This window comes from Neoarius graeffei, chromosome 25 (genome assembly GCF_027579695.1).
Source record: "Neoarius graeffei isolate fNeoGra1 chromosome 25, fNeoGra1.pri, whole genome shotgun sequence".
NCBI classification, from domain to species: domain Eukaryota; kingdom Metazoa; phylum Chordata; class Actinopteri; order Siluriformes; family Ariidae; genus Neoarius; species Neoarius graeffei.
The window spans coordinates 37,172,710-37,279,726 of NC_083593.1; the positions used below are offsets into that span (position 1 = coordinate 37,172,710).

At 42.2% G+C, this 107,017-nt stretch overlaps 1 protein-coding gene across 1 annotated transcript; it reads left to right on the plus strand.

Annotated features, from left to right (window-relative positions):
* Nucleotides 1–9,402: 9,402 nt before the first annotated feature.
* On the plus strand, nucleotides 9,403–98,776 carry LOC132873633 (ubiquitin carboxyl-terminal hydrolase 32-like). Its single transcript, XM_060909380.1, has 34 exons — nucleotides 9,403–9,560; nucleotides 11,954–12,081; nucleotides 31,954–32,059; nucleotides 32,189–32,307; nucleotides 32,419–32,578; nucleotides 41,990–42,121; nucleotides 42,240–42,347; nucleotides 42,534–42,649; nucleotides 42,797–42,859; nucleotides 42,958–43,041; nucleotides 46,457–46,518; nucleotides 46,637–46,739; nucleotides 48,261–48,444; nucleotides 48,543–48,706; nucleotides 48,930–49,070; nucleotides 53,143–53,260; nucleotides 56,286–56,440; nucleotides 62,622–62,703; nucleotides 62,822–62,896; nucleotides 62,978–63,116; nucleotides 65,633–65,738; nucleotides 69,210–69,383; nucleotides 71,642–71,816; nucleotides 71,996–72,147; nucleotides 72,232–72,349; nucleotides 76,513–76,721; nucleotides 76,916–77,100; nucleotides 78,537–78,623; nucleotides 78,707–78,827; nucleotides 79,002–79,193; nucleotides 79,635–79,872; nucleotides 82,517–82,911; nucleotides 97,337–97,429; nucleotides 97,517–98,776. The coding sequence occupies exons 1-34, from the start codon at nucleotides 9,503–9,505 to the stop codon at nucleotides 97,688–97,690; spliced, it is 4,716 nt and encodes a 1,571-aa protein (XP_060765363.1). The 5' UTR covers nucleotides 9,403–9,502; the 3' UTR covers nucleotides 97,691–98,776.
* Nucleotides 98,777–107,017: the final 8,241 nt, after the last annotated feature.

Consider the following 107,017-nt stretch of genomic DNA (forward strand, 5'->3'; position numbering starts at 1 on the left):
ATATATATATACTACCGTTCAAAAGTTTGGGGTCACCCAGACAATTTTGTGTTTTCCACAAAAAGTCACACTTTTATTTCCCACCATAAGTTGTAAAATGAATAGAAAATATAGTCAAGACATTTTTCTGGCCATTTTGAGCATTTAATCGACCCCACAAATGTGATGCTCCAGAAACTTAATCTGCTCAAAGGAAGGTCAGTTTTATAGCTAAACTAAAGAGCTAAACTTTTTTCAGCTGTGCTAACATGATTGTACAAGGGTTTTCTAATCATCCGTTAGCCTTCTGAGGCAATGAGCAAACACATTGTACCATTAGAACACTGGAGTGAGAGTTGCTGGAAATGGGCCTCTATACACCTATGGAGATATTGCACCAAAAACCAGACATTTGCAGCTAGAATAGTCATTTACCACATTAGCAATGTATAGAGTGGATTTCTGATTAGTTTAAAGTGATCTTCATTGAAAAAATATTTCAAAAATAAGGAAATTTCAAAGTGACCCCAAACTTTTGAATGGTAGTGTATATATATTAGGGTGCATCAGTTGCCCCCTAAAAATGAAAAGTTCCTCTGATCATGATGCATTTTTGTTTTTATGCTCCTTTTGGTAAGAAAGCACACTGGGTGAAATATTTTGACAAAATTCAAAAGTTTAATGGTGGCACCAGGAGCTCAAAGTTACTGTATGGAAAAAGCTGCTATTTTATGACTTATGACAAAATTTCGATCACTTTTCATGAAACATTATGGCACCTTATAGAGTATACCAAATATCTTAGATACACATTTTTAGTACATATTCTAAATATATTATCAAGCACAGTTTGAGTTTTAACTGTTCGTTGAATCATTGTTCAACTACTTTTAAACAATACAAATGTATTATGGGCGGCACGGTGGTGTAGTGGTTAGCGCTGTCACCTCACAGCAAGAAGGTCCTGGGTTCGAGCCCCGGGGTCGGCGAGGGCCTTTCTGTGTGGAGTTTGCATGTTCTCCCCGTGTCCGCGTGGGTTTCCTCCGGGTGCTCCAGTTTCCCCCACAGTCCAAAGACATGCAGGTTAGGTTAACTGGTGACTCTAAATTGACCGTAGGTGTGAATGTGAGTGTGAATGGTTGTCTGTGTCTATGTGTCAGCCCTGTGATGACCTGGCGACTTGTCCAGGGTGTACCCCGCCTTTCGCCTGTAGTCAGCTGGGATAGGCTCCAGCTTGCCTGCGACCCTGTAGAACAGGATAAAGCGGTTAGAGATAATGAGATGAGACAAATGTATTATGAATCACATTAATGCTCACATTAATTCTCAGTCCCTTGCAAAGGTTCTTAACATGATCTCTGGGTCACAAGAAATCAATAAATGAAGTCCAACATTGTGATTCAAACCTTACGCGAAAACATAAAATAAGCGTTTTTTGGCAAAAAATGAACCTCATGGTGCCACCATTAGACTTTTGAATATGGTCAAAAAATTTTACAGGATGTCTTTATTGGTGAAAAGGAACACCCAAACAAAAATGCATCAGATTTTATGAACGTGAGGGCAACTGATGCACCCTAATATACACACACACACTATATTGCCAAAAGTATTTGCTCACCCATCCAACTTATCAGAATCAGGTGTTCCAATCACTTCCATGGCCACAGGTGTATAAAATCAAGCACCTAGGCATGCAGACTGTTTTTACAGTTTGGAGCTGGTCCCTTCCTCTTCCAACATGACTGTGCACCAGTGCACAAAGCAAGGTCCATAAAGACATGGATGACAGAGTCTGGTGTGGATGAACTTGACTGGCCTGCACAGAGTCCTGACCTCAACCCGATAGAACACCTTTGGGATGAATTAGAGCGGAGACTGAGAGCCAGGCCTTCTCGTCCAACATTAGTGTGTGACCTCACAAATGCGCTTCTGGAAGAATGGTCAAAAATTCCCATAAACACACTCCTAAACCTTGTGGACAGCCTTCCCAGAAGAGTTGAAGCTGTTCTAGCTGCAAAGGGTGGACCGACTTCATATTCAACCCTATGGATTAGGAATGGGATGTCACTTAAGCTCATATGTGAGTCAAGGCAGGTGAGCAAATACTTTTGGCAATATAGTGTACTAGTATATATACACAGTGGTGCTTGAAAGTTTGTGAACCCTTTAGAATTTTCTATATTTCTGCATAAATATAATGTAAAACATCATCAGGTTTTCACACAAGTCCTAAAAGTAGATAAAGAGAACCCAGTTAAACAAATGAGACAAAAATATTATACTTGACCATTTATTTATTGAGGAAAATGATCCAATATTACATATCTGTGAGTGGCAAATGTATGTGAACCTCTAGGATTAGCAGTTAATTTGAAGGTGAAATTAGAATCAGGTGTTTTCAATCAATGGGATGACAATCAGGTGTGAGTGGGCACCCTGTTTTATTTAAAGAACAGGGATCTATCAAAGTCTGATCTTCACAACACATGTTTGTGGAAGTGTATCATGGCATGAACAAAGGAGATTTCTGAGGACCTCAGAAAAAGTGTTGTTGATGCTCATCAGGCAGGAAAAGGTTACAAAACCATCTCTAAAGAGTTTGGACTCCACCAATCCACAGTCAGACAGATTGTGTACAAATGGAAGAAATTCAAGACCATTGTTACCCTCCCCAGGAGTGGTCGACCAACAAAGATCACTCCAAGAGCAAGGTGTGTAATAGTCGGTGAGGTCACCAAGGACCCCAGGGTAACTTCTAAGCAACTGAAGGCCTCTCTCACATTGGCTAATGTTCATGTTCATGAGTCCACCATCAGGAGAACACTGAACAACAATGGTGTGCATGGCAGGGTTGCAAGGAGAAAGCCGCTGCTCTCCAAAAAGAACATTGCTGCTCATCTGCAGTTTGCTAAAGATCACGTGGACAAGCCAGAAAGCTATTGGAAAGTTGTTTTGTCGACGGATGAGACCAAAATAGAACTTTTTGGTTTAAATAAGAAGCGTTATGTTTGGAGAAAGGAAAACACTGCATTCCAGCATAAGAACTTTGTCCCATCTGTGAAACATGGTGGTGGTAGTATCGTGGTTTGGACCTGTTTTGCTGCATCTGGGCCAGGATGGCTTGCCATCATTGATGGAACAATGAATTCTGAATTATACCAGCAAATTCTAAGGGAAAATGTCAGGTCATCTGTCCATGAACTGAATCTCAAGAGAAGGTGGGTCATGCAGCAAGACAACGACCCTAAGCACACAAGTTATTCTACCAAAGAATGGTTCAAGAAGAATAAAGTTAATGTTTTGGAATGGCCAAGTCAAAGTCCTGACCTTCATCCAACCGAAATGTTGTTGAAGGACCTGAAGCGAGCAGTTCATGTGAGGAAAACCACCAACATTCCAAAGTTGAAGCTGTTCTGTACGGAGGAATGGGCTAAAATTCCTCCAAGGTGGTATGCAGGACTGATCAACAGTTACCGGAAATGTTTAGTTGCAGTTATTGCTGCTCAAGGGGGTCAAATTGCTGCTCTATCTGAAGTGAATCACTACATAAATAAAATTAAATAAAATATTTAGATGTCCTTAGAATGATTAGAGTTAAGCTCTCTAACTCCTATAAAATCCCTAAAGGCTTGCGCAAAATACAGCCTCTGTCAATCAAATGTCCAACTTCTGGCCTTCCCGTGGCGGAACCGTTTAAAACCGACAGGAGAAGAGGCGAAGGTGGGTCACTGGCGCCTCAAAACCAGTTGCTTGCTTGCTTTTTACATCTGGCATCACCTGTTGGCTGTATACGTCTTTCCCCTGGTGATACTCTTATCCTTGGAACCCTGGCCCTCCAGGTTGGGGGTTTTGCGTAGGGGCAGCTTCCCTACCTTGTAAAAATCCTATATTGCTACAGAAACTCACAGATGTTTTTTGCGAAGTTCACGTGATGTGACCACGGGAGAGAATGCTTGTCCTTCTTGCATGACTGCTACCGGCCAAACCCGATCGGAAGCCCCTAGCACGATGTCTCAAGATTCGCATCGCCCTAAGGATGCAGAGGAGAAGTCTAACTCTTACACCTACAAAAAGATTGTAACTTCTTCAAGACGCTCTACTACTCGTAGTAGTCGTTGTAAAAGATCATCTATACATGTTACTGCATCAGACATTACGGAGAATAAAGAACATCCAGGAATATGCCTCGCAAGACGGCCATTATCCATTGCGACCTGGAACGTTACCTCCCTTGTCAGTAATTCCAGCAAGTTATATCAGCTGGAACAAACCTTCACCGACTACCATATTGACATTCTCGGCATCACAGAAACCCACATGCCAGGGTCCGGTGAAACCATTCTTGACAATGGGTCCCTTCTTATTTACTCTGGGACAAATAAGAAGAAGGAGCATGGCGTAGGAATCTTAATCGCAAAACATCTAAGGACTTCCCTGATATCATTCACACCCTTTTCAGCCAGAATCATGTTTGCAAGGTTTTTCAGCTGTCAGGTGAATATCACAGTCATCGTAGCGTACTGTATGCTCCTACAGAAGTCGTGGACGAGAAAGAGAAAGACCTGTTCTATAGAAATCTTGAAAAGGCTCACAGGTATATTTCCCAGAATGATATTCGTATCCTTCTAGGGGATTTTAACGCCCGAGTTGGATCTGATGTTGACACGTGGCCCAATGTTATCGGACGCCACTCGTATCACACCCAGGCAAATGACAACGGTATCCGTCTCCTGGACTTCTTGGCGTTACAGGAATATGTGATAGGAGGAAGTCTATTTGAACACAAGGATATCCACAAAGCTTCCTGGACCTCCCCTAAAGGCGACACTGTTACTCAGATCGACCATATCTGTATCAATAAACGCTGGCGGCGATCTTTGATGGATGTCCGGAGCTATCGTGGAGCCAACATATATACAACTCACCACCTCGTCAAGTGCAAACTACGCCTGAAACTCTCAGCCCAAAAATGAAGCAGAAAACTCTACCTCAGCAGGAAACTGTCACTCAGTGGATGTCTCCTCGAGTTCCTTTCTGGATGATGACTGGGAGCACACTAAAGATGCCTTCCATTCTGCCTCAGAAGAAACTTTAGGGAAAAGACTGAAGAAGGCGTGTGACAAGCGACTGTCTACAGAAACTATCAGTCTCATTGAAAAGCGTAATCAGATCAAGAGACTCAAGCCTTCCAAAGCAAACCATGCCCTTTACTCACAGGTTAACAAAAAGGTCAAGAAGAGTGTACGAAAAGATGATGAAAAGTGGGCATCCCGAATTGCAGATAAACTCCAGCACACCTCTAGCGGTGGAAATCAAAGGGAAATTTGGCATAACATTAAGGTCCTGTCTGGTAAAAAGCAGAAGAATACCACTGCAGTTAGGGATAAGAACGTTGACTTCATCGTCGACCAGGGTAAGAAATTAGGCAGATGGAGGGAATACTTTGAAAATTTGCTAAACCCCACACTGGAGAATTCTGTCGACATGCCGCCCGTGAACCCGGTGGAAGAAGGGGCCTTTATCGATCTCCCTATGCACCCTCCTTCAGCCGAAGAAATCCGAAGCGCGCTCTTAAAGCTTAAAAACAACAACGCTGGCGGAGTTGATCAAATCAGCAACGAGGAGCTTCGCTTTGGCGGTGAAGCGACAGTGGAGAAACTCTTGCCCATTTTTGATAAAGTATAGAGCTTAGAGCAAGTGCCCTCTGACTGGCTAAAAGGTGTGATCACAAAACTTGGAAAGAAAGGAGACTTCTCTTACTGCAAGAACAACCGAGGTATTACTCTTCGTTGCACTGCTTCCAAACTCTTCCAAATAATCATCATTTTAAGGTTGGCTGATGGCATTGATATCACTCTTCGGGAAAACCAATGTGGCTTTAGGAAAAATCGATCCTGTATGGGTCAGCTCTTCTCTTTAAGAGTAATAATCGAACGTGCGCTGGAGTATGGCCTTCCACCTTGTGTCAACTTCATAGACTTCAAATCTGCGTTCGACTCCGTAAACTGAGACTACATATGGGCAACCCTGGAACACTACGGAATACCAAAGAAATATATCAACATCTTCAAAGCGTTCTATACTAACACCGTCAGTTCAGTACGCGTCGGTGACGATCTCACTGAGTGGTTCGAAGTAAAGTCCGGGACGGGACAGGGCGACATTCAAGCTCCTCCTATCTTCAACCTAGTTTTAAACTGGGTTATGGAGGTCTTGCATCCAGTGCATTTAACTCCCTAAACAACATCTGGAGAAACAGTGACATCTCGATCAGCACCAAGGCCAGAATATATGAGAGTGGAGTCATTACAATCCTCCTCTATGGCTGTGCTACGTGGGCACTCAAGCAACACCAACTGCGCTGCCTTGATGCTTTTCACCACAACTGTCTCCGTAAAATGCTGAAGGTTCGGCTTCTCGATTTCATTCTAAACCGTGAGATCAGGGAGAGAACTGGCTGCCGTAGTACGGAAACGATCATTCGTCTTCATCGCCTTCGCTTCTTCGGCCATGTCACAAGAATGCCGGATGACCGAATTCCAAGACGCCTGCTGGACTGGGTCCCCACCTATGGATGCAGATCTTCTGGTCGCCCGAGACTAAACATGCATAGACTGTTAACCGATGATCTCCAACATCTTCTTGGAGAAAGTTGCGGCCTGGCCGACGGAGTGAAGTGCGCTGCTGATCGAGTCGGCTGGCGCCGTCTCCTGCGGTCCGTCGTCACGCGAGATATCTGCAAGCAGGCAGATTCGCTTAGCGAATGAAGACCTGCCCAAGTACAAGTAAGTAAGTTAGAATGATTTGGAAAATAATCTAAACAGTGCATCACTGATCAGTATTCATCCCCTCAGTCACTGCGTTGACATGCAAAAAACATTCTGGTTTTTACTCTTATTCCAAAAAAAGACAATATTCCTATTGCTTACATGGTTATCGAAAATGAATAATCCACAAATTTTCCTCTTCACATGTAGCCATGCATACCCCAGTTAACATAAAATGTCCCACGATGTATGTCCTACAGCTATGCATTGTCTAAATTTACTGTCCTGTGGAGGGTAAACAAGCAAGAGGCCGTGTGTTAGTCATAAAAGCCATAAAACCCTCAGTCTTGATGCATATTTTGAATATCCTCTATACATGTCCAAAGAATGCTCCTCAAACGAATCATATCAGCATGTCTCAATCAGAAAATGCTAAATTTGGAATCAGGCTAAATTCGGATTATATGCTGTTTACATGACCTGGATCAAGATCCGAATCCTGTCATGTTTGGGATAAATCGTGGAATATTTGTGTGCTTGTAAACATCCTGAGTGTGAACTGGATTTGAGATAGAGTTGTCTTGGTTGTGTCTTCATGAGCTTTGCACTTTTCTTTCCTGAGTTTGACGCAATCATCTCATTATCTCTAGTCGCTTTATCCTGTTCTACAGGGTCGCAGGCAAGCTGGAGCCTATCCCAGCTGACTACGGGCGAAAGGCGGGGTACACCCTAGACAAGTCGCCAGGTCATCACAGGGCTGACACATAGACACAGACAACCATTCACACTCACATTCACACCTACGGTCAATTTAGAGTCACCAGTTAACCTAACCTGCATGTCTTTGGACTGTGAGGGAAACTGGAGCACCCGGGGGAAACCCATGCAGACATGGGGAGAACATGCAAACTCCGCACAGAAAGGCCCTCACCGGCCACGGGGCTCGAACCTGGAACCTTCTTGCTGTGAGGCGACAGCGCTAACCACTACACCACCGTGCCACCCTGATGCGATCATAAATCTCATCTCATCTCATTATCTGTAGCTGCTTTATCCTGTTCTACAGGGTCGCAGGCAAGCTGGAGCCTATCCCAGCTGACTACAGGTGAAAGGCAGGGTACACCCTAGACAAGTCGCCAGGTCATCATAGGGCTGACACATACACACAGACAACCATTCACACTCACATTCACACCTGCGGTCAATTTAAAGTCACCAGTTAACCTAACCTGCATGTCTTTGGACTGTGGGGGAAACCGGAGCACCCGGAGGAAACCCACGCGGACACGGGGAGAACATGCAAACTCCGCACAGAAAGGCCCTCGCTGGCCACGGGGCTCAAACCCGGAACCTTCTTGCTGTGAGGCGACAGCACTAACCACTACACCACCGTGCCGCCCTGATGCGATCATAAATAAATAAATAAATAAATAAATTCCTTCTTTTTTCTGAAGCCATCCATCCATTATCTGTAGCCACTTATCCTGTTCTACAGGGTCGCAGGCAAGCTGGAGCCTATCCCAGCTGACTACAGGCGAAAGGCGGGGTACACCCTGGACAAGTCGCCAGGTCATCACAGGGCTGACACATAGACACAGACCACCATTCACACTCACATTCACATGTACGGTCAATTTAGAGTCACCAATTAGCCTAACCTGCATGTCTTTGGACTGTGGAGGAAACCGGAGCACCCAGAGGAAACCCATGTGGGCACGGGGAGAACATGCAAACTCCACACAGAAAGGCCCTCGCTGGCCACGGGGCTCAAACCCGGAACCTTCTTGCTGTGAGGCGACAGCACTAACCACTACACCACCGTGCCGCCCTGATGCGATCATAAATAAATAAATAAATAAATAAATTCCTTCGTTTTTCTGAAGCCATCCATCCATTATCTGTAGCCACTTATCCTGTTCTACAGGGTCGCAGGCAAGCTGGAGCCTATCCCAGCTGACTACGGGCGAAAGGCGGGGTACACCCTGGACAAGTCGTCAGGTCATCACAGGGCTGACACATAGACACAGACAACCATTCACACTCACATTCACACCTACGGTCAATTTAGAGTCACCAATTAGCCTAACCTGCATGTCTTTGGACTGTGGAGGAAACCGGAGCACCCAGAGGAAACCCATGTGGGCACGGGGAGAACATGCAAACTCCACACAGAAAGGCCCTCGCCGGCCACTGGGCTCGAACCCAGGACCTTCTTGCTGTGAGGCGACAGCGCTAACCACTACACTTTCTGAAGCCATTCCTCTGTATTTAATGTAGGGTTTTTTGTTTGTTTGTTTGTTTTCCCCCTGTGCTTCGGCTCATTCAGTCCGTCTACATGCACACTAATATTCCATTATTATTCAGAGTACAACAATATTCGGACTTTGCTAAGGTCATGGAGGAGTGAAGCTCGTTTCTTGGGTGTAAACTTAACGAGTTAATTAAGCAGTTCTGATTCGACTGCGGTCGATTCGTGAATCGTTTTAAAGATTCATATTCCAAATGTTCATTCGCGTCGGTTTTACCGGCTGTGTTCCAAAACGCCTCACACTTCACAGACAGTGCACTAGCTAGGGAGTGGACTTCTTTATTTCATTTCTAATGTAGCGCACTCATGTAGGAAGTACAGAGCTATTTGGGACGGAGCCGTAGGTGAACGTCACGAGGGAATAGCTGAACGAATATGCAGGGGTAAAGACAGCTACATCAACAGTTATGTTATAGTTTCCTTTTGGATATGAAATGACAAAAGCATGGGGGCTAAAGAATCCAGAATTGGTTTCCTTTCTTACGACGAGGCCATTAAAAGAGGTGAGGTGTTGCAGCTCTAGTTTTTTGGAGAGCTAACGATGCTAACTACTAGCTCCAGTTTGATGTATAATATTAGCAAGAAGCAGCTAAATTAGCACGCTAGGTATCTGTCAAAATCAGTGTTTAGCTGTGTGGAGCCTCAGACTGGTGTTGACGTGCTGTTTGTGAATACTGAGTTATAGTATTGTATTTTCTCTTTGTGTGCCTGAAGAAGCAGACTGCTCCTCCTGAGTGTCAGCTATAATCATGTTTAATAACAATAGTCTAGACAGCTGTCATATAGTTGCTTAATAACTAGCTGCTAACGCTGTTTACACACAGCACAGCTGCAGCAACCAGGATTAAAAAAAAATAATAATAAGACGAATTAATTTGTCAATAAGGCAGGAAATTTCACAAGTTTCTTTTCCCTTCTATTCCTGTGTATCTGTTATGTTATTTAGCTTGTTTTATGTTGAGTATTTTAGCTTCGCTTATCGCCTCAACTCCCATCAGTGTGAATAATTATTCTACACCGGCTGTAATGTTTACGCTAAAGTGTAAACATGTAAACAGAAATGTGCTGTTGTTTTGACATTATTGAAATCATCTTAAAACCACAGCTAGTCGGTTAATCCTGCTGTGTCTTAGCAGTTTGGGCATCACTGGCCTGAGCCCTGGTCTTTAAAGCGTCCCTGAAAGCAAAATAAGTGTTTCAGAGTTTTTTTTTTTTAAATTATTTTATTTTTATTTATATTTATATTTATAATAAAGTCCCTTAGTGTTACAGACGCCAAAATGATATTGTTCCTTAAAAAAAAAAAGCCCGTACACAAATTGTTTTGTAAAACAATATATTCTGAAATGAAAATATTCTCATTTTAACTTTCCAGCTTGTCACTTCTGGGAAAATGATTTAAAAATTTTTGATGATTTATCCTGTACTACAAATGTGTTCGTCCAATTAGGGCTCTCTAAAGCATACATGTCCCGCCCTCAAGGGGTGTGTCTTGCTCCAGCAAACCTGGTTCTTCTTCTGTGTGATTTTGCTGGATCAGTGATTGAGGGGAAATTTTTTTTTTTAACCAACTTGGATGTGTTCAGTGTTAGAAAAGATGGGTTTCCTTTGTAGTTTTGTGCAAAATAGAAAAAAAACAATTATATAGTTGACAAACATGGTCTTTATTTCTATGCAATTAAAGCTGGGTTTTCGCCTCTTCTAGTCGTCATTCTGGTTAAATATGGTGACGGTTCTCTGAGACCTGATAAGTGTGATACGGTGATTTTGATTGTATCCACCGCGATAGCTGTAGCTTAAAATGCAAAAAGTGCATTTCAATTTTGCAAAATATCGATTTGTCAAGCCATCTGAAAAAACGACTCATATGAACGTTTAAACTTTTGTTCTTTTTTTTTTTAATTCAAGGTCAAGCATTTTTTATTGTCATTTCAACTGTATGCAGTTAGTACAGTACACAATTAAAAACGAAATACCGTTTCTCTAAAGCCACGGTGCTACATAAAACATCACAGGTCTACAAATCTGCATATAACATAAAGTGCATGAGTGCAGACTATAAACTACACAAACAGCATAAAGTGCAAACATCAAGGACGGTGCAAAAAAAAAAAAATAGACAACCAGTACAAACAAACAGTACCTGTCACTGATAATGCACGGAAACAAGTTCACACGTTTCTCTGACTCGTTTTTTTAGTTTGCAGTTTTAAATTATGCATTAAGCAGGTTAAAGGAAACCCACCGAACGTCTTGCTCCCAGAATCTGATTGAGAAAGCAATTCTGTCTTCTCCATCAGTAATCGTATATATACTGTCACTGTCACTCAGATGCGTCAGCTGTCTCGTGGTGATGACCTTGTGCTGTCAAAACACGCAGTATCTTGATATCTAGGACATCATGGGTCAAGGCAGCAGTGCGAAATCCTCCGCAATTGAAAAATGCTCTTGTTAAACTCTTCTCTGTTCTTCATATTTAGCTCGTTCAGTGGAGGTGTGGTGTATCTCGAACACTGTTGGGTGTTATGTAAATCCGTCAAAACCTTCAACATGCTATCACTCTGACTGTGTTTCAGAAGGAAATGCGTCAAGATATAGAATCACATCACGCCTTTCATAAGGACTTAAATCCTCATTGGCTGTAACTTCTGTGTTGCTCTGTAAACACCGGGTTAAATCCTCTTAAATCCGTGGTTTGCAAATTCTCAGTCTCCTGCATCGAAGTAGTTGACACACCACCACCAGTCTCAGATGCTTAAATTGGTATTTCATCATAACTATTTCATGAACACGTAATTTGAGCCGAAATCTTTGCATTGTCATTTTACGCTGCTCCTTCCCCCCCCCCCCCCCTTCTGCACCAGTTTCTCTGATCACTTTATTCCTTATCTTTCAGTCACTGACGTGGAGCTGAAAAGGCTGAGGGATGCTTTCAGGAGGACCTGTGGCATGTCCTGCTATATGAGTCAGCAATGCTTCTTCAAGGAAGTGTTGGGGGACATGGTTCCGCTCAACATCTCTGAGGTACATCCAGTCTAGTGCTGTGTTCACACTTATACCGGTACGAAAGTGGTATAACTGTATCGATACAAAGTACAGTGGTGCTTGAAAGTTTGTGAACCCTTTAGAATTTTCTATATTTCTGCATAAATATGACCTAAAACATCATCAGATTTTCACACAAGTCCTAAAAGTAGATAAAGAGAACCCAGTTAAACAAATGAGGCAAAAATATTATACTTGGTCATTTATTTATTGAGGAAAATTATCCAATATTACATATCTGTGAGTGGCAAAAGTATGTGAACCTTTGCTTTCAGTATCTGGTGTGACCCCCTTGTGCAGCAAGAACTGCAACTAAACGTTTCCGGTAACTGTTGATCAGTCCTGCACACCAGCTTGGAGGAATTTTAGCCTGTTCCTCCGTACAGAACAGCTTCAACTCTCGGATGTTGGTGGGTTTCCTCACATGAACTGCTCGCTTCAGGTCCTTCCACAACATTTCGATTGGATTAAGGTCAGGACTTTGACTTGGCCATTCCAAAACATTAACTGTATTCTTGTTTAATCATTCTTTGGTAGAACGACTTGTGTGCTTAAGGTCATTGTCTTGCTGCATGACCCACCTTCTCTTGAGATTCAGTTCATGGACAGATGTCCTGACATTTTCCTTAGAATTCACTGGTATAATTCAGAATTCATTGTTCCATCAATGATGGCAAGCCGTCCTGGCCCAGATGCAACAAAACAGGCCCAAACCATGATACTACCACCACCATGTTTCACAGATGGGATATGGTTCTTATGCTGGAATACAGTGTTTTCCTTTCTCCAAACATAACGCTTCTCCTTTCAACCAAAATGTTCTATTTTGGTCTCATCCTTCACAAAACATTTTTCCAATAGCCTTCTGGCTTGTCCACGTGATATTTAGCAAACTGCAGATGAGCAGCAATGTTCTTTTTGGAGAGCAGTGGCTTTCTCCTTGCAACCCTGCCATGCACACCATTGTTGTTCAGTGTTCTCCTGATGGTGGACTCATGAACATTAATATTAACCAACGTGAGAGAGGCCTTCAGTTGCTTAGAAGTTACCCTGGGGTCCTTTGTGACCTCGCCGACTATTACACGCCTTGCTCTTGGAGTGATCTTTGTTGGTCGACCACTCCTGGGGAGGGTAACAGTGGTCTTAAATTTCCTGCATTTGTACACAATCTGTCTGACTGTGGATTGGTGGAGTCCAAACTCTCTTTTTGAGATGGTTTTGTAACCTTTTCCAGCCTGATGAGCATCAACAATGCTGTTTCTGAGGTCCTCAGAAATCTCCTTTGTTCGTACTATTATACACTTCCACAAACATGTGTTGTGAAGATCAGACTTTGATAGATCCCTGTTCTTTAAATAAAACAGGGTGCCCACTCACACCTGATTGTCATCCCATCGATTGAAATCACCTGACTCTAATTTCACCTTCAAATTAACTATTAATCCTAGAGGTTCACATACTTTTGCCACTCACAGATATGTAATATTGGATCATTTTCCTCAATAAGTAAATGACCAAGTATAATATTTTTGTCTTATTTGTTTAACTGGGTTCTCTTTACCTATTTTTAGGACTTGTGTGACAATCTGATGATGTTTTAGGTCATAATGCAGAAATATAGAAAATTCTAAAGGGTTCACAAACTTTCAAGCACCACTGTATACCGGTACAGTTTAGTGCATCTGTCCACACTAGCGAGAAATGTTTGCGGTTTTCTTTCACGGAAGTTGAAATGCGCGTGTGCGAAATGTTTCCGTGGTAACCGAGTAACTTCCATCCGAGAATATATGGCGGATGAAACAACGTGTGTGTGCTTTTTGTTGTCAATGTACAGTCTGTATTTCTGGTGGTCGTTTATTCAGTCGAATCGTATAAAACGCGCGAGGCAGTTGAGAAAGCAACAAAGAAAACAAATCTCCCTTTCTCCCCCCTCACTTTCTCCCTCTTTCCTTCTCTTCCCCTCCCTTTCTCTCCCTTTTCCCCTCTTCCTCCTTTCTTCCTCCCTCCCCCTCTCCCTTTCTTTGCTCCATGTAGCTCCATGGTCGTTTTGAGCCATTTTTTTTTTTTTTTTTTTTTAAGATATTTTTTTTGGGCTTTTTGCACCTTTATTGGATAGGACAGTGTAGAGACAGGAAATGAGCGGGAGAGAGACGGGAAGGGATCGGGAAATGACCTCAGGCCGGAATCGAACCCGGGTCGCCCGCATTCATGGTATGGCGCCTTAACCACCTGAGCCACGACGCCCCCGTTTTGAGCCATTTTTTGACGTTTTATTTACAGCTGGAAAGCACGTGCATATTGTATTGTATTGTATGAATAACCCGGAAGACGTAGGAATGGTTCGTTGCGCTTGCGGATTATATTTGTATCGATACAGAGCCGCTTCATCTGTCCACACTACAGCGAAGCGCTACAGTACCGATACTGTACCGGTACGAAACCCATACATTTGTGGGTTTCGTACCGATACAGTTATACCGCTACAGTACCAGTATAGTTGCTAGTGTGGACAGGTGTTGCGGTACGAAAGTAGTTTCGTATCGGTACAAAACCCCTAGTGTGGACAGGGTATAAATCGCAGACGTTCTTTACATGCTGCAGATGTTGCGAATATTTTCCATTCAGGGTGGTAAAATATGACCGGTTTGTGCGTTGGTTATGTGGAATGTGCCTGTGCGTGTTTCAGCATGTGATAATTGGCTATGGCGGTTTGCAGTTGAAAGATTTTCTTGCTCAGAAATGGACAATGAGCATCTGTACAGTGACCATGAGTGCTTAACTGACTGCTCGTCTGATTTTATATGCATCGTGCATCGGTTTTACTCTGAAATGCCTCGGAAAAACTAGTTCACCTGAGGAAGGGCTGTGGATTAGTCATATTTGGATTATAATCACGAAACATAATAGATTCAGTTTCTATATTAATTTAGACACCACAGCGCTGTTGAATTCTCAAATTTGGTCAGATGATGTTGATTCATTTGCTATAAAGACACAGTAGACGATTTCTAACAGGTTTTCTCATATGGCTCTGTAGTAACAGGGAATTCACAGTATTGCAGACACACCGTATAATCAAAGCCGAATAATAATAATAATAATAATAAGGGTTTATTTCATGATGTGACCTGCTCGCTGTAAACGGTCCCGCTTATTACATGGTTACTTACTAAAGAAATCAATAATTTGACAGAATATCCATTTAAAAGCGACTTTATTGGTTTAAAAATGATTTTATTGCTTCAGCTTATAACTTGGTCCATAGCAGCAGTCTGTTATACAGAAATAACAGACCATGGAATGCCGTAACTGACCAATCAGATTTGAGTATTCAACAAGGTCGTGCAATAAATTATTTTTAAAAACCTGTTGCTATTTAACAACATCAACAAAAAAAAATTATAATTGTAGTAATGGAGCTTTGAGGTCTTTAACGATTATGGAAGGAGTCTCCAGTGCAGGCTCTTTGAAACAAAGGTAAAGCCTTTAAGTTTTTTGCGAACAGGAAAGTCTTTAAAGATAGAGGATCTGAAGAGTTTATTGATGATGATGATGATGGTCCTTCGGGGTCAAATATGACCATGACTTCAACTTGGTGGGTGGTGGTTGTGGGTCCGGAGGGGAATGATGAGGCCAATCCGGGCTTTGAAGGTATGCCCACATGCCAAGGTTGAGTACCTTCACTATCTTTTTGTTGTATTTCGACTGTTGAGTGGGATCCCCGCCAGCCATGGTGTGCTGGCCAGGGTGAGGTGAAGCAGGCTATGTTTGGGCAGGGCTTTGAACCGGTTCAAGGAACGAAAACGAAAACCGGGAACTTTTTCTATTTCACATGGAACAGAAACGAAACCAGAAACTTTATTATTTTTTATGCTCCGGAACAGAAACGCTTATTAAAAATAATGGTAACCGGTTAATACCGGTTTTTATTTCGTTCCTCAAAGTTTCTGTAGCCTACAAATAGCCATTCTTCTCCTGCGCAAGTTTCTATGACCCGCTGGGGTTCACTTCCTGTGTGACGTTCGCTGATTGAATGGAGAGAGCGGGAAGGTGGACTACTATCACGTCTCCATTACTGAGTGTCTCTGAGCAAAGAAGAGCCTGAACGATGCAGCCTCCCTATTGGCTGTTTATTGGCTGTTTGTAAAAATGTATCAATTGTTGCCCCTCCCACGGGAATCATCACGGGCTCGAGAGACGAGACCTGACGAGTTAGTTCGTTGGTAGCAGAACAAAATGTCTGGACACAAATCGGGTTTTCAGAAAAGGAAAGAAAATAAACGGAGGGTCGAAAATACAAAAAAGGAGGCAGAAAATGCAAAACGAGTTTTAAGGTAGGACAAATGGTTACTTTTTAAGGCAGCCCGCTGTGGCTGCAGGCCTTCAGTTGTGTCATTGAATGGTTACTTTTCTGAGGCAGCCCGCCGTGGCTGCCTGCAGGCTTATTTATTATAGCCCATTTAGTTAAAATAGTTGATATAAAATGTTTATAGTTATAGTTATGTGATGGTTGTCCTGATTTAGACTGGTGTTTTTTTTTTGGGGGGGGGGGGGGGGTTGCGCGATGTTGCACCCGGGTCCAGATTAGGGCAGAACCGGCCCTGGCTACATTTCAGGTGTAGTTTGTTTTATGTATGTATGTACTTGCATAGATGTGTACTTGGTCTTCCAATATGGCGCCTAACAAAATCTCGCGGCGCGGTGACGTCATGCGGTAGCCCTCTATAGGGCCTGACTAGCCTTTGGTAACACACTAAATGAATTATCTTTCATTTTTGGCACTTTTTCTGTTTGTGTAGATGGGAAGACATACTGAGAATCCAAATCGCCAACATTTGAAATAATAATTGTTTTGAATTATTTCTTGTCTTATTTAATGAAGGTTGTAATAGAATTAGCCTACATTTGGCTTAAGCTGGATGAGACAGAGACATAATTTTATAGCCATTTGTTAAACAGCTGACAGGGAACGTAATTAACCGTTCCGGGAACGAAATTTTTTTGTTCTAACCGGTTCGGGAACGTCTATTTAATGGTGGAACCCAAAACCGGAAACGTTAAAATTCCGTTTCTGTTCGGAACGAACCAATAGGAAAAAAATTCCGGTTCAAAGCCCTGTGTTTGGGGCACCTTTTCTAGCCCCTTCCACCATGGAGGTGAGCAGAGCAAATCCTAAACAGGGCTGCTGAGACACCCAGGGGGCTGCTGAACTCCGCTGCTGCTGCTTTCCAGCAGAGAATGACCCTATGCCCTTGGCTGCCTGCGTGCAAGTTCGTAGCTACAGCTTCCAGTGTTTCCGCACCTGCTGCTTCACCACTTTCCCATCACTACAGGATTTGAATTTGAAGTCATGACTTGCATGTGACTTGGATTAGAGTGAGGAAGAGTTGCGCAGCTGTCAGCCTCACTTCCTTGTCCCGACCTAACTGGGTGCAGGGGCAAGACAGAATCAAGATGGCTGGAGCTAGGTTCGGGATGCAGTGGATGGCCAACAGTGTTGTACCGTGCCCTGATCGCATTCCACAAACACTTTGCTGGGTCTGCCTTCCTGTCCGTTGAACCACCAGGTGGTGGTCTCCTCAGCGCAGTCTGCCGAGTCCAATCTTCGGTCGTAACCCTGACCAAAGGAAGCGAGGGGTTGCTAGGGCTTGCTTAAGGCACCACACTTCCCAGGCTAGTGGAGGGAAGGAGATGCCTAAAGGCCTCTGCATGCTCTTGCGACAAGGCTTTCGCAGATAGCTTTTCGCAGACAGTTGTAGTTTATCGTTGAGCGGGGAGTAATAGGCGTGCGCGATGTTATTCACCGCCACAACGCAAGGGGGCGCGAAGTTGCGAAATCGCTAGGAGTAGTTGCTGGGTGTGGTTAGTGGAGTGTTTATCCTCCGGTTACTTAATGACTAGAACTGGAGTCATATAGATGTACGTGCTTCCTCACTTCCTCGTTCAACGGCTCTTCGTGCTGCTCCATCTTCACTCGTGTTTTTTAAAAACGGCGGTCGTGAAAACAAACCAAACCGGGAAAGTAGGGAAGCGGAAGTGCGTGCGTGTACAGCGGATATAGAGTGGACCAATCAGAGCCCTCTTGTCTGCGACGCTGTCTGCGAGGCTGTCTGCGGTGGTCACAATTTTTGGGAGGTGCGCGCAGAGCGTCTGCGAAGGGGGGGGGGCTTTGCAGACGCCATCTGCGACGCCATCTGCGAGGACTAGGTTGTCAGCATAAATTGGCCTTTACTACTCCATTGCATGGCGGTCAAGGCCACTGCTCTAATACACATTCTACACTGTATTCTATAACACATTCTACACTATATTCTGTAACACACTGCACTCCATACATTCTACACACTATATTCTGGAACACATTCCACAGCACACTCCACTCCATACACATTCTACACACTATATTCTGTAATACATTCTACACTATATTCTGTAACACATTCTACACTAGGGGTAGCACGGTGGTGTAGTGGTTAGCGCTGTCGCCTCACAGCAAGAAGGTCCGGGTTCGAGCGCCGTGGCCAATGAGGGCCTTTCTGTGCGGAGTTTGCATGTTCTCCCCGTGTCCGCGTGGGTTTCCTCCGGGTGCTCTGGTTTCCCCCACAGTCCAAAGACATGCAGGTTAGGTTAACTGGTGGCTCTAAATTGACCGTAGGTGTGAATGTGAGTGTGAATGGTTGTCTGTGTCTATGTGTCGACCCTGTGATGACCTGGCGACTTGTCCAGGGTGTACCCCGCCTTTCGCCCGTAGTCAGCTGGCATAGGCTCCAGCTTGCCTGCGACCCTGTAGAAGGATAAAGCGGCTAGAGATGATGAGATGAGACATTCTACACTATTTTCTATAACACGCACTCGAATATATTCAAGAGTTTATTATTAACTTGAAGAAAGAGGGGGAAAACTGACACTTGTGAGGGAACGACTGTTTGTAGCTGCTAGTGGAACCAACTTCCTTTGTAGATGTTGCACAACATTAACCCTAACTAAGCAGAAAAAAGTATTGTGTCTCCATGTGTTAATAAAAAAAAAAATGTATTGCATGACAAATTTATATGGTCCAAAGTATGCGCGCACCTGACCATCACACCCATATGTGGTTCTTCCCTAAACTGTTGCCACAAAGTTGGAAGCACACAATTGTCCAGAATGTCTTTGGATGCTGAAGCATTACAACATCCCTTCACTGGAAGTAAGGGGTCCAGGCATGTTCCAGCATGACAGTGCCCCTGTGCACAAAGTGAGCTCCATGAAGACATGGTTTGCCAACGCTGGTGTGGAAGAACTTGAGTGACTTGAGTACAGAGCCCTGACCTCAACCTCACTGAACACCTTTGGGATGAACTGGACTGCTGAGTGCACCCCAGGTCTGATCACCTGATACCAGTGCCTGACCTCACTAATGCTCTTGTCGCTGAACGAGCACAAATCCTCAGAGCCACACTCCAAAGTCTAGTGGAAAGCCTTCCGAGAAGAATGGAGGTTATTAAAACAGCACAAGGGGATTAAATCTGGAATGGGAAGTTCAACAAGCACATGTGTGCGATGGTCACATCTCCATATTCTTTCAGGACATACTGTTAGTGGAAAATAATGAACTTTGGTGGCATTTTGGTGTCGAGCAGCACCCCATTGTTGATTATTTTCCGAAAACAACACACCACTTTTGTTTAATTTCTTATTATCGGTGCTTCCTACCAAAATGTTCGAACTGATTCTTGTGCATGAGTCTAATTGTATTTATATTCAGCATTTAAAACGTTATATCTGAAGTAGTGCTGTCAAGCGATTAAAATATTTAATCGCGATTAATGTCGCGACTGTCATAGTTAACTCGCGATTAATTGCAATTTAATCGTACATTTTTGTCACATGAAAAACCATTGTAATTCTTTTATCAGCATAAAGTGAATGGGCTTGCTTTGTACCAATTTTTTTTTTTATTGCAGAGCATAACACTACGGAGCCGTAGAGGGGACATGGTGAATAAAAAAATAACAAAGCGTGGGAACGACTTATAAGGCGTGTGCACGAGATATTAATGCGCGCGCACGAGTTATAACCCGTGCGCACGCTTTGCGTTAAGGTGTGCGCTCGGGTAATTAAAAGTGAGGGGACGAGTTACTACGGCTCCGTATAACACGTCTTGTCACAGCCACTGCAAAGTCGGGCTGGAGCCGCCGATGGGAAAACAAAACCTAAGCCGAGCACCGTGGCTCTTCATCCTGAGGCGCGGCAGCGCGAGCTGCCCGCGCTGGTTCTTTGGGGGGAGGGCAGAGGACTCTGGCTGGGCGGGGCGTGACATTACAGTCTAGCTGCTATCGTTTTTCTAAGCAAAGTCTCTGTTCTGTTCCAAGTTCCTGGCAGTTTCAAAAGCTTATGAAAAACCTACATCATGTCACAGAGCGTTAATCTCGCGATAAAAAAATTATCGCCGTTAAAATTGAGTCAAGTTAACGCGATAATAACGCGACATTTTTGACAGCACTAATCTGAAGCGAGATAGTCTTATAATATAGAATACTGATTTCAAAGTAATGAGATGGTAGTGCAAATATTTTGCTAATTATATATACCGAATAATTACGATTTGTTTCTTTATTAATAAAAATAAACTGTGACCATCATTGTGATCTGGTTCGCACGTTAACAGTTATATAGCTTTAAAACCAGCTTTGCTTTCAGGATACGTTTTATATCTAAAACACTGAAGAGATTTGATGAGATTTTTCTATTAATCTCATATGAAGGGAAATTTGTCTGTTTGGATGCAGTCAGCGGATGCTGTGTTATTCTAAACAACCGATCCAGCTTTTGTAATTAACCCAGTTAATTGTGAAACTCTGTGATTAATCTCTTTCATTTCCTTCACATAATAGAATGTGGTTTTCACTGCAAGCTTGATTAACAGAATTTGATTTATAGACCGTGGAGGTGAAGTCATGGGAAATGCATGTGAACCTGATGAACTGAACAGATTTGGGTACGACCATGTGACATGAGGTCTCGTGGCCTGGAAATGGTATTTGAGGTTGATTGTAAAGGAGTGAAATTAGTACATGACCAAACACTTTTTTTTTTTTTTACTGAGCAAAGTATATTTGCACTTTGCGCAGTATATTGTGCAGTGTACTGTTGAAGCCTTATGTTTACATACACCTAAGATTTTCAATATCAGTTTTTCACAAATCTGCACATTTCACATTAGAGCAATTCCAGCGTTATGGACATGACACTTGAACTCAAAATGGCAACAAATGACCCAGTGCATGTTTTATTGTCTCCCAGTATTTAAACAGGTGTTGCATATTTTAAGGCTGTACCATACTGGAGAAGTGATAGAACAAGAACAATTCCCATAGTACATCTAGGGCATGCCAGAAAATGCCAATAAAAGATGCGTTATTGATGTGACAGAAAAAGTATCACTTTTCTTGGGTGACTGTACATTTTTATCAAACTCTGTGAAATTGTAAACCTAATGTCGAAATGGAGATATCCATTTGATAGAGGGGTCCAAGGTGAATATTAAAAAATCTTTGTTTAAAATATTTTGTATTTCATGCAGAGTTTCGGAAGGAAAAGTCAGCGTTATGGATGTGACGAAATTCCGTTATGGATGTGACGCGTCTGAAATAGACATGGCATATGTTTAGAAAATCAGCAATTTAACCACCATAACCCTTTGAAAAACTCTCTAAATATCAGCTAAAACTATCAAAGTTCTTAAATAATATTTAGGATGGCTATTGTTTTGCTGTTTTGTGGATTTTAGCATACATTTCTGTGGCTTGTGGCAATAATATAGAATTGTACATGATCAAAGTTGATTTTAGCTTGGGGTTTACATTATAAGAAAGAAAGACTGACAGTGACATATTAGGTTGGTTACAAATTGGTTCAACTTATTCACATCTGTAAAATACAGGCCTAGGTGAGATCTCTGGGAGTGGTTTTGATGTATTACATGTTGCTTTATTTTTGCATGGTGAGGTTGACATTTACATGGAATTGCCCATTACTGTACGTTTCTTTTAGCAAGTCAGTTAGGGCACCTGCTTTGTTCGCATTAGCTGCAATTTTAAAGTCAGGGCCTTTTTGCCCTCAATATAAGGTATTAGGCAGAGACCCGTCCACCCGTAAATTTGACGGGCGATTGCCGATTTCAACGGGCAAGTATACACACAGACGGATACTGAAACGGACGATAATGCTGAAAATTTTCGCACATGAATACTCCCACATGTCATCCGATAAATCCAGTTATGTTCCGCCCACACACGGACTGGCCATCGGGAGTAGCGGGAGTTTTCCCGGTGGGCTGGTGGTTCAGCGTGGGCCGGCGGAGAAAAAAAAAAAAAAAACAGTTGCGCGCTGGCCTTTAATATGATAAGCAATGTTAACAGTTTCTTTAACAAACTGTTAACATTGCTTATTACAGTTGCGCGCTGGCCTTTAATATGATAAGCAATGTTAACAGTTTGTTAAAGAAACTGTTAACATTGCTTATCATATTAAAGGCCAGCGCGCAACTGTTTTTTTTTTTTTTTTTCTCCGCTGGCCCACGCTGAACCACCGGCCCACTGGGAAAACTCCCGCTACTCCCGATGGCCAGTCCGTGTGTGGTTCCGCCATCATTTACAAATCGTAAGAAACACAGTTTAATACGAAAAATACTGAAAACTTGAAATGAAAAATCAGAATATTTCATCGTTTCCGCCATTTTGGCCCGCACTGAATCTTGTAACATGCGGACTGAATAAATCGCGAATTCTGATTGGTCGAAAATTGCCAAACACCCTGCGTTGTAGTTTCCTCTTTCTTGGCGGGAGAACCGCATTTTTTTTTGCTGACTCACTCTTCTGGATCAAGATGAATCCCAACAAACGCCCCAAATTGAATGTGACAAAAACTGATTCGTTTTTCCACAAAAAGACAGAAAAGGTATGTGTGATACATTGATTAACAAGGGGGGTTCATTGGGGTATGGTAAAATAGAATACTGTTGGGTTATTTTTTTTTTATTAAATACTGTAACTAGATCAAAAGATTATATACAATTCATTGTTGTTTATTTTCTTTTCACTTTTGTTACCAAATCAAACACCATACATACATCTGATACATTCAGGAGTGAAACTGAAAAAAATACAAAGTAAAAATATGCAATATTTCTGATCAAAAATTACACGCCATTTCACCCTGAAAATGTCCTAGAATGCAGGAAATGAAGTCTAAATTTCAAAAATTTTCTGGGGGGGCATGCCCCCAGACCCCCCTAGAGGGACTTCGCGCCTGCGGCGCTCGTCTTCGCACCTGCGGCGCTTATCAGGATTATATAAAATATTATTTTTGACTGGTAAATTTCTTTTTCTGCCTAATACCCTACCTCAATATCATGGGGAAATTCAAGCAAACTCAGCCAAGACTTCAGAAAATAAATTGTGGACTTCTACAAATTTGGTTTCTTTCTTCTGAACAATTTCTAAACAGTTGAAGGCATCGTGATCATCTGTACAAACAGTTTTATGCAGAAACCTTGGGATCACACAGACACCACACCATTTAGGAAAGAGACACAAATTAGTTCCCATGGATGAATGGATTTTGGTATGAAAGGTTCGACTGAACCCTAAGGGCCTCTGCATGCTCTTGCGACAAGGCTTTCGCAGATAGCTTTTCGCAGACAGTTGTAATTTATCGTTGAGCGGGGAGTAATAGGCGTGCACGATGTTATTCACCGCCACAACGCAAGGGGGCGCGAAGTCGTGAAATCGCTAGGAGTAGTTGGTGGGTGTGGTTAGTGGAGTGTTTATCCTCCGGTTACTTATGACTAGAACTGGAGTCGTATAGATGTACGTACTTCCTCGATCAACCGCTCTTCATGCTGCTCCATCTTCGCTCGTGTTTTTAAAAATGGCGGTCGTGAAAACAAACCAAACCGGGAAAGTAGGGAAGCGGAAGTGCGTGTACAGTGGATGTAGAGTGGACCAATCAGAGCCCTCTTGTCTGCGACGCTGTCTGCGAGGCTTCTGCGGTGGTCACAATTTTTGGGAGGTGCGCGCAGAGCGTCTGCGAAGGTGGGGGGGCTACGCAGACGCTATCTGCGACGCCGTCTGTGAGGACTGGGTTGTCAGCATAAATTGGCCTTAAGACACCATCAAATGAACTGGAAAACCATGGAATAGTTGTGAATTGCAACATAAAATGAAGATCACACATTGAGTTGAAGTTTGGTTATTAGTTACTTTTTACTTGTAATGGACGATAACAGTTTTATCCAAAATAGTTTTAGTCGATTTATTTCCATTTCACATGCATGCAGCTGTTATAAAGTTCAGTGTGTTTGTGTAGAACTCTCTCTGAGACTGTAGGTTCATTACTTGATAATGTAGAAATCATAAAGTAGAAATCTATAACAAAGTTTGCTTGAAAACAATAGGGTGCCAAGACTTTTGAACAATACGGTGTTTGAGAATATTTGTAGGTTTTTTGTTTGTTTGTTTTTATCATCCACCTCTAGGTTTAAAAAAAAACCACACTGCGTCATGACAGACAGGATAATGTTTGAGTTTAAAGTTATTGTTTAGTGTGTAGGTTGTGGGTGTTTTTTATACAGACCTGGCAACCTGTAATTGAATCAGTGCAGCCAGTCTGTCATGACTCAGCGCGGGTTGTATTTTATTATTATTTTTTTAATTAACCTAGAGGTGGATGATGTAGCAAAAAAACACTATATAACCACTCATTTTCTCGTTGTTCTTGAAGCATTTGCTTCTATTTGTAAACATTTTTCTTGATAGTGGGGAGACAGTAATGCCTTTTATCTGTTTCTGTGTTTGAACAAGTTAAAACAGTGCAAAAATTAACCATATTGAAGACAGATTAAGCCTTGCTTTCATGAAAGAAGGTGTCTGTCTGACCCCAGCTGTAATTATCACGTGATAAGTGACGTCATGCACAAGGGGTCTGTAAACAGTACACGTACCGTACTACAACAGTGGGGGTATATAAAATAACTTGCAAAGCAGTAAATGAAACAGAGATTAAGAAAACAGCCAAGACATAATGGTGGACATGTAGTGAGGGACGCTTTTAGGAACTGAAATAAAAGATCAAAAAGCCAAATTTTTGTGGTGCTAGTTCGTAATATATGCTCATTCTAACTTGCCCGGTTGGGCATGTTGGGGACATGTCCCACTTGCCCAAATGTATGTTTCACTTGCCCCGGGCAATCGGGCAGTCCTTAATGTCGAGCCCTGCAGATCGAAAAGTTGTATATTTAGTGTTAAGAGCGTGTTCTACATCACCATGGCCTGAAAGGCTGTCATGCAAGGACAAGGTCTTTACTCTAAGTCTGGCATAAAAAAAGACTTTGCAGCTAGTGCCATTATTAAAAAATGTTCTGTTTCCGGTCCACCGGCCGGGTGAGTGCCGTTTGTGCGGTTGAAATTTTTTTTTTTTAACGCCGTTTTTTCGACATTTTTTTCGGGTTCGTAAATCTAAAATCGAACTTGACATTTACGCATTCCGCGCAGAATATAGAATCGAATCAGCTCTGCGCATGTGGCGTGCGGCACAAAAAAAATGGCAGCCACCATGAAGGAAGGAGATCCGGAGTAGAGGTCTGTGCGGGTTGGATTTTTCAGTCCCGCTCCCGCCCGCGCCCGCATTGTGCAGTCCCACTCCTGCCCGCGCCCGCAAAGAATTATGATTTTCAGTCCCGCCCGCGCCCACAAAAAAATTATGATTTTCAGTCCCGCTCCCGCCCGCGCCTGCCATATTTTGTCCCACTCCTGCCCGCAAATCCCACATGATGCAGACGTTGGAGTTATTTCTCAGGAAAGTTCTTGTCTTGACACAGCGTGATGGTGCCCCGCCCCCTACTTTGAGTGGATTTGAGCATACTGTAAATATCTACAGCTCACATTTGTTATTGTTTACCTTATTTCTGAATTCAGCATGTAGTATCTCTAATAATTAGTGCTGTCAAATGATTAAAATATTTAATCGCAAATCACACATTTTTATCACATGAGAAACCATTGTAATTCTCTGATCAGCATAAAAAAGTGAATGGGTTTGCTTTGTACCAATGTTTTTTTTTTTTATTGCAAAGCAAAGCTAGTAAAAGAAATGAATTGATTTCCTGCTTGCGTTAGTCTACAACTTTAATCAGAGAGACATGTTACACAGTGACGGTAGGCTTGACTCAATGCTATCCCAGAAATCCTTCCTGTAATATGCAAATTTGGCCGCCTCTGATTGGACAGCCAAATTTGCATATTACAGGAAGGATTTCTGGGATAGCATTGAGTCAAGCCTACCGTCACTGTGTAACCTGTCTCTCTGGTTAAAGTTGTAGACTAACGCAACAAGTAAATCAATTCACTCATGGTTCTCTTGCTAGCTGGGTGTGAACTGCGAGTCATTAGAGTGATCAATGGCAAGTTTAAGATGCTATTTCTCACTCAGTCCGGCAATCTGACTTTCTCTGCAAATTTAGGCATCTTAAAATGTTTTTATTAATGCCAAATAAAATATTCAGCACAAATTATATATGATAGACATAAATTAATAATTTATAAATTTTATTTCAAGCACGTTTTTAGTTAGCGGGACTGCAGCTTATCACCGCTCCCACCCGCGCCGCATATGTGCACTCCCGCTCCTGCCCGCGCGCGCATATGTGCACTTCCGGTCCCGGCCGCGCCAGCAATGAGCTTTCAAAATTTGTCCCGCGCCGCACTGCTTTGTGGCGGGTCCCGCGACTCCCACGGGACTCCCGCGGGAGTGCAGGGCTCTAATCCGGAGTTTTCAAACATTTGCTTAAGTGTGAAATTGCAAAATGGTATTCTAGCGAACAACAAAATAGTAAAGATTCAGAAAAACAGATCATTCAGTGATCATTTTAATAGTGTAATTTCATCCGAACTAGGCCTAACGGTCGATTTAGAACTACAAAAAGTCCGTGTGTCGGACCATCACAAATCGTTACTGGAAAATTCGTTTGATCTTGATCCATCCGAGACGTTACAAACAGCTTTTGAGTTTTGTTATGCGAAATTCATTACCTACTTTGTTAATGACCCTGACAGATCTGTAGGAGAACCTAATAGATCTATTCAAAATGAGAACGGAACTGAACAAAAAAATGTGTTTACGGAACTAATGCAGGTTGGCTGGACAGAATTAAAAACTGTGTCTGTAGCAAATAAAAAGAACGAATTACACAACGAAATTATAAAAGACATCCAGAGAGAAGGACCTTGTCTATCTAGACATACTGGCCAAACTGAAGGAACAAATGTAGTAATGAACATTACAAACTGCTTGTGGTATTTAGACGGCCGCCAGGACGTAATCAAAGAGGCAGTGAAATGCTGAGGACCGTTTTTGTACAAGTTTCAGTTGATTAAACGGTCATATTTTATTAAATGTGTCTGCTTTTGTAATAAAAAAGTACTGAAAGAAAAAGCAAACACAGCATTGCTATTTTTATATATATATATATATATATATATATATATATATATATATATATATATATATATGAGTGATTCCATGCTTATGGGTACTGAAATGGGGACATGAACTTATTTTTAAAAATTCACCTAAAACCATTTCTTTTTTTACCATCAGGTCACAAAACATGTAATCTTTAATGAATGATATGTTAAAAGATAACTTTAACTTTCTGAGATGTAATAAAAACATATTTATATGCTAAAGTCAGAACGTAACAGAAGTGTTGTGGACATATATATTCTCAATTTTAACAATGTAGAATTACTTTTTGAAACATAGGAAGGTGATGTTTTAGCAAATATAATTAATAAACGTGTAGTAGAATAAACATACACATTCTTTCAATAAGATTAACATGGTATATAGCTAGATTGTAATTAATTTGTGACAGATGCGAGATGGACAATCGTAACAGAAGTAATGTAACAGACATCATTTTGGAACTCATAGGCTTGACTTTGGCAGATAAATATGTTTTTATTACATCTCAGAAAATTAAAGTTATCTTTTAACATATCATTCATTAAAGATTACATGTTTTGTGACCTGATGGTAAAAAAAGAAATGGTTTTAGGTGAATAAGTTCATGTCCCCATTTCAGTACCCATAAGCGTGGAATCACTCATATTCATACATATAAAAAATCCCTCCCTCCCTACTGAAAATTTTTTTGCTCACCCGGTGGACAGGAAACGGATTTTTTTTTTAAGGCTGGCCTAGCCATCAAGACAAAAACCTAGCATCATCTTGGAGAAGTATTCTCTTGTCAGATAAAACAACAATTGAACTATTTGACCAAAGTAATCAGGGCTATGTATGGAGGAAAAAGTGTGAAGAACACTATTCCAACTGTGAAGCATGGGGGTGGGAGCATCATGGTGTGGGGGCCTTTTACTGGAAAGGGGACTGATGCATTTCATAAAATAGATAGAATCATGAGGAAGGAGGATTATCTAGAAATACTGAACACCTCAAAACATCAGCTAGAAAGTTAAAACTTTTTTTTTTTTGGTCACAGTTAGTTCTGCTAGGAGGGCAATGATCCTAAACATACCTCTAAAGTTGGTTAAAGACAACTGTTGGCCTGTTCTATTATTTAGAAATGTTATGGTCTCTATGTTATATATATTTAAAGTTATATATTTAATACAGTGTAATAATAGTTATATACTTAAGTTATACTGTTAAATAATTGAGGCACTCCATCAGTTTAAAAGTTATTTTTAGCCATTCTTCGTTTTCTTGTAATTAACAGACTTTTTATTCCTGATTTTTGCTCGGAGTGTTGATTTTTCTCTCTGTATTTTAACAGTTCGATAGCAAAAATGAAATCTTGGTTATGAAGCAGCTTTATTGTCTTTTCGTACAAAGTGCTGTTTTGCACTGGAAATGCCTGTCCCCGTTCTTTCTGACCACCAGTTTCACTATTTATATTATTTGGGCCTGTGTTCCTGCAAATGATTGTCAGTCTCACTTCTTATGAAGCTGAGGCTGCTGATGACATGACCACTTCCTTTTCCTGTATAGGATCCATGTTTACATTTTACTCAGATACGTTCCACAGTGGGCTCCAAAATCTGAGACCACTAGTGAAGAAAACGCTCCTGTTTTGCATTTCTTTTCTAATTTAATGCAGTTTTTCCTCTATTACAAATTAGACTGTCAGAAATAACTTGAGTGAAACGTAGACTCTTTGAAATATTTACATGAATTTCTAAGTATTTGGTATGTCCCCAGTTTGCTTTAAAGTGCATATCACGGGTAAATTCAGGAGCAAGATCAATGTAATTCTCCTATTTTATATTAAACTTTGGTCAAATATCTGTAACATTCTGCATTCTCTACAATTTTTTATTTTTTACCTTGCGCAATACCAGAAAAGTTCAGTTGAAATCAAGGCATTTGAGGCGAATTGGTCCGCCTCTGAAAAAACTTGGCATTTGGATTTCCCGGCAAACATTGATTTTCGTGACGTCGCATGCGGGACGCCTCCTTCTGAATCCTACGTCAGCGCTGGTTTGTTTATGAGAAAACGACCTGGTGGTTTTCTGCAAATGTCTTCAACGTTATCGCGTAATTATTAAAATGGCTAACAGATGTATCGTAGGAGGGTGTAGCAACACCAATCATGATGGGATTAGTACTCATCGTTTCCCAAAAGACCAGACAATGAGAGAGAAATGGGAGCGCTTGGTCTACACAGGCTGCACACTGAAACCGTGCAAAGCTCGCGCAGCCTGCTGGCGCTTCCGCAGATAACGTTACGAATCTGGCTCCAGACTCTCTTGGGATTTTTCCAGACGCGTTTCGTTATTTTATTTTTTTCTACTGTAGACAGATGGCCTTGTGCAAAGCTACCCTTCTGGATGAGTGTGTAAAGGGACATACTTTCATATAAAAAAAAAAAAACGAAATTGGTCCAGAATATGCCCTTTAATGATAGTGTGTGTGAATGATCTATGTGATAACTGCTAAATAGGAGACAAATCGGCATGTAAGCCTTCCAGTTTCATCAGGGGACGACAAAGTTTTAAATGAATTAAGAGGTTGGATAGGTGGTGGGGCTTTCAAACTAATATATGAGCGAAATGATTCTCCTTGACTTTTGTTCAGGAAATGCATTTGGATGATGTTTTGCTGAGAGTGCTAATTTCAAACCTGATTAATGCTGATCTAATTTTAGCTCGACTGACAGGTCACTTAAGCTTTTCTGTTGCCAGCGTCCTCACTAAATACTGCAGCTTCCAATGAATTCACATTTTCAAGTTGTAAATGGGATAGGCTCCAGCTTGCCTGCGACCCTGTAGAACAGGATAAACGGCTACAGATAATGGATGGATGGATGGATGGATGGAAGTTGTAGTTAGGTTAGAATTAACATGGACTTGTATATGTCGACATTTTAGTTGACGAAGGGTGTAAGTAGGAAAACCTATGAATTGTATTTGAATGTGGAATGTTTTTGAAGTTGTTTGTTAGAAAATACCCATTAAATTGCTGTTGAACTAATACCAGGGATGTGATTTTTCTGCGAATTCGCGGAATTCCGCTTTTTTCATCTCAAAACTTGAAAAAAATTTTTTTTCCATCATTGAGATGAAACGAGCAGTGTTGCCAGATACTGCTGACGTTTTCCAGCCCAAAATATGTTCAAAAACCGCCTAATCTGGCAACCGCCCAATCTGTTACAGAGTTACAGAGTTTCAAACGAGGTACGTGATTGGCCCATCGCTCTGTAACAACCAATGAACGCGCTTGTTAGATAGCTGTACGCAAGCTCACTTCAAACAAAGAGTTAAAAGATGGCAGCCTCCGTGATCGAGCGTAAAGATGCAAATCGAGTTAAAGAAATCGACAGAATAGTGAAAAACCAAGTTCCGCTGGGAATGGTTGGGGAAAGAGGTTGCTACAGATGTTGGACATAAGACTGTGAGACATTTGTTCAGCGATTTCGTTCTGAACACTGGAGTTATGATTATCCTTAAGTGAGTGAACACTGCAATAAGTTGTGAATATTCTTAAGTGAGTGAACACAGTAGTTGTGAATATCCTTAAGTGAGTGAACACTGGGGTTCTGAATATCCTTAAGTGAATGAACACTGTGGAGTTATGATTATCCTTTGGTGAGTGAACACTATAGAGTTATGTATATGAAGTTGACATTGCTAGAGTAGAAACTGCAGAAAAAAAGTGACTGATATGCTGGAACTGGACATGGATGCTATCATCTTTTTTCTTTGAGAGTTCCTGAAGACTTGTGGATGAATTCTTATGTTGCATCATGTTTGTTTGAAAAGGCACATTTAGGTATGTTCAACTTCTACAGTATAAATTTTGTTTTTCCTTATACAATTTTCTATTTATTCTAATGCAGATGATTTAATTTAGAATGACATTTTTAGGTTTCATGTTTTGTCTTTTTGTCAGTTAAGAATCATTGAATGTACTATAGGGGCTCAGAGTTGCATGTTGACCATTAAATTGGCTTGAATTTGTTAATCATGACAAGTTTTTTTCTTGTGTGTTTGCTTGCCATTTTAGTACAATTTTTAAGTCAGAAAACCCTAGAACCCAGGAGCTTCGGGGGGCTTTGCCCCCCTTGTCCCCCCACCAGGGCGCTGCCCTGGACCATCTGGAGACCTGCGGCCCCCAGACCCCCGGCTAAAATTTTCAGATAATTTCACCAGCCCCAAATCACATCCCTGTAATCCTCGTGATCTGAACAGATGTATTCAAAGAGTTTGATGCTTATTATGATTATTTTCTTTGGGATTACTTGGCTAGAGCTACCTTTTAATGAACTTTTTTTTTTCCCTTTTCTTGTAGGTGATCTATAGTTCATTTGGTGGAACATCAAAAGGTCTGCATTTTAACAACCTTATTGTTGGCCTGGTGCTGCTCACAAGAGGACGTGATGAAGAAAAGGCGAGATGTGAGTGAGCGCTCTCGGACAGCTCGTGTGGAAGCTGTCAGTAGATTCTCCGACGTTTGAAGTGATAAGCATTCTCAGCAGGAACACAGATAGAGATGAAAATGTATCTTTTTTTTTTATCTTTTGCAGATATTTTTAGTTTATTTGCCAGCGAATCGGGCAACTATGCTACACTTGAGGACATTGAAGCCATGCTACAAGCTGTGGATGGAGAAGTTCATCCTTCTCTGAGGAAGTGTTTTACAGAGGTCAGCTACCATCTTCAGTTTCAGAAAATCAATTTCTCTTGCAGTTGGTCTTTATATTACAGCAAGTTGCACTGATTAATTGTTTTGTCATTTTGATCTGATCTGTGTCAGTCCGAAAAGGTCAATTATGAGAAGTTTAAGAGCTGGCTACTTCAGAACAAGGACGCTTTTACCTTCTCCCGCTGGCTCCTATCCAATGCAGTGTGTGTGACTCTGACTGACGACAGCGACACACCCACCTTCTACCAGACATTAGCTGGGGTCACACACTGTGAGTGGGTTTCATTCTGCATGCAAAAAATGATGAATTGATACCTAGGTTGGAAGTTCTTAGTCATCACTAAGTTCTGTCATATAGATAAGGTTTTTCATTCAAGCGTCTGTGATATAATCAGCGGAAAATTCATGCCACAAAGACTTTTTGGCTGAAGCCTATAGAGGCACCTGTCTGTACTCGTATGTATGTTTAATCAAGTTCAAGCATGTTTAAGAATGTAATTGGCGTGCCAGCCTCAGATAGCGATTCCACAGTCATGGTGTGGCACCACTGCGTACTGACTATGTAACAGTGGCGGCTGGTAGTCTTTCAAACAGGGGAGGCTGGTCGGTTACGATATTTCCAGATTTTAAAAGAAAAAACACATCAATTTTGCCCATACTCTTGCCTCTGATCTGGCTGATTGTTGGCAGGGTCACAAACTGTGAAATAACAGGTTCTTTTGGCCCATTAGCCTACTGTCCAATATACATGATTGGTGGGGGGGTATATTTTAACATTTTAATTGTGGCATGTTGTTTAAAAATTGACCTCAGCTGTGTTTTTGTTTAAAAATGTTTTCCAAATTGTAGCGGTGTTTAATTCATATCCAGAAAAACATATATTCCAATATAATATACTCAGCATAAACATTTTAAATAGATTCTATATTTTTGGTCCATCCATGACATATTACTAAAGTAGCCTATTTACTGTTGTTGATGTGGGTCACTTGCTGTTAGCCAATTCACTTTCTCGTACCAGGAGAGCTGAAAGGAACGAGTATTATTCCCTACCTTTTTCACCAAGTCAATTTGAGGCGTTGGTCTACCCTGCTCTTTAATTTTAATTTTTTCCTCGAAAGGAAGACTGGCAAATGGCTTCGCCAAAATTAAATCAGCAATGCTTGGCATCCGTGCGCAGCTTTCTTGCTAGCTGACTAGCCCCCTCAAGTTCAAGTTCAGTCACTCAAATAAACGAAATTTCTGGAACTAAGATAGCAAACTTGACAACACTATATTTACACTTTATTTACAATGAAAATATATACAAACTAAAAAAGCTGGTAGAAACCGTATGTAATGAATGAAATCGAAATGTAAGCTGATCTCTTACACTACACCACAGCACTTGCGAATCCGCATGGGACTGAACTGATGTTGCCAGATACTGCTGACGTTATCCAGCCCAAAATATGTTCAAAACCCGCCAAAATGCACTTAAAACCGCCCAATCTGGCAACACTGTGCTGCCTGTCTATAGTTGAAACGAGCTTTCAGTCAAAGAAAATATCCGGCCGCTTTCACCAATCACCAGTCTCCTCGCGGAAACTGCCATGTCCCTCCCATGTGAGGCTCAGAGTCCGTGGGCGGGCGTTTTCGCAGTATTTGTCCAATAACCGTCTTGCATTTTGAGATTGAAAAGCGCATAGCTCCCAAATGCCGTTGAAGTCCATTGAGGCTGGGAGTCCGTGAGACTCCGTGGGCGGGCGTTTTCGCAGTATTTGTCCAATAATTGTCTTGCATTTTGAGATTGACAAGCACATAGCTCCCAATCCACTGAGGCTGGGCTGCATCGCGCTGTCACGAGGGGGAAAAACTCATGCACACATTAGGCGAACTGGGGAAAGTTATAACGGAATGATTTCGCACTGTAGTTGGGTTGAGCACATGTATTTCTATGATTCTGGATCTGAAATAGCAATGTTATAAGGTCGGCTATAACATAAGCGTAGCGCAATTCATCCTACACGATGTTTGTCATTTTTAGAGGAGGCTGAGCCTCCTTCGTTGTCTTAGAGCAATCGCCCGTGCTATGTAAGCACCACATTACATAACCTCAGTTCACAGTGTAATCCTCTGTAGCCGAGTGGTCTAGAGCGCTGGCCAGGAAAGGAAGAGATTTTGAAACATCAGTTCAAATCCGAGCGTCGACGTATTTCTGAGCGGGCTATTTTTTTTTTTTTTTATTTATGTGCCTTTGTGCCAGTTCCTGAGACTTTTTTCCCCACAGATCAAACTAATGGAAGAATTTACCGTACTAAGTTGCTGATATCTTGCACTGTATAGAGGATGTGCAGTCACGTGACCCGTCCGTGTTTACTCTGCCATATTGGACGGCTTCAGGATTGTTTACCTTGCGCGAGCGTAATGGATCCAGGCAGTAATCCCCAAGAAAATTCGGAAAATACCCCATCTACATCGCGCGATTACTTGTCTAAGTTTGTTCAGCATCTTGAAGGTGACGTGAGGCAGCGTTACGTGGAAAAGTGTTCCAGGTTGGGGATTGCAGATCCGTACAACTTGCCGCAATCCTTGCTCAGGGAAATTCGGAGCTGCGGTGCCGGCGATTTGCCCGATCTGGCCTACCACGACATTTACAATTTTCTTGTTAATCATGTTACACTGGCAAAGCCCTCAAAGCTTACAAGAGCCTGGAAGCTTATAAATATTTTGTTGCGGGACGGGTATCCCAACTATACCTCTGGAAGGTTCCGAAGAAGAATGTCTACTTGATAACCTCACGGGTAAGTGGCATTAAGACGTTTATCATAAAGAGACTATGCAGGACGTTTTATCGTAAGAATGTTCGAAATCTAAACTCAGTTCCAGATAATGACAGGGTTGTAAATATGTATGTTTTTGTCTGGAAAAAAAAATCACAAATCACCGACTATGCAGTTATCATTCAATCCGAAAATCAACTTAACAGATGTACTAGGAGTATTGAATTAGAAGATATGATATGAAGTGTTCACTACAAATTCGGCTGGTAGAACTGGGGTTCCAGTTTTCTCTTTGCACAGCGGACACCCATTTTGCGCGTCTCTCCTCGTCTGCGGGGAATCTATAAAATGACAGGCCCTCCTTTTGGCCCTGTCTATTGGTACAACCAAATGCTGAACAAGATATAACCATTCTCGAAAGATCTACTCCCACACACTTGATAATTAGAACGGGTTCGTCTAAGTTCTATGCGCGGCCATGCCGTCCAAGATGGCAGATAAACAAATATCACGTGACCTCGTGACGTCACGTGCACGCTCTCTATAAAGCCTAGGTTATACAACTGCGTTTCTATAACCTACAGCCTCTAACATAACATAATTATGTACCCAGGCTCATGACGTACCGTAGCGTCTATCTCCCAATCAGACAAAGGCTGAGCTCAGACCTGCACAAGTCTCTAGTTCTTTAAAGGACATACGCAGAACCTTTCATTTTTAAATACATTTCTGAGTGGATAGTATCTCCATCCTTGACTCTTGTATGCTGCATAAATGGGAATAAAAAAATATATATTTTTGAGAGTTAAAATTGACCACAAAGTTGGCACTGGAGCTGCCCCGCTGAGTCAGCCAGCCCTGAGTGCATGATGTCACAGCGGCAGGGCTCGAAATTAACTTTTTTTCTTTGTGTCCCCCAGTGGTCCCGAATTCTGTGTTGTATTGTCCCGAATGGAAGAAATAGTGTCCCCATTTTTTTCCTCTCTGAAATAACCAGTGGTTAATATTATCATATGAAGTTACTATTATATTTGTAACTATGTGATTTTGAACCCTTTATATCATTTTTACAATAAGTCACAAAACACAAGTGACACATGTCCTATACATCATCTACTTCAAAATTACAGTTATTGCATTTTCAGTTTATTAAACTTTGGCGATCTCACTGTATGAATAGATACCCGTTTATTTAAAGGGGCCAACTAGCTCATTCAGAAAATGTTTCAACTCACTACATCTGCAGTACACTTTAGTTGAAAATAAGACCCCTTTTATGTTCATTTCATCTACTTATACCTTGAATATCTGTTGGCACTTATAAGGCCGGGTGGCACGGTGGTGTAGTGGTTAGCGCTGTCGCCTCACAGCAAGAAGGTCCTGGGTTCGAGCCCCGGGGCCGGCGAGGGCCTTTCTGTGCGGAGTTTGCATGTTCTCCCCATGTCCGCGTGGGTTTCCTCTGGGTGCTCCGGTTTCCCCCACAGTCCAAAGACATGCAGGTTAGGTTAACTGGTGACTCTAAATTGACCGTAGGTGTGAATGTGAGTGTGAATGGTTGTCTGTGTCTATGTGTCAGCCCTGTGATGACCTGGCGACTTGTCCAGGGTGTACCCCGCCTTTCGCCCGTAGTCAGCTGGGATAGGCTCCAGCTTGCCTGCGACCCTGTAGAAGGATAAAGCGGCTAGAGATAATGAGATGAGATGAGACTTATAAGGCCAACTTATCATTTTCACCATTACCGTTATCCATTTTTATGTAATATACCTGTTGCCCCATTCAGAGATGTTTTGAAAGCCATCAGCCATACCATCAATAGATGAAACGCCCTTGAGCAAGGCACCTACCCCAACATTGCTACAGGGACTTTAACACTGTAAAAAACCGTAAAGTCACTTTGGATAAAAGTGTCATATCATATAAGTGCAAACAAAGCAATGTAATGCAAGTTTTTTTTATTGTAACCTTTAGTCATAGAAATCATTTACATTATTTACAGTGCTTAATTTCATTTTCTTTGACCTAGATAAATTTCCCATTCATTTCTATGGAATTATTTGAAAAACTACACACATTTCAAACATCCGCTGCTCTGGCATGCTTTCACCTAGAGACATGATTCAAACTTTAAAACGTAGAGAAACTTCTCCTCTGTGGATCTGGCATTCAACTTTTTGCTAGGTTCTATACTTTTGGCTCAGACCCAGCTCAAACACCATGTGGGTTCCTGGAGAAATTCCGGCTTTATAATGGGTGTCTATTGCGTTACACACCAGTGCAGCTCGTTAAGTTAGAGTGTAGAGAGCTTGGAAAAATAGCTCAAACTTTCTCATTTAAACTGTGTTTTCAGCCCCAATTTTCACTCTACACACATAATTTTCTCAAAAGTAGTAGCCACACTTGTCCTGATTCACACAATGTGTCTACCTACACGATAGGACTTGCAGTTTTTGAATGAGAAGCCTGAAAGTGAGGAGAGGACAGGCGCGCAGCCCCATAGACTCCCATTATAAACGTGGCTGCGCTTTGATTGTTAAATCAGAAAAGTCACTCGTTTTTAACTCGCTCTAGTGTCCTCAATTTTAACACTACAGACAAAAAAAGTACATCAGTGTGTTCAGGAGACCCTTGTGGCACTCAATGTGAAATAATTTTGTGAATATCTCCTTCCGTTTTCGTGTAAACCCCCGTTGTTTGGAGGGAGCGCTCTGACGGAAAGCTGCCCTTTTTGTGTGCCCCTCCCCCACCCGCGCGCTGAGCAGAGAGAGACAAAAATACAGTCCAGCTCAGCTCCGGCAGCTGTGACTGCTACGCGCACTGCATCACTCTCACGATTTCCCCCGGGGGAATTGTCGTCTCTAGATCTATTTTTTTCCATTGTCCCGGGATTGTCCCAGATATGATAATTTTGTGTCCCGATGACATTTTTTATGGTCCCCGGGACGTCGGGACAGCGTTAGTTTCGAGCGCTGCACAGCGGGAACCGGTTTTAAGGCCGAGGCCTTTGACAGCTATAGACCAAAGTCATATAAATAAAAATGTATGGTGAAAGTAAGAAATACCGTTACCGACTTGCTCAACTAAGACTAATTTGACTTCATTGATTGTGGGTTGACTCTCATTAAAACGTGATTGGTGTTATAACGTATGCAACATGCATGTACATGCATGCATTTTCACTGATAAAACATAAAAGGCTAATTAAATAATGAGATGAACTGAGACCATCACATTCTGAAGCAAATTAAATAATCTTATACTGGTAACTTAAACACACAATACAAGTTACGTGGATTAATCTAAATGCAGGTGAATAACGTGTTGTTTTGTATCCAAATGAGAGTCGGCGCTTACCCATCTGTGTTCTCGCTTCTTGAAGGCCGATCTTGTGGCCGATTGTTTTGAAACAATCTGACTTTCAGTTGTTCGTTCATTCGCTTCTTCCATGTAAGGGCAAGATGGCAGGAATGTCCAGCGCAGAAATCAGATGGCTGGTCCACTCATTCTCCGTTTTCTCCATACTGAGTACTCCGCCATTACTGCTCAGCTCAGACAATTACTAAAACCCGGGACGGGAAGGAATGTCACCGGTTTTATCAATAACCGCGGGGAGGTCACTGCCCGAGCGATAATATGTCGCAGCCCGTTCCGTCCCGGGTTTTACCAACAACCCTCGGCTCACACTCCAGGCGAACTGGTGCATCTGAATTTACTTTCCTTTTTAAAAAAAAATTAATTAAATATACTTTCCTTTTCTTGTAGTTTTCTTTAATTGTTGGTACTGCACCCTCTTTCAATACGGGCTTATAGCCAACACTCCTCAACAGATCAGAGGTTTCGTACAAGTCCTTGGTAAAATGTGCAGAGCAGAGGAGAGACCACTTCGTAGGCGCCCAATCCATGAATTTCTCGCAAAACGCATCCAGATCTTTGCAGTTTGAACATTTCTTGGGCTATGAATGCAGCATAAATCCACCTTCTGTCGTGTTGCTGCACCGGCCAGCAACACATCTACGTGGCATGGCAATAAATTAGCTCAAAATGGAGGATCGGAGTCGCAGTCAGCTCTGTGTTTTAGTATAGCGGAAATGGCGATGAGACCGATAGACTTCCTGCTGTGACGTTACAGACGCCAACGTCATTCACTCAGACTGCTACCTATATGAATCACTTTAATCGTAAAAATGACTATATTAGATTTATTGTTAACGCTTAAAACTATTTCTGTGCCATTCTTGAAGTCTCAAGGCATTTATAAACAAACATGAGGCCATGGTTCTGCGTATCTCCTTTAATATGACGCACAGATGCAGTTGTTTTTGTTGTGGTGACCTCAGTGATGGGTGTGGAGTCGAATTCACGAATGCCATCGAAAGTTCATACATTTTATTTATTAGAAAAGCAAGCAAGTCAGTCTGATAGTCCTTTTGTTGCTTCAGCAAAAATGTCAAAGCACGAAAAGGTTCAGAAGTAACAGTTACTCTCCTCCCACACTTGAATAAAAGCACTTCCTATTATTATTATTATTTTTTTTATTTACATACACTTCCTATTTATCCAGAAACGGAGTGCGTGCGTCTGGTTACGTTTTCGTTTCCAGGCCATATCTTTTAAAACTACAAAAGATATCTTCATAAAACTTTGGCCCAATCCCAATTCTAATTTCTACCCCTCCGCCTTCCCCTTGGCCCTTCCCCTTGAAACTGAGCTACAAGGGATAGGGCTTGAAATTCAACCCTTACGTATTGGGATAGCCCTTCAACGATCGCATACGTCATCGCGTACTTCCGTCAGCGTTTACGTTAGCAAAACGCGACCAAATGCGTCATTGGCTGCGACCAGCCGCTACAGTCAGAGCCAGAGAGCTCTGCTGGCAGGGTGTGATTTGTTAACTAACACCACTGAATGGGATATCTTTGGCGCTTCGTGCACCACATCCGACAGAATGAGGTGTCAGAACACTCATGTAAACAATAAAAGCGAGAATAACAGAACAAAACATACGCAGTAAAGCAACCGAAAACAATACTCACTCCCAAAGCTTTTTAGCAGCAGCTTGGATTTCAGAAATCGCTGCTCATTCTCAGCTCGAAAGCGAATCAAGCGGCGTGTTTCCTCTGGATAACAACTTAAAACACGTAAATAATGGAGAAAATACATTTATGACAATCTTTCGCCGCGGGAACCGCCATCTTTCTGAAATCCGCATGAAATCTCGCTGAAATCCGCATGGCATTGTGGGAAATCACTCAAACCCCTTCGTTCGGAGTCAGCTCCAGGAAAATCTCCGTTTGGAGGGGTACAGAAGCCCTACGCCTTCCCCTACCCCTCCGCGTTAACTGGGATTGGGATGCCCCTACCCCTTCACGTGAACGCGCAAAATGGAGGGGAAGGGCTAAGGGGTTGGTCCAAGGGGTGAAATGGGATTCGGCCTTTGTATACATATCAAGCAACATGTGAACTGGTATTTTGGATTTTTGAAAAAATGTATTTTTCAAATTTTTACGTTAAAAAATAGATTTTGACTTAGGTTCTAAGAGCAATGTTCGTTTCCGGAGCATATATCCAAAACTATTCATGATACGGATTTGAAACTTGGTATACATGTTAACAAGGTGATGTAGATGCGCCTTTTCATACTAAGAAATGTAAGAAATTAAAATTTTCCATGTTTCCATGGAAACAATTTCAGACTTATTCTCTCAGGTTAGTCTTAGGGGTAGTCTTTGTTTCCGGAGCAGAACTTGAAAACTATGAGTGGTATGGGCTTGAAAGTTGGTATACGTGTTGATTAAGTAATCTAGATGTGCCTTTTGATACTAAGAAATGTGAGAGATTTTAATTTTTAGCTCACCTGGACCAAAGGTCTGGTGGGTTTATGCTAGGGCTGCGTACCTAAACGTAACATCAGGTACAGGTCCCGGTACAGAGGTTTAGGTACAGGTCCGGACCTGTACCTGAACAATTTGACAAATTCTTCTGAACTTCTTCAATAATGACAGAAACATTAATAAACTGTTGACAACTTGTCAGTATCTTTATTCAAAGAAAACCGAACAGAACTAGGTTTCCTACCTCACTTCTCAGTCACCCTCTCAGTCTCACACTATAGTTAACTTGGGACAAAAAGTCATAAGTTGTCTCACAGCGAGAAGTGACGACACTAGAGTACTACAGACTACGCGCAGTCCGCGGCCTTTAACTTGCGCGGCAAAATTACACAAAGCAGCAAAGACTGCCAATGCCAGCAAAGGCTGACCTGCTTTTGAGTCTTTTTGACCAATCAGAACGCTGGATCAGCCAAGCTCTCGCAATGTCTCGTGAGGCTGTGGCGAGAGGATCTCAAATCAAAGATGGCTCTGATTTCAAGTTTCAGCGCGGCATTTTACGCCTTTTCCAGTGCTAAATTTTTGTCTGTGTAGTAGGATTTACGCATCTTCAGTCACAAAATAAGCAGATACTTGGTGTAAATTTAGATCGGTACAGTACCGGTACACAGTACCGGTACGCAGCCCTAGTTTATGCCATGGGCTGCTGAGGTCAGTGTAAAGTGGTAGGGTTGGTTTCCTGCAGCAGAACTTGAAAAACGTGACAACTAATATCTTGAAACTTGGTATATAGGGTGGGGGATATAGCTGACTGTGTCTTCTTGTTATTTATTATTTATTTACTAAATACATATTGTTGATTTGTCGTATCAAATACTGTATGTCTACTTTGTTCCTCCAAGTCAGAGCAAAAATGCACTTAATACCGTATGTGTTCTTGGCATTCACCTGAGCTGTAAAATTCATTTAAATGTTACATATTGTGTTGTAATTTCTCCACACTGTAACAAATCTTTTAAAAAATTCTTAAATTCTGTGGTCTCGTAACTGAGAGAATCTTCATAATAAATTACTGTAATGTTTTATGTAACGCAGTGGAAGAATCGGATATCATTGACCTAGAAAAGCGATACTGGTTACTGAAAGCTCAGTCAAGAACTGGACGCTTTGATTTGGAGACGTTTGTCCCATTGGTATCCCCTCCTATTCATCTATCCATAAGTGAAGGTATGCATTTCATGGCGCTTTTTTTTTTCCATCAATATTTTATGTCGGACAGGGTTTGTTAGTATGTTAAGTTGTTCAGGTGTATGTGTGACTTGTGTGTTTGCAATCTTTCGATCAGGTTTGTTTCATGCGTTTGATGAGAACAGAGACAATCACATAGATTTCAAAGAGATTTCCTGTGGGTTGTCGGCCTGCTGTAGGGGACCTCTGGCTGAAAGGCAGAAATGTAAGTGGAGATCCTGCTGCGTCATTGATCCATTTTAGTAATTGAATCAAAGTCTGACCAATTATTTTACACCAAATTTAGCTTGGTACCTTTCGTGACACATTATGTTCTACTTGCAGTATAATGCACATGGAAATGTATCATCTCGACTGATTTGGTTTATGCCCACTCTTTGTTTTGGATCAGTTTGTTTTAAAGTATTTGATGTTGACCGTGATGGAGTTCTTTGTCGAGAAGAAATCCATGAGATGGTCGTTGCGCTGCTGGAGGTCTGGAGGGATAATCGTACCGACTCGATCCCTGTAAGTCACCTTGTATAGGGAGTTATAGCAAACTGTAAATTGAGACATCTTAAAATCAGATAGGACACACTTTACTTTGGTATTCATGAATAAATTTTCATTTATTTATATTCTGGCCTCTCAGTTTCTCTTTTATTCTCCTCGCAGGAATTACAGTCAAGTGTGCCTAATATTGTCAAAGACATTCTCAGAGTACATGACACTACCAAGGTATATATTTCCATTTTCTGTTTAATTGCACATCGTTATGAATCGGATACCCATCCGAGAGTAAGGTTACAATTTCTCTTTGCTCTGACTTTATATAGAAAGGCCATTTGACACTTGAAGACTATCAGATTTGGAGTGTTCAGAGTGCCCTTGCTGCTGAGTTTCTCAACCTCCTATTTCAGGTATGAATGAACGCCTTTGTATTAGGATTAGCGACATGACAAAAATGTCATGTCACAATTAGGGATGTTAACCGATGACCGTTTGACCGGTGGTTGACCGAATCAACGTCAACCGGTTAAATTTTTTTTGGTTGTCGGTTAAAAAAAAAAATCAATCGTTTTGAAGCTGCCGATTTTGGAGCGGAGAACCTGGAATTCCGTGTTGTAAATGCTTGGGCCATGCCATGCGGCGTAAGGACGACAGCTGACATCAGAAACACCCATTCGGTCATGTCCCGCCCTCCCACCCCAGTTAAAGACAGCTGACAAATCAGAAACACTCATTCAGTCATGTCCCGCCCAGCTGCCACTCAGCGAAAGAAAAGTGTAGACACAGGCTTTTTAGCTTACAAATTACTATTCTGTTTTTTTTTTATTATTGTTAGAAGGCACATCGAGTTTAGTCCTGCCTTGGCCAGTGCATTCTGAAAGTATGTTTCGGTCTGTAGCCAACAATGCATGTTATTGCAGATCATATCTCTCCACACAAACTAAAGGCGCAGATGCCGACTTTTTTTTTTTTAATCTCGCAGATCCGTTTTGTTTTTTTTTTTGGGGGGGGGTGTTGGAGTGTCTGATTGTAATTTCAAGGTGGATTCTGTATTAAAATTACTAAATAGGCGGGTGCCGTTGCAGTCCATGAGGCGTGGGGGGTGTGAGAGGAGGGCAGTGGATCAGGGGGCTCTGCGCGTTTGCGCGGAAGCTGCGCAATCAGTAGATCAGAATGCGCACATTAAATTTTGCGCGGCTTTCTGATTTGCTGTTTTCTTCTCGTGCTTGTACTTCCTGTGTTTCGTGGACTGTGGCGGCATTTGCTTATATGCAGAATTTGCTTTGATGAAGTTGTGGTCAGACGCTCCAACGCCCCCCCCTTGGGAAAGGAAGGTCGGATCTGCGCGATTCAGCCGTGGAGAGGGCGCCATCCGCCAAAAGGCGCCGTTTGCATCCCTGTTAATTCCAGTTCTAGAATTTTAAACTCGTAGGTTAACCGACTTTAACCGGCTAATGAGGCTCGGTGGTCGGCCAAGATTTTTTTTTAGTTTTCGCCATCCCTAGTCACAATTCCCGAAGGCATACAGTGGGCAATATGGATCATCATATATAGGTATGCTGACAAACGGCCAGGAATACAGTAGTGTTGCATTTAAAAAAAAAAAAAAAACCTGTGTGATGATTTGTATCATATCTACAAAATAAAAGTTTGGAACAAAAAAACCCTTAGCCCAGGGCTTTTCAAAGTGTGGGGCGCGCCTCCCCTAGGGGGCACCAGAGTTCTTAAGGGGGGGCGCAACGTGAGGAAAAATAAACCAGAATAAGTTACTATTGCAGACATTTAGCAAACTTCAGCTGGCCTTTGCCAGAGACAAAATGGATCGATTTTTAGTACCTAAAGCTACAGTGAGTGAGGAGACAGAGTCTGGGCCAAGCAAAAAAAAAAGAAGTATGACTACGATTATTTAAAATTTGGATTTTCATGGACTGGATCTGAAGATGCTCCACTGCCACAGTGTGTTGTCTGCCAAGAGGTGCTAGCTAACAATGCTATGAGATGTTTAAAATGTGTAAAACAAGATTTTTTTTTTAAAAAGCACAGATGTTTAAAATGTGTAAAAAAAGAAAAGATGTTTTAATAAAGCTCATATGTTTTAAATGTGTAAAAAAGATGTTTTCAAAAAGCACAGATGTTTAAAATGTGTAAAAGAAAAAAATAATGTGTACAACAACCATTTTTTTTTCAAATACGAATGGAACATTAAGTATAGCAACAACAAAAATTGTAAGGGGGGCGCTGTTGTTTATTTGCTCTCTGAGGGGGGGCTCACTCTCCCACACTTTGAAAACCCCTGCCTTAGCCTTTTAAAGGAACAGTCCACCATACTTCCATAATGAAATATGCTCTTATCTGAATTGAGACGAGCTGCTCCGTACCTCTCCGAGCTTTGCGCGACCTCCCAGTCAGTTAGACGCAGTCAGACGCGCTGTCACTCCTGTTAGCAATGTAGCTAGGCTCAGCATGGCCAATGGTATTTTTTGGGGCTGTAGTTAGATGCGATCAAACTCTTCCACGTTTTTCCTGTTTACATAGGTTTATATGACCAGTGACATGAAACAAGTTCAGTTGCACAAATTGAAACGTGGCGATTTTCTATGCTATGGAAAGTCCGCACTATAATGACAGGCGTACTAACACCTTCTGCGCGCTTCGACTGCGCATTGATACGGAGCTCAGTATCAATGCGCTGTCGAAGCGCGCAGAAGGTGTTAGTACGCCTGTCATTATAGTGCAGACTTTCCATAGCATAGAAAATCGCTACAGTACGTTTCAATTTGTGTAACTGAACTTTGTTTCATGTCACTGGTCATATAAACCTATGTAAACAGGAAAAACGTGGAAGAGTTTGGTCGCATCTAACTACAGCCCCAAAAAATACCATTGGCCATGCTGAGCCTAGCTACATTGCTAACAGGAGTGACAGCACGTCGGACTGACTGGGAGGTCGCGCAAAGCTCGGAGAGGTACGGAGCAGCTCGTCTCAATTCAGATAAGAGCATATTTTATTATGGAAGTACGGTGGACTGTTCCTTTAAAGATTAAGTACAAAATTTTATCAAATCAGCTGCTTCGTCAATTTGTAAATAAATTTATGAAATAAATAAATAAAAAGATCCCAATATCCATGAAATCTCAGAAAAGCGTATTGTGACACAATTTATCACAATATTGACATTACATCGTCATATCACTCAGACCTACTTTGCAATATTGTCTTGGTGTTCTGTTTGTCTCTTTAATATTTAACAGTTATTCCACGAAATTGAATCGGATATGCACTGATAGCCAACGAGTCGCATAGCACCGAGTTGAAATTGAGTGGAATAACTGTTTTAGTCTATCCACATGCGCTGGATTTTGAGTAACGGAGCATTTTTCTTTTTTGCAAATTCGATGAATTAAAAACTTTATGCAAAACGTCTGACAAAATCATTTCCGCTTGGAATGTAAGCAAACTGGTGAAATGACAGCAATTTGTGAAAAATGCTCTAATAATAATTCTTGGAAAAAAAAAAAGATATGTTCTTACAATCAAATACTTCCATTCCATATTTTGTTGCTTTTTTGTATTTTTTGGGGTTTTGTTTTTGAGTAGAGTTTTTATTTCATCCTCAGTTGGTTCAGTAACATGGTCCACCCTTTTGTTTTTCTCAACTCACGGTATATGAGCTGATATCCTTGTCGTAGAGTAGCCAGTCAGAGCGCGCGATTGCTCATATCCAGTGAATGTGGATAGAATAATAAGGAATATCTCTATAGGGTATGATAATTAATTAATAATAAATAAATAATAAATAATTGTTTACCTGCAACTCCCTTCAGGTATGTCATATTGTTCTTGGACTGCGGCCTGCCACCCCCGAGGAGGAAGGACAGATCATCAGGTTCATATAAGACCTCATTTGTTTCTCTTTCATAGTATTTCTATTATTCGGTCGTCAGTCAGTTCAGCAATTAGTCTGAAGAAACTGCACTAATCAGTAGTTTGTGTTCTGTTTTCAGGGGCTGGTTAGAGAGAGAAAGTCGGCATGGCCTCCAGCCTGGAGATTACTGGTTTCTTATCGCTACACAGTGGTGGCAGCAGTGGAAGGACTATGTCAAATACGTAAGCTTAAGACAACACCATGGGTTATATCTCAGACTGACCCTATGTATGCTGTTCGCAAGAGACATTAATGCTGTGTTCACACTTATACCACTTTCGTACCGGTGTAACTGTATCGATACAAAGTATACCGGTACAGTTTAGTGCATCTGTCCACACTAGCGAGAAATGTTTGCGGTTTTCTTTCAGGGTAGTTGAAATGCGCGTGCGCGAAATGTTTCCGTGGTTACCGAGTAACTTCCTTCCGAGAATATATGGCATCCGTTATTTCGAGATCTCGAGAAAACAAAACAATTATTTCATGATCTCAGCTGGATCACTGTATCTCCGTTGGTAGAGATGAAGCCGGGCCAGTCTTCTGCGGAGGTGCCGCGGACTCATTTTGAAATTATCCCTTATTAAAAGACTTGATGCAATCTCTCCCTGTGTCAACCCCTGATCAAAATATTGCCTTATTAGGTGATCGATTATTCCAGACATTCTAATGACCAAAGTTGCGTCTATACAGAATGAGAAATAGCCCCAAAGTCAGCATATCACAAGTCTCTTGGCGCACCTGAATGAACCATTTCTCAGCTGTTTACTCGAGATCACGAAATAATTTTGTTTTCTCGAGATCTCGAAATAATGGTTTTGTTTTCTCGAGATCTCGAATTAGTTGTGTTGTTTTCTCGAGATCCTGAATTAATTATGTCGTTATTTCGGGATAACAAGGTGAATAAAAAAAAAGGATTATATGAAGGGCCTCTCTCGGCTTCCGTACGGATGAAACAACGTGTGTGTGCTTTGTGTTGTCAATGTACAGTCTGTATTTCTGGTGGTCATTTATTCAGTCGAATCGTATAAAACGTGCAAGGCAGTTGAGAAAGAAACAAACGAATCTCCGTTCTTCACTATTTTATTCAGCGAAGACATCGATTGAGGTGTGTGACTTTGCGCATGCGGATTATATTTGTATCGATACAGAACCGCTTCATCTGTCCACACTACAGCGAAGCGCTACAGTACCGATACTGTACCAGTACGAAACCCATACATTTGTGGGTTTCGTGCCGATACAGTTATACTGCTACAGTACCGGTATAGTTGCTAGTGTGGACAGGTGTTGCGGTACGAAAGTAGTTTCGTATGGTACAAAATCCCTAGTGTGGACAGGGTATTAATGTTGCGTTTACACATCATGAATATGGGTTGTTAATGATACCTCTGTGAGCTTATCCATATGCTATAGATTCATAGACATTTACAGGATGTAGGTCAACTGGCTTTAGTCAGCTATGCGTAAAAAAAAAAAAAAAAATTCTAATGCTAAACTTATTAAAAAGTTAACTTGGATAAACTGTTCAGAGTTTCCAGCCTAATTTCAATCTACTTGTATGACAAACCTAACTGGAGTTCTCTGTTCTCGTTTTTGTTCAGTGAAATGTGTTGAAATTATTCCCTCTGATAGTTGCTTACACAAAACAGTACAGGAGTTATGAGCTGAACACACAGCAGCTCTTTTTGTTATTTTATTTATAGGGCAACAAGGTGATAGTGGTGGAACAACCCGCAGTATTTCCTAGCAGTAGAACTCCTACCTCGTCTGCAGGAGTGGAACAAGGGGGTCAGGGGGAGGGCACGACAAGCTCACACTCATCCCCAGAAGAGAAGTTCTCGGACAACATCTCTAGTGCCTCTGAAGCATCAGAAACGACAAGTGGCAGTCAGTATTCACATAAAAAAAAATCCCCTCCAGTCTGGCCTCTGGCTCCAGGTGTTGTTGAAGAAGTCTTTCACAGACATGGCTCCTTTCTTGTCTAGGTCTCCTCCATTCCAGCTCGACTGCCACGGATATCTGCTTCTCCCGACAAGCTGATTCATCTGATATAGACAGCCAGAGTTTCCCAGGGGCTGATGGGAATGTGACAGCTCTCAGGCCAGGTGCCATAGACAACCAGCCACTGGTGGCCTCCGAGCCTCTCAAAGTAAGCACTGAGCAGTGCTTTTAGACTTAATCACATACCTGATAAATGTGACTGTTAAACATTAAATAGAGGAAAGATGAGATCATTAAATATGCATAATGATCAGATCATATTCTTATAGGCAGAATAATTCCCATATAAATGTTTTTTTTTTTTTGTCCTGTAATGTAGTTAATTTGTGCTTGTACTGTATTATGAGTGTCTTTGTTATTCTCTCTAATAGGCTCCCACATTAACGATGGAAGGGGCACTGTTGAGACGCTCTCCCAGCCTGCATCTGGGCCAGGACTTTGAGATTGTACCTGAGCCAGTCTGGAGAGCTCTTTACCATTGGTATGGAGCAAACCTCAGCCTGCCCCGGCCAGTACGTATAGTCTTCCCCATCAGACATTGCAGTGTTAATGTGGCGTTTTCTAATCTCATCTCCACATTGGAAGGTTATTGAGGTATTTCACCTGACGTCACAGGGTCATGTGACGCCCCGGTGTCTGCCATTTTGAAGGTCAAGCTAGCTAATGTCAACAACATAGTAGCTAGTATGTTACTGTAGCAATGTTTACGTTCAGTCATTTGGATGACTGTTAAAACCTTTCAGTCTCAAGTTTTTCCTTTACTGTATTTACTAGTTTACTGTAATTATGATCCGGCAGCTATTTACACCAGATCCAGTGTAAATAGCTGCCGGAGCGTGCTCCGGCTTGCTCCCAGAGTACTCTGGCCGAGGTTCCGGAGCGCGATCCAGCTTGCTCCCCCTCAAATTAAGCAGCACGCTCCGGCTTGCTCCTGGAGTGCTCCGGCCGAGGTTCTGGAGCGCGATCCGGCTTGCTCCCCCTCAAATTAAGCAGCGCGCTCCGGCTTGCTCCCGGAGCACTCCGGGAGCAAGCCAGAGCGCGCTGCTTAATTTGAGGGGGAGCAAGCCGGAGCGTGCTCCGGCAGCTATTTACACTGGATCCGGTGTAAATAGCTGCCGGATCATAATTACAGTAAACAAGTAAATACAGTAAAGGAAAAACTTGAGACTGAAAGTTTTAACAGTCATCCAAATGACTGAACGTAAACATTGCTACAGTAACATACTAGCTACTATGTTGTTGACATTAGCTAGTGCTAACAGCTAGCTGCTAGTACACTGCTACAACACAGACACCGACCCTAATAATACAGTTCTTGGTCATTGCCTGGTAACAGCAAATTTATAACGGGCCATGTCTCAACAGACTAAGAAGTTATTTCAATGACATTTAATAACATTTTGTTTATCCTGAGGACCGAAAGTAAATGAAAATGTGAACAAACCTTAGCTGTAATAAGATGGCGACCACCGGCTCCAGGGACGACCCGCTGATGTAGGCATGTTACCCAGCCTGACACAAAATATTTGTAGGCATCCAAACTCTTATACGCTTTCAGATCAATACCTGTGTGTGGCGATGGGTTTTTAACAACATAGGTATACAGATCACGTGGGCCGAAGTCAGGTAAAGACGAGGGCTTCGTGTACTTCCGTACGTCAGTGAACAATCCTGGTGGAAGCAGGTAAACGTCGTTCTCTAAGCCTGCTAACCTCAATTTTTGCAAATACCTCTCCCTCTGCTCGCCCTGTAAATGCCCTACGTCGCTGGATAGTGAAGGTGTTTTCTGCATCTCGCTCCTTTTTCTTTTATGTTTTTCGTTTGTCGCCTTCCTCGCATTCAAACTGATTCGAGCCGTGACGTCCAAAATGGCAGCCTAACGATGCATCACATGACTTGGTCACGTGGGTGAAAAACCTCAATTGCCTTTAACATCTGAACAAGGCAGTCGGCTGTGTTCAATACACAGTGCTGTGCAAAAGTCTTAGGCGCATGTAAAGAAATGCTGTAGATCAAAAATGGCTTAAAAATAATGAAATGAAATGTTTCAACATAAAAAAAAATACTATAAACAGCAGTAAGTCAATAAATGAAACAAAGTCAGTATTTGGTGTGAGACGAACCTTTGCTTTAAAAAAAAAAAGTAGTCTCAGGTACAGTGAGTGCAGTTTGATAAGGAAATGAGCTGTAGGTTTTACTGAGCATCTTCCAGAACCAGCCACAGTTCTTCTGGACACTTTGACTGTCACACTCGCGTCTTCATTTTACACCAAAACCCAGCAGCCTTCATTATGTTTTCTTTTTTAATCTGAAAAGTGGTCTCTTACCAGTATGTAATATGCTGCTCAGATACCAACTTTTTTTTTTTTTTAACATTTTGTGCTGAAAAATGACCGTTTGGACTCGAAAATGTTTTTTGTACTGACTCGATAATGTAGAAGTCATAAAATGGAAATCTCTAACAAAGTTTGTGTGTGTGGGGGGGGAAAGATAGGGTGTCTAAGACTTTTGCACAGTACTGTACATTCCCACCAATCCAGTTCTGAACTACAAGTATCCTCACTTTCATTTACCTTAACCTAGCAACACTGCCAACAGTACTGTAGTGAACATCATCATCCGGCACCGTCACTGTCTCCTGACAGTCTATCTCCAAAATTATACTGGAAAAAATGAAATGTCTTCATGGTTGTTCATTTTTAAATGAACCTAGGCCTATTAGATAAGCTAATATCTTATTTAATCTTATCCAAATGTCCTGTGTTTGTGTGCTGCCGCCGATGTCATTTCAAATGAGGCCATTGACTCTAGTTTTTAATTCACTGTCTCACACACACAGACCATCACAGCGTGAGACGGTTATGGAAAGACTCAAGAACTTCCCCGACGTTAGCATTTTGCATTGGAAAACCGGCTAGAAATTCATCATGTTCAAAATCTATGCTCATTACTCTTTCATAAAAATAGTTATTTGTTTACCGAGCTCTCACCAAACTCGGAAAGAATCTAGACAAGGTTGGCTGCTCCTGTCGCCTTTTCAGAACCGTAGCGAATCAGAAGTGAGCTTTCTGGCGCCCCATCGTTGCCACAACGAGCAGCCAATCAGCGTCAAGCTTTCATACAGTGTAGCTGATGTGATTGAAGGTCAAGGCCATAAAGCTGCCGCGAGTATGCAAACACAGTAAAAAGTGTAAACGAACACGAAAATAACCATGAGAAAGAAAATGTTTTGGAAAATAGGAAATCTGCTAGCATTGTTGGTTGAGGAACTTTGAAAAGTAACCAACGCCAGGCTGATTATAGCTGGATTTTGCAGCCTTAATGAAACCCCTGAGTTCGTATTGGGGGGGAAAAAATGTGATGCCTAAGAGTTTTGCACAGTGCTGTACATCAGGTTCATTCTGACCTTCGGACTCAGTTCTCTATTCAGGAGTATACTTTTACTACACTGGGCTTGGGCTGCACAGTAATAACTAATGCAATACATATATGTTATTTACCAGCTGGGGGGTCCGTATCGTGAAATACTGTGACCGAGGTCTTGAAAGTACTAGCCGAGGTCATGGTATTTCACCATACGGACCAACCTTAAGCTGGTAAATAATATATATATATATTTTTCTTTACCAAATTGTAACAGAAAACGAGAGCAGCCGAAAGGGAAAACCGAGGCGAGCCGCCATTTTGAATTTTCATTCACGTCTGTAATGCAAATTGCTTCCTCCTCGGTATACAAGTGCACTTCCATGGCAGGGGAAAAAACTACATTTTGCCGCCTATGTAGTCCCCTATTTATACAAAATTGAGTCATTCAGGATTCAGCCATGTTTTTGCTCAGCGTTAGCAAGTTAGAGGTTTTTAGCTTTCTCCTGAAATGTTTTCTTTTATTTCTTCTTCCTCAGGGTAGTAAAACTCGCTTTCGCTGTGAGCACTGTCGTTATCGCTATCCATGCTGTAAAATTAATGCTATTCTCCTGAGAAATGCTGGCAAAAATTTATAAGATTTTTGATAATTTTATAAATAAATCTTATTAAAAAAAATAAATGTTGAGAAAAAAATTCTACCATGTTGTTTGTTGTTGTGAATGAGCGAGTTGCCAGAAGTCCATAACCGGGGTCCGTAACTGGGGTCCATACCGTAGGATACGGACCCACTTGCCAGCCAATCAGAGTGCAGGATTTGATGAAAACCGCACCGCGAAAAAAATAATCACAATTATTTATCACAGTTATTAGAGAATTGTGATTTTTATAATAACTATTATTACTTTATTGTTGCATTTCATAATATCAAGTGACAGAAAATGGCCTTTTTTCAATCATCCTTTTATATTCAAATGTAATTTGTTATTCAACCAAAACCAATTAACTGAAAAAGGATCCCTAAATAACTAACTTAAACTAAGCTCAACAAAATCACAATCTATTATTTTCACTGAATTGAGGAAGCCGAAATGTTTCTATGTAAGATTGGATTTCGGCCTACTTGAACCATGAAGTATCATCCACATGGTGTTGCCGAAGCAGCATATTTAAAAAAAAAATGCAGTGACATTAATGTGTTGTTGCACCCCTGATGTGTAGGTGATCAGGTCGAGGGATATGGAGAAAGCAGAGTTAGAACTCTTCCTCAGACACCTGCTCTTCCTGAGGCAGCAGCCTCCAGCACGCACACCGCAGTCTAACGGCTGGATGAACATAGGTAAGACGGAACACATGACTCTAACGAGGGAGTTTCAGGACTGCGTCCAGCTCACATGTACAAAAACTCAAACGCACGATATGCAGTCTGCTTATACTATTTGTAACTTATTGTTCGCTTCAATAAGAAATAAGAAACTTGGTTGTCTGCCAGTTTGTTTGTTGTGAAGTGCAAAAATGTGCATCCCCTGAGGACAAGAAAGGGGAACTCTATAGCAACAGTATCATTATTACAAGTAACAAAAATGGTCAAATAAGATTTATAAATGTAGGAAAAAGCAACCAGGATTTTTTCTAAGAACTTGTATGCCCCTAGGATCATTGCAAAACTCTTTTTCAGACTTCGAAGGTTTTTAATTATTATCTTGTTGCAGGGCTTGCGTCCTGATGGCGTGAGGAACAACTCCTTTGTCCCTCACGCCATCAGACTGTACAACTCCTCTCTGGGGGGGAAGAAGGGGTAACAGGAGGACCGAGGACGGGAAGGAGCAGTAGCCTAGCCTAACAATAAGCAATACCAGACAATGTGCAATATAAAGTGCAATATCTCTCCTGCCGCTGAGCCCCCCCCCCTTTTTCCCCCCTCCCCCCTTCCTCTTCCCCATCTCTTATTCTTTTTATATGTTTGTATTAGTGCTGTCAAAAATGTTGCATTATTAACGTGTTAACTTGACTCAATTTTAACGGCGATAATTTTTTTTATCGCGAGATTAACGCTCTGTGACATGATGTAGGTTTTTCATAAGCTTTTGAAACTGCCAGGAACTTGGAACAGAGACTTTGCTTAGAAAAACGATAGCAGCTAGACTGTAATGCCACGCCCCGCACAGCCAGAGTCCTCTGCCCTCCCCCGAAGAGCCACGGTGCTCGGCTTAGGTTTCGTTTCCCCATCGGCGGCTCCAGCCCGACTTTGCAGTGGCTGTGACAAGACGTGTTATGCTCTGCAATAAAAAAAAAAAAACATTGGTACAACCAGTGTTCGAACTATGCCGATATTTTCGGGGGGTCCCTTTTTTTCCCTTGGGGGGGGGGGGGGGGGGGGTGCTTGCGCTTGTCTCAGAGCGCGGATCTCCATCGCGCGCTCACTTCGGATATGCAAATGCTTCCCGTTACACACAATTGCTATGTCAATAAACATCATTTTGCCAATATTTTAGAGACCCCCCAACATTTCCCAAATCATGTTTTCAAGGGATCTCATGTCTGTTTCAGGGGATCTCGGATCCCCCGAATACCCCCGTAGTTCGAACGGTGAGCAAGCCCATTCACTTTTTTATGCTGATAAGAGAATTCCAATGGTTTTTCATGTGACAAAAATGTGCGATTAAATTGCGATTAATCGCGAGTTAACCTATGACAGTCGCGACATTAATCGCGATTAAATATTTTAATCGCTTGACAGCACTAGTTTGTATTAGGGCTGTCGAAGTTAACACGATAATAACGCATTAACGCGATCTCAATTTATCGCGATTAAAAAAATAGTGCCGTTAACGCAAATTCTAATTTGGCCCTGCGAGTCACCCGGAGTTCATGTTGAGGCTTGTCGCGCGCTGCTTCAATAAGAGTAAGTGTGAGTGATTGAGAGGTCTGTTAAACGGGAAGTTTCATTTCAAAAGAGGAGTGTGATTGAGTTGGTTTCGGTATGCACTTTGCAGTTCTAAAATACTTTTGTAAAGTGAGATTTCAGTACGCTGTGGCACTGTGATATGACACTAAATGTCTTTATTGAAGTCCAACTGCAATTTATTTTTGTTTGCACAGCACTGTGAAGTCCTATAGGCTGTGACTGAATACAACTCCAGCACAATTGAAGTTTTATTTCATTTTTATTTTCTTTTGTCACACACGTCTGAACTGAGACACAGTAGTATGTGACTCCATGTTTTATATTTGAGACTACAGCTCCCTAATCCATCGCAAAATCCGATTTTGTGTTTTGTATGTTCAGTACTGCCTAGTATGTGAGTGAATAAACTCCCTTACCATTTTTCTCTTGTCCCAGCAGTTTTTAACAAGTACTTTTAGCATAAAATGTGTTCACCATTTTAATTGTAACATTTCAGTTTAAAAGCCTTATTCATTTATGTAGATTTTAAAAAAAATCGATTAATCGCGATTAAGCGCTGTCGCCTCACAGCAAGAAGGTCCTGGGTTCGAGCCCCGGGGCCGGCGAGGGCCTTTCTGTGCGGAGTTTGCATGTTCTCCCTGTGTCCGCGTGGGTTTCCTCCGGGTGCTCCGGTTTCCCCCACAGTCCAAAGACATGCAGGTTAGGTTAACTGGTGACTCTAAATTGACCGTAGGTGTGAATGTGAGTGTGAATGGTTGTCTGTGTCTATGTGTCAGCCCTGCGATGACCTGGCGACTTGTCCAGGGTGTACCCCGCCTTTCGCCCGTAGTCAGCTGGGATAGGCTCCAGCTTGCCTGCGACCCTGTAGAAGGATAAAGCGGCTAGAGATAATGAGATATGAGATTAATCGCGATTAACTATATGAAATTCTGAGATTAATCGCGATTAAAATTTTTAATCGTTTGACAGCCCTCGTTTGTATATGTAAATACTTAATTATTTTAATTTATCTAGAAGTTTTCTCTATTTCTTTTCTCTGTTTATCTGTAATGATGCTGCTGGAATCTTAATTTCCCTGAGGGAACCCGCCCAAAGGGATCAATAAAGTTTAATCTAATCTAATTTTTAACATTTTGGAATTCTACCTTTTTTTTGGTAAGCAATTATAAAATGGCCCCAGGATCTACATTTTCAGAATTCAGAGTCGATGCACTTTTTGTACATCACAGTAGTCTACTCTTGTGTTTGGTTGTAGATGTTTCCCCTTTCTGATATACGCTTAATAAAGGTCATAAGTCATGACTGTGAACCAGCAGGCTTTAAGCCCAGTCATGTCACGTTCCCCACTGTGTGTGGTTAGTTAGAGGAACTAAAATCCTTCTCTTTCAACTCAGCTTAGCCAAATTATAACATTTGTACTTGAACTCATCAACCCCTGATGTCTCTTGTACGGTAGGTAACATGCCATCTCCCAGTACTCCTCTGAAGCGGGTGCTGGCCTACACTGGCTGCTTCAGCCGAGTGGGAACAATAAAGGACATTCACGATTATCTGTCTCAGAGGCTCCGGATTAAAGAAGAGGATATGAGACTGTGGCTTTACATGAATGAGGTGAAGAGACACTGACATGTGCACGCACACACACTCCTCTTTCTCTCAAATGCACAGTAAAATGCTAGTTCTCTTAAATTTAAATGGATCAAAGATGAAGAATTTTCAAAACGTATGAATTAATTTCATGGCTTTATACTTTACCTGGCAATATTTTTCAATAATGTCACAAAAGAATTCAAAGTCAACACCTTTTACTTTAAGGAGTTTAGCCCTTTGAAATGAAGTTAGTTTATAAGACATAACTGAACTGTCCTAAAAATAATTGTATTCAAATGACACCATGAACTAATTTGCCATTGTAGTCACAACTCTTACCTTCTTACATGTTTTTCTAAATATTAAAGGTGACATATTATGAAAGTCACTTTTTTCATTACTTTTGCACACGCATTTGGGTATCTGGAGTGCCTATCAACACACAACTTCTGATATAAGAAGAAGAAGCCTTTATTTGTGTCACACACAGCGAAATGCGTCCTCTGCATTTAACCCATCTGAAGCAGTGAACACATACATGTGAGCAATGAGCACACACATACAACCCCGATTCCAAAAAAGTTGGGACAAAGTACAAATTGTAAATAAAAATGGAATGCAATGATGTGGAAGTTTCAAAATTCCATATTTTATTCAGAATAGAACATAGATGGCATATCAAATGTTTAAACTGAGAAAATGTATCATTTAAAGAGAAAAATTAGGTGATTTTAAAATTCATGACAACAACACATCTCAAAAAAGTTGGGACAAGGCCATGTTTACCACTGTGAGACATCCCCTTTTCTCTTTACAACAGTCTGTAAACGTCTGGGGACTGAGGAGACAAGTTGCTCAAGTTTAGGGGTAGGATTGTTAACCCATTCTTGTCTAATGTAGGATTCTAGTTGCTCAGCTGTCTTGGGCCTTTTTTGTCGTATCTTCCGTTTTATGATGCGCCAAATGTTTTCTATGGGTGAAAGATCTGGACTGCAGGCTGGCCAGTTCAGTACCCGGACCCTTCTTCTACGCAGCCATGATGCTGTAATTGATGCAGTATGTGGTTTGGCATTGTCATGTTGGAAAATGCAAGGTCTTCCCTGAAAGAGACGTCGTCTGGATGGGAGCATATGTTGCTCTAGAACCTGGATATACCTTTCAGCATTGATGGTGTCTTTCCAGATGTGTAAGCTGCCCATGCCACACGCACTAATGCAACCCCATACCATCAGAGATGCAGGCTTCTGAACTGAGCGCCGATAACAACTTGGGTCGTCCTTCTCCTCTTTAGTCCGAGTGACACGGCGTCCCTGATTTCCATAAAGAACTTCAAATTTTGATTCGTCTGACCACAGAACAGTTTTCCACTTTGCCACAGTCCATTTTAAATGAGCCTTGGCCCAGAGAAGACGTCTGCGCTTCTGGATCATGTTTAGATACGGCTTCTTCTTTGAACTATAGAGTTTTAGCTGGCAACGGCGGATGGCACGGTGAATTGTGTTCACAGATGATGTTCTCTGGAAATATTCCTGAGCCCATTTTGTGATTTCCAATACAGAAGCATGCCTGTATGTGATGCAGTGCCGTCTAAGGGCCCGAAGATCACGGGCACCCAGTATGATTTTCCGGCCTTGACCCTTACGCACAGAGATTCTTCCAGATTCTCTGAATCTTTTGATGATATTATGCACTGTAGATGATGATGATATGTTCAAACTCTTTGCAGTTTTACACTGTCGAACTCCTTTCTGATATTGCTCCACTATTTGTCGGCGCAGAATTAGGGGAATTGGTGATCCTCTTCCCATCTTTACTTCTGAGAGCTGCTGCCACTCCAAGATGCTCTTTTTATACCCAGTCATGTTAATGACCTATTGCCAATTGACCTAATGAGTTGCAATTTGGTCCTCCAGCTGTTCCTTTTTTGTACCTTTAACTTTTCCAGCCTCTTATTGCCCCTGTCCCAACTTTTTTGAGATGTGTTGCTGTCATGAAATTTCAAAATGTCTCACTTTCGACATTTGATATGTTGTCTATGTTCTATTGTGAATACAATATCAGTTTTTGAGATTTGTAAATTATTGCATTCCGTTTTTATTTACAGTTTGTACTTTGTCCCAACTTTTTTGGAATCGGGGTTGTATACCCAGAGCAGTGGGCAGCTATGCTACAGCCCCTGGGGAGCAGTTGGGGGTTAGATGCCTTGCTCAAGGGCATTTCAGCCCAAGGCTGTCCCATGTTAACCTAACTTAAGACACCCAGTCACTTTCTTTTGAGCTGCCTATTTCAGAAAACGTGTGCTTCAGTAAGCCATTCCAATTTGGCTGCCTTTTCTGTGTTGCAAGAGGAGTTCATTAGAATTATGCCACCCCCTCATCTGAGTATCTCTGCTCATGGCTTGTGAACTGCCTTCGTGAATGAATATTCATGAGGAAACCATAGGTGCTAAAGAAGACAAGTGGACTTGCTTGAAATCCTCGAAGACGTTTCACCTCTCATCCGAAAGGCTTCTTCAGTTCTGTCTGACTAGTGTGGAGTTCCAGGCGTTTATCCTCCTAGTCAAGTCAAATTTGTTTGTATAGCGCTTTTAACAATAGACATTGTCCCAAAGCAGTTTTACAGAATCTGAATGACCCAAGACATGAGCTAATTGTATCCCTAATCTATCTCCAGTGAACAAGCCTATGGCGACAGTGGCAAGGAAAAACTCCCTCAGACGACATGAGGAAGAAACCTCGAGAGGAACCAGACTCAAAAGGGAACCCACCCTCATTTAGGCAACAACAGACAACATGACTATAACATGAACAGTTTTACCATGAAATCAGTTTCGTTGATGTTATAAACTCTTCATTAATGGAAACTTGAGTGCAAAACTGTTCATGACAACTGCAGTCCTAAAGTTAGCAAGTCAGCTGTAGTCCTCAGCCATAAAAGCATTACTGTAAGAGTCCAGAGCATCTTCCAAGTGGAGCGATGTGATGAGACTCCAACCAGACGTAGGGCATCAGGATGGATCAGGCAGGTCCGAGGACCGGAAGAGGTCAGCATCTCGATCTCAGGATTGACATCTAACTTAGAAGGACAGATTTTTTTGGGGGGGAATAGCCTGCACCCTTTGATCTAAGTAGGCATGGTGGGTCATAAAGGACCAGAAGTTCACTCAGGTACTGTGGTGCGAGACCATTCAGTGCTTTAAAGGTCAATTAAGTAGTATTTTCTAATCAGTACGAAATTTGATTGGGAGCCAATGCAGTGTGGTCATATTTTCTAGTTCTAGTAAGGACTCTTGCTGCTGCATTTTGAACTAACTGGAGCTTGTTTATGCACTTATTGGAACATCTGGGCAGTAAGGCATTACAACCCCGATTCCAAAAAAGTTGGGACAAAGTACATATTGTAAATAAAAACGGAATGCAATAATTTACAAATCTCAAAAACTGATATTGTATTCACAATAGAACATAGACAACATATCAAATGTCAAAAGTGAGACATTTTGAAATTTCATGCCAAATATTGACTCATTTGAAATTTCATGACAGCAACACATCTCAAAAAAGTTGGGACGGGGCAGTAAGAGGCTGGAAAAGTTAAAGGTACAAAAAAGGAACAGCTGGAGGACCAAATTGCAACTCATTAGGTCAACTGGCAATAGGTCATTAACATGACTGGGTATAAAAAGAGCATCTTGGAGTGGCAGCGGCTCTCGGAAGTAAAGATGGGAAGAGGATCACCAATCCCCCTAATTCTGCGCCAACAAATATGGCCCTTTTCCACTACTCTTTTTCAGCTCACTTCATCTCACTTCAGCCCGACACGGCTCATGTTTCGACTACCTCAAAGCAGCACGACTCAGCTCACTTCAGCCCTGCTTAGCACCCAAAACTCGCACGATTTTGGAGTGGGGCTGAAGCGAGCCAAACCAAGCCAAGTGGGGCTAGGGGCGTGAGGAGACACTCCCCTGTGCACTGATTGGTGAGGAGGAGTGTCCTCACATGTCCACACGCCCCGCAAGCACGCTGGGATCTGTAAACACCGTAAACCCGGAAGAAGAAGAATTACGAATTACGAGAATTTCTGAAGCCTTATGCGCCTCGCCTCATCTATACGCTCTTGCCAGTATCTGTTGGTGTTGTCGGTGACAACAAGCCACAGCACCAAGACCAGCAACACTAACGACTCCATGTCCTCCATGTTTATTGTTTACTATCCGGGTCGTGAGACTACCGCTTAAAAGGTCACTGATGTCACTGTTTGCGCCGCCTAACGACATCACGTGACATCCACCCACTTTCGCTAACTCCACCCAATGTGTCCACCTACTTCCAGCCAGCACGGTTCAGCGCGGTTGTAGTCGAAATGCAACTCCAACAGCCCCACTCAGCTCGACTCAGCACGGCACGGCTCAGCCCAACTCGGCTGCGTTGGTAGTGGAAAAGTGGCAATAGTGGAGCAATATCAGAAAGGAGTTCGACAGTGTAAAATTGCAAAGAGTTTGAACATATCATCATCATCATCATCATCTACAGTGCATAATATCATCAAAAGATTCAGAGAATCTGGAAGAATCTCTGTGCGTAAGGGTCAAGGCCGGAAAACCATACTGGGTGCCCGTGATCTTCGGGCCCTTAGACGGCACTGCATCACATACAGGCATGCTACTGTATTGGAAATCACAAAATGGGCTCAGGAATATTTCCAGAGAACATTATCTGTGAACACAATTCACCGTGCCATCCGCCGTTGCCAGCTAAAACTCTATAGTTCAAAGAAGAAGCCGTATCTAAACATGATCCAGAAGCGCAGACGTCTTCTCTGGGCCAAGGCTCATTTAAAATGGACTGTGGCACAGTGGAAAACTGTTCTGTGGTCAGATGAATCAAAATTTGAAGTTCTTTATGGAAATCAGGGACGCCGTGTCATTTGGACTAAAGAGGAGAAGGACGACCCAAGTTGTTATCAGTGCTCAGTTCAGAAGCCTGCATCTCTGATGGTATGGGGTTGCATTAGTGCGTGTGGCATGGGCAGCTTACACATCTGGAAAGACACCATCAATGCTGAAAGGTATATCCAGGTTCTAGAGCAACATATGCTCCCATCCAGACGACGTCTCTTTCAGGGAAGACCTTGCATTTTCCAACATGACAATGCCAAACCACATACTGCATCAATTACAGCATCATGGCTGCGTAGAAGAAGGGTCCGGGTACTGAACTGGCCAGCCTGCAGTCCAGATCTTTCACCCATAGAAAACATTTGGCGCATCATAAAACGGAAGATATGACAAAAAAGACCTAAGACAGTTGAGCAACTAGAATCCTACATTAGACAAGAATGGGTTAACATTCCTATCCCTAAACTTGAGCAACTTGTCTCCTCAGTCCCCAGACGTTTACAGACTGTTGTAAAGAGAAAAGGGGATGTCTCACAGTGGTAAACATGGCCTTGTCCCAACTTTTTTGAGATGTGGTGTTGTCATGAATTTTAAAATCACCTAATTTTTCTCTTTAAATGATACATTTTCTCAGTTTAAACATTTGATATGTCATCTATGTTCTATTCTGAATAAAATATGGAATTTTGAAACTTCCACATCATTGCATTCCGTTTTTATTTACAATTTGTACTTTGTCCCAACTTTTTTGGAATCGGGGTTGTACAATAATCCAACCTGGAGGTAACGAAAGCATGAACTAGTTTTTCTGCGTCGTGTAGTGACGTTTAAATTTCTTATCTTAGCAATCTCTAGTGGACCAAAAGGAGAGTTGTTGAGGTCACATGGGTCGTTGACCCTGTCAGTCATCCTGTAGGTGTTAGGGTCACTGGAGGCTGGGTGTGAACGGTGTTAGCAGCCTTAGAGGGTCGTTAAGGTGATCTGTGGGTCGTTGGCTCTCTCTGCCATCATGTGAGTCATTGAAGTCAGCTGAGTCTTGGTGTGGATGTGTGTTCAGTTTTCTGGGAAGTGTGCCAAGGACTGCATTGTAGGTGGCTGATCCTTGGCACACTTCCCAGATTATGTTTTTCACATTATTATTATTATTATTATTATTATTATTAAATTAAATGAAAACCTAATAAGTGACATAAATAATAATAATAATAATAATAACATTATCGTGACTGCTGCTTCCCTTTTTTCCCCCCAAGATGCTCTGTACACATTATTTGTGTGAATGATTGTAATCTGTTTCCCCAACAGAATTATTTGACTCTTCTTGACGATGAGGATCATTCACTGGAAGCGCTGAAGATCCCTGATGAACAGTACATGGTTATTGAAGGTGGTTATCGATGGTTATTATTATAGACTATGGTTTATCATTGTTGTATATTATTATTAATGAAGAGCATTTATTCACCTTATATATACATCTGCTTGTGTTTTCTTTGTTTTTGTAGTGCGTAACAAAGACATGAGCTGGCCTGAGGAGATGTCATTTTTAGCCAACAGCAACAGAATGAACAGACACAAAGGTCCAGGACGGTTGAATTAAATTGTTCTGCAGGACTGCATGTTTGTCTGAGACTTACACGTTTTTTCTGTTCCTTCTGCAGTACCCACTGAGAAAGGGGCCACAGGACTCAGTAACCTCGGCAACACGTGTTTTATGAACTCCAGCATTCAGTGTGTGAGCAACACTAAACCTCTTACAGAATACTTTACGTCCGGGTGTCACCTTTACGAACTTAACAGGTGTGTGTTTTTGAGTGAGTTTGCTCTTTTTGTATGATTTTTAAAATGCTAATGCAGAAAATGTTGGATTATGAAAAGGGAGCACTGGGTTGGTTGTCACACTTTTTTCATTTTTGGTTATCGTTATCTCTTCAAGCAAACAACTGAAAATAACTGCGCTTAGATCTGAGTGTCTCACACAGAACGCATAGAACATTGAAATTATTTTCCAGCATGACCATATAGAATCATAGAATGCAAAAAACTATGAAAATATTTATCAAAAGGACAAAATACAAAAAAAAAGCTAATTGCACAGAGGATAGTTATTAAAGGGGAAATATTGAATAATGTAGATTAAAAGTTTGTAGTTAAAATTGACACATTCATGCAGTTCATATGTGCACATGATTTGTGCATTCAGAACTTAATAAACTTCTTTTATTCACATCCTATTAAACATGTAACACTGCACACAAGTATCAGGAATATTCATGCCAAGTTTAGCTACGTTCAGAAACGTGCATGCATATTTAAAGGAGATAACGCAGAACCTTTATTTTTAAATACATTTCTGAGTGGATAGTATCTCCATCCTTGACTCTTGTATGCTGCATAATTGGGAATTTAAAAAATTTATTTTTGAGAGTTAAAATTGACCGCAAAATTGGCATTCGAGCTGCCCCGCTAAGTCAGCCAGCCCTGAGTGAGTGATGTCACAGCGGGAACCGGTGCTATAGACCAAAGCCAGACTCGGCAGGCGAGAGTGGTTGCAATGGCCTCTTCGTTCGGATTTGTTGGAGATTCTTCGGATTCCTCAGATAGTAATACATCTGATTGTGATAGTCCTGAAATTGGAGTGTGTGTACATGCTACTGCTATACACATAGAACCGTATCAGTTCGAAACATCGGAAAGTGAATCCGATAGTAACACGGAGGCCCCCACCTTACAAAATAAAGCCAGAGAACAAAGCCATCTAGAGAATTAGATGGAGTTGAATGGACAGTCTCATGTGACTCATTAAAACAGGATAGGTGTTATAACTTATGCAACATACATGTACATGCATGCGTTTTCACTGATAAAACGTAAAAGGCTAATTAAATAATCAGATGAACTGAGACAATCACATTCTGAAGCAAATTAAATAATCTTATACCGGTAACTTGAACACACAATACAAGTTACATGTATTAATCTAAATGCAGGTAAACGGTGAGGAGTGTTGTCTTTGTTATGTAACCAAATGAGAGTCGCATCTTACCCGTCTGTGTGCTCGCTTCTTGAAGGCCGATCTTGTGGCTGATTGTTTTGAAACAATCTGACTTTCGGTTCTTCGTTCATTCGCTTCTTCCACGTAAGGGCGAGATATTGCTGCTGAGGCAAGCATATCCAGCGGAATAAGAAAAAAAAAAAAAGCATATCCAGTGGAGAAATCTGACGACTGGTCCACTCATTCTCCATTTTCTCCATACTGAGTACTCCGCCATTACTGCTCAGCTCACACTCCAGGAGAACTGGTGCAGCTGAACTTATTTTCCTTTTCTTGTAGTTTTCGTTTCCTTTTAATTGTTGGTACTGCACCCTCTTTCAATACGGGCTTATAGCCAACGCTCCTCAACAGATCAGAGGTTTCGTACGAGTCTTCAGTAAAATGTGCAGAGCAGAGGAGAGACCACTTCGTAGGCGCCCAATCCGTGAATTTCTCTCAAAACGCGTCCAAATCTTTGCAGTTTGAACATTTTTGGGCCATGAGTGCAACGTAAATCCACCTTCTGTTGTGTTACTGCACCGGCCAGCAACACATCTACATGGCATGGTGATAAATTAGCTCAAAATGGAGGATCGGAGTTGCAGTCAATTCTGTTTTAGTATAGTGGAAATGGAGATGAGACCGATTAGCCTTCCTGCTGTGACGTCACAGATGTCAAGGTCATTCACTCAGACCGCTACCTATATGAATCACTTTAATTATAAAAATCACTATTAGATTTATTGTTAATGCTTAAAACTATTCCTATGCCATTCTTGAGGTTTCAAGGCATTTATAAACAAAAAGTGAGGCCATGGCTCTGTGTATCTCCTTTAAGCACACACACACACACACACACACACACACACACACACACACACACACACACACACACACTCGATCACTAACTGACACCTTATATACATGAAGAGGCAAAGGACAGTTAGGGTAAAAAGAGCATGTCTTTCTCATTACTAACAAAAAGCAAATTTTTTTTTCTCTTTTTCTCAAATCTCTTATAGCCAGAGAAAAATTAATAAGATGGATCTCATCTTCCTTTAACAGTTATCAACATTTTTTATATATGAGCACCTACTTGATTAAAACACATACACGTAAATGTGTATACTTTAATTGATTTCCCCCCCGTTGATCCTTGTTTCAAAAAAAAAAAAATTAACTTCAACATTGTGGTATTTCACTTAATATGCAAATTCGGTGAAATTCATTTGCCAGCGTCTGTATAAAGTATAAAGCTTGACTATTTTAACCGCTCTTGCAGAACTAATCCTATTGGGATGCGAGGACACATGGCAAAATGCTACGGCGATCTCATCCAGGAACTGTGGAGTGGTGCTCAGAAAAGTGTTGCTCCACTGAAACTCAGGGTACACCTCAACACTAACCTTCTCATCACCAGTCTGACACACTTTTTAATTCTCTCAGTGGAAAATTTTAAAGGGAAATAGATGGTGTTTTAAACTGTGGGTGGTAGCAAAGGGCAACTGGACTTGCTTGAAGATTCTTGAAAACGTTTCACTTCTCATCCGAAAGGCTTCCTCAGTTCTGTCTGATTAATAAGGAGTATCAGATATTTATCATCTCATGGATCAGAATCAGAATTCTGATGACAAGCTCATCTAAGGTCCTCAGGCCAGGACTCTGCTGTCTACATTCATCTTAACAACGAAGGACACTCATTTCAGGATTGTAACGTACGCATTTTAGCCAGAGAGGATCGTTGGTATGAGCGAGGAGTTAAAGAAGCCATTTTTGTCAACCTGGAACGGCCATCACTGAACAGAGGTGGGGGTCTGAAGGCCAATTTATGCTGACAACCCAGTCCTCGCAGATAGCGTCGCAGACAGTGTCTGCGTAGCCCCCCCCCCCCCCCCCCCACCTTCGCAGACGCTCTGTGCGCACCTCCCAAAAATTGTGACCACCGCAGAAGCCTCGCAGACAGCGTCGCAGACAATAGGGCTCTGATTGGTCCACTCTACATCCGCTGTACACGCACTTCCGCTTCCCTACTTTCCCGGTTTGTTTTGTTTTCACGACCGCCTTTTTTAAAAACACGAGCGAAGACGGAGCAGCACGAAGAGCGGTTGATTGAGGAAGTACGTACATCTATACGACTCCAGTTCTAGTCATTATAAGTAACCGGAGGATAAACACTCCACTAACCACACCCACCAACTACTCCTAGCGACTTCGCGCCCCCTTGCGTTGTGCCGGTGAATAACATCGCGCACGCCTATTACTCCCCGCTCAACGATAAATTACAACTGTCTGCGAAAAGCTATCTGCGAAAGCCTTGTCGCAAGAGCATGCAGAGGCCTTAATACCCTGTCCACACTAGGGATTTTGTACCGATACGAAACTACTTTCGTACCGCAACACCTGTCCACACTAGCAACTATACCAGTACTGTAGCAGTATAACTGTATCGGTACGAAACCCACAAATGTATGGGTTTCATACCGGTACAGTATCGGTACTGTAGCGCTTTGCTGTAGTGTGGACAGATGAAGCGGTTCTGTATTGATACAAATATAATGCGCAAGTGCAATGAACCGGGCGGCACGGTGGTGTAGTGGTTAGCGCTGTCGCCTCACGGCAAGAAGGTCCGGGTTCGAGCCCCGTGGCCGACGAGGGCCTTTCTGTGCGGAGTTTGCATGTTCTCCCTGTGTCCGCGTGGGTTTCCTCCGGGTGCTCCGGTTTCCCCCACAGTCCAAAGACATGCAGGTTAGGTTAACTGGTGACTCTAAATTGACTGTAGGTGTGAATGTGAGTGTGAATGGTTGTCTGTGTCTATGTGTCAGCCCTGTGATGACCTGGCGACTTGTCCAGGGTGTACCCCGCCTTTCGCCCGTAGTCAGCTGGGATAGGCTCCAGCTTGCCTGCGACCCTGTAGAACAGGATAAAGCGGCTAGAGATAATGAGATGAGATGAAGTGCAATGAACCATTCCTACGTCTTCCGGGTTATTCATACAATACAATACGCACGTGCTTTCCAGCTGTAAATAAAACGTCAAAATGACTCAAAACGACCATGGAGCTATATGGAGCAGAGAAAGGGGGGAGAGGGGGAAAGAGGGAGGAAGAGGGGAAAAGGGGGAGAAAGGGAGGGGAAGAGAAGGAAAGAGGGAGAAAGGGAGGAAAGAGAAGGAAAGGGGGAGAAAGGGAGGGAAGAGAAGGGAATAGGGAGAAAGTGAGGGGGGAGAAAGGGAGATTCGTTTTCTTTGTTTCTTTCTCAACTGCCTCGCACGTTTTATATGATTGGACTGAATAAATGACCACCAGAAATACAGACTGTACATTGACAACAAAAAGCACACACACGTTGTTTCATCCGCCATATTCTCGGAAGGAAGTTACTCGGTAACCACGGAAACATTTCGCGCACGCGCATTTCAACTTCCGTGAACGAAAACCGCAAACATTTCTCGATAGTGTGGACAGATGCACTAAACTGTACCGGTATACTTTGTATCGATACAGTTATACCACTTTCGTACCGGTATAAGTGTGAACACAGCATATGACATCATTTATCAACCATCTACAATGCGGTCTTGGGCACTCTTCCCAGACGGCTGGGTGCACGCCAAGACCCAGCTGTTTTCGGTGACTCACAGGAGGACAGAGTGAGTCAGCTTTCCATTGATCACCCTAACGGGCAATCCTTTGATCACCCTAATGACTCGCCGTTCACACCCAGCCTCCAGTGACCCACACCAACATGATGCCTCAACGACACCTTAGATGAGCTTGTCATCAGAATTCTGATTCTGATCCATGAGGCCAAGTTTACATTAGACCGTATCTGTCTCGTTTTCTTCGCGGATGCACTGTCCGTTTACATTAAAACGCCTGGAAACGCCGGGAAACGGGAATCTGCCAGCGTCCACGTATTCAATCCAGATCGTGTCTGGTCCGGTGCTGTGTAAACATTGAGAATACGCGGATACGCTGTGCTGAGCTCTAGCTGGCGTCGTCATTGGACAACGTCACTGTGACATCCACCTTCCTGATTCGCTGGCATTGGTCATGTGATGCGACTGCTGAAAAACGGCGCGGACTTCCGCCTTGTATCACCTTTCATTAAAGAGTATAAAAGTATGAAAATACTGATGCAAATACTGCCCATTGTGTAGTTATGATTGTCTTTAGGCTTGCCATCCTTCCACTTGCAAGTGGTAAGTGATATGCGCTGGGATCACACACACAGCGGCTCAGTCCCGAATCACTGCTTGTGCACTTCACTCGCGCGCTCTGTGAGCTGCACAGGGCTGGACTGCACACCCTCCAGAGGGCACTCGCTGTTCAGGGCGGAGTGATTTGGAGCGCAGGATGCCTGCGGAGCCGAGCGTATCCGTGTATTGGTGTTGCTGTGTGCACGCAAATTGTGTATTGGTGTTGCTGTGTGCACACTAATCGTTTTAAAAACGTTAATTTGATGATCCGCTGATACGGTCTAATGTAAACCCCACCTGAGAGGATAAATATCTGATACTCCTTATTAGTCAGACAGAACTGAGGAAGCCTTTCGGATGAGAGGTGAAACGTTTTCAAGAATCTTCAAGCAAGTCCAGTTGCCCTTTTCTACCACCCACAGTTTACTATGACCTGGATGACTGAGAATCTTCACAGACATGGTGTTTTAAAGGTTTTTATTTGTTTCAGTGAGATCATTTAATCTCTCCCTAATATATATATATTTTTTGATGGTTAGGTATTACACATGTATAACAATATACTGATGACATTGAGAAGATAATATTGAATTGACTGGAATTTGAAATAAACACCTCAGTATTTGCTCTCATTTCGTGCGTTTATCTGAATCTTCTCTTAGTGGACTATAGCAAAGTATGCGCCACGTTTTGATGGCTTCCAGCAGCAAGATTCTCAAGAACTGCTGGCTTTCCTGTTAGATGGCCTTCATGAAGATCTTAACCGTGTCCATGATAAACCCTATGTGGAGCTGAAGGACAGTGATGGCAGACCTGACTGGGAAGTTGCGTCAGAGGTTAGCCGCTTTACTGTCGTCCAGTATAGCCCTAAAAATTGTGAACGGTAGAAAAAAACAATATGGCTAATTTACATTTCAATCTAGTGCCCAGGTAGTTTGGTATATTGAATAGTTGATTAGCTTAAACATAATGAACTTTTTTTTTTTTTAAGCTAGAATATGAGCAGCGAGAGTTGTATTGCTTTAATATTGTATGAATGGAAACCAGGAAAGCATAGTTCTGAGATCATATGCCCCTTTTCCACCAAAGCAGTTCCAGGGCTGGTTCGGGGCCAGTGCTTAGTTTGGAACCGGGTTTTCTGTTTCCACTGACACAGAACTGGCTCTGGGGCCAGAAAAACCGGTTCCAGGCTAGCACCAACTCTCTGCTGGGCCAGAGGAAAGAACCGCTTACGTCAGCGGGGGGGTGTAGTTTTTAAGACCAACAACAATGAGACTGCGAAAGGTCGCCATTTTTAAGCGACGAGAAGCAGCAGCTGTACAAACGCGAAGTCATCCATTATTGTTGTTGTTGTTGCTGCTGCTGCTTCTTCCGTGTTGTTTTTGCTTCGATATTCGCGCCAAGGTTTATGTAAACGTAGCGACGTAACTGACGTGTACAGCAACGTAACTGACGTATACAGCGACGTAATGATGTGGCTCTGCTGAGCACCGTGAGCTATGGAAAAGCAAACTGGTTCTCAGCTGGCTCGCAAGTTGAACGAGTTGTGAACCAGCACCAGCACTGGCCCCGAACCAGCCCTGGAACTGATTTGGTGGAAAAGGGGTAATAGTGACAGCAGCTTGATGCAGATCTAGAGATGCAAGTCGTACTTGAATTTGCATTTTGTATGTTTGAATTAATTCTTAACACAGGGCTGCTGATTTCTCTATTCTGATTGGTTAGAAGGTGTTAAGTTTTTGTAACACCACGGCTCTGACAATTGTGCCGGATGCAAGTCACAAGTTTATATTCATGTGCATTCTGATACCTTATAGCTTCTATAAATAAATAAATCTAATTCGCAGGGATATGTCACACTAATCTAATTATATTTAATAATAAACAGTTTTTAACAGCATGTTGTTATGTAACAAATAAAAATATTAGTGCTGTCAAAAATGTCGCGTTAGTAACGCGTTAACTTGACTCAATTTTAACGGCGATAATTTTTTTATCGCGAGATTAACGCTCTGTGACATGATGTAGGTTTTTCATAAGCTTTTGAAACTGCCAGGAACTTGGAACAGAGACTTTGCTAGAAAACCGATAGCAGCTAGACTGTAATGCCACGCCACGCACAGCCAGAGTCCTCTGCCCTCCCCCAAAGAACCAGCGCGGGCAGGGCGCGCAAGTAGAGATGGGATTTATGGCTCTTTGATGGGATCCGCAACTTTGTGATCCGTTCTTTGAAAAGAGCCGTTCAAAAGACTGGCTCATTTGGCTCTTTTTAAATATTTATTCAGTTTTAAGAAGACAGCGTCTAAAGAAGCCAGATCCCTCTGAACTGTAAACTCAATGCTATCCCAGAAATCCTTCCTGTAATATGCAAATTTGGCCGCCTCTGATTGGACAGCGCGACGCATCAACAGGCAGAAAGTGTAAAAGTACAAAATGTGTTAAGTGAGCTGAAACAGTAAAGATCAGATTCAATGCAATATTTATCAATGAACAACTTAAAGTTAATATAATAGTGTACTTTATATTATAATCAAGCATGTCAAGCCTACCGTCACTGTGTAACCTGTCTCTCTGATTAGATTAATCAAGCAGTAGATCATTTCACTCATGGTTCTCTTGCTAGCCTCGGGACGAAGAGCCCCGGTGCTCAGCTTAGGTTTCACTTTGCAGTGGCTGTGTCAAGACGTGTTATGCTTTGCAATAAAAAAAAACATTGGTACAAAACAAGCCCATTCACTTTTTTATGCTGGTAAGAGAATTACAATGGTTTTTCATGTGACAAAAATGTGCGATTAAATTGCGATTAATCGCGAGTTAACTATGACAGTCGCGACATTAATCGCGATTAAATATTTTAATCGCTTGACAGCACTAAAAAATATATAATCATTAATATAACTGACATTGAGTTTTCCACCATGGGAAAGTCTTTTGTATCTTCGTTTTATAGTGTATTTATAAATGTAAAGTAATTTTTGTGTGTGATTTTATTTTATTATAAATGGCTGAGCCGTTATTATTACTGGGTCTCAATCACTGAAGTTGTGCTCTTTAGCGATCTCACATGCATCTCGTGTTAACTGTGTGATGTCAGGCATGGGAGAATCATTTGAGAAGGAACCGCTCTATCGTGGTGGACCTGTTCCATGGTCAGCTTAGATCTCAGGTCAAGTGCAAAACCTGTGGCCATGTTAGTGCTCGCTTTGACCCATTTAACTTCCTTTCCCTTCCTCTGCCCATGGACAACTCCATGCACCTTGAGATCATAGGTAAGTTTGCGACAACGTGATTGCATTAGTGAGCTTGTGAGATTTACACAGTTTCTTTTTAACAAAATGAATCAAGTATGATGGTCAATTATATGGTGTGCCGTGTGAGGCACTGTATGTGCCGACTTAACACCGCTTGTGTTACTTAACGCCGTTTGTGTTTGGGTATCTCCTTGCAGTTATAAGGCTCGATGGCTCAACGCCAGTAAGGTACGGGCTTAGACTCAACGTGGACGAGAAATACTCCGGCTTGAAGAGTCTGTTAAGTGAATTATGCCATCTGAGACCAGAACAGATCCTCCTGGTGGAGATCCATTTGTCTTGTATTAAGGTGCTAATTGTAATTCTGCAGCCTTCCTATTTCCTGAAAGCTGTGCTGTTTATATCTCATCATGACTAAGTGTTTCTCTTACAGAATTTTCCATTAGATAATCAGAAAGTGCGGCGTGCTGTAAGTGGCTTCCTATGTGCATTTGAAATCCCACTACCCTCTACACCTACGCCAGACTTCTCACCTAAACATGGAGGCTCTGGTGAGAACTGATGAACCCTGTACAATTGAATTTGATCAGTAATACCCCTTTAGCTTTTGCAGCATGGAGGCAGTTTTAAAGTTGGTAATGTCAGTGTTTCCTCTTCGACTGGTGCCATAGACTTTAGCAGCAGCTGATCAGGTCATTCGTACGGAAGCCGCGAGAGGCCCTTCATATAATCTTTTTTTTTTTTATTCACCTTGTTATCCCGAGATAACGACATAATTAATTCAGGATTTTGAGAAAACAACACAACTAATTCGAGATCTCGAGAAAACAAAACAATTATTCTGTGATCTCGAAAAAACAAAACAATTATTTCATGATCTCGAGAAAACAGCTGAGATTTCTAGCAGAGCTGCGCCCCCCCTGTGGGTCAGACAACGAAGACTTAGAAATTGGCAGACATGTAACAGAGCAGAAATGGCTATACAGAATGAGAAATAGCCCCAAAGTCAGCATATCACAAGTCTCTTGGCGTCCCTGAATGAACCATTTCTCAGCTGTTTACTCGAGATCACGAAATAATTGTTTTGTTTTCTCGAGATCTCGAAATAACGGTTTTGTTTTCTCGAGATCTCGAATTAGTTGTGGTGTTTTCTCGAGATCCTGAATTAATTATGTCATTATCTCGGGATAACAAGGTGAATAAAAAAAAAAGGATTATATGAAGGGCCTCTCTTGGCTTCCGTACATTCGTCTATTTATTTATTTTATTTAATTTTGTGGCTATTGCCTCATAGAAGCAAAGCGAGGCAGTAGCCACGATGTCACTGTGTTGTAAGAATGAGTGTAACAATAGTGCACTGCGCATACGCATAAGTATTACAATCATCAGAACGGCGAATCATGATCTCGCGAGAAACCTCGTTATAACTTCGTAGTATCGGGAAGATAATCGGCAGATAAAAAGATCAACGAAATTCACCTCGTGGTTCGCCAAGGCTACTGATTCGATATAGAGTAAGAGGTGTTTATTTGAAGAAAATTTACCTTTTGATTATCACGGCTTTTGTTTGGTCCTTCTGAAAGGTCAAATGAAAGGTTTTGTAAGGTTTGTTTTGGGGTTTTTTTGGCAGATGTATTGAAAAGCCGATATCAAACTTCTACTATTCGTTTTAATTTTATTTTTTATTTTAGTCTTGACATGACACTTGTGAAACACAATGTGTTCATTAGTACTAAATAATGCTTCTAATGGCCCTTTTCCACTACCCTTTTTCAGCTCACTTCAGCCCGACACGGCTCATGTTTCGACTACCTTAGAACAGCACGACTCAGCTCGCTTCAGCCCTGCTTAGCACCCAAAACTCGCACGGTTTTGGAGTAGGGCTGAAGCGAGCCCAACCGAGCCGAGTGGGGCTAGAGGCGTGAGCAGACACTCCCCTGTGCACTGATTGGTGAGGAGGAGTGTCTTCACATGCCCACACACGCCCCGTGAGCACGCTGGGATCTGTAAACACCGCAAACCCGGAAGAAGAATAATTACGAATTACGAGAATTTCTGAAGCCTTATGCGCCTCGCCTCATCTATACGCTCTTGCCAGTATCTGTTGGCGTTGTCGGTGACAACAAGCCACAGCACCAAGACCAGCAACACTAACGACTCCATGTTTATTGTTTACTATCCGGGTCGTGAGACTACCGCTTAAAAGATCACTCATGTCACTGTTTGCGCCGCCTAATGACATCACGTGACGTCCACCCACTTTCGCTAACTCCACCCAATGTGTCCACCCACTTCCAGCCAGCACGGTTCAGCGCGGTTGTAGTCGAAATGCAACTCCAACAGCCCCACTCAGCTCGACTCAGCCCAACTCAGCCGCGTTGGTAGTGGAAAAGCGGCATAAGACAATTCATGAGCAAGTGCTTTCTTACTATTCTGAAAATAGATATAGTTCACAAAGCTGTATTTTGAACAAAACACAGTAAACAAAATTGGTAACCAAAATACTACAAGGCCCGATGCTGCTCACAGCTTGGTGATGCTTGTAAGAGATGAGGCGAGTATCACTGATAGCATGTGTGTATACACTACCGTTCAAAAGTTTGGGGTCACTTTGAAATTTCCTTATTTTTGAAAGAAAAGCACTGTTCTTTTCAATGACGATCACTTTAAACTAATCAGAAATCCACTCTATGGACCCTTTTCACGTGACGTCACGACAAACGCAGCCGCCATTTTGGACATGTACTACCAGTAGTTTACCACAGCCAGCATTGAGGAACGGCAGCAAAAAAAGTGTTTATTTTCAGCAAGACTTCCATCATGCCACTATATTGTTGTGCACCTGGATGTAGTAACCATCAACACACAAGGCAAGGGTTATCATTTTATCGGATCCCGACGGAGAAGACGGATAGCGGCCATTAAAAAAAATTAACAGATTGGCAGCCCTCGGCATACCAGCGCTTGTGTAGTGACCACTTTGTTGGAGGTAAGACGCATAAAATTAGCCAGAAAAGGCATTACATTGCTGTTAACATTCTGTGGCGGCGAGTGTGTAACCAAATAGGCTAAAATAACCCATTGTAACCTCTTTGTTCTTCTGTAGTAGCTATTAGCTAACGACATTAGCTAGCGTTGTGTTCCTTTGCTGTTGGTAGACTGTAGGACAGATCAGAGGCAGTGTCCTACAAACAGTGCTTAATTTGAGGGGAGCAAGCCGGAGCGCGCTCCGGAACCTCGGGCGTTGGCTCCGGCAGCTATTTACACTGGATCCGGTGATCCGACACCTCTTTTGACTATGTAACAAAAAAAAAAAACAACCCAAATAATTAAATAAAAAAATGCAAGTTTATTTAGTGTTAATGTTTGATTTTGATATCTGCCTTGTTGGTGATTTCTCTCATGAAGCGACATCCACAAAATATCTGCAAATGAACTTAATTTGCAGTGTTATTACAAAACATGCCCAGAAACGCAGCGCCCCGCCCCCTTTTTTTCCGCACCGGAGCCGCTCATCCTCTGCGCTCCGGGACCTCCCACTTTACAAATTAAAGCACTGCCTACAAATAAGTGTTCAAAACAAGAGGAACATGTATTTGTCTCTTAAATCCAGGCCGTTCCCTGTAATCTGTAACACTGGGTTGGAGAAAGTAATGGCAAATAGTGAGTGCACAAACCGTAGAAGGTAAACTGTACACAGCGCCAGGGCAGTGTGATGGTATGTCTACTTTTAGATTGTGTTAGCTTATCAATGAACACACTCGTCACTCGATGAGTTTCACGTCTTTACGATGGATACTTAAATGTGTGTTAGGTATTATTGTTGCAGTCTAAGCAGTCATTGTAGCAGCTAGATGAGCGAGAACCGAAAGGGTCTGTGCCATAAACCGTTATTTCTGTACGGCGTTGCTAATGTGTCATTACTGTTATTTCTCCCTCTGCTCGCCCTGTAAATGCCCTACGTCGCTGGATAGCGAAGGTGTTTTCTGCATCTCGCTCCTTTTTCTTGTATGTTCTCCGTTTGTCGCCTTCCTCGCATTCAAACCAATTCGAGCCGAAGTCTGCTACATGTCCAAAATGGTGGTCGCGTTTACGAAGGTCACATGACTGAAAAGGGTCTATACATTGCTAATGTGGTAAATGACTCTTCTAGCTGCAAATGTCTGGTTTTTGGTGCAATATCTCCATAGGTGTATAGAGGCCCATTTCCAGCAACTCTCACTCCAGTGTCCTAATGGTACAATGTGTTTGCTCATTGCCTCAGAAGGCTAATGGATGATTAGAAAACCCTTGTACAATCATGTTAGCACAGCTGAAAACAGTTGAGCTCTTTAGAGAAGCTATAAAACTGACCTTCCTTTGAGCAGATTGAGTTTCTGGAGCATCACATTTGTGGGGTCGATTAAATGCTCCAAATGGCCAGAAAAACGTCTTGACTATATTTTCTATTCATTTTACAACTTATGGTGGTAAATAAAAGTGTGACTTTTCATGGAAAACACAAAATTGTCTGGGTGACCCCAAACTTTTGAACAGTAGTGTATATAAGCTATATTTACTGTATGGATATGGGATCAGAAAACAATTTTATTTATAAGCAGTAGCTTCATGTACCCATAGCGTACCTATTTTTTTTTTCCTTTCCTCAGTTGGCCATCGGATTTTATTGCTTGAATGTAAGATGGTCCCCTCTTAATACGTACTATGTTTACAGAGGACCTCCAGACAGTCTCAAATGTAGCCAGCCCACCAGTCTCCAGTGGTACATCCCTAAGGCTTGACATAATTCCTAAGGGCATGCCAAATACCGTGGTGCCCTGTAGCACAGAAGGCAGCCCTGCCAACGGCCTCCCTAATGGCCACATCATGTTACACCCTGCCAGTCCCTTCACTGGGTATATCATCGCCATCCACCGGAAAATGGTAAGAACTGGTTGTTAAAATAGTTTCTTATAGGCAAAATTGAGCTTAGCATTTCAGCTGAGAATCATACAGACTAGTATGTAGAAGTATTACCGAATGCATGGACTTTATCAGATCACTAATCTGTTTTAAACATCTTTTTTTTTTTTTAGGCATACATTCTCACGTGATTTTTGTTTTGTTTTTTTTCCTAGATGCGTGCCGAATTATACTTCTTGTCATCTCAGAAAAACCGGCCCAGTCTGTTTGGCATGCCACTAATTGTTCCTTGTACAGCAGACACACGCGGTCGTGACTTGTACAACACAGTGTGGACACAAGTGTCTCGATTGGCTAGTCCTCTGCCCCCTCAAGAATCCAGCAACCATGCGCAAGACTGGTCAGTGTCTCAGTTGAGTGACAGAATGGATGATGCTTGTTTTTTTGTTTGTCAGAACTTGTGGTTTAATAGAAAGAAGAGTTGTTGCACATTTTATAAGGAGCATAACACTTAGTGTCAGCTGCACTAAGCTGTCTGACCCCTTCTTAAGGTGAAATTTAAAGTGCATGTCACGGGTAAACTCAGGAGCAAGATCAATGTAATTCTCCTATTTTATATTAAACTTTGGTCAAATATCTGTAACATTTCTGCATTCTCTGCAATTTTTTTTTACCTTGCGCAATACCGGAGAAATTCAGTTGAAATCAAGGCATTTGAGGCGAATTGGTCCGCCTCTGAAAAAACTTGCCATTTGGATTTCCTGGCAAACATTGATTTTCGTGACGTCGCGTGCGGGACGCCTCCTTCTGAATCCTACGTCAGCGCTGGTTTGTTTATGAGAAAACGACCTGGTGGTTTTCTGCAAATTTCTTCAACGTTATCTCGTAATTATTAAAATGGTTAACAGATGTAGCGTAGGAGGGTGTAGCAACGCCAATCTTGATGGGATTAGTACTCATCGTTTTCCAAAAGACCGGACAATGAGAGAGAAATGGGAGCGCTTGGTCTACACAGGCTGTGCACTGAAACTGTGCAAAGCTCGCGCAGCCTGCTGGCGCTTCCGCAGATAACGTCACAAATCTGGCTCCAGACTTCCTTGGGATTTTTCTAGACACGTTTTATTTTATTTTTTTCTGCTGTAGACAGGTGGCCTTGTGCAAAATTACCCTTCTGGATGAGTGTGTAAAGGGACATACTTTCATATAAAAAAATAAAAAAACACGAAATTGGTCCAGAATATGCACTTTAAGGTGCATTTTACTCTAAGGTGTAGGCAGGGTTGACTAAATTTAGTTATTTTTCAATTGCCAGCATGGATGTTTTTTTTTTTTTTCATTAGTTCTTACAGATATTCTTTGTGACAAAATGTATAATAATACAGTCTCATTGTGAAACACCGATTCAGGCAAACCATTTGCTTTACTTCTTGTCCATTGTGCCGTTTTTGCCATGCAGGTCTGGCAACCTAGCTCATAGGACATGCTGCAAAAAACATGCAAATAACAGAGAAGTTCAACGCATTAAACAGGATCTGATTTTATTTTATTTTTTTTTTATTTTATACACAGAGTTTATTTAGTAAGCAGTCCCAGAAGCAGTTTGAATGCTAAACTACATCCTTAATATACTGAATGTTGATCCCAGACCAATTTTGCAGCCGTGAAATCAAATCACATGTTGCTCTGTGCCCTTATTTATATCTGACCTTTACATTTTTCAGTTTCTGTGTTTACAATGTGAACCCTGTGGAAGATTTCAAAACATTTTGGATCGTGGATCTAAAACAGTAACGTGTATATGATGACAATCCGTCTTATTGTTGTCCTTTTCTGTAGTGATGACAGTCTGGGCTACCACTACCCCTTCACCCTGCGTGTTGTGCAAGGAGATGGGAACTCGTGTGCCTGGTGTCCGTGGTACAAGTAAGCGTGAAGGCTATAAAATTCACCATGTGCTAGTGTGTGGATTGCACTGTCAAATGTGACCCTTTGTGTCTTGTCCTTAGGTTCTGCAGAGGGTGTGTCATAGACTGTAATGATGACAGGGCTATAGTAGGTAATGCTTGCATAGCTGTTGATTGGGACCCTACTGCATTGCACCTCCGCTACCAGACGTCCCAAGAGAGGGTAAGCTATGAATAACAATCCAGAGCAAGGCCACTGAGATTTAGAAAAGGGGATTAAAAGGAGGCCCAGAGAGCCAGTTACCTCATGCTGGCGTTGATCACTCATTTTAAATAAAGGGTTCCTTGGAAAAAAAAAAAAGTTGACTTGTCTTATCTATATTTTGGTATTGTTTAGCTGGTGGAGGAACATGTGAGTGTGGAGCAGAGTCGTCGTGCTCAGGCTGAACCAATCAGTCTGGACAGTTGCCTGAGAGCCTTCACTACTGAAGAGGAGCTGGGTGAAAATGAGCTTTACAACTGCTCCAAGTGCAAGGCTCATCGATTGGCCACCAAGAAATTGGACATCTGGAGACTTCCACCAATCTTGGTACTAATAGAGCACTTCTTCCAGAGCACCAGGCACTGCAGTCTCCATGTTAAGCCTTGGTCACAACCGGCCGTACATGCTCCTACGGCCGGTCTACGTGCAAGAAACGCACGGAGGGCGCGCGTGTGACGTGCTGATTTTCGAGCCGTAGACTGGCCGCAGACCGGCCGCAGAGGTTCTTTGTCATGTCAAACAAACTCTACGGGCGCTTACGTTTTTTCAGGTTGCAAGACAAACTTACGGCCAACGTGCATCTTTCTCCATGAACAAAAAAAATCGCAGTGATTTGGGAAATGCCAAAAATCGCACGGCCAAAAAATCGTACGTCCGGTTGTGACCTAGGCTATAATGCAGTCAAGATATAGTTCCCTGTGACTTTCTATTTGTAGTGCATTGCTCTTTTGAATAGGACCATGTTTTGTTTTGTTTCCCCTGGTGCAGATCGTGCATTTGAAGCGGTTCCAGTTTGTCAACAATCGCTGGATTAAATCTCAAAAGATCGTGCGGTTTCCCAGGGATAATTTTGACCCGAGTGCATTTTTGACCCCACGGGAAGTCGACCACAATCAGCAGGGGTGGAGAGGTGGTTTGGCAGAGGACTTGGCTGAACAGGAACATGTGACAAATTCTGGAGATCCACCCTCAACTCCCACATCACTCAATGTGAATAATATTAAAGGTCAGCCATCACAGTAAACAAAGTTCAGACGAATCTGATTCACATGGTCTGTACCACAAGGCTGGGAATGGAAGCAGAGTCCCTGGTCCATTTGTTTTTAAACTTTTGTAAAATGTGTGGGTTTTTATGACAGAAATATTTAGGTGGGGGAGGTGTTCATTTTAGTATGAAATTTTATTATCAGAGTAACAGTAGCATCAGGGTGTTTTCACACTTGGTCCCTTTCAGCCATCTAACCGAACTCAGATCGATGACTCAGCATTTTTTGCGCATATGTGAACACTCCAACCGTACCCAGACCCCTTTAAAGCGAACCGAACTGAGACCACCTCAGGAGGTGGTCTCAGTACGGTTCGCTAAAAAATCAACGGTACGGTTCGCCTAATCTGCGCATTGTGAACAAAAAGCGCACCGGGTTCATTTCGCCTTTTTCACTGTAGTTTAACCTTCTTCGTTTGCCGTAGTTGGTCACGTGACTGTAGCAGGGAAACTCAACTTCCTTTTGGAACTTACCACAGCCGCTTTACAGTTCTCTGAACTTACTGACTGATGAGTCGGCCACAATAATATAACTAATATATATATATATATATATATATATATATATATAAATTTATTTTCCTTAATCCGCACTATTTTGATCAAAGAATACGGCAGGGCAAGCATGGCAGCAGACATTTTGATTCAAGAGAAAATTACCCAGAATTCCGTGCACTGGGGGTCTGAGGGCTCTAAAGGACCTGGTGTGAACAGAAAGTGGACTGAGGCCCCATCAAAGCTTAACTGGACCAGAAAGAGAACCCAGTCCTTTTTGTAATAAATTCACAGTGTGTGAACAAAAAGAACTGAGTTCTTTTTCTGTTGGTCCACTTTTTGGTCCACTTAGGGTGTTTTCACACCTGGTCCCCTTTAAAGGAACCAGACTTAGTCCTCTTTAAGTGGACCAAAAAGTGGACCAACAGAAAAAGAACTCAGTTCTTTTTGTTCACACATTGTGAATTTATTACAAAGAGGACTGGGTTCTCTTTCTGGTCCAGTTATGCTTTGATGGGGCCTCAGTCCTCTTTCTGTTCACACCAGGTCCTCTAGAGCCCTCAGACCCCCAGTGCACGGAATTCTGGGTAATTTTCTCTTGAATCAAAATGTCTGCTGCCATGCTTGCCCTGCTGTATTCTTTGATCAAAATAGTGCGGATTAAGGAAAATAAATTTATTTATATATTAGTTATATTATTGTGGCCGACTCGTCAGTCAGTAAGTTCAGAGAACTGTAAAGCGGCTCTGGTAAGTTCCAAAAGGAAGTTGAGTTTCCCTGCTACAGTCACGTGACCAACTACGGCAAACGAAGAAGGTTAAACTACAGTGAAAAAGGTGAAGTGAACCCGGTGCGCTTTTTGTTCACAATGCGCAGATTAGGCGAACCGTACCGTTGATTTTTAGCGAACCGTACTGAGACCACCTCTTGAGGTGGTCTCAGTTCGGTTTGCTTTAAAGGGGTCTGGGTACGGTTGGAGTGTTCACATATGCGCAAAAAATGCTGAGTCATCGATCTGAGTTCGGTTAGATGGCTGAAAGGGACCAAGTGTGAAAACACCCTTAAAGAGGACTGAGTCTGGTTCCTTTAAAGGGGACCAGGTGTGAAAACACCCTTAGGGTGCATCAGTTGCCCTCACTTTCATAAAATCTGATGCATTTTTGTTTGGGTGTTCCTTTTCACCAATAAAGACATCCTGTAAAATTTTTTGACCATATTCAAAAGTCTAATGGTGGCACCATGACGTTCATTTTTTGCCAAAAAACGCTTATTTAATTTTATGTTTTCGCGTAAGGTTTAAATCACAATGTTGGACTCCATTTATTGATTTCTTGTGACCCAGAGCTCATGTTAAGAACCTTTGCAAGGGATTGAGAAGGATTAATGTGATTCATAATACATTTGTATTTGTTTAAAAGTAGTTGAACAATGATTCAATGAACAGCTAAAACTCAAACTGTGCTTGATAATGTATTTAGAATATGTACTAAAAATGTGTATCTAAGATATTTGGTATACTCTATAAGGTGCCATAATGTTTCATGAAAAGTGATCGAAATTTTGTCATAAAAGTCATAAAATAGCAGCTTTTTCCATAACTTTGAGCTCCTGGTGCCACCATTAAACTTTTGAATTTTGTCAAAAATATTTCACCCAGTGTGTTTTCTTACCAAAAGGAACATAAAAACAAAAATGCATCATGATCGGAGGAACTTTTCATTTTTAGGGGGCAGCTGATGCACCCTAAGCAGCATGTAAAATGGTAAAATGTTAGCATTAAAGACCCAACAGCAAGTGTTTGTGTAATTAATATAATAAACAGCCTACAATAATCCGGTTTTCCATGTCAAGCTATGTTTATACTTAAAAAAAAAAAAAAAGGTAATTACGTGCAATAATTTTAATGAAAATATAGAAATTTGGAAATGCCCGTAAATTTCTTAAAAATTTTAAACTCATTTGGAAAAGTTAGCATATGGATAAAGACTAGACGCTAACCATTCAGCAATGTGCATAGATTTTTACAAAACATGATGGAAACGAGTCAATAATTAGAAATTGGTTATTGAGTTTAATTGATGGTTTATAATATTCTGTGTGTGATCCACAGATTCCCTGAACTCTGGTAGGTGGTTGTCTTCCTCCCTCAGTCGAGGCTGCAGTCCCATCAGCAGCCCTAAAGGTGACGCGTGTAAGCAGGGGCAAAAGAGGGCACCCCGACAGGACTCGCGTCTGCAGCTGTCTCTCAGTAGGGAGAGTCTGGACAGTGGCCGAGAAAGTCCAATGGAGCTGGAGCCCACCAAGCCCGAGAACCAGAACGAAGCTGAAACCACAGGCCTGGACTCCGCACTGGGGGACGAGCCGGCCAGAGACTGTGACAACGCTACGACAGTTTCAGAACTGGAGAGCAATGGCTGCACTGAGGACAGTATAGACCTGGAGGCCTCACAGGACCAAAGAGACAGGATCTGTCTGGAGCCGATCTATGACCTGTATGCAATATCAGTGAGTATCTACACATTCACACTGGTCCTGCATTAAGGCTGGGCAATTAATTGAATTTATTATGATTTCATCTTCCGAAAGAAGATGATTGAGATAAAATGATTATTCCATTTTGCAAATATGCTCTTGCTGTGGCTTTTTTTTTTTTTTTTTAAGTTCAGCTCGAGGATAATGAGAAGAGCTCGTCACCATGAGCAATATTTTTACCTTAACTCCAAACTAATCAATAACAAACCTCATAATCAGAATTACTTTATTAATCCCCGGAGGGAAATTCAAATTTGCTACCAAGCTCCTGAATCAGAGAAGAAGTAAACATGTCTAAAAATAGAAGATAAAATCTTCTGAAAAAAGAATAAATAAAATAAAATTGAAATAAGTTCAATAACTTCAAGTAAAAGGAAAATGAATTGATTCTATATACAATGATTCCTATATACATATATTGCGCCTGAGTTAAGGATGCAGTATACATGGTAACGACAGTGTACCACAGTTATACAGTGGCATTGTACAGCCTGACCGCAAGTTGGTCTAGTGCAGGTGTGGCCAACCAGTTGGAGACCAAGAGCCACATTTTTTACTGTATTACCGCAAAGAGCCACATCATACACATGGGCACACGAACATCACCCATCCCTTCCTCTCTCTCTCTCTCACACACACACACACACACACACACACACACACACATACACCACACACACACACACCTCTGCTCAGCCAGATTAATAGTAAATGTCACACACCAACATATTTACTCCTACAGTACTAAGACCACAGGCTGAGGCCAGTCATTTTTAACAATGAACACTGTGTGCACTTACTATGCATGCTGCTTAGTGGGACTCATGGCATTACCAAAAAAAAGCCACACCATACACATGACCGCACATGAACATCGCCCCCCCCCTCGCTCTCTCTCTCTCTCTCTCTCTCTCTCTCTCTCACAGACACACACGCACACGCTCACGCACCTCTGCTCAGCCAGATTAATAGTAAATGTCACACGGCAACATGAGAGAAATTTACTCCTTCAGTCAGTACTAATACCACAGGCCAGTCATTTACAGCAATCAATATTGTGTGCACTTACTATGCATGTTGCTTAGTGGGACTTCTGACATTCCTTGCCTTGAACAATCCTCTTCAAATCTGGCTTGTATTCCGTCGTTGCCACTCGAAGCAGTTCTTTCACATGGGTTTCAGTCAGAACAGAACGATGCTTTGACTTCACGTGTTTCATGGTAGAGAACACAGACTCGCAGACGTATGTTGACCCAAACATTGACAGTATCTTAAGCGCAGCCCGTTTCACATTCGGGTATTTTTCCAATGGCACACTTTTCCAAAACTCAATGGTGCCTTCCCTCAAAACAGGTTTCAGTTGGTCTTCCTCACAAAGATCGATCATCTCCAACTCAGCCGCAGCCTCATCTGTGACAAGCGGGGCTTTCAAACAGTCCATCTCCGCATTGAATGGGTCGACGAGGAACGTAACCTGTGGCCTTTTCAGTTGTATATCACGGAACCGGGTTACAAAGCTTTCGTGCAGGTTTTCAATTAGTGTTGCATATCTGGCTCCTTGCTTATTCAGGGAGGCAGGAAGCTTTGAAATGAGCTAATGACGACTGACGTATAAGGCAGAATGGCTTGCCATTACGTTCAACAAAAAAGTATAAACTCTCCCACTCTGTTAAAAATGTCCCATGTTCATCTTCATATTTTCGTTTTGCTGTGCATTTTTTCATTGCCATTTTGAGAGGCTACTTGACACAAGATACACCTTGCCCAAAAACTTAGCGATTATCTCACGCACATGCGCATTTGACATGACCTGAAAATACCGTAATATACCCAAGCAAAGCGAAGATGCATTTGACGAAAATACCATACTGAACTCAAGCAAAGCGCACACGCACATAAAAAAAAAAAAAACACAAACTTCGATATGAACGTAAGAGCCGCATGACACCGGGCAAAGAGCCGCATGCGGCTCGCAAGCCGCGGGTTGGCCACCCAAGGACTAGTGGTTAGCGCGTCCGGCTCTCGATTGGGAGATCGTGAGTTCTACTCACGGTCGGGTCATACCAAAGACCATCATAAAAATGGTACTTACTGCCGTCTGGCAAGGCACGCTGCAATACAGATACGAGTGGGGAGTCAAACTCTCGCAGTTACCAGAGGACTAGCCCCCCATTGTAACCCTAGCTATGTAATAGGCGAGAGGCTGAGGGCTACGGAAATGGAGATCGGTGCCGCCCTATGCGCCACATGGCATGGGAAGGACTTTTTGATTGTACAGCTTGACTGCAACAGGTAGGAATGATTTGCTGTGTCTCTCAGTTGTGCAGTCACTGCTGACTTTTATTCCACACAGGACAGAACAGTCAATCCTCAGGCGAGTCATTTACCTGTATGTGTATTATTATTGTTATTAAAATGCTGATTTATACTAATGATGCTAATCTGTGCTACTCTGAGCTTGCATAAATCACTGGTTTAAAGCTAAGGGAGGTAATTTTTGAGTAACCAGCTTGAGTAAGCTAGATTTTGAAAGTATCCAACTGGAAAACCCCACCCCCTCCCTTCAGCACACACTCCAAAGCCACTCCTCCAAAACACATGAACGCACACTAAAGGCCAATTTATGCTGACAACGCAGTCCTCGCAGATGGCGTCGCAGATGGCGTCTGCGTAGCCCCCCCCTTCGCAGACGCTTTGCGCGCACCTCCCAAAAATTGTAACCACCGCAGAAGCCTCGCAGACATCGTCGCAGACAAGAGGGCTCTGATTGGTCCACTCTACATCCGCTGTACACGCACTTCCGCTTCCCTACTTTCCCGGTTTGTTTTGTTTTCACGACTGCCATTTTTAAAAACACGAGCGAAGATGGAGCAGCACGAAGAGCGGTTGATCGAGGAAGTGAAGAAGTACGTACATCTATACGACTCCAGTTCTAGTCATTATAAGTAACCGGAGGATAAACACTCCACTAACCACACCCACCAGCTACTCCTAGCGATTTCGCGACTTTGCGCCCCCTTGTGTTGTGGTAGTGAATAACATCGCGCACGCCTATTACTCCCCGCTCAACGATAAATTACAACTGTCTGCGAAAAGCTATCTGCGAAAGCCTTGCCGCAAGAGCATGCAGAGGCCCTAATGCCCCTTTTCCACCAAAGCAGTTCCAGGGCTGGTTCGGGGCCAGTGCTTAGTTTGGAACCGGGTTTTCTGTTTCCACTGACAAAGAACTGGCTCTGGGGCCAGAAAAACCGGTTCCAAGCTAGCACCAACTCTCTGCTGGGCCAGAGGAAAGAACCGCTTACATCAGCGGGGGGCGGAGTTGTTAAGACCAACAACAATAACAAGACCGCGAAAGATCGCCATTTTTAAGTGACGAGAAGCAGCAGCTGTACAAACGCGAAGTCATCCATTATTATTATTATTGTTGCTGCTGCTGCTTCTTCCGTGTTGTTTTTGCTTCGATATTCGCACCAAGGTTTATGCAAACGTAGCGACATAACTGACGTATACAGCGACGTAATGACGTGGCACCACAAGCTATGGAAAAGCAAACTGGTTCTCAGCTGGCTCGCAAGTTGAACGAGTTGTGAACCAGCACCAGCACCGGCCCTGAACCAGCCCTGGAACTGATTTGGTGGAAAAGGGGTATCAGTGAATCAGACTCCAGCTCAGCATGAAAAATATTCAACCTCAATATCTATTCAGGAAAAGAACTAGAAACAGATAAGAGAAACTGTCATGCATAGTGCAAAATAAGCAGGAAACCACTTATGAGACGATTTAGCTGCAAGAGCTGCACAGACACTTATAAATATCAGGACAAACACAAAACCGATACAACTGCATGGGCACTTCACAAAGATATTTTCAACAACGTTCAAATAAACTTGTAATCTTAGCCAGAGAGGTTCCTCGAAGAGTATCTCTGACTTGGCATCGGAAACATCACAGTAAGATGAGATGCACTACAGAGTGTTACTGTAATGTTACCATCATAGCTTTGTGGTTATTTAATTTTTTTATTTTTAATCAAGCAGGGTAATTACCTGTTAAGCAGAAATGTGACTAACACTACGTTCAGACCGCAACCTGAAACGACCCATATCCAATTTGTTGTGAAATCCGATTTTTTTTGTTAGGCCGTTCACATTACCAATTATATGAGACTTGTATGCGATCTCCAATATGAACGGAAAACGACCCAAAAGTGTCCCGCATGCGCAAATTGACACGTAATAAGCACATCTACGTAATACGTAAACAAAAAAAAAGCGCACTCTTCAAGTTTGCAAGTAAAGCATGGAGATGAGGCGAGACCTGGCGATGTGGTTTTTGCAGCGGCGGAACTCACACAATAATCTGATTAATGTGGGCAGCAGACTAATGAGACCGAAGGTGTCAAATTACTGGAAATTTCCAGAACAATCTTATAATCTTGTAATACAGGATGATTTAACATCCAGGTCCCTACCAAATCCACTATTAGCTTGATCAACTCTATAAAAGTCTATTTAAATTCTGAAAACTGTACAAATGTTGTTGTTTTCCACCAAAGAGGCGGGATTAGCCAACGCAGAATAGTGCCGTTTGTCTCTTGTTGATGACGTGTAGGTTGCATGAATGCGACCTGTCCGGTCGCATGTGAAAATAACGGCTATGCATCGGAATTAGGACCACATATCCAAGCGGCCTGGGTCGCATGTGAAAAAAAATCGGATCTGTGTCGTTCAGATTGTCAATAACAAATCGGATACAGGTCGCATATGGGCAAAAAAATTGGATATGGGTCGTTTCAGGGTGCAGTCTGAACGTAGTGTAACTCTGCATCGGTTTTGAATCCTTTCAGGGTTCACGAGTGTGGACAGGCACACGAGCAATGATTGACATGCCGTCAAACACTCCTCCTGGCTCTGATTGGTTGTTTTAATTCAGGCGCACTGGATTCTTCCAAATGGCATTAGGAGCACTAGGTGAAACCAGAGAACCCGGAGTTTTTATCCATCTCGCATACTATTATTAGGACATAGTGGCATAGTTTTAACAAATATGACAAAGTTATTTGTATACGGGTTACATTCTGCAGCTTTAATTCAGTTTTAGAAATTTCATATCCATTTTCTGTATTAAATAGCACTATATTAACTGCATTTTTTTTTTTTTTAAATAATCATCTTTAAATTATCTTCAACATGAAAAAATAGCTGCAGCAATGGTCTACTCGCTATCTGGTTGCTATCCTTACAGTCATCCACACCACAATCAGTTGTTTAAAAGATTATATGATTAAAATAGGCGGCACGGTGGTGTAGTGGTTAGCGCTGTCGCCTCACAGCAAGAATGTCCTGGGTTCGAGCCCCGGGGCCGTCGAGGGCCTTTCTGTGTGGAGTTTGCATGTTCTCCCCATGTCCGCGTGGGTTTCCTCCGGGTGCTCCGGTTTCCCCCACAGTCCAAAGACATGCAGGTTAGGTTAACTGGTGACTCTAAATTGACCGTAGGTGTGAATGTGAGTGTGAATGGTTGTCTGTGTCTATGTGTCAGCCCTGTGATGACCTGGCGACTTGTCCAGGGTGTACCCCGCCTTTCGCCCGTAGTCAGCTGGGATAGGCTCCAGCTTGCCTGCGACCCTGTAGAACAGGATAAAGCGGCTAGAGATAATGAGATGAGATGATTAAAATAAAGACATCTATCTTATATCACAGAACAGTTAAGTTAAATTAAACTCCAGATGTTTGCGGTAAGAAAACCATGAGCCTCTAATGCTCTTCAGGCATCGACAAAGTTTTTTCCTCTCGAGTCGCTTATAACTGTGAAATTTCATCTTAAAATGACCTGTACCGATTTACTGAGACTTTATATGTAGCAGAAGTATGATCTTAAACATTCAAATAGTTTTAAAACTAAGATTATTACATTTACTGCAATGTAACAACTGTAGTTAATGAATATTGATATGTCTGAGGTTAAGAGGACTATAATAATAATAATAATGTGTATTGGTGGGGTTTTTTAATTATTTTTTACATCTATCTATCTATCTATCTATCTATCTATCTATCTATCTATCTATCTATCTATCTATCTATCTATCTATCTATCTATCTATCTATCTATCTATCTATCTATTTTAGTTCAATAAATGCATGAAGTTTCCAATGTCAGTGAGTAATCATGTTAAATAATCATGAACTCAATGTTGACCATTTCTATTTAATTCAAAGAACTTTATTTTTCAGTTAGGAACTTCATATGGGAAAAGCATCAGTGCATATCCAATTCCTCTTCCCCCCCCCACACACACACATCACATACAACATACCCCATAGAGCAATTAACAGTGAAGAATAAAGCTTACAAAGCACAATAAATAACACACACACACACACACACACACACACACACAAAAAGTGGTGTTCAACAGTTCATAAGTCTAACTGATGTCGGCTCTTAGTCCTGAAGGTGAATGATCTATATCTCTGACCTGAAGGTAAAAGACAGTATTGACTGTGCGGTGTATGTGTAGTGTCAAACACTATTTGTGTTCCTTTTCATTTAGTCCTTCTATTGTAGATGCTGAGAAGTGGTTCCTGCTCCAATCCAATTATGTTACGATTGCGTTTGGTGGATTGGATGAATGTTAGCTCATGACCCAAACCAAGCTGAAATCTCATCTCATTATCTCTAGCCGTTTTATTCTGTTCTACAGGGTCGCAGGCAAGCTGGAGCCTATCCCAGCTGACTACGGGTGAAAGGCGGGGTACACCCTGGACAAGTCGCCAGGTCATCACAGGGCTGACACATAGACACAGATAACCATTCACACTCACATTCACACCTACGGTCAATTTAGGTGGTGTTTACGTTAGACCGTATCCGTCTCGTTTTCGTCACGGATGCACTGTCCGTGCACATTAAAACGCCGGGAAACGACTCCACAGGCGGAACAACTTGAATCCGCCAGGGCCCACGTGTTCAACCCAGTTCGTATCTGATCCGGTGCTGTGTAAACATTGAGGAACGAGGAAACACAGTGCTGAGCTCTAGCTGACGTCATCATTGGACAACATCACTGTGACATCCACCTTCCTGATTCGCTGGCGTTGGGATCACACACACAGCGGCTCAGTCCCGAATCACTGCTCGTGCGCTTCACTCGCGCGCTCTGTGAGCTGCGCAGGGCCGGAGTGCACACCCTCCAGAGGGCACTCGCTGTTCAGGGCGGAGTGATTTGGAGCGCAGGAGGAAGCGCTGAGCCGCACTGAGGTTTATTTACACATTTCAACTTATTTACCTCCTTCAGGCGCTTAAACTCAGTGAGAACATGAACATCACAGCCAGGTGTGTTTATCTGCTGGAGAAGGTGTTTGCTTGCCATCCTTCCACTTGCAAGTGGTGAGTGACTTGCGCATGCCCGATATGCACTGGGATCACGTGACGTGACGTCTAATTAGTCATGTGATTAGAGTATCCGTGTATTAGCGTTGCTGTGTGCACGCGAATCGTGTATTGACGTTGCTGTGTGCACGCGAATCGTTTTAAAAACGTTAATCTGATGATCCGCTGATACGGTCTAATGTAAACACCACCTTAGAGTCACCAGTTAACCTAACCTGCATGTCTTTGGACTGTGGGGGAAACCAGAGCACCCGGAGGAAACCCACACGGACACGGGGAGAACATGCAAACTCCACACAGAAAGGCCCTCACCGGCCACTGGGCTCGAACCCGGACCTTCTTGCTGTGAGGCGACAGCACTAACCACTACACCACCGTGCCATCCCCAAGCTGAAATATTAAAACTAATTTTTGCCATAATTGATCAGCACTATCCTGTGCCCAAAATCACTGGCCAATAACATGTTAGTTTTTGGGCGTGGGCACTTCATATAGTGCACTTCAACAAAGTGTGTGTGTGTGTGAAAGCTGTGTTCAAAATATTATACCATATATTTGTATATTGTATACCTCCATAAGCATTTACTATATACTATTTGTTATTACAGGGGTGGACAAATGAGAAGCCTGGGACAAGATTTTGTGTGGGGTTGTTTTTATGGCTACTGCCTCATATAGAGGTATCATAAAGCGTATACAATTTGGTTCACCCTTCGAAATCAATGGACTAGACGAAAGAAATCACTTTCAGACATGTTTATGCTTATTACCAAGGGAAAGTGCGTTCCTATTTTAAAATAATACTCCAGGTCGTCCCCCTTTCTTCAGCCAGTGGTCCCGTGTGTGATGTAGATGTGACGCACTTCCGAGTTGTTACAGGAAGTTGTCGAAAAGAGTATTGAGACCACTGAGCTCTGGCGCCGGGCCTTTTCCGCGAAATAAGAGTTTGGGTCATGGCGACAGCGTGTGTATGTCAGCCTCGGTTCGGAGGTTTCAGTTTCGAAAACTGTAAGAGGTAAGAGTAGAATAATACACTGAACAAAAATATAAACGCAGCACCTAAAGATTTTATTTATTTTGTACATCCGATACTGATTTTTTTTTCTGCCCACATCAAATGATAGTATAGCATACCAGTAAACATTTTTTGAAAAAAAAAAAATGTCCCTCTACTCAAGTTCTGAGCAGTGCCCAGACTTGAGATAATCCATGATCCAGTCGGGTGTGACCATTGCAGACAAAAATTTCACTGAGTAATGCATGTCATGACCATCCTTTATGTGGGGCCAATAAAAGGCCACCCTAAAATGACTCAAATGTCAAGATGCCACAGATGACCAGAATCAACCAGGAACTAGCCATTGGCATGCTGCAGGCTGGAATGTCCATCAGAGCTGTAGGGCGTCAATTGGGGGTGCTATTCCATGATAGTCCGCCTCCGACGACGATTTCAGCAGCATGGCACCACAGACAACATGCCACATGCACGCAGGCCATGTGTCACCACTCCAGCACAAGACCGGCATATCCGTCTGACCCACCTGCGTGATCGGTGCCGGACTGCAACACGGACCGCAGATGAGACCATGGGGAGACACAATCGCAGGGTCAGCAGTCAAACTGTGAGAAACCGACTCAGAGAAGCTGGCCTCCATGCACGTAGACCTCATTGAGGATTGGACCTGACTGCTGGGCGACGACGTTCTCATCTGGACTGGGCTCGGGCACATAGAAAATGAAAATGAATTTCTATCTGAACATTTGTATTTCATAAAATATGGACCGCTGCATTTATATTTTTGTTCAGTGTATAAAGTACAGACACTTGGTATGTTTTACTAATGTGATTTTTTATTTTATTTTATTTTATTTTATTTTTTTATTAATTGTTAATTTTTGGATTACGCTTCATTTTTGTGGCTACTGCCTCATAGAGTAAATATATATGCTATATTTACTGTATGGACATGGGATCAGAAAACAATTTTATTTATAAGCAATAGCCACATGGACCCATAGGGTACCTATTTTTTAAATTTGTAGTTGCTCAGCAGAAAAGTAGGATCAGCAACCCTACTCCTTATAACTTCTGCCAACTTTGTTGGAGGAGGTTATGTTTTCGCCTCTGTTTGTTTGTCTGTTCCCAACATAACTCAAAAAGTAGTGAACAGATTTTGACGAAATTTGGAAGAACGGTGAGCCAAGGAATAATTTATTAGATTTTGATGCAAATCCAGATGTCTGTGGATCCAGGATGGTTTTTGTCTGCTCCCAGTGTAACTCAAAGTAGTGAACAGATTTTGATTAAATTTGGTGTACAGTTTTAGTATTCTCATAGGTTCGAGTGATTTGATTTTGATGTTGATACATGGCTTGGCGGAGGTCCAGTACGCACTCCACCGAGTGCTCTTCTAGTTCACTTTTACACAACAAAAGTAGGCCTAATGTGCTTTATGATGATGCAGCACACCCTGATGCTGTAACTAACGCCTCTGAATCCCATTGTCTGAGGTTCGATCTGGCTGACAGCGAAACTCTTTCTTTTTTTTTACTCGATGGATGAACTTGCCTGCATAGATGATGGATGATGTTTTCAGAATCAGGAGCATGTCCCTGATACCTGCGCATTCCTGATGAAAACTGAGTGATTATCTGAAGTGAAGTACAAAGCCATCATATAACTCTCTTGCTTACTACACTTGGTTTAACATATCCAGGGAAAATAAGGACACTCGTCAGATCCTAATATCATTTAGGTGAGATGAGAGGACAACAAATCTCATAGCTGAGATTTCTTTGTTCAACTTTGATGTGCTACATGATCACTTGCTCGTTCGTTTCAGTTTGGTCTGTATTACAGATGGAGTCCATGATTCTGGAGAAAGATGGTTGATATTTGAACTCAACAGCCACACAAATACACACCTCCTTTCAGTGTTCCTTCAGAAGCTCCACGCCACCAAATTCAGGGGCGCACATTGCCAAGGCAACAACACTAACAACTGGGCTAGCTGGCCAAAAGAGAAATATGGCGGAATTCATCATCATCATCTATACATTAGAATAGTTTGTCACCTTTCGGAGAAAGACTGAGAGCCAACGCTTGACACGGGCAATCCAGAGAATCCCACTGTACTAGCAAACTTTCAGTTTTAGGTCCGTACTGACACATACCATGATCTAGAACGAACAATGACATAGCTAATAATGTATCCAGTGTTGGCTAGGTTGTAGGTTAGCAAACCGTCTCCACGGTTACTGCTGCGACGCTAACATGCAGAGAGAGTGAGACGGTTTCTCAGAGCCAGCACGCGAGCTGCAGATAGCAATTCTCACAAATCTCTTGCTATTGTAGCTAATATCACAGCAACAGCATACTTTAGAAAAATAGAAAGTAAGCCGAATGTCCGTGTGCAAGTAGTTTAACGTTACGTGACACGAGTGCCTGCTGGCTAGCTATGAGATTAGCTATCACAAACAATAGCAAACCGAAGAAAACAATACGGAACTATCGGTTCCGTAAAACCGAGCAAAATGAATGTTACTCGCTTGTCGAGCAGAAACAGAGCAACCTCCGCATCCATCTTATGTGAACTGATGATAACGTGGCTCTTCACCCTTGCCTAATCGAAGGATTTCCTTTTCAGTTTTTGTTCTAACTTGCTCCTCTTTGGCTGTTTCTCTTTGGCCCTCTTTCTTTCTTGACAATGTGGTTATGTTGCGGAGTTCAGCTTGTTGGCATGTACCAGATTTACTGTCCTTCTCAATCCCACCGCCCCCTTTTCGCCATCTCCCCTCCCCCACGTCCTGTGCAGGAGCACGAACGGCCCCTGTTGCTCATTGGCTGGAATAGTGTTGTGCGGCTCAGTCTGAGCCACTTTCTTTTGCCGCTTTTCCACTACAAACGCGGCTGAGCCGTGCCGTGCTGAGTCGAGCTGAGTGGGGCTGTTGGAGTTGCATTTCGACTACAACCGCGCTGAACCGTGCTGGCTGGAAGTGGGTGGACACATTGGGTGGAGTTAGCGAAAGTGGGTGGACGTCACGTGATGTCGTTAAGCAGCGCAAACAGTGACATCAGTGACAGTGGCGGAACAAGTCAGAGCCGGGCCGGGGGCGGGGCAAATGACCGGGCCCTTTATTAAAGCTTATCATAACATCATTTTAGGCTACAAAAACGAAGTCCTTCAAACGAACATGTAACTCAGAAACAAAAAACATTAGGATACTGTACATGGCTCATAATAAAACATCAATAGCCTATACTGCGCACATTATTTGAAGGGCATACGAATGAGCGCTCAGAGGTTGCAACGGTGACAGGAAGAGTCAGAAATAAAAGGAGGGCGGTGCAAACCTCACTGAATGCACTGTGTTTACCAATTTCAACACTACGGGGTGCAACTATGTTATTTTGTACATTAAGTCCTTCAAACGAACATGTAACTCAGAAACAAAAAAACATTAGGCGACATACTGTACATGGCTCATAATAAAACATCAATAGCCTACTGCGCGCATTATTTGAAGGGCATACGACGAGCCTTGCGCTCCGCGAACTCGTCCACGATGCTCTGTATGTCACTGATTCAGTGACCTTTTAAGCGGTAGTCTCATGACCCGAATAGTAAACAATAAACATGGAGGACATGGAGTCGTTAGTGTTGCTGGTCTTGGTGCTGTGGCTTGTTGTCACCGACAACGCGGACAGATACTGGCAAGAGCGTATAGATGAGGCGAGGCGCATAAGGCTTCAGAAATTCTCGTAATTCATAATTATTCTCCTTCCGGGTTTGCGGTGTTTACAGATCCCAGCGCGCTCGCGGGGCGTGTGTGGGCATGTGAGGACACTCCTCCTCACCAATCAGTGCACAGGGGAGTGTCTGCTCACGCCCCCAGCCTCACTCGGCACGGCTTGGCTCGCTTCAGCCCCACTCCAAAACGGTGCGAGTTTTAGGGGCTAAGCAGGGCTGAAACGAGCTGAGTCATGCTGGTTTTTGGTAGTCGAAACGCGAGCCGTGTCGGGCTGAAGTGAGCTGAAGCGAGCTGAAGTGAGCTGAAAAAGGGTAGTGGAAAAGGGCCATTAGTTTCCCATTTACAGAACCAGGGCTGTGTACGAACATCGGAAGTTTTTTTCCCTTCAGCGCCCATACAGAATGGACAGCCAGTGAGAAGATATTCACCGAATTTCACAAAAAGTGTATTGGATTAGAATCACTCACTGCACCTTTATTGCACTACTACTACTCTAGCTAACTAGTTACAGTATTATATTCTGCTGGCTAGTCAAATGGAGCTCTTTCACTGACCACTGTCTGTTGTGCGAGCTAATAAACGGAGTAGTATGAGTTCAGTAAGAAGTAGAAGCCTTCGTCACATGGACACTCAAGCACCGTGAAATTCATCCTCTGCATTTAACCCATCTGAAGCACTGAACACGCACACACACCCAGAGCCACACTAGAGCGCCCGGGGTGCAGTCAGGGGTTAGGTACCTTGCTCAAGGGCACTTCAGTCCAAGGATGCCCCATGTTAACCCAACTGCATGTCTTTGGATTGTGGGCAGGGCTGCGTTAACCCTTGCCGAGGCCCTGGGCAGACACCCCCCGAGGCCCCACCCCCGCCTGTTGTCAACTGTGCTCAGCAAATTCACCCCCTCAGACGTGCCTGTCTAACTAGACACAGAAACTTAATGACAGTGGCACAATTAGAAATACTATTGAACGATAAAACTTTATATCCATCAACACCTATTTAATCGAGAAAAAGCAATGGTGAAATAGGCAATTGCATGGTGAAAAAATCCATCAGACATCACGGTTAACAAGTCCGGTTAACTAAAGTTTCGCCTCAAGAAGCCTTTGAATGAGTCAATGAACAACATGTCAAGAACATAACCTAGGCCTACAACAGTTTCTTTAGGATTCAGAACAAGAACATTCATTTGGTATATAACCGTTCGTTTTCATTTTGGAATCCAGGCGACTTTTAACTTGTGAAAACAAAGAGCGATAACAAAGAAAAATATCTTGCTTCTCAGAAATAAATCTCAAAATGTTAGGCTATGTGAAACATTTCATCCTTTCACACATGTAATGTCCCAAACAGCAGTGGCACACAGCTTTGCGCATTCAGTTTGACAGCCATGGGTCAACTTACAAGGGCACTTTCCTACTTTTCTGGAAAGTGAAGTCATTAATTAAATCATTGAACTCAAGCTGGCGTAGCGTGTGAAGACATGGTGGACAGTGATCATATTGACAAGGTGGGCTTCCTTACGGGTGGCGAAATGCATCAACAGTGTTATCAATATGACCAAAACTTCTGAAAATATCGTTTCATATTTTCCGATCTCGCTACCTCCGAGGCCCCGGGCAACTGCCCATGAAGCCCATTAGCCCATAAGCGTCCTTGATTGTGGGGGAAAACAGAGGACCCGGAGGAAATCCATGCAGACACGGGGAGAACATGCAAACTCCACACAGAAAGACACCCCCCCCAGCCACTGGGCTCGAACCCAGAACCTTCTTGCTGTGAGGCAACGGTGCTAACCACTACACCACCGTGCTGCCCATTGTGATAACTGAGTATGCAAGAATTATCATTTGGCGTCATGTTAGTCATGTGACAATCTGTCTTTTTTTTTTTAAATGTTTATTAGATTTTTCTTATAATAATTAGTCATTCAGACAATGAATGTCATTGAATGTTTGTTCAGTTTCAGAAAACAACCTTTACACAACCTGAAATCCATTCCGTCCTGTTTTTTTTTTTTTTTTGGCCCGGGCACCGCCCAAACTGATAATCACATCCTCAGTTTTTCTTTGGCTAATCAGACACAAGGTACGCCACTACTCTTGCTGGAGCAGTTGGGGTTAGGTGCCTTGCCCAAGAACACTTCAGCTAGTCCTGGGAATCAAATCAGCGACCTTTTGGTCCCAAAGCTGCTTCTTGAACCATTAGGCCACGGCTTCCCCGTCCTGAATGATGATTATTCGTCTGTTTGCAGTGTCACTCAGGGATACTCGGAGGAGGCCATTACGTCACGTATGCCAAAAACCCCAATGAGAAATGGTACTGTTACAACGACAGCAGCTGCAAGGTGAGCGTTCTCCTCAATGGAACCTCCAAATATATGACCATCTGTTCTGTATATTACAGTGGCCTCATTGTGAATCTGTTTCTGCAGGAGGTGAATCCAGAGGACACGGACACAGATTTGGCGTACATCCTCTTCTACGAGCAGCAGGGAGTGGATTACTCTCTGTTCATGCCAAAGACTGACGGGAAAAAGATGGCTGACACCAGCAGCATGGACGAGGATTTTGAAACAGACTACAAGAAGTACTGTGTTCTTCAGTGATGCCTGCGCTCTCATCAGTCTGAGAAGCACTCAAAATAATCCACTGTCCCAGACTGAGAGGTTTTTTTTTTTCCTTTAACTTTTGGCCAAACTGTGGTACTGTCAAGTTCTTTTTGGCTTGCGCTGTCTGACAAATCGAGAAAGTCTCTCTGTTCTCTTGGCAGGTTGTCTTGGTCATTGTTTTAAATTTCCTCGTGTTAACTTGTGATTTTTTTTTTCTTTTTTTTCCCCCCGTGTACAGAATAAATTAGTAAGTGCCGGTCACATACTGTACGAAACAAATGTGACAAAGGATAGTCATTCACATCAATGTGCAGATGGTACTAGTCTATTTATTATTGTTAAACTTTTAACAGCATCGTGGCATTGATTTTTTTTTTTTTTTAAGAATAATCTTTAGTGCTGTCTTGTTCAATTGTATTTTATGCAATTTTGTTACGTTTTGATTATTGTCAATTTCTTTTAAAGAAATATCGGAAGGTTCTAGACATTTGTATCTTGTTCTAAGTTGATAATAACGTATGCACTTTTATATGCTTTATTAAGTTGCTGTCTTGGTTCCATTCTGCAACGTTGCACATATTGAATGTCATTCCACGCTTGTTTACAAAGTGTCATGGTAGCATATGACATAACTGTTGTGATTTTTCTGTGACTCAAAACGTTTTCTCTGTGCCAACCTGATTCGTTCATCATCCCGTAGTACAGTTTGTGCCATTGTGTTGTCAATGTTGTCTTTGCTCAGGATAACAGAATTGTAAATCGTGTTAGCATGCCACAGAGGAAGCATCTGAGCACTTTATTTATTTGTAGCTTACAAAAGGAAAAAAAAAAAAGTAAGAAATTGGACACTTCCACTTGTCAACTGTTTTATTGCTGAATATAAAGCATTTTACAGCGTGGACCTCTGTGCTCAAATATTCCCTCTGCTCGGAGAAATCTGAGATCAGTGAGTACAACAAGTACAGATATTAGTATTGTTTTGATTTTGTTACATTGTGCCACTATTTGACATTTAACAGAAGGACGTTGGATTAGTAAAGCTTGTCAAAATAGTATTAAATATAACTCAAATGTGGAACCCCAGCCCTGTTAATCCTTCTTCTGTGTCTGTGTGTTATGTTGAGGACTAAACTGGACGTGGGTAGTAATTATGATTATTCAGGATTATTAGCTCGTCCGGCCGACAGACGATGAGCTTATGCCATCATGTGTTGTCCATCGGGCGTCGTCTACATTTCATGAAAATTGCTTCTTCACCGATATTTATTCTTTTTGGCAGGAAGGTACAGTTGTGTTCAAAATAATAGCAGTCCAACATGACTAACCAGATCAATCACTGCTTTTGGTAGAAATTATATTACTACATGGCAAATAATTTACCAGTAGGTGTAGTAAAGTCGTAGAAAACCAACAGACCCAACATTCATGATATGCATGCTCCTGAGTCTGTGTAATGGAATAATTAAGTGAAAGGGGCGTGTTCAAAATAATAGCAGTGTGGAGTTCAATTAGTGAGGTCATTCAGTCTGTGAAAAAACAGGTGTCAGTCAGGTGGCACTAATTTAAGGATGAAGCCAGCACATGTTGTACATCCATTTCTCTCTGAAAACATGAGAAACATGGGTCGTTCCAGACATTGTTCAGAAGAACAGCGTGTTTTGATTAAAACGTTGATTGGAGAGGTAAAACGCATAAAGAAGTGCAGAAAATGATAGGCTGCTGAGCTAAAATGATCTCCAATGCTTTAAAATGGACAGCAAAACCAGAGAGACGTGGAAGAAAATGGAAGACTACCATTCGAATGGATTGAAGAATAGCCAGAATGGCAAAGACTCAGCCAATGATCAGCTCCAGGGTGATGAAAGACAGTCTGAAGTTACCTGTGAGTACTGTGACAATTAGAAGACGCCTGTGTGAAGCTAATCTATCGGCAAGAAGCCCCCGCAAAGTCCGACTGTTAAAAAAAAAGACGTGCTGAAGAGGATACAATTTGCCAAAGAACACAGTGACTGGCCTAAAGAGAAATGAAGAAACATTTTGTGGACTGATGAAAGTAAGATTGTTCTTTCTGGGTCCAAGGGCCGCAGACAGTTTTTCAGACGACCCCCAAACACTGAATTCAAGCCACAGTACACTCTGAAGACAGTGAAGCATGGTGGTGCAAGCATCATGATATGGGAATGTTTCTCTTACTGTGGTGTCGGGCCCATTTATCGCATACCAGGGATCATGGATCAGTTTGCATATATCAAAATACTTGAGGAGGTCATGTTGCCTTATGCTGAAGAGGAAATGCCCTTGAAATGGGTGTTTCAACAAGACAACGACCCCAAACACACCAGTAAGCGAGCAGCATCTTGGTTCAAGACCAACAAAATTAAAGTCATGGAGTGGCCAGCCCAATCCCCGGACCTTAATCCGATAGAAAACTTGTGGGGTGACATCAAAAATGCTGTTTCTGAAGCAAAACCAAGAAATGCAGAGGAATTGTGGAATGTTGTCAAATCATCCTGGGCTGGAATACCTGTTCACAGGTGCCAGAAGTTGGCCGACTCCATGCAACACAGATGTGAAGCAGTTCCCAGAAACCATGGTTATACAACTAAATATTAGTTTAGTGATTCACAGGAATGCTAAATCCTAAAGATTTTTTCAGTTTATACAGTCAATATTTGAGTTTGTAATGAAAAATGCAGACACTGCTATTTTTTTGAACAGCCCAATGTTCATTTTTCTTCATTTTCTGTAAAGTAATTAAAACATTGATACATTTTTCTTCATGTTTTGATGTAGAATATAATGTGCAGTGTTCCCAATGCATGGAAATAAAAACTATTATAAGGATTTTGAGCTTTACTCACGTTTTTAAACACACTGCTATTATTTTGAACACGACTGTAAGTTTGCCTAGGCTGCATATAACTTCTACCCAGATTTGCTTAATTAGAATTATGAACGAAGTTATGGACTAATTAAACCTTAATGAGCAGTTGAACAAAAATCGCTTCTTCTCGGCCAATTCCTCGCCGTTTTGGATTCTTTCTGGCAAATAGGTCGGTATTCCTAGGGTGTATATAGCTTCTATATCATGTATCTAGCTTGCAACATTTATTGCGCAAGGTGGCCCACTTTAGATCGTTACTTCTGGACTAGATGGGGACGGAGTGAGCTACGGTGTCATTGACGGTCTCGTTCTTTCTCTTTCCTCTGAAATCAGTCGTACACTAGTCATTTGTTATCTTAATAATCTACTACTGAAATGCTCTTAATCTACTTTTTCATTTATTTACACAATTTAATGGAATACATAGTGTTTAATATCAAGTAATTTGTACTGAATTCTTATAAACAATGTGTACATAGCCTTTTTTTCTTCCAAATATGTGTACCAGAATATGAAATATTAAAAATTTAGCATGAACTCAAGCAGCATTCATGTAAGGACAGATAGATGATTTTGCCACAACCTGATTGGATACATATGTCTGAGCCTGGACTAGTTTCATCAGCAGTATGCGAAAGTACATGGTCGTGATGGATTTGCATTTGTTCGGAAAAGGGGAAGGGAAAAAAAAAAACACGGATGATGATTATCCCCCTGGCATATAATGTGTGGGGATATACAGTTAGGTCCATAAATATTTGGACAGAGACAACATTTTTCTAATTTTGGTTCTGTACATTACCACAATGAATTTTGAACAAAACAATTCAGATGCAGTTGAAGTTCAGACTTTCAGCTTTAATTCAGTGGGTTGAACAAAATGATTGCATAAAAATGTGAGGAACTAAAGCATTTTTTAAACACAATCCCTTCATTTCAGGGGCTCAAAAGTAATTGGACACATTAAATAATTGTAAATAAAATGTTCATTTCTAATACTTGGTTGAAAACCCTTTGTTGGCAATGACTGCCTGAAGTCTTGAACTCATGGACATCACCAGACACTGTGTTTCCTCCTTTTTAATGCTCTGCCAGGCCTTTACTGCAGCGGTTTTCAGTTGCTGTTTGTTTGTGGGCCTTTCTGTCCGAAGTTTAGTCTTTAACAAGTGAAATGCATGCTCAATTGGGTTGAGATCAGGTGACTGACTTGGCCATTCAAGAATATTCCACTTCTTTGCTTTAAAGGTCCCATGGCATGGTGGTTTGGTGATGCTTTAAACGGGCTCATGGAGGCTTCCGGATGTTATATCCGCAGCCTTTCTCGAAATGAACCCTCGGCACGTAAATATAGCCTCCTGGGAGAAAGCCCCATTTCAGCGCTTTTCCCAATGCGTCGTTTTGCTAATGAGAAGCAGGAGGCGGGGAAGGGTAGAGGGTGGGGGCGGGCCATGGGGGGAGGGGGAGGGGCTTGACCAAGCTGCGCGCACACATATTCGCTGCTATCAGCGCCTGTAGCCACACTGCTAAGACAAAACCCCGTTCTCCCTCAGACTCCTTTCGTAAACTCAACGTGACACAGAGAACAGAGAGTGAGAGTGTTCGGAGTGGTAGTTTACGAACGTATAATACCCTAGGCTTGAACACGCACTCCATAACCAAAGAGGATAGAAGCAGCAACTACAGCAACATATCGCTTATCCAACAGAAGACATGCATTGCGGAGCAATAGTCAAACATAAGCTCATAAGTTACAGTCAATTTCCAGACTAAACTCAGTTTAACAGAGCATGCTGCATGCTCTTTAGTTTTGTAGCGCAGATTACCTGGCTAACTGCAGGAAGCGGTTAGCTGCACAGCTAATGTAGCCATTGCTAGGCTAATGCACCGATTTTAAAACACGGCAAAACGACCAGTTATACACTTACTTGTTTGGTGTTTGTGGCTGATGCGGCAGGGATGCTTGGTACGGACCCAGGCTTCAGTGACAGCTGATGTGCAAAACCTGCCCTGTACTGTCCCAAGTTGTGGAAACATTCCTCAGGAAAATGCTTCCGACAAACATACACCGTCTTAGGTAGACTCGATGGCGTATTATTGAAGTAAATAAAATTAAGCCACTGCGTCTTCAGGGGCTCTCCCGTCGGCAGTAAAAACAGACTCTTTTCTGTGTTGTCACATCCATGTACAGCGCAATTTCCATGTTTCGCTCGCTTAGGTGATGCCATGTTGTTGTGTCCTCTATGGTCTCCTCACTACAACTGGGCGGGCAATCCATACAGTGGGTGGGAATCCAGAGGGGGGGCGTGGGGATCATCTCCCTTGCTGATGTAGTAAAGGGAAGAGCTTATCAACACGCCGTTTTGACGCGCCATTCTCAAATATTGGGCATAGTTTGGTTTACACATTATGAAATTTCTAGCCACTGGGGTGACTTAAGAAGGTCAGAGGAACTCATTTTAACGTTAAAAAACCTCAGAAAGTGAAAATTTCATGCCATGGGACCTTTAATAAACTCCTGGGTTGCTTTGGCTTTATATTTTGGGTCATTGTCCATCTGTATTATGAAACGCCGACCAATCAGTTTGGCTGGATTTGAGCACACAGTATGTCTCTGAATACCTCAGAATTCATCCGGCTGCTTCTGTCCTGTGTCACATCATCAATAAACACTAGTGACCCAGTGCCACTGGCAGCCATGCATGCCCAAGCCATCACACTGCCTCCGCCGTGTTTTACAGATGATGTGGTATACTTTGGATCATGAGCTGTACCACGCCTTCGCCATACTTTTTTCTTTCCATCATTCTGGTAGAGGTTGATCTTGGTTTCATCTGTCCAAAGAATGTTCTTCCAGAACTGTGCTGGCTTTTTTAGATGTTTTTAGCAAAGTCCAATCTAGCCTTTTTATTCTTGAGGCTTATGAGTGGCTTGCACCGTGCAGTGAACCCTCTGTATTTACTTTCATGCAGTCTTCTCTTTATGGTAGAATTGGATATTGATATGTCTACCTCCTGGAGAGTGTTGTTCACTTGGTTGGCTGTTGTGAAGGGGTTTCTCTTCATTCTGCGATCATCCACCACTGCTGTCTTCTGTGGGTGTCCAGGTCTTTTTGCATTGATGAGTTAACCAGTGCTTTCTTTCTTTCTTTCTTTCTTTCTTTCTTTCTTTCTTTCTTTCTTTCTTTCTTTCTTTCTCAGGATGTACCAAACTGTAGATTTTGCCACTCCTAATATTGTAGTAATTTCTCGGATGGGTTTTTTCTGTTTTCGCAGCTTAAGGATGGCTTGTTTCACCTGCATGGAGAGCTCCTTTGACCGCATGTTTTCTTCACAGCAAAATCTTTCAAATGCAAGCACCACACCTCAAATCAACTCCAGGCCTTTTATCTGCTTAATTGAGAATGACATAACGAAGGAATTGCCCACACCTGCCCATGAAATAGCCTTTGAGTCAATTGTCCAATTACTTTTGGTCCCTTTAAAAACAGGGTGGCACATGTTAAGGAGCTGAAACTCCTAAACCCTTCATCCAATTTTAATGTGGATACCCTCAAATGAAAGCTGAAAGTCTGGACTTTATGTCCATGTCCATTATATAACTATAACTTGAATATGTTTCAGTAAACAGGTAAAAAAACAAAATTTGTGTCAGTGTCCAAATATATATGGACCTAACTGTAGTTGTCGCTCTGTCCATCTGTCTGTAAACATTTTAGTTTCCGGAGCATAACTCAAAAACTATTAGGAATTTTTTCACAACCTGATAGTTATGTTAAGTGACTTGAGGAGTTGTGACTTTTGACATTTTGGGATTTCTGTAATATTTTTTTTTCATATTTCCATGGCAACAAATTCAACTTAGGAAAATTCGGAGTGGGGTTGCATGTGGGGGCCGGGGGGATATGTCGTCATCTGATGACTCTTGTTACCTCGCCCGGGACGGAGTCCACCAGGGATCGAGGTATTGTTTTCAGTGGAGTTTCTTTGTTTTTTTGTTAGCAACATTACGGGAAAATGGCTGAACCAATTTTCATGAAACTTTCAGGATAGATGGGCTTTGGTCTCAAATAGAACGTCCAACATTTTGAGGGTCATCCGGTCAAGGTCACCAAAAAAGTCAATTTTTTTTGTGATATCTTCCTTCATATTCATCATATTTACTTCAAACCAATTCCAAAATATTCATCTTTCAATTCTGCTTCCAGTGATATGCTACATGATGGGGTCTCTCTTATAGTTTTCTTAGCAGTTGGGGGTCAAATGTCAGGGGGGTCAAGGTCATTGCTAAAATTAGCATATTTTCCATTTTAACTCAAAAACGGTTAGAGATAGAGAGATGTTTATCATTATCAACATATAGGAAGTCATATATGGGCTATCATTTGGCACCATGACCTTTTGACTTTGTTTGTTTGTGTGTGTGTGTCTGTCTGTTAACAATCTAGCGTCTACCGGGGTGGCCAACCAGTTGGAGACCGAGAGCCACATTTTTTACTGTGTTACCACAAAGAGCCACATCATACACATGGGCACACGAACATCACCCATCCCTTCCTCCCTCTCTCTCTCTCTCTCTCTCTCTCTCTCTCACACACACACACACACACACACACACCTCTGCTCAGCCAGATTAATAGTAAATGTCACACACCAACATATTTACTCCTACAGTACTAAGACCACAGGCTGAGGCCAGTCATTTTTAACAATGAACATTGTGTGCACTTACTATGCATGCTGCTTAGTGGGACTCATGGCATTACCAAAAAAAGGCACACCATACACATGACCGCACATGAACATCGCCTTGCCTTGAACAATCCTCTTCAAATCTGGCTTGTATTCTGTCGTTGCCACTCGAAGCAGTTCTTTCACATCGGTGTCAGTCAGAACAGAACGATGCTTTGACTTCACGTGTTTCATGGTAGAGAACACAGACTCGCAGACGTATGTTGACCCAAACACTGACAGTATCTTAAGCGCAGCCCGTTTCACATTCGGGTATTTTTCCAATGGCACACTTTTCCAAAACTCAGTGGTGCCTTCCCTCAAAACAGGTTTCAGTTGGTCTTCCTCACGAAGATCGATCATCTCCAACTCAGCCGCAGCCTCATCTGTGACTAGCGGGGCTTTCAAACAGTCCATCTCCGCATTGAATGGGTCGACGAGGAACGTAATCTGTGGCCTTTGTGGCCTTTTCAGTTGTATATCACGGAACCGGGTTACAAAGCTTTCGTGCAGGTTTTCAATTAGTGTTGCATATCTGGCTCCTTGCTTATTCAGGGAGGCGGGAAGCTTTGAAATGAGCTAATGATGACTGACATATAAGGCAGAATGGCTTGCCATTACGTTCAACAAAAAAGTATAAACTCTCCCACTCTGTTAAAAATTTACTATGTTCGTCTTCATATTTTCGTTTTGCTGTGCATTTTTTCATTGCCATTTTGAGAGGCTACTTGACACAAGATACACCTTGCCCAAAAACTTAGCGATTATCTCACGCACATGCGCATTTGACATGACCTGAAAATACCATAATATACCCAAGCAAAGCGAAGATGCATTTGACGAAAATACCATACTGAACTCAAGCAAAGCACACACGCACATAAAAAAAAACCCCACATACACAAACACAAACTTCGATATGAACGTAAGAGCTGCATGACACTGGGCAAAGAGCCGCATGCGGCTCGCGAGCCGCGGGTTGGCCACCCAAGGTCTAGACGGTTGCACCGATTTACTTCAAATCTTCAGAGTAGGTGGGGAATGGTCCATAGATTACCTGATTAAACTTTGGGGGTAATCGGGTCAAGGTGAAGGTCAAGGTCACCGGAAAGGTCAACCTTTTGGTCAAAATAACATATCTTCCATTATAAATCAAATCAAATCAAGTTTATTTGTATAGCGCTTTTAACAATAAACACTGTCGCAAAGCAGCTTTACAGAATTTGAACGACTTAAAACATGAGCTAATTTTATCCCTAATCTATCCCCAATGAGCAAGCCTGTGGCGACGGTGGCAAGGAAAAACTCCCTCAGACGATATGAGGAAGAAACCTCGAGAGGAACCAGACTCAAAAGGGAACCCATCCTCATTTGGGCAACAACAGACAGCCTGACTATAATATTAACAGTTTTAACAGGTATAACCCTCAACTGTCCTCATGGGGCCGTCCTTCACAGGAGTGGTGCGATAAAACTCCGACCAGACACAGGGCACCAGGATGGATCAAGCAGGTCCGAGGGGCAGAAGAGGCCAGCATCTCAATCCCAGGATCAACATGTAACTCAGAGGGACAGATGGGGGGGGGGGGAAGAGAGAGAGAAAGAAAACACAGGTTGTTAGGTATGCCCTAAAAATGACAAGTATTAAATCTGTGTGGTAGGCTCGCAGAGACGAGAGTCTTTACATCAGGCATAACACACAACAATGGCATG

Bases quoted from the DNA above. Each gene is read 5' to 3' on its own strand.
- LOC132873633 (XM_060909380.1), top strand. From the start codon at position 9,503: ATGGGGGCTAAAGAATCCAGAATTGGTTTCCTTTCTTACGACGAGGCC. The intron at 46,740-48,260 runs GTAAGCTTAAGA...TTTTATTTATAG, and splicing joins GGAAGGACTATGTCAAATAC to GGCAACAAGGTGATAGTGGT. The intron at 53,261-56,285 runs GTAAGACGGAAC...CTTGTACGGTAG, and splicing joins TAACGGCTGGATGAACATAG to GTAACATGCCATCTCCCAGT.